This window comes from Artemia sp. Qi Xiang Cuo, chromosome 9 (genome assembly GCF_049724085.1).
Source record: "Artemia sp. Qi Xiang Cuo chromosome 9, ASM4972408v1, whole genome shotgun sequence".
Classification (NCBI taxonomy): Eukaryota; Metazoa; Arthropoda; class Branchiopoda; order Anostraca; family Artemiidae; genus Artemia; species Artemia sp. Qi Xiang Cuo.
In genome coordinates this window covers 53640173-53784351 of record NC_142802.1, presented here as the reverse complement: position 1 = coordinate 53784351, position 144179 = coordinate 53640173, and the positions used below count along the sequence as shown (strand labels likewise).

The 144179-nt window shown below is 34.9% G+C and overlaps 3 protein-coding genes across 3 annotated transcripts; 2 read left to right on the top strand and 1 right to left on the bottom strand.

Annotated features, from left to right (window-relative positions):
• The first annotated feature begins 56247 nt into the window (after positions 1-56247).
• On the top strand, positions 56248-63383 carry LOC148948809 (uncharacterized). Its single transcript, XM_089094095.1, has 3 exons — positions 56248-57031; positions 59121-59280; positions 62405-63383. The coding sequence occupies exons 1-3, from the start codon at positions 56272-56274 to the stop codon at positions 62532-62534; spliced, it is 1050 nt and encodes a 349-aa protein (XP_088950221.1). The 5' UTR covers positions 56248-56271; the 3' UTR covers positions 62535-63383.
• Positions 63384-65365: 1982 nt separating this feature from the next.
• On the bottom strand, positions 65366-105913 carry LOC148948808 (dnaJ homolog subfamily C member 25 homolog). The gene is made up of 6 exons (XM_089094094.1): positions 105808-105913; positions 99642-99783; positions 94363-94734; positions 89188-89383; positions 79350-79415; positions 65366-65599 (listed from the first exon to the last, which is right to left on the bottom strand). The coding sequence occupies exons 1-6, from the start codon at positions 105911-105913 to the stop codon at positions 65483-65485; spliced, it is 999 nt and encodes a 332-aa protein (XP_088950220.1). The 3' UTR covers positions 65366-65482.
• Positions 105914-116103: 10190 nt separating this feature from the next.
• Positions 116104-116580, top strand: LOC148948807 (protein CFDP2-like). The gene has a single exon (XM_089095023.1). The coding sequence runs from the start codon at positions 116104-116106 to the stop codon at positions 116578-116580; it is 477 nt and encodes a 158-aa protein (XP_088951149.1).
• Positions 116581-144179: the final 27599 nt, after the last annotated feature.

Below are 144179 nucleotides of genomic sequence, written 5' to 3'. Positions count from 1 at the left end.
CTGCCCCCTTCTCAACACCTTGCTCATTAAACAAAAGTATTTTTAATGCTTTGAAAAATCTTATCTTTCCAATTTCAAATTTTCTAAAAAAGATTGGAAAAAAGACAAACTTCACAGTAAAGAGTAAGGAACTAAAGAAGAGACAGCCCGCTTCATATAAAGAATCATTTTTTCAAATAGGTTTCAAATTCGTCTCTTGCTTTGAGTTCAAAAGCTCTTTTTTTATTTAATTTCTGATTGTTTTCCAAATCATACCCAGGCTTAACCTAGATATAATTTGAGGTACCTGTCCCTTAAATCCCAGATTAATTGCTTTTAAAATGTGTAAATCAATAATTGTACGTGTAATAGTACCGTCCTAAGTTTAAATTTTCAATTTTAGAAAACATTTGAGTATAGTTCAAAATTGGCGATGAATAGTGATTTTATTAAGAAGTCCTTGTTAATATTAGCCTACTACAAAATAATTTGGTTGGAAGAAAAGGAGTATTATTGTTTGTGTGGATGGAGATTCTGTGAGAATTTTGATCTTCTACATAACTGAAGCCATCACAACCTCTACAATAGGATTTTCTTATCGATAAATACATAACATAGATTTGTTTAAATACATTGAAATATTTCATATGAATAGAAAAAGAAAATAACCCCATTTAATAGTGCTGAAAACTAAGTTTCTTGCAGTATTTGCCACCCAAAGAAATTTCCTGGCGGGGCTGATGATGACCTGCCTTGCCTTTTCTACCTCTGTGCTGGTAGAAATGCGAGTGTAATATTTTTGCTGTATAGAGAAAGAATTTAATTAATTCCTACTCCCCCCTACCTCTTTCAACATATATCTGAAGCCTCGTGAAGACTAAGAAGTTTGTCCATTAAAATGTACTTTTTTAGGAATCTACCCTATCCCCTCCCCCTAAACAATGACTCAACCCCCCTCATTATAGCTGATTCGCAATTCCAGATCGCCAAACTTAGACTAATTTAATTTCAAACAAAGCGAATCAACTTGACTGAATCCAGTAGGCCTACTGTCACTGTGTGGCATTACATTTTTACAACTGGAAAGCCTAAAATACAGTTATTCATACTTTTAAATCAATTAGCTTCTCAGAATTTTAAATTGATTGCAAATTCTTCCTATTCGGGGTAAAGTCGTAGTTTTGTGCCCTAAAATAGCAAGAAAATAAGATTTTTCCCTGCTTCAATCTGTATGGTCACTTAAAAAAGAGCTTTAAATTTACGTTTGAATGAGCTCCCTCCCAATTATCTTGGACCTCAGGTTTCATACGATCACCCCTGGGAAGAAACAAAACAAATTGACATGCATCGACGATGTTTCTTCTGAAAAAAAAACGAAATTTCACATTTTCTAGATGAGAGTTTGAAACCTCTACGGTAGGGGTCTCCGATATAATGTGTCTAATAAAGAGATTGTCAGTAACATCGCTTAATTTTTCTCGGGGGGGGGGCCTTTTTTCAAAAATCTGGCCAATTCTCTCAGTTTTTTGGTTTTGGGTAGATAACAATAAACTGAAAGAAATTTAAATATTTAGAATTGTTTTTATCTAGTTGAATAGGACAATAAAAAGAAAGAGGGTTAATTTGACAGCTGGATGGGAAGTTTACTTTTTTTTTCTTTCGCTGTTCTGTTTATTTTAAATGTCTGAATATATACGGGATTTAAGTTCGAGGGAGGGAGAATTGTCGTGTTGTGAAAGAGATACATTTTACATAGCACTTATAAAATCAAAACTCGGTATCTACGCTGGCAGGATGATTTTTTAGTATCTCTAATCCTTCTGTAAACTATTCTAAGACTTATTCCTACGAAAAAAAAATGCTGAAATATATTCCCTGTCACACAACCATTACTGATATTTTTCATATCATTTGCCCCCCCTCCCCTGAAAATTTTCTGCCAGCATCCTTGGGCTAGTGCCTTTATTAATAGTTGAAAGTGATTGGAGGGCAATTAACCCCCCCTCTCACGCCCACCACTTCCCCAAACACATCCAATCAAAATTTTAAGATAAGCATTTTGTTCAACGTAGTTGAAAGTCTTGGGAATTGTATCTTTGAGGATGACAAACCCCCCACACCCCTCAGGGCAAGGATTTTAAATTATGCCCTGGGGGCATTTAAGGTTTTTATAGAAAACATTGTCGTAGAAACTTTAAAAAGGGCTCATTCAATTGGAAATTGAAAGGGCTAGTGCCTTTTTTAATATTCGAAAGCGATTGAAAGGCAACTAACCCCCCTCTCACGCCCACCATTTACCCAAACACATCAAAATTTTTAGATAGCCATTTTGTTCAACGCAGTTGAAAGTTATGGAAATTAGGTCAGTAGAAAGGGGGGTACCAGCCCCACGCGACACCCCTGCTGCCACTTACAACTTTTTTTAATGCTGACGGGACTCCTAATATGGGCACAGAGTCCCTAGGGAGAACACGTGGTTAATGGAACACCTGTGCTGTCAGTCTTTAATCAAATTGTTTCCGGGGAAGTTAATTAATGTCTGACAGATGACGTCAAGTTAATTAATGTCTTTGGAGTTCGACCAGAATTGTTTCCGGGGCAAAGTTTAGATTACCTGTGACAGATGATGTCATGGTTGATTGATTTGTCACGAAAGGGGAATTAATTTTTTGTTTCTAAGGAGAATTATTGATTCACGAAAAGGGGAATTAATTTGTTGTTTCCAAAGAGAATTGTATCCGAGCGAATGTTTTGATCTTAGCGATGAAGTGATTAGCGCTCGAAAGGGTTTCACAGTAATTTCAAATGTGAAGGCACAGAGTTGTCAAAAACAAAAGGAACTCGCTGAAATTACGTTTAGGGATTATTTGGGCGAAACTGTTTTAGACATTTTAGGGAATTATTTCGGCGAAACAGTTAGAGACATTTTAAAAGATGATTTTAGAAGATGTTTTAGAAGAGGTTTTGAGTGTGGTCGTTATAGTAAACAAGTTGTATTTGAACAGTGTTGTGAGGTCCTCTACACCGACCCCAAAGGGCTCCGATCCCCCTACCCCTACCCAAAGGGCACCGATCCACATACCCCAACCCCGAAGGAAGCCCCCGACCCCACAAAGGTCCCCCCGGCTCCCAAAGGGTCCCCCGGGTCCCCCAAAGGGCCCCCGGCGCCCCAAAGGCCCCTGAGTCCCACATTTTTAATACTTTTTTAAGGCTTTACTATATCTTTTCAGAACAATTTCCTTTCTGAATGTCCCATCTAAACCCATTTTACAAGTTGAAGTACCCATCCTTTTCACCCACAACTTTACATTACAGCTTTTTGGATACCTCAACACCAAGAAATACTTTTCAAAGGGCATTTCAGAGCAATTTTTTTTCTTAATGTCCCTTCTAAACCCATTTTCCAAGTTGAAGTACCCATCTTTTTCAACCACAACTATACTTTACAGCTTTTTGGATACCTCAACACCAATAAATACCTTTCAAAGGCATTTCAGAGCAAGTTCTTTTCTTAATGTCCCTTCTAAACTCATTTTCCAACTTGAAGCATCCATCCTTTTCATCCAGAACTTTACTTTACTGCTTTTTTGGACTACTCAACACCGAGAACTAATTTTCAAAAGGCATTTCAGAGCAAGTTCCTTTCTTAATGTCCCTCCTAAACCCTTTTTGCAACTTGAAGTACCCATCCTTTTCACCCACAACTATACTTTACAGCTTTTTGGACATCTTAACACCAAGAAATACCTTTCAAAAGCCATTTCAGAGCAAGTTCGTTTCTTAGTGTCCCTTCTAAACCCATTTTCCAACTTGAAGTACCCATCCTTTTAGCTTAGAGTTTTAGTTTGGTTTAGTTTTAGTTAAAAGTTTAGAGTTTTTAGCTTAGAGTCTTAGCTTAGAGTTTTTGTTAGAGTTCTAGTTTAGTTTAGTTTTAATTAAGAGTTTAGACTTTTTAGCTTAGAGTCTTAGCTTAGAGTTTTATTTGGAGTTCTAGTTTAGTTTAGTTTAGTTACAGTTAAGAATTTAGAGTTTTACCTTAGAGTCATAGCTTAGAGTTGTACTTAAAGCTGTAGTTTGGTTAAGATTTAGTTAAGAATTTAAAATTTTAGCTTAGAGTTTTTGTCAGAGTTCTAGTTTAGTTTAGTTTAAGTTAAGAGTTTAGAGTTTTTAGCTTAGAGTCTTAGCTTAGACTTTTAGTTAGAGTTGAAGTTTAGTTTAGTTACAGTTAAGAGTTTCGAGTTTTAGCTTGGAGTCATACCTTAGAGTTTTACTTAAAGTTTTAGTTTGGCTAAGTTTTAGTTAAGAGTTTTGAGTTTTAGCTTAGAGTCTTAACTTAGACTTTTTTTGTTAGAGTTCTAGTTTAGTTTAATTTTTGTTAAGAGTTTGATGTTTTACCTTTGAGTTTCAGTTAGAGTTCTAGTTTAGTTTAATTTTAGTTAAGAGTTTGATGTTTTACCTTTGAGTTTCAGTTAGAGTTCTAGTTTAGTTTAGTTAATAGTTTAGAGTTTTAGCTTAGAGTCTTAGCTTAGAGTTTTTGTTAGAGTTCTAGTTTAGTTTAGTTATAGTTAAGAATTTAGAGTTTTAGCTTAGAGTCATAGCTTAGAGTTTTAGTTAAAGTTCTAGTTTCGTAAAGTTATAGTTAAGAGTTTAGAGTCATAGCTTAGAGTTTTTGTTAGAGTTCTAGTTCAGTTTAGTTTTAGTTAAGAGTTTACAGTTTTTAGCTTAGAGTCTTAGCTTATAGTTTGTGTTAGAGTTCTAGTTTAGTTTAGTTTTAGTTAATAGTTTAGAGTTTTAGCTTATAGTATTAACTTAGAGTTTTTGTTAAAGTTGAATTTTAGTTTATTAATAGTTAAGAGTTTAGAGTTTTAGCTTAGAGTCTTAGCTTAGAGTTTTTGTTTGAGTTCTAGTTTAGTTTAGTTAAGAGTTAAGATTACTTAGCCGTGAGCCATATCATTGAGTTTTGGTTGATTATCAATTTGATTTTCTCTTTGTCTGTAAGTTTAGAGTTGTAGCATAGATTCATAGCATTTAAGATTCAGTAATTTTGTGGTTTTGCCTAGTAAGTGTTATTTGTTGTTCGTTTTATCTAATGTTCTTAGATTAGAGTTTTTGTTAAAGTTGAAGTTTAGTTTAGTAATATTTATTAGTTTAGATTTTTAGCTTAGAGTATTAGCTTAGATTTTTAGTTTAGTTTAATTTTAGTTAATAGTTTAGAGTTTTTTAGCTTAGAGTCTTAGCTTAGAGTTTTTGTTAGAGTTCTAGTTTAGTTTAGTTTTAGTTAAGAGTTTAGAGTTTTTTTGCTTCGAGTCTTAGCTTAGAGTTTTAGTTAGAGGCTAGATTAAGTTATGTTAGGTTAGGTTAGGTTAGCCTACGTACGCGCACGTACGTAGGCGAACCTAACCTAACCTAACATAACTTAATCTAGCCTAACCTAACCTAACCTAACTTAAACATGGAGAGATGTTTAACTCTTAACTATTACTAAACTAAACTAGAACTCCAACACAAACTATAAGCTAAGACTCTAAGCTAAAACTCTAAACTCTTAACCAGAAGTAAACTAAACTAGAACTCTAACAGAAACTCTAAGCTAAGACTCTAAGCTAAAAACTTGGGACTCTTTACTATTACTAAACTAAACTAGAACTCTAACACAAACTATAAGCTAAGACTCTGAGCTAAAACTCTAAACTCTTAACTAAAACTAAACTGAACTAGAACTCTAACTAAAACTCTAAGCTATGACTCTAAGCTAAAACTCTAAACTCTTAACTATAACTTTACTAAACTATAACTTTAACTAAAACTAAACTAATTTAACTAAACTAAACTAGAACTATACTATAATAATATCAGGATAGTCTAAAAATTATGAACTATTTAGCAACTAAAAATCAAGCATAACAAAAACTCTAAGGTTAGACTCTATTCTAAGAAAGTAATATCTTAACTAAAACATAACCGAAATTCAGCTTAAAGCAAAACTCCGATCTTAATTCTAAGATAAAACTCTAAACTATTAACTATATCTAATCTAAACTTCAACTCTAACTAGAAGTCTAAGCTAAGACTCTAAGGTAAAACTCTAAACTCTTAACTAAAACTAAAATATACTAAAACTCTAACAAAAACTCTAAGCTAAGACTAAGCATAAAACTCCAAACTCTTAACTAAAACTAAACTAAACTAGAACTCTAACAAAAACTCTAAGCTAAGACTATAAGCTAAAAAACTCTAAACTCTTAACTAAAAGTAAACTAAACTAAAACTCTAAGATAAGAATCTAAGATAAAACTCTAATGTCTTAACTATTACTAAACTAAACTTCAACTTTAACAAAAACTCTAAGCTAAGACTCTAAGCTAAAACTCTAAACTCTTAACTAATACTAAACTAAACTTCAACTATAACAAAAACTCTAAGCTAAGACTCTAAGCTAAAACTCTAAACTCTTAACTAATACTAAACTAAACTAGAACTTCAACAAAAACTCTATGCTAAAACTCTAAGCTAAAAACTCTAAACTATTAACTAAAACTAAAATAAACTAGAACTCTAACAAAAACTCTAAGCTAAGACTCTAAGATAAAATTCTAAACTCTTAACTAAAACTAAACTAAACTAGAACTCTAACACAAACTATAAGCTAAGACTCTAAGCTAAAACTCTAAACTCTTAACTAAAACTAGACTGAACTAGAACTCTAACAAAAACTCTAAGCTATGACTCTATGGTAAAACTCTAAACTCTTAACTATAACTTTACTAAACTATAACTTTAACTAAAACTCTAAGCTTTGACTCTAGGCTAAAACTCTAAATTCTTAACTATAAATAAACTAAACTAGAACTCTAACAAAAACTCTAAGCTAAGACTCTAAGCTAAAAAACTCTAAACTCTTACCTAAAACTAAACTGAACTATAACTCTAGGCTAAGACTCTAAGCTAAAACTCGAAACTCTTAACTAAAACTTAACTAAACTATAACTTTAAGTAAAACTCTAAGCTATGACTCTAAGCTAAAACTCTAAACTCTTAACTATTACTAAACTAAACTTCAAGTCTAACAAAATCTCTAAGCTAAGACTCTAAGCTAAAACTCTAAACTATTAACTAAAACTAAACTAAACTAGAACTTCAACTAAAACTCTAAACTAAGACTCTAAGCTAAAAACTCTAAACTCTTAACTAAAACTAAAATAAACTAGAACTCTAACAAAAACTCTAAGCTAACACTCTAAGCTAAAATTCTAAACTCTTAACTAAAAGTAAACTAAACTAGAACTCTTACTAAAACTCTAAGCTAAGACTCTAAGGTAAAACACCAATCTCTTAACTACAACTAAACTAAACTAGAACTCTAACTGAAACTCAAAGGTAGAACATTAAACTCTTAACTAAAATTAAACTAAGCTAGAACTCTATAAAAAAAACTCTAAGTTAAGACTAAACTAAACTAGAACTCTAACAAAAACTCTAAGCTAAGACTCTAAGCTAAAAACTCTAAACTTTTAACTAAAACTATACTAAACTAGAACTTCAACAAAAACTCTAAACTAAGACTCTAAGCTAAAAACTCCAAACTCGTAACTAAAACTAAAATAAACTAGAACTCTAAAAAAAAATCTAAGCTAAGACTCTAAGATAAAATTATAAACTCTTAATTAGAACTAACCTAAACTAGAACTCTAACTAAAACTCTAATATAAGACTCTAAGGTAAAACATCAAACTCTTAACTAAAACTAAACTAAACTATAACTCTAAGCTAAGTCTCTAAGCTAAAACTTGAAACTCTTAACTAAAACTTAACTAAACTACAACTCTAATTAAAACTCTAAGCTATGACTCTAAGCGAAAACTCTAAACTCTTAACTATTACTAAACTAAATTCAACTCTAACAAAAACTCTAAGCTAAGACTCTAAGCTAAAACTCTAAACTATTAACTAAAACTAAACTAAACTAGAACTTCAACAAAAACTCTAAGCTAAGACTCTAAGCTAAAAACTCTAAACTCATAAACAAAACTAAAATAAACTAGAACTCTAACAAAAACTGTATGCTAAGACTCTAAGCTAAAATTCTAAACTCTTAACTAAAACTAAACTAAACCAGAACTCTAACTAAAACTCTAAGCTAAGACTCTAAGCTAAAACACCAAACTATTAACTAAAACTTAACTAAACTACAACTTTAAGTAAAACTCTAAGCTATGACTCTAAGCTAAAACTCTAAATTCTTAACTATAACTAAACTAAACTTCAACTCTAACTAGAACTCTAAGCTAAGACTCAATGGTAAAACTGTAAACTCTTAACTAAAACTAAACTAAACTACAACTGTAACTAAAACTCTAAGCTAAGACTCTAAGCAAAAAACTCTAAACTCTTAACTAAAACTAAACTAAACTAGAACTCTAACAAAAACTCTAAGCTAAGACTCTAAGCTAAAAAACTCTAAACTCTTAACTTAAAGTAAAATAAACTAATAACTCTAAGCTAAGAATCTAAGCTAAAACTCTAAACTCTTAACTATTACTAAACTAAACTTCAACTTTAACAAAAACTCTAATCTAAGACCCTAAGCTAAAACTCTAAACTCTTAACTATAACTAAACTAAACTTAAACTTTAACAAAAACTCTAAGCTAAGACTCTAAGCTAAAACTCTAAACTCTTAACTATTACTAAACTAGAACTTCAACAAAAACTATAATATAATAATCTAAGATAAAAACTATAAACTATTAACTAAAATAAACTAGAACTCAAATAATAATTATAAGTTAAGACTCTAAGCTAAGACTCTAAACTCTTAATTATAGCTAAACTAAACTTCAACTTTAACTAAAACTATAAGCTAAGACTCTAAAATAAAACTTTAAAATCTTAACTAAAACTAAACTAAACTAGAACTCTAACAAAAACTCTAAGCTATGACTCTAAACTCTTAACTATAACTTTACGAAACTAGAACTTTAACTAAAACTCTAAGCTATGACTCTAAGCTAAAACTCTAAATTCTTAACTATAACTAAACTAAACTAGAACTCTAACAAAAACTCTAAGCTAAGACTCTAAGCTAAAACACCAAACTCTTAACTAAAATAAACTAGAACTCTAACTGAAACTCAAAGGTAAAACATCAAACTCTTAACTAAAATTAAACTAAACTAGAACTCTAACAAAAAAAGTCTAAGTTAAGACTCTAAGCTAAAACTCGAAACTCTTAAATAAAACTTAGCCAAACTAAAACTTTAAGTAAAACTCTAAGGTATAACTCCAAGCTAAAACTCGAAACTCTTAACTGTAGCTAAACTAAACTTCAACTCTAACTAAAACTCTAAGCTAAGACTCTAAGCTAAAAACTCTAAACTCTAATATTCAATAGTGTATAGGCATCCATGTTGACTGTCCCACTTCCAGAAAGAAACTTATCCTGGATAAATAGTTTCAGCCACCTGGGAACGTGTCTAGGCGTGATTTTGCCTAGTAACAGGGAAAATGGGAGTTCATCCATTAGGGGGAGTGTCTAGACATGATTTTGCCTAGTAACAGGGAAAAGGGGTGTGTCACCTGACCTTGCCATGGGCGGCAATTTGACAGGTGTGATGTCAGAGGGCTGCTGTGGAAATACAGTGTTATTTTCCCTAAGGATGTCGTGACGTCAGAGGGCTGTGGTAAAAATACAGTGTTATTTTCCCTATGGATACCGTGACGTCGGAGGGCTGTCATAGGGAAAGGGGATAGGGCTGTGTTTGAAGTGCCTATGGGGGTACTACTGGTACATCCCACTCAAATATAAGATCATGTCTCGAACATCATTTAATACGATTAGATTTAAGGGATACGTTTCTAATCCAGAAAATAGTGGAACTTTTACCGCAGGCAACACCTAAGTGGGTCGCAGTAGGCGACATTTTGTTCCCTATATGGAGATGGCATTTAATGAAGCCTTGATGACCAACGACAAATCGAGGTCCATTGATACTTGCTAGTCATCAATAAAGTCAGCATCCTACAAGATGCCAATTGTCCGGTTGGAACAGTTGGGCAGGCTAGTAGGGGGGATGCTGATCAGCCATACTGGCAGTGGATGTAAGGGAGTCAAAAACGTTGTTGTATTAGAGGGCTAACAAGAGCCTCGTATTGGATTGTCAGTAGAAGGGGAGGTTCTACTCCCACCCCTCACCCGTGCTGCCACCTATAACTTTTTTGAACCCCAAATATGGGCATAGAGTCCCTAGAGAGAACACTTGGTTAATGGGGTCAATGATCTCTTTCTCCAAGTGCGTTTTTGGCACGCTCGAGGCAAATGTTATGATCCAGAAATAGTATTTGTTGTTGTTTCCGAGGCAAATGTCAAGGTCGATGTTGTTGTTGTTGTAAGTGCACGCTCTCAGAGAATGTTATGAGTTTCCAGAAATAGAAAACAGCATTTGTTGTTGTTTTGGACATGTACATGCTCTCAGCGAATGTTATGAGTTTCCAGAAATAGAAAACAGCATTTGTTGTTGTTTTGGACATGTACATGCTCTCAGCGAATGTTATGAGTTTCCAGAAATAGAAAACAGCATTTGTTGTTGTTTTGGGCACGCTCTCAGCGAATGTTATGCCGTCCAGGAATTTGGAACACCTGTGCTGTCGACCTCAATTCACCTATCGTGAATCAATAATTCCCCTTAGAAACAACAAATTAATTCCCCTTTCTTGACAGATCAATCAACCAATGACATCATCTGTCAGACTTTAAAAATGTTCGCCTAGAAACGATTCTCCAGGAATAGATCCAAGTCATTAATGTCATTGCCTCGGAAACAACTCTTTTGGTCGAACTCCAAAGGATATTAATAACCAAACGCCATGGAAACAATTCTCCAAGAAACATCTTAGCGATGAATTGTTTTAGCGCGGGAATCAGGTTTCTTATTAATTTGAAACGCCTCAGCGCAGAGATGCCAAAAACAAAAGGAACACGCTGAATTTACGTTTAGGGATTATTTGGGCGAAACTGTTTTAGACAGGTTATGGAATTATTTCGGCGAAACAGTTAGAGACATTTTAAAAGAAGATTTTAGGAAAGGTTTTAGAAGAGAATTTGAGGGTCAAACTCTGTGGTCGTTATAATACACAAGTTCCATTTGAACAGTGTTGTGAGGTCCTTTACCTCAACCCCAAAGGGTTCCAATCCTCTTACCCAACCCCGAAGGAAGCCCCCGGTCCTCAAAGGTCCACTGGGCTCCCAAAGAGCCCCCCGGCCCTCAAGGTTCCCCCAGACCCCCCCCTCCCCGGGGCCCAAAGGGCCCTCCCCCCTTTGGCCCCCCAAAGGGGCCCCTCTCCCTCCATCTCCACCCTACTCCTCCCCTCCCCCTACCCTCCTCCCCTCCCTCCTCCTCCTCCTCCTCCTCCTCCTCCCTCCTCCTCCTCCTCCTCCCACCTCCTCCTCCCCTCCCCTCCTCTCCTCCCCTTCCCTCCCCCATTTTTTATACTTTTTTTGTGCATTGAGACACAGAACGACCCCCTCCCCCGCCCCCTCCCCCTCCAAAGGTCTGATTTTTCAAAGTTCATTTTGAATTTCCTTCGTTGAAATGCAAGAGTTGGAATGTTTCAGTAGTGTTTGGTTGTGATTAACCTTGTCACAGTTACATTTTCTTGATTTTTCAAAGTTCATTTTGAATTTCTTTCGTTGAAATGCAAGAGTTGGAATATTTCAGTAGTGTTTGGTTGTGGTTTACCTTGTCACAGTTACATTTTCTTGATTTTTCAAAGTTAATTTTGAATTTCTTCCATTGAAATGCAAGAGTTGGAATATTTTAGTAGTGTTTGGTTTACCTTGTCACAGTTACATTTTCTTGATTTTTCAAAGTTCATTTTGAATTTCTTTCATTGAAATGCAAGAGTTGGAATATTTCAGTAGTGTTTTGTTGTGGTTTACATTGTCACTGATACATTTTCTTGATTTTTCAAAGTTCATTTTGAATTTCTTTTTTTGAAAGGCAAGAGTTGGAATATTTCAGTAGTGTTTTGTTGTTGTTTACCTTGTCACAGTTACATTCTCTTGATTTTTCAAAGTTCAATTTGAATTTCTTTCGTTGAAATGCAAGAGTTGGAATATTTCAGTAGTGTTTGGTTGTGGTTTACCTTGTCACAGTTACATTTTCTTGATTTTTCAAAGTTCATTTTGAATTTCTTTCGTTGAAATGCAAGAGTTGGAATATTTCAGTAGTGTTTCGTTGTGGTTTACCTTGTCACAGTTACATTTTCTTGATTTTTCAAAGTTCATTTTGAATTTCCTTCGTTGAAATGCAAGAGTTGGAATATTTCAGTAGTGTTAGGTTGTGGTTTACCTTGTCACAGTTACATTTTCCTGATTTTTCAAAGTTCATTTCGAATTTCTTTCGTTGAAATGCAAGAGTTGGAATATTTCAGTAGTGTTTGGTTGTGGTTTACCTTGTCACAGTTACATTTTCATGATTTTTCAAAGTTCATTTTGAATTTTTTACATTGAAATACAAGAGTTTGAATATTTCAGTTGTGTTTCGATATGGTTTACCTTGTCACAGTTACATTTTCTTGATTTTTCAAAGTTCATTTTGAATTTCTTTCATTGAAATGCAAGAGTTGGAATATTTCAGTAGTGTTTGGTTGTGGTTTACCTTGTCACAGTTACATTTTCTTGATTTTTCAAAGTTCATTTTGAATTTCTTTCGTTGAAATGCAAGAGTTGGAATATTTCAGAAGTGTGTTATTGTAGTTTACACTGTCACAGTTACATCTTCTTGATTTTTCAAAGTTCATTTTGAATTTCCTTCGTTGAAATGCAAGAGTTTGAATATTTCAGTAGTGTCTGGTTGTGGTTTACCGTGTCACAGTTACATTTTCTTGATTTTTCAAAGTTCATTTAGAATTTCTTTCGTTGAAATGCAAGAGTTGGAATATTTCAGTAGTGTTTGGTTGTGGTTTACCTTGTCACAGTTACATCTTCCTGATTTTTCAAAGTTTATTTTGAATTTATTTCATTGAAATGCAAGAGTTGGAATATTTCAGTAGTGTTTGGTTGTGGTTTACCTTGTCACAGTTACATTTTCTTGATTTTTCAAAGTTCATTTTGAATTTCTTTTGTTGAAATCCAAGAGTTGGAATATTTCAGTAGTGTGCTGTTGTAGTTTACCCTGTCACAGTTACATTCCCTTAATTTCTCAAAGTTCATTTTGAATTTCTTTCGTTGAAAAGCAAGAATATTAATATGTAAGTATGGTGTGGCTGTGGTTAAAATTGTCACAGTTGCATTCACTTATTTTTTAAAATTTCAATTTGTATTTATTTAGTTTAAATTCCAGAGTTTTACTATATCGGTTGTGTTGTTTTTTTTTTTAAATTTTCAAACTTACAATTTCCTGATTTTTCAAAGTTCATTTTGAATTTCTTTCATTGAAATGCAAGAGTTGGAATATTTCAGTAGTGTTTGGTTATTGTTTTCCTTGTCACAGTTACATTTTCTTGATTTTTCAAAGTTTATTTTGAATTTCTTCCGTTGAAATGCAAGAGTTGGAATATTTCAGTTGTGTTTTGTTGTGGTTTACCTTGTCAGAGTTACATTTTCTTGATTTTTCAAAGTTTATTTTGAATTTCTTTCGTTGAAATGCAAGAGTTGGAATATTTCAGTAGTGTTTGGTTACGGTTTACCTTGTCACAGTTACATTTTCTTGATTTTTCAAAGTTCATTTAGAATTTCTTTCGTTGAAATGCAAGAGTTGGAATATTTCAGTAGTGTTTGGTTGTGGTTTACCGTGTCACAGTTACATTTTCCTGATTTTTCAAAGTTCATTTTGAATTTCTTACATTGAAATGCAAGAGTTGGAATATTTCAGTAGTGTTTGGTTGTGGTTTACGATGTCACAGTTACATTTTCCTGATTTTTCAAAGTTCATTTTGAATTTCTTTCATTGAAATTCAAGAGTTGGAATATTTCAGTAGTGTTTGGTTGTGGTTTACCTTGTCACAGTTACATTTTCTTGATTTTTCAAAGTTTATTCTGAATTTTTTTCGTTGAAATGCAAGAGTTGGAATATTTCAGTAGTGTTTGGTTGTGGTTTACCGTGTCACAGTTACAATTTCTCGATTTTTCAAAGTTCATTTTGAATTTCTTTCGTTGAAATGCAAGAGTTGGAATATTTCAGTAGTGTTTGGTTGTGGTTTACCTTGTCACAGTTACATTTTCTTGATTTTTCAAATTTCATTTTGAAATTCCTTCGTTGAAATGCAAGAGTTGGAATATTTCAGTAGTGTTTGGTTGTGGTTTACCTTGTCATGGTTACATTTTCTTAATTTTTCAAAGTTCATTTTGAATTTCTTTCGTTGAAATGCAAGAATTGGAATATTTCAGTTGTGTTTCGTTGTGGTTTACCTTGTCACAGTTACATTTTCTTGATTTTTCAAAGTTCATTTTGAATTTCTTTCGTTGAAATGCAAGAGTTGGAGTATTTCAGTAGTGTTTGGTAGTGGTTTACCTTGTCGCAGTTACATTTTCTTGATTTTTCAAATTTCATTTTGAATTTTTTTCATTGAAATGCAAGAGATGGAATATTTCAGTAGTGTTTGGTTGTGGTTTACCTTGTCACACTTACATTTTCTTGATTTTTCAAAGTTCATTTTGAATTTTTTTTCGTTGAAATGAAAGAGTTGGAATATATCAGTAGTGTTTGGTAGTAGTTTACCTTGTCACAGTTACATTTTATTGATTTTTCAAAGTTCATTTTGAATTTCTTTCTTTGAAATGCAAGAGTTGGAATATTTCATTAGTGTTTGGTTGTGGTTAACCTTGTCAAAGTTACATTTTCTTGATTTTTCAAAATTGATTTGAATTTCTTTCGTTGAAATGCAAGAGTTGGAATATTTCAGTAGTGTTTGGTTGTGGTTTACCGTGTCAGAGTTACATTCTCTTGATTTTTCAAAGTTCATTTTGTATTTCTTTCGTTGTAATTCAAGAGTTTGAATATTTGAGTTGTGTTTTGGTATGGTTTAACGTGTCATAGTTACATTTTCATGATTTTTCAAAGTTCATTTCGAATTTCTTTCGTTGAAATGCATGAGATGGAATATTTCACTAGTGTTTGGATGTGGTTTACCATGTCAAAGTTAAATTTTCTTGATTTTTCAAAGTTGATTTTGAATTTCTTTCGTTGAAATGCAAGAGTTGGAATATTTCAGTAGTGTTTGGTTGTGGTTTACCGTGTCACAGTTACATTTTCTTGATTTTTCAAAGTTCATTTCGAATTTCTTTCATTGAAATACAAGAGTTGGAATATTTCAGTTGTGTTTCGATATTGTTTACCTTGTCACAGTTACATTTTCTTGATTTTTCAAAGTTCATTTTGAACTTCTTTCGTTGAAATGCAAGAGTTGGAATATTTCAGTAGTGTTTGGTTGTGGTTTACCTTGTCATGGTTACATTTTCTTGATTTTTCAAAGCTCATTTTGAATTTCTCTCGTTGAAATGCAAGAGTTGGAATATTTCAGTTGTGTTTCGTTGTGGTTTACCTTGTCACAGCTACATTTTTCTTGATTTTTCAAAGTTCATTTTGAATTTCTTTCGTTGAAATGCAAGAGTTGGAATATTTCAGTAGTGTTTAGTAGTGGTTTACCTTGTCACAGTTACATTTTCTTGATTTTTCAAAGTTCATCTTGAATTTTTTTCGCTGAAAAGCAAGAGTTGGAATATTTCAGTAGTGTTTGGTTGTGGTTTACCTTGTCACAGTTACATTTTCTTGATTTTTCAAAGTACATATTGAATTTCTTTAATTGAGAAGCAAGAGTTGGAATATTTCAGTAGTGTTTTGTTGTGCTTTACCGTTTGACAGTTAAATTTTATTGATTTTTCAAAGTTAATTTATAATTTATTTCATTGAAATGCAAGAGTTGGAATATTTCAGTAGTATTTGGTTGTGGTTTACCTTGTCACAGTTACATTTTTCTTGATTTATCAAAGTTTCGTATGAATTTCTTTCATTGAATTTCAAGAGTTTGAATATTTTAATAGTGTCTGGTTGTGGTTTACATTTTCACGGTTACATCTTATTGATTTTTCAAAGCTCATTTTGAATATATTTAATTTAAATGAAAGAGTTGGAATATTTAATTAGTGTTTGGTTGTGGTTTACCTTGTCATGGTTACATTTTCTTAATTTTTCAAAGTTCATTTTGAATTTCTTTCGTTGAAATGCAAGAGTTGGAATATTTCAGAAGTGTTTGGTTGTGGTTTACCGTGTCACAGTTACATTTTCCTGATTTTTCAAAGTTCATTTCTAATTTCTTTCATTGAAATGCAAGAGTTGGAATATTTCAGTAGTATTTGGTTGTGGTTTACCTTGTCACAGTTACATTTTCTTGATTTTTCAAAGTTCATTTTGAATTTTTTTCATTGAAATGCAAGAGTTGGAATATTTCAGTAGTGTTTGGTTGTGGTTTTCCCTGTCAGAGTTACATTCTCTTGATTTTTCAAAGTTCATTTTGAATTTCTTTCATTGCAATGCAAGAGTTGGAATATTTCAGTAGTGTTTGGTAGTGGTTTATCGTGTCACAGTTACAGTATCTTGATATTTCAAAGTTCATTTTGTATTTCTTTCGTTGAAATGCAAGAGTTGGAATATTTCAGTTGTGTGTTTTTGTAGCTTACCCTGTCACAGTTACATTCACTTAATTTTTCAAAGTTCATTTTGAATTTCTTTCGTTGAAATTCAAGAATTGGAATATTTCAGTAGTGTGTTGGTTGTGGTTTACCTTGTCACAGTTACATTTTCTTAATTTTTCAAAGTTCATTTTGAATTTCTTTCGTTGCAATGCAAGAGTTGGAATATTCCAGTAGTGTTTCGTTGTGGTTTACCTTGTCGCAGTTACATTTTCTTGATTTTTCAAAGTTCATTTTGAATTTCTTTCATTGAAATGCAAGAGTTGGAATATTTCAGTAGTGTTTGGTTGTGGTTTACCTTGTCACAGTTACATTCTCTTGATTTTTCAAAGTTCATTTTGAATTTATTTCGTTGAAATGCAAGAGTTGGAATATTTCAGAAGTGTTTGGTTGTGGTTTACCTTGTCACACTTACAGTGTCTTGCTTTGTCAATAATCATTTTAATTTCTTTCATTGAAATACAATAGATTAAATATTTTATTCTTTTTTCTTTATTGGTGACATGTTCAACGCCTCGTTTTATTGAATTAAAATATTATTTTGTGTTGTTATTTCGTTGAGAAGGAAGAGTTGGAATATCTCAGAAGTTGTTGATTGTTTTTTTCATTTACGAATTACAATTTAATTTATTTTTATTTTAACATTTGAAATGATTTCGTATTTATTCCAGTGTTGGTCTATTCAATATGTTTTTCGTTATTGTGTACATTGTCAAAGTTACATTATAATGATTTTTAAAAGCTAATTTTGAATTTATTTAATTGAAATGCAAGAGTTGGAATATTTCAGAAGTGTTTGGTTGTGGTTTACCTTGTCACAGTTACATTTTCTTGATTTTTCAAAGATCATTTTGAATTTCTTTCGTTGAAATGCAAGAGTTGGAATATTTCAGTAGTGTTTGGTTGTGGTTTACCTTGTCACAGTTACATTTTCTTGATTTTTCAAAGTTCATTTTTGAATTTCTTTCGTTGAAATGCAAGAGTTGGAATATTTCAGTAGTGTTTGGTTATGGTTTACCTTGTCACAGTTACATTTTCTTGATTTTTCAAATTTCATTTTGAATTTATTTCTTTGAATAGCAAGATATGGAATATTTCAGTAGTTTTTGTCTGTGGTTTACATTGTCACAGTTAAATTCTAGTTATTTTTCTAACTTCATTTTGAATTTCTTTTGTTGGAATGCAAGATTTGTAATATTTCAGTAGTGTTTGGTTGTGGTTGACCTTGTCAAAGTTACTTTATATTGTTTTTTCAAAGTTTATCTGAATTTCCTTAATGGAAAAGCAAGAGTTGGAATATTTCAGTAGTGTTTGGTTGTGGTTTACCTTGTCACACTTACATTTTCTTGATTTTTCAAAGTTCATTTTGAATTTTTTTCGTTGAAATGCAAGAGTTGGAATATTTCAGTAGTGTTTCGTTGTTGTTTACTTTGTCAGAGTTACATTCTTTTGATTTTTCAAAGTTCATTATGGATTTCTTTAGTTGAAATATGTTTTGTCGTGCTTTACCTTGACACAGTTAAATTTCCTGATTTTTGTTAGGTTATGTTAGGCTAGATCAAGTTAGATTAAGGTTAAGTTAGGTTAGGTTAGGTTAGCCTACGTGCGCGCGCGTACCTAACCTAACAGAAATCAGGAAATTTAACTGTGTCAAGGTAAAGCACGACAAAACATATTTCAACTAAAGAAATCCATAATGAACTTTGAAAAATCAAGAGAATGTAACTCTGACAAAGTAAACAACAACGAAGCACTACTAAAATATTCCAACTCTTGCATTTCAACGAAAGAAATTCAAACTGAACTTTAAAAAATCAAAAAAATGTAACTGTGACAAGGTAAACCACAGCAAAACACTACTGAAATATTCTAATTCTTGCATTTCAAGGATAGAAATTCAGATGAACTTTGAAAAATCAAGAAAATGTAACTGTGACAAGGTAAACCACAAGCAAACACTACTGAAATATTACAACTCTTGCATTTCAACTAAAGAAATTCAAAATGAACTTTGAAAAATCAAGAAAGTGTAACTGTTACAAGGTAAACCACAACCAAACACTACTGAAATATTCCAACTCTTGCTTTTCAAGTTATGAAATTCAAAAAATGAAATTTTAAACATAAGGAAATTGTAACCTAGACAATGAATACCTTGAGCAAACACGGGTAAAACATTCAACCTTTTGTTTTTCAAAAAAAGAAATTCAAAAATGAAAATTTAACAAAAAAGAGAATTAAACTGAGACAAGGTACACCTCACCCATGCCCAAATCAACTAGACAACCTATTCATTTTCAACGAAAGAAATTAAAAATGATCTTTGAAAAATCAAGAAAATGTAACTGTGACAAGGTAAACCACAACCAAACACTTCTGAAATATTCCAACTCTTGCATTTCAATGAAAGAAAGTCAAAATGAAATTTGAAAAATCAAGAAAATGTAACTTTAAAAAGTTAAATCACAACGAAACACTACTTAAGTATTCAAACTCTTGAATTTCAACAAAATAAATTAAAATGAACTTTGAAAAATCAAGAAAAAGTAACTGTGACAAGGTAAACCACATCCCAACACTAATGAAATAGTCCAACACTTGCATCTCAACGAATGAAATTAAAAATGAACTTTGAAAAATCAAGAAAATTTAACTGTGACAAGGTAAACCACAACCAAACACTTCTGAAATATTCCAACTCTTGCATTTCAATGATAGAAATTCAAAATGATGTTTGAAAAATCAAGAAGATGTAAGCGTGACAAGGTAAACCACAACCAAACACTACTGAAATATTCCAACTCTTGCATTTCAACGAAAGAAATTCAAAATGAACTTTGAAAAATCAAGAAAATGTAACTGTGACACGATAAAAAACAACAAAACACTATTGAAATAATCGAACTCTTGCATTTCAATGAAAGAAATTCAAAATGAACTTTGAAAAATCAAGAAAATGTAACTGTGACAAGGTAAACCACAACGAAACACTACTGAAATATTCCAACTCTTGCATTGCAACGAAAGAAATTCAAAATGAACTTGGAAAAATTAAGAAAATGTAACTGTGACAAGGTAAACCACAACCAAACACTACTGAAATATTCCAACTCTTGAATTTCAACGAAAGAAATTAAAAATGAACTTTTAAAAATTAAGTGAATGTAACTGTGAAAAGGTAAACTAAAACAAAACACTACTGAAATATTCCAACTCTTGCATTTCAACGAAAGAAATTCAAAATGAACTTTGAAAAATCAAGAAAATGTAACTGTGACAAGGTAAACCACAACCAAACACTACTGAAATATTCCAACTATTGCATTTCAATGAAAGAAATTCAAAATGAACAATTAAAAAATCAAGAAAATGTAACTGTGACAAGGTAAACCACAACCAAACACTATTGAAATATTCCAACTCTTACATTTCAATGAAAGAAATTCAAAATGAACTTTGAAAAATCCAGAAAATGTAACTGTGACAAGGTAAACCACAACCAAACACTATTGAAATATTCCAACTCTTGCATTTCAATGAATGAAATTCGAAATGAACTTTGAAAAATCAAGAAAATCTAACTGTGACAAGGTAAACCAAACCCAATCAATAAATAAATATTACAAAACATGCTTGTAATCTATATAAATACTATATTAACATTTAATAATCAAGATGAACAATCTTTGACACTGGAAACAGCACCAAAAAACGTCTGAAATATTTCAACGTTCATATCAATGAAAGAAATTCGAAATGACCTTTGAAAAATCAAGAAAATGTAACTCTGACACGGTAAACCGTTCCCAAACACTACTGATATATTCCAACTCTTGCATTTCAACGAAAGAAATTCAAAATGAACTTTGAAAAATCAAGAAAATGTAGCTGTGACAAGGTAAACCACAACGAAACACAACTGAAATATTCCAACTCTTGCATTTCAACGAGAGAAATTCAAAATGAACTTTGAAAAATTAAGAAAATGTAACAATGACAAGGTAAACCACAACCAAACACTACTGAAATATTCCAACTCTTGCATTTCAACGAAAGAATTTCAAAATGAACTTTGAAAAATCAAGAAAATGTAACTGTGACAAGGTGAACCACAACCAAACACTACTGAAATATCCCAACTCTTGCATTTCAACGAAAGAAATTCAAAATGAACTTTGAAAAATCAAGAGAATGTAACTCTGACAAGGTAAACCACAACCAAACACTACTGAAATATTCCAGCTCTTGCATTTAAACGAAAGAAATTCAAAATAAACTTTGAAAAATCAAGAAGATGTAACTGTGACAAGGTAAACCACAACCAAACACTACTGAAATATTCCAACCCTTGCATTTCAATGAAAGAAATTCAAAATGAACTTTGAAAAATCAGGAAAATGTAACTGTGACAAGGTAAACCATATCGAAACACAACTGAAATATTCCAACTCTTGCATTTCAACGAAAGAAATTCGAAATGAACTTTGAAAAATCAAGAAAATGTAACTGTGACAAGGTAAACCACAACCAAACACTACTGAAATATTCCAACTCTTGCATTTCAATGAAAGAAATTCAAAATCAACTTTGAAAAATCACGAAAATGTAACTGTGACAAGGTAAACCACAACCAAACACTACTGAAATATTCAAACTCTTGCATTTCAACTAAAGAAATTCAAAATGAACTTAGAAAAATCAATAAAATTTAACTGATAAAAGTTAAACAACAAACAAACACAACTTAAAAAGTCAAACTATTTCATAACAACGAAATAAGTACGAAAATAACTTTAAAAAATCAATAAAATTTATATCTGACATTTTAAACATCAAACAACCACTACCGAAATAGTTCAACTCTCTCATTTCCACGAATGAAAATCAAATCAACATTGACAATTCAAGAAAATGTAACTTTTACACGGTAAACCACAACCAAACACTACTTAAATATTCCAACTCTTTAATTTCAATTTAAGAAATAAAAAATTAACTATTAAACATCAGGAAAATTTAACTATTAAAAGGGAAACCACGATAAAACACTACTGAAATATTACAACTATTGCATTTCAACGAAAAAAAAATTCAAATGAACTTTGAAAAATAAGGAAAATGTACCTGTGACAAGGTAAACCACCACCAAACACAACTGATATCTAACAACCCTTTTATTTCAACTAAAAAAATTCAAAACGAACTTATAAAATTCAATAAAATGTATCTGCGAGAAGTTTAACAAAAACCCAACACTACTTAAATATTGAAAATTTTGCATTACAAAGATTGAACGCCAAATTGAACTGTGATAAATAAATACAATGTAACTTTGATAAGGTAAACCACAACGAAACACATCTGAAATATTCCAACTCTTGCATTTCAACGAAAGAAATTCAAAATGAACTTTAAAAAATTATGAAAATATAACCATGACAAGGTAAACCACAACCAAACACTACTGAAATATTCCAACTCTTGCATTTCAACGAAAGAAGTTCAAAATGAACTTTGAAAAATCAAAAAAATGTAACTGTGACAAGGTGAACCACAACCAAACACTACTGAAATATTCCAACTCTTGCATTTCAACGAAAGAAATTCAAATGAACTTTGAAAAATCGAGAAATTGTAACTGTGACACGGTAAACCACAACCAAACACTACTGAAATATTCCAACTCTTGCATTTCAACGAAAAAAATTCAGAATAAACTTTGAAAAATCAAGAAAATGTAACTATGACAAGGTAAACCACAACCAAACACTACTGAAATATTCCAACTCTTGCATTTCAATGAAAGAAATTCAAAATGAACTTTGAAAAATCAGGAAAATGTAACTGTGACATGGTAAACCACAACCAAACACTACTGATATATTCCAACTCTTGCATTTCAATGTAAGAAATTCAAAATGAACTTTGAAAAATCAGGAAAATGTAACTGTGACACGGTAAACCACAACCAAACACTACTGAAATATTCCAACTCTTGCATTTCAACGAAAGAAATTCAAAATTAACTTTGAAAAATCAAGAAAATGTAACTGTGACAAGGTAAACCATAACCAAACACTACTGAAATATTCCAACTCTTGCATTTCAACAAAAGAAATTCAAAATGAACTTTCAAAAATCAAGAAAATGTAACTGTGACAAGGTAAACCACAACCAAACACAACTGAAATATTCCAACTCTTGCATTTCAACGAAAGAAATTCAAAATGAACTTTGAAAAATCAAGAGAATGTAACTGTGACAAGGTAAACCACGACAAAACACTACTGAAATATTCCAACTCTTGCATCTCAATTAAATAAATTCATAATGAACTTTGAAAAATAAATAAAAATTAACTGTTAAAATTAAAACCACAACCAAACACTACTGAAAAATTCCAACTATTGCATTTCAACGAAAGAAATTCAAAATGAACTTTGAAAAATTAAGTGAATGTAACTGTGACAAGGTAAACCACAACCAAACACTACTGAAATATTCCAACTCTTGCATTTCAACGAAAGAAATTCAAAACGAACTTTGAGAAATTAAGAAAATGTAACTGTGACAGGGTAAACTACAACAACACACTACTGAAATATTCCAACTCTTGCATTTCAACGAAAAAAATTCAAAATGAACTTTGAAAAATCAAGAAAATGTAACTGTGACAAGGTAAACCACAACCAAACACTACTGAAATATTCCAACTCTTGCATTTCAATGAAATAAATTCAAAATGAACTTTGAAAAATCAAGAAAATGTAACTGTGACAAGGTAAACCACAACAAAACACTACTGAAATATTCAAAATATTGAATATAAACTAAAGAAATTCGAAATGAACTTTGAAAAATCAAGAAAATGTAACTGTGACACGGTAAACCAAAACCAAACACTACTGAAATATTCCAACTCTTTCATTTCAACGAAGGAAATTCAAAATGAACTTTGAAAAATCAGGAATATGTAACTGTGACAATGTAAACTACAACAACACACTACTGAAATATTCCAACTCTTGCATTTCAATGAAAGAAATTCAAAATGAACTTTGAAAAATCAAGAAAATGCAACTGTGACACGGTAAACCACAACCAAACACTACTGAAATATTCCAACTCTTGCATTTCAATGAAAGAAATTCAAAATGAACTTTGAAAAATCATGAAAATGTAACTGTGACACTGTAAACAAAAACGAAACACTAATGAAATATTAAAACTCTTGCATTTCAAAGAAGTAAATTCAAAATGAACTTTGAAAAATCATGAAAATGTAAGTGTGACAAGGTAAACCACAAACAAACACTACTAAAATATTCAAACTCTTGCATTTCAACGAAAGAAATTTTGAATGAACTTTTAATAAAAAATAAAATTTAACTTTTAAAATGTAAACAACAACCAAACAATAATTAAATATAAAAACTATTTAAATTCAATGAAATAATTTCAAAGTGAACTTTGAAAAATCAGGAAAATGTAACTGTGACAAGGTAAACCACAACCAAACACTACTGAAATATTCCAACTCTTGCATTTCAACGAAAGAAATTCAAAATGAACTTTGAAAAATCAAGAAAATGTAACTGTGACAAGGTAAACCACAACCAAACACTACTGAAATATTCCAACTCTTGCATTTCAACGAAAGAAATTCAAAATGAACTTTGAAAAATCAAGAGAATGTAACTGTGACAAGGTAAACTACAACAACACACTACTGAGATATTCCAACTCTTGCCTTTCAACAAAGGAAATTCAAAATGAACTTTGAAAAATCAAGAAAATGTAACAGTGACAAGGTAAACCACAACCAAACACTACTGAAATATTCCAACTCTTGCATGTCAATGAAAGAAATTCAAAATGAACTTTGAAAAATCAAGAAAATGTAACTGTGACAAGGTAATCCAAACACTACTAAAATATTCCAACTCTTGCATTTCAATGAAAGAAATTCAAAATGAACTTTGAAAAATCAAGAAAATGTAACTGTGACATGGTAAACCACAACTAAACACTACTGAAATATTCCAACTCTTGCATTTCAACGAAACAAATTCAAAACGAACTTTGAAAAATTAAGAAAATAGAACTGTGACAAGGTAAACCACAACCAAACACTACTGAAACATTCCAACTCTTGCATTTCAACGAAGGAAATTCAAAATGAACTTTGAAAAATCAGACCTTTGGAGGGGGGAGGGGGCTGGGGGAGGGGGTCGTTCTGTGTCTCAATGCACAAAAAAAGTATAAAAAATGGGGGAGGGAAGGGGAGGGGAGGAGGGGAGGGGAGGAGGAGGTGGGAGGATGAGGAGGGGAGGAGGGGAGGGGAGAGGAGGAGGAGGGTGGAGATGGAGGGAGAGGGGCCCCTTTGGGGGGCCAAAGGGGGGAGGGGCCCTTTGGGCCCCGGGGGGGTCTAGGGGAACCTTGAGGGCCGGGGGCTCTTTGGGAGCCCAGTGGACCTTTGAGGACCGGGGGCTTCCTTCGGGGTTGGGTAGGGGGATTGGAACCCTTTGGGGTTGGGGTAGAGGACCTCACAACACTGTTCAAATGGAACTTGTGTATTATAACGACCACAGAGTTTGACCCTCAAATTCTCTTCTAAAACCTTTCCTAAAATCTTCTTTTAAAATGTCTCTAACTGTTTCGCCGAAATAATTCCATAATCTGTCTAAAACAGTTTCGCCCAAATAATCCCTAAACGTAAATTCAGCGTGTTCCTTTTGTTTTTGGCATCTCTGCGCTAAGGCATTTCAAATTAATAAGAAACCTGATTCCCGCGCTAAAACAATTCATCGCTAAGATGTTTCTTGGAGAATTGTTTTCCATGGCGTTTGGTTATTAATATCTTTTGGAGTTCGACCAAAAGAGTTGTTTCCGAGAAAAAGACATTAATGACTTGGATCTATTCCTGGAGAATCGTTTCTAGGCGAAAATTTTTAAAGTCTGACAGATGATGTCATTGGTTGATTGATCTGTCAAGAAAGGGGAATTAATTTGTTGTTTCTAAGGGGAATTATTGATTCACGATAGGTGAATTGAGGTCGACAGCACAGGTGTTCCAAATTCCTGGACGGCATAACATTCGCTGAGAGCATGTACATGTCCAAAACAACAACAAATGCTGTTTTCTATTTCTGGAAACTCATAACATTCGCTGAGAGCATGTACATGTCCAAAACAACAACAAATGCTGTTTTCTATTTCTGGAAACTCATAACATTCGCTGAGAGCATGTACATGTCCAAAACAACAACAAATACTGTTTTCTATTTCTGGAAACTCATAACATTCGCTGAGAGCGTGCACTTACAACAACAACAACATTGACCTTGACATTTGCCTGGAGCAACAACAACAACTACTATTTCAGGATCATAACAGTCGCCTTGAGCGTGCCAAAAACGCACTTGGAGAAAGAGGTCATTGTCCCCATTAACCAAGTGTTCTCTCTAGGGACTCTATGCCCATATTTGGGATGCAAAAACGTTGTAGGTGGCAGCAGGGGTGAGGGGTGGGAGTAGAACCTCCCCTTCTACTATTGTCCTGGCCTAGCCAAACTTTCTGGTTAGACTCTGACACGTTTCCATGTTGGAGGTAAAACTGCACCAATGAGTCTAGCTCTATCTTGACAAATGTTGGACATTGCTTGGTTTCCTTTGGAGGAGAGATGGCAAAGCAGAGCGTCGTTTGTGTCTTACCCCGCTTAGTGTACGAGTCCCTCAAGAGAGAGCCAGATGTGGTTTAGTGGGCAACTAAACATAGGTACCTGTAAGAAGAGTAGTCTAAGATTTTATTCGACAATGACCACTTCAGCCATGTAAAATGAAAAAAAAAAATCATTTAAAACAAACCACACGAAATTCAGCAGCCGCCATCTGTGGGTTCTTCTAAACATTCAAATAGTTCGTGATAACGAACTGTAAGTAAGGAGTGACTCGGCACAATAGTAACCTAAACTCTAAAAAACGGAACTTTAATAACAATAGATAGTAGATACATCAACTTTTATGAATGATTCCAAATATATAAATTTCATTAAGCCTGAGTAAATTTGCCTAATTTTCGAAAACGGGGGGAACACCTTCAAAATATCAGGCGATCTTAACGAAAATCACACCGTCAGTAAATCGCACCTATCTACAAAAATGTAGAATTTTGTATTTGTTTGGCAGAAGAAAGATCACGGATGCGTGTTTATTTGCTGTTTCTTGTCTCTCATGGGTGATCGTATTGAACCAGTGGTCCTAGAAGATCGGGAGATAGCTCATTCGAACGGAAATCAAAATTTCTACTGCCGTTTTTAAGTGACTAAGAAGATTGGAGGGCACTTAGCCTCCCTCTCACGCAAACTTTTCTCCAAACCCATCGATCAAAATGTTAAGATAGCCATTTAATACAGAATAGTTAAAAAGTCCAATAACTATACTTTTTGTGATGACATGACGCTCCATAGTCCTTGGAGAAAGGGCTTTAAGTTACGAAATTTTCCACATTGTATTCGTTTATCGTTTATAGTATTCGTTTTTGGGAAATACACAGAAATTTTTGGGGGTATTTTTCTGCGGAGATGGGACGTTTTCGACGAGGGGATTTTCCGTTGGGATAAATCCGGGAAAATTTTCCAAGAGAAATGTTACACGTGGGGAGGGGAGGAAGGGAATTTCCTGGCATAATTTGAAAAATGCTCGGAAATTCAATTTAAAAAAGAAACAAATTTTTTCAACTGAAAGTAAGAAGCAAGATTAAAATTTAAAATACAAAGAAATTACTCTGCATGTTAGAGGGCTGACCCTTCCTTAACCCTCGCTCTTTACGCTAAAGTTTGACTTTTTGTCTTAATTCTTTAGGAAAGACTACTCAAACACAAGGACCGTTGATTCTGAATGAAAAGTTTTTTAAAGAACTTTAAGACTTTAGTGTGAAGAGTGAGGGTCAAGGAAGCGGCAGCTCCCCTCATGTACAGAATAATTTCTATTTGTTTCAATTTTCAATGTTGATCCTTACTTTCCGCTGAAAAGAACTTTTTTTTTTATTTAATTAGATAGATTCGTGGCGCCATCTTCTGAGTGTTTTTGAAAGCGCCTAGGGGCTGTTTTTTGAAGTTTCTGCGACAACGCCTTCTATAAAAACCTTATATGCCCCCAGGGCATAAGTTAAACCCCTTGCCCTGAGGGCTGTGGGGGAGTATCCTCCTCCAAACATATTTTCTATCTGGAAATCCACTACGCTTAACAAAATGGCTATCTCAAAATTTTTATTAGATGTGTTTGGGGGAATGATGGGTGTAGGGGGGCTAGTTGCCCTCCAATCATTTTCTATTATTAAAAAGGGCACTAGCCCTTGAATATCTAAGTTTCTACGACAACGCCTTCTATTAAAACCTTATATCCCCCCAGGGCATAACTTAAAACCCTTGCCCTGAGGGTTGTGGGGGAGTGTCCTCCTCAAAAACATATTTTCTATCTGGAAATGAACTACGCTAAACAAAATGGCTATCTCATAATTTTGATTGGTTGTGTTTGGGGGAATGATGGGCACGGGGGAGGGCGGCTAGTTGCCCTCCAATCATTTTCGACTATTAAAAAGGGCACTAGCCCTTTGAATTTCCAATCGAATGAGCATATTTTGAAGTTTCTACGACAACGCCTTCTATAAAAACCTTATATGCCCCCAGGGCATAACTTAAAACCCTTGCCCTAAGAATTATGGGAGAGTGTCCTCCTTAAAAACATATTTTCTATCTGGAAATCAACTAGCCTACGCTGAACAAAATTTTGATTGGGTTTGTTTGGGGGAATGATGGGCACGGGGGAGGGCGGCTAGTTGCCCTCCAATCACTTTCGACTATTAAAAAGGGCAATAGCCCATTGAATTTATAATCGAAGGAACCTGTTTTGAAGTTTCTACGACAACGCCTTCTATTAAAACCTTATCTGCCCCCAGGGAATAACTTAAAACCCTTACCCTGAGGGTTGTGGGGGAGTGTCCTCCTCAAAAACATATGTTCTATCTGGAAATGAACTACGCTAAACAAAATGGCTATCTCATAATTTTGATTGGATGTGTTTGGGGGAATGATGGGCACGGGGGAGGGCGGCTAGTTGCCCCCCAATCACTTTCGACTATGAAAAAGGGCACTAGCCCTTTGAATTTCCAATCGAATGAGCATATTTTGAAGTTTCTACGACAACGCCTTCTATAAAAACCTTATATTCCCCCAGGGCATAACTTAAAACCCTTGCCCTAAGAATTATGGGAGAGTGTCCTCCTTAAAAACATATTTTCTATCTGGAAATCAACTAGCCTACGCTGAACAAAATTTTGATTGGGTGTGTTTGGGGGAATGATGGGCATGGGGGAGGGCGGCTAGTTGCCCTCCAATCACTTTCGACTATTAAAAAGGGCAATTGCCCATTGAATTTCTAATCGAAGGAGCCTGTTTTGAAGTTTCTACGACAACGCCTTCTATAAAAACCTTATCTGCCCCCAGGGAATATCTTAAAACCCTTACCCTGAGGGTTTTGGGGGAGTGTCCTCCTCAAAAACATATTTTCTTTCTGGAAACCAACTACGCTGAACAAAATGGCTGTCTTAAAATTTTGATTGGATGTCTTTCGGGGAATGATGGGCGGGGAGGGGGGGCTAGTTGCCCTCCAATCATTTTCGACTATTAAAAAGGGCACTAGCCCTTGAATTTTCAATCAAATGAACCCCTTTTGAAGTTTCTACGACAACGCCTTCTATGAAACCTTCTATGTACCTCGGGCATAACTCATAACCCTTGCTCTGAGGGTTGAGGGGGAGTGTCCTCTTCAAAAACATATTTTCTATATGTAAATCGATTACGCTGAACAAAATGATTATCTCAAAATTTTGATTGGATATATTTGGGGGAATGATGGGCGTGGGGGGGGGCTAGTTGCCCTCCAATCACTTTTGACTATTAAAAGGGTACTAGCCCCTTGAATTTCCAATCGAATGAGCCTGCTTTGAAGTTTCTACGACAACGCCTTCTACGAAAACCTTATATGCCCCCAGAGCCTAACTTAAAACCCTTGCCCTGAGGGTTGTGGGGGGTGTCCTCCTCAAAAACATATTTTCTATCTGGAAATCAACTACGCTGAACAAAATGGTTATCTCGAAATTTTGATTGGATGTGTTTGGGGGAATGATGGGCGTGGGAGGGGGGCTTGTTGCCCTCCAATCACTTTCAACTATTAAAAAGGGCACTAGCCACTCCCATTTCCAATCGAATGAGCCCTTTTCGAAGTTTCTACGACAAATCCTTCGATACGAATTGCCCGGGTATAAAGAACAAAAAACAACACATTGTGCACACATCGTTCTATACTTAGGCAGTGCTAGCGCGCTGCCTATGAAAAGGTTCAGGGTATCAGTTATAGCAGTATACGCCCCTGTAGAACTGACTGGCGGAGATACTTGCGACTTGTATGAGTGTTGCTCAGAGCTAACAGATCAGTAATGTTGGGTCCCAGGTAGTAATTATATGTTGTTACAGTGAGATTTTAGTACCTAAGTCGGCAGGAACAGAGACGTACGGTATCCTAGCGAATAAAGCTTGGATGTAGAGCGCGGAAGCAGTAGTAACATCTAGCTTCTGCAATGTTGTAGATATAACAAACGAGTCGTAGACGACACGGCACTCAATTGCAAAATGTCTCATAAATTAACATGATATTCACGTGATGGTAAAACAGCTAACCTTATTTATTATGTTATGGTAAACCGAAGACTGACAGGATCAATACAAGATACGAGGGTATATAGTTATTGATGCTAAAAGTAAAGATCACAATTTAGTAGTGTCTAGTTTTAATTTTAAGATGAAATTTCTGAGGGGTAAATATCTTCTGTGAAAGTGTGATGTTGGTAGGCTCCAGGATAAGAATTTGAGAGAAACTTCCCAGGAACAGTTGAATACTAAACTTGAGAGTTTAAAAGTTGATAATGTGGAAGATGGTTAGAATAATTTTAGAAAAATAATTTGTGAAGTTGCTGAAGGTATATTAGGGAAGAAAGCTAGAACTGCAGCTAAGAATATTAGTGAAAAAGCTTTATGTTTAATAGAAAGGAGAAAGGACTTGTACAAGAATTATCTGAGTGATAGATCATATCGAAACAAAAGGAATGTAAAAAAAAAAGTGGAGAAAGCATTAAAATATGAACTAAGGAGGTGTGAAGTGGAGGCCGTGGATAAAATTGCCGGTATCTGGAAGATGCAGCTAGACGGCATAATAGTAAACCATATCATGTTAATAAATTGAGAGGGAGTAGTCAAGCCGTACTTATATCAGTCAAAGATAAGAATGGGGCCCCAGATTAGCAATAGGGAAAAAACTACAGAGAGATGTCCAGAGCATTTGGATAATGTACTAAACCGAGATAGAATTACTCGAAAAGATATAGAGGAAAACAAAAAAGTTTGTGATACCTTGGATGTGAAGGAAGATTTGTTTTATGAGGAGGAATTAGCAAGAGAGATGACTGAGAGATGACTGAGAGAAGACTGAGAGATGCCGTTGACAAAGTTTTAAGAGAAGAACAGTGCGGTTTTAGAAAAGGTAGAGGATGTGTCGACCAAATTTTCACTCTTAGGCTAATAATTGAGAAGCGCCTGAGTTTTCAAACACCTTTGGTCCTCAGTTTTATACATTATGAGCAAGCGTTCGATTCTGTTGAAAGAAGACCTATATTAAAGGTTTTATCCTTGTATGGTATAACAAACAAATACATGAAAGTGATTAGTGCTATGTACGAGAATAACACTGCTGCGTTTAAGGTAGGAAATGAGGTTAGCAGCTGGTTTTGTATTAAATCAGGAGTTAAGCAGGGTTGTGTTCTATCTCTATCCCCCTTTATATGGATTATTTTGATGTGCTTTGTTTTAAGGAGGACAGGAAAGGCAATGGGAGACCACGGAATCAAATGGGGAGGAAAAACTTTCTTGAAATTACATTATGTTGATGATTTAAGCACCCTAGATGAAAGTATGAGCAAAATGAATGGAGTTTAAGAGGTTATGTAAGCTCAGGATGCTAGAAAAGATTGCAAAGTGAATGTTAGGAAGACTAAGTCGCTAAGGGTAGGAAAAAGTGAAGAAGAAACGGCGATGACTGGAAACGAAAAGATTGATCAAGTGGACAGGTTCACTTACCTTGGTAGTATTATTAGTAAAGATGGGGGAAGCAGTGAAGATGTTAAAAGTAGAATAGCCAAGGTTCATGGTGTGTTTTCAAAGTTGAAAAAACTTTGGAAGAATAGGAAGATAAGTTTGCAAACCAAGATTAGAATATTAGAAGCTACACTGATGACAGTGGTCAAATATGGCTCTGAAGCATGGACGCTCCGAAAAGTGGATGAAGATTTGCTAGATGTTTTCCAGAGAAATTGCTTAAGGATTGTTCCGGGTACCCGGCTGACTGACCGTATTTCAAACAATAGGCTTTACGAAAAATATGTTTCAATACCACTCTCCAGGGCTATGATGAAAGAAAGGTTGAGGTGGCTAAGGTACGTTGCGCAGAAGAAAGATGGCAGATTGCCGGAGACTGTTCTTTTCGGCGAACCGCCTAGGGCTAAACGGAAAGCAGGTCGTCCTCGTCTGGGGTAGGAGGACGTCATAAAGAAAGATTTAAAGGAAATGGGAACTTCTTGGATGGGTGTAAATAGGGAGGCATTGAACAGGTTAGTATGGAGGAGGAGCTTGTACGGCTGTGTTGGCCTCAGGTGGCTTGATGCTGCAGTGAGTTGTTAGTAGTAGTAGTAGTAGTAATATGTAAGAGAACAAATACAAAGAGTTTACAGTTGTCATGAAGGTAATAGTAGACATTTTGAGTTTCCCCTACTAAGAGACAAGAAAAAAATATATACACCCACAAACGCATGAATACCAAAGATCTTCTAAGCAAAAAAAGATTGTACTTTTATATAAAATTTTTGTGGGTAGCATTTCGCTCTTTAGCAAAATCTTTTTTTAACATAAACCTCTGTTCCTAGGTAATCTGGCGCTTTAGATGCCACTCTCTTACGGACTGGAAAAGGCCCAAGTTGGCAGCCTTTTTTCTAGTCTGGCTAATTTATGTCCATGTTAAGTGTTACTTTCCTATGGGACATAATTTCTGCTCATTGTAAGCATCAGCGACTCTATATGTTCCTATTTATGTTTAAACATTGGTGTTTTATCGTACAAAAGGGGTTATATGTGTTATATGTAAACATAAAATGTCATATATATATATATATATATATATATATATATATATATATATATATATATATATATATATATGTATATATATATATATATATATATATATATATATATATATATATATATATATATATATATATATATATATATATATATATATATATATATATATATATATATATATATATATATATATATATCACATATGTGAATATAATGAATATATTTATTAACATACAAGAAAAGATATTTTTCGAGACCTGCGAGGGGGAATTTTTTTCAAGTTTTTGATTAAAATACAAAAAAAATTATGCTCAAAATCTAGGGGGATGGTTGCCTACCCTCCTCTCAGTTGTCACCCCTTGAATGGTGTGGAAGAATGTGGTGTCCACTGACTAGACTAGTGGAAAAGGTGGAAAAAGGGAAGAAATCTCTAAGACAAGAAACATATATCCGCAATGTACTACATATAGCCGCATTACAATCGATATCAAGTTTAAATTTGAGAATCATATTCGCGATGCTCAATAATAATTAATCTTCAACTTAGTAACCACCATATTTCAGAAAAACTCATTTACTACCGCGCACCCAAGGCCTTACTATTTTTTATCCTTTTAGTATTATCTCTAACTTTCCCTCATAAAACAAGTCTTCCTCCAATTTTAGATTGTTGAGAAAATTTTCATTCTATACTATTTCCTAAAACTTTATCACAGTCTAACTACATTAAGCCGCATCATAATTATTATTGTTTTTTTTTTTGACGATCTGGTTTCGGAGGATATTTTTTGTGCAGTCGTGAAACGTCACAGGCTCAATAACCCAGCCCATCTGCATATTGTGTTAAGGTGCGATTGCATTAACTATATCAGTAGTTGTAGGTGCAACAAAACATTTTCGCAATGTCTCCAAAATATATTTTTTTGCTATTGAGTTCCGTAGTGTTGCTTTCTGTTGCTCTAGAAGACTTGAAGGTTGATAGTAGCAGAGCTATTGACAGGTATAGCTATTCCTATGATAACATTGGAAGTGCTAGTTCTTACGGAGGAGGAGGATGCTGTGGGGGAAAGGATGATTTGCTACCTCTACTTGCACTGGCTGCACTTTCGCTATTACTAATTTATCTAATTACGGCAGCTCTCACAACTACTGCAGCTGCAACCCTAAGAAGGAAAAAAAGGAACATTGTGCATAACCATCTTGACGAGGGGGAAGGTGAGCCACTTTTATCAAGTAATTCTTTGATTCATATTTCTGCGATGGTCAATCGCAGAAAGTCTGCTTTTATTTTAGGTAATTACAGAATCAATCCTAGTTGTGTGAAACGAAATCGAGATCGTGATAATTTAGAGTTTTTATTTTTCCTGTCCCCCTTAACTAATGTTAAAAGACTTTCAAAACTTAAATATCTTTATCGATAATTTCAAAAGGCCGAACTTCAGACATTCGCAAAGGAAACTGAAAAATCTTTATGAATCCCATTTTTGCATATGAGCAATCCTATCAATCAGAATCCTTAAGAGAAAATTAAATTAAAAAAACAAGTTTTTTCAACTGAAAGTAAGGAGCAACATTAAAACTTAAAATTAACAGCAATTATAATGTATATGAGGGGGAGAGGGTTGCCCCCTCTTCAACACTTCGCTCTTTATGCTAAAGCTTTTTAGTACTTTTAAAAAAGTTTGTTACTGTTCTAATTAAATGACACTTTTGTTTCAGGATTCGTTCTTAAAGCATTGGTACAAAATTCAAACTTTAGAGTAAAAAGCGAGGTGCTGAGGAGGGGGCAAACCTCCTCATTTACGTAATAATTTCTGATTGTTATAAATTTTAATGTTGTTCCTTACTTTCAGTTGATAAAATTTGTTTTGTTTTTTTATTCAATTTCTCATCATTTCTTAAGTAACGCCAGAAAATCTTGCTTCTCTTCCTCGGACAAATCCCCCCTCCCCATGGAAATATCCTCTGAACAATTCAATCCCGGTGAAAATTCACCCAGGACAATTACCCTTAACATCTCCACGCGTGAAACTGAGTTGGAAAAGAGAAAGTCAGACGAACAAAAATAATTTCGTAAAGTTCACCCCTTAAAACTTCCCTCCCCATAGAAACTTCTCCCCGTGAAAAATCCCCCAAGCAGAAAATTCGCCCTCTCCTCCACCCGAAAAAGGTATACATACTTCCCAATAACAATCGCTGTGCATAAACAATTGAAAAATTTTATAGCATAAAGACCTTTCCCCAGTGGTTATGGGGGTCATGTTATCTCCAAAGATATAATTATCGTGCCTTTCAACTATGCAGAACAAAATGGCTATCTCAAAATTTTGATCGGACGATTTTAGGGAAAAGAGGGCCTAGACACCCCCCCCCCAATTTTTGGTCACTTAGAGAGCACATTGTTTGGTCATATAGAAAGCACTAGAATTCTTCATTTACGTTCGAGTGAACCGTCTCATGATGTTCTAGGACTTCTGGGTCAACACGATCATCCCCGGGAAAAGAAAAAAACAAATAAACAAGCATCCGTGATCTTTCTTTGGGCAAAAAGTACAAAATTCCACATTTTCGCAGATAGGGACTTGAAATCTCTACATTAAGGTTCTGTGATATGCTGAATCTGATGGTATGATTTTCATAAAGATTCTTTGGCATTTTGTTTCCCCTCATTTTAGAAAATTAGGCAAATTGACAATAGACACGTGCGTCGGAGTAGGGGGGACTGGGGCCTTTCCTTTCACCGCCAAAATGTTTGCTTACGATCTACTACGTGGGTTGTTATGCACTATTCTTATAATATCTGTCGCCTTTGTAGTTTTGAGGAATCCTTGTCCTCAAGAATGAAACCCAAACCTGAAACAAGCACTTTTATTTGAACCTGAATTTGCATGAACCTCTTTGGCTTAGAACGCAATAAATGCAAAGGGAAAGGCAATTGGAAAAAATATAATACGGCACATCCTGAATGAGCCCATCAAGTGCAAGTAAGACGAGAGTTATTCATTAAAAAAAAAAAAAAAAAAAAAAATGACTAAAAAGATCACTCACCAAAAACTGAAACGACTCCAATCAATCCTAGACAAAACCATATTTAAAAAAAAAACCTAAAAGGATTAAACAGTTCTTTTTAATAGGCCAAACCAATAAAACCTTTGTGCAGATACAAGCATCATGTACAAATATAATATGGCAAGCTGTTAGAAGGTTAGAGGATTGAAATCTAACCTTACAGATAGAATAAAAGGAATTAGAATGGGATGTATACTACGAGGGTAACAAAATATCGAAAAAAAAACTAAGGGAACGACAACCATGGAGCTGCAAAAAAGTAAAACATACATTAGAATGAATACAAATCGATTCAAGATCGAGTCATGGTATAATCGCCAAAAGAATTCCTGAAATTATTGTTTCCTGAATGAGGTTTCTTGCTGTATTATAATGCATGGAAAGTGGTTTTAGGGAAAGAAGGAAAAAGTTGCCTCCATATTATTCGACAGTAAGAAACAAAAGACTGGATTAAGCAGTGAAAGGAAAATTTCTAAATGGACCCTATAAAAAGTATGCTGAAGCTTTCTTAAATTACTCCTGCGTATCTTTATTTAAATAAGATCAATAAAAAGTTTTAAAGAGAGGTTTTCATCACTGAGAATTCTCAAGAATCAAACTAACGATTTTTGGGTCTACTAATTTCGCAGTTTGGCAGATATGTTTCAGATAATTGATGAAAAATTTGAGAAACGCACAGAAAATTAAAAAATTTGGCTTGAATAAATTTAAGTAAGAAAATTAGCATCAAATCACAGAATAATTACGCTCTAAGAAGTAAAATGTCTCCGATATGTGACAAGGGTTCTGTCGTCCGCAAAAGAAACAAGAACATCCTAAAAATTAGAACTGGTATTACAATTGCGGAAACAGGTGGGTTTTTAAATGAATTAAAATAGCACCGTACCTAGAACCAAGGGCGTTTCCAGGGGGTGATGGGGTTTGAACCCCCCGAAATGTCTGTCCCACTCGTAAAAAGGTAACAAAAATGCATTTAAACAAATTTTTGATGTGTTTTTTTAAAGTTTTGGACCCTCTCCCCCGTGGAAAAAAATATTCCATCCTCGAACAAAAATCCTGCATGTGGTCCTGCCAAGAGTAGATCCCTTAAAAGTAATGTATTCCATTCTTATGGTGAGTAGCAAAGTTGATCAATAGTAATATTTTGAATGATAGAAATTATTCTACCATTCAAATAAGACTCCAAACTAAGAATGAATTCCCCTTTATACTAAAGCACGACAGCTTTGACGATATAATTTCATGAGCTCAGGAATCAAATACCCTATGAACATTCAGGAATATATCAGGAAGAATTAATATAGAACTTAATACAGAATACAAATGTACGCTCTGTTGTGTGTTTCATTCAAAAATCAAATTGACATCATGAAAATAAGAAATTAGAATCTAGAAGAAAATCGAGATGAGAAACCAAAGAATTTTTAAAGATTTTACAAAATATATACGAAATGGACATTGTGGGATTGTTCCTGGTCTACATTTATTATTATTATTATTCATTTCTAACCCACACTGTACAGAGGCTCAATACGTGGAGTATCACGAGGAAAAACACATAAAATGCAACACAAATCAATATAGAAATCAAAGATTACCAGTTACAGAGTAATATATTAAAATTTAAAGGCAACTAAAACAAAAAAGAAATAACATAAAATGAGAGGAGAAAGAAGAAGAGAGAAAAAAACTCACAACTTGCAGAATCTAATAAGCAGTAACATTCAGAAATATGGACACAAGCTGTCATTATTATTATCATTATTTGATTATTACTCACTCTTTACAATACTAAAATATGTAGAGTGAACAAACAGAGGAAAACAAATAAACAAATAAAAGAAAATACAAGCAGTATTTGAAAGTTTTCTGTGTAGTGCTTCCAGTTTTTCAGTAATATTAGGAACAAGAAATTTATTAATAATTACCCAGTTTTTTGGTCCAAGGTGGAAGAAACAACACAAATTTACAAAATCTAAAATAATAATTCCGGATTCTTTTTAACTCATTTTTCTTATGAAGGAGAAAAATTCCAGAAGAAAAAAGAATTGAATGGTCACAAAAAGTTGAGTAGAGCTTGGCCAACGCGAGTTTATTATATTTTCCTCTACTGGCAACAATCTTAGCATATCCTAATTTAATTTTCATATTAATATCTGAGACTGTGCGCTGGCGCAAGCTCGGAAGACTATTAGTAATAGAAATACCAAGCCATCAAAGACAATCTACGAGAGGGATAGTAAAGCCACTACAATGAAGGGAAGTACTAGAATTGTTGTTAAAAGAAAGAAATTTTACATTTATCTACATTAAGAGAAAGGCCTATGTCTGAAAAAGAAGTGGCAACACAAGAAACTATAGTAGATAAACCAGTTTTAGTACGGCTTATAAGGAGCAGATCATCAGCGTAAGCCAGGTGTAAAACATCAGAAAAACCGGAGAGATAGGTAGCCGATATCTTTGCCAGAAATCCTGAAATACATAATTTAAATAGGGTCGGAGATAAAACTCCACCTTCCCTTAAACCTCTTTTCGATTTAATAATAGAAGCTGGCCCAGATTTAAGCCGAAGAAAAGAATTAGAGTACCAGTACCGAAGAAGTAAAATAACCGATAGATTGACACCGCAACCACAAAGAGCAGAAAAAAGCTGACTATGACATACACTATCAAAAGCTTTTGATAGATCTAAAGTACAAAGATATATACTCCTTCCCTTAGAAGAATTTTCAAGGAGCAAAGAAGATAATACACGATGTGCGTGTTGACAACCTAATCCGGGCTTAAATCCAAACTGGTTATCTCTCTCAAACATATTATTAGTCACAAAAGGTAGTAAAACATGCTCAAGAACTTTACTAAAAGTGCAAGAGACAGTAATAGGTCGGTAAGATGAGCAGATTAAAGGAGAATTTCCCTTCTTTAAAATTGAAGAAACAGTACCACACAAAAAACTCTCCGGTACACTAGAAGTACAAATACACATCTGGAGGATAAGGATCTTATATGGTCAATAAGGGGGGAGCAATTTAATAAAAGGTGAAATCTAGATATACCATCATTATCAACATTATCTGAATTAAGCTTCTTAATTGCTTCAACTACGGATGAAAGGGAAATGGGAACACAAAGACGCTGAGATAGAGGGGTACTAAAAATAGCAGAAAGAGAATGAGAACGCAAAGAATGCACACGGTAATTAACATTAGAAAAAATAGACGAGTAATGGCCATGCCAAGCAGATACAGGAAGACAATCACTACTTGGCACATCACTTCTAATCGACTCAGAATTAATAACTTGTCGCCATTCTCTCTTTGACACTGGAAAATCCATACCACGATAACGCATTGAGTTAAGATATTTTTTATATTCACTGCACGTCTTGCGCTTAAGGTCAGATACAATTCCACAAGGAGGTCTATCACATTCATTCCAGACTTTTAACCAAAACTTAGCTTTATTTTTCAAAGATTTTAAATTAGGATCTAAAGACCAAATAGGTTTTTGCGTACCACATCTAACACGTTGCAGCGGCACTGCAACTGCCTCGGCACCTTTTAGACATTTAAGTATTTGATTATAATAGCAATCCAGGTCCTTTTTGCAATTCACTTGTATAGACCTCTGAAGCAGATGATAGGGAACTCGTACAGCAGACAGCAGTCTTGTTAGTGTAAACGCATAGAGAGGAGCATGAGCTTTCTTCCAATTACTTTTTTCAAACCATTTTGAAGACCAGGGTACTTTGCAGGGTTTAAGTTCACCGTTAGAGTAAGTGAGATAGGGAGATGGTCTAAGTCTTGTTCTTCAGCCTGTGCAAACACTATTGATGTAGTAATACTAGGTGAGCAAATAATGTGATCAATATTGCTCTTACTGCCTGAATGGTGAATATAAGAATACGGATGAGTTTTGGGTATAATATGATAAGATGGAGGGCAATCTAACAACAAATCACTTCTCAATGACGAGTAATTTATATCTGTTTTAAAGTCACCAATGATCATATAATCTAGAGGAATAGGAAGAATTTTTTCCACTAAAAAATTCAACGTGTTACAAGCTTTAGCATATCTAGCCATCGATCTGGAAGAACGGTCATCATAAGGCAGATAAGAATTAATAGAAACTATAGTGCCCATACGAACAGCCAAAAAAAAAACTCATCCGAGTAAAAAATCACCGGCGAAACCAAATTAGGATTGCGCTTAAAAACACAAGCTAGCCCGCCGGATGGGCGGCCTCTTGTGGTTCTGCCAGTAGTAAAAAACACATCATGATGAAGGCTCCAACGCAAAACGTTAATGCTAAAGTCTGTAAGAAGATGCTCCTGTAAACAGACCAAATCAAAATCATTGTAAAGCTCATCAATAACGAAGTCCTTATCTTTTGTACCATTAATATTAAACGATATTATTGAAAACTCCAGTCATTGCAAAAAGTGGGAGCGCGACATTAGTTTCTTAGATACAGGGCGGGACAGGCTATATGAAGCATGATTTTTACCACAGTTAGCACACTTGGGAGCAGCACTACAAGGACTATCCTTAATAGAAAGATGTGGCCCAGCACACCTGGCACATTTCAGGACATTGCTGGTGCAAGCACTTTGAAAGTGATCTGTGATCGGCATTTGAAGCTGCATTTAGGTATTTCCTTAAATTCGTGAATTCGAAAAAATTCATATCCAACTTTAATTCCTTCTTTGAAATAAGCAGACTGAGTGAAGGAGTCTTCAAATTCAAGCTTGACTGACATAGTCTTGGCCAGTCGATTTGCACTTTTTATACCTTGCAGTCTATTAATAACTGGAAGGTCGACATCAACTGAGAAACCTCTGAGAATCCCAAAAAAGCGTTTGGATCGTACTTTAACTGTTGCTCCGGTAATAAAGTTCTGAACTGATGTACAAAAATCTTCAGTTGCAGATTTATCGATATTGACATACCATCTGTCTTTAACAAGTTTCACACTACAAACTAATTCATGCTCATCTATTTGATCGAGAATAGATTTGCGTTTAATCGGATCAGACAGATCTGAAGGCACTTTAGAGACAATAACTGTCGTGTGAGTGTCAATTCCTGGGGTAGGTTTGGGAAGTTGAGGAAAATTCAACTGATAATTGTCAAGTTTCCCTGACATTTCAACAACCACTTGTTGTAACTCATTAAACTTAGACAGTAAAGAAGTATAAGCATTTGCAGGGAGACATGGCACCTCTGTAGGTCGCTTTATCACAAACATAGGTACAAAAGTTTCGCTACTGTCAAGAGATCTTAACAGAGAAATAATGTCATTAAAATGATTAGAAAGTGCATTGTTCCCCTTACGTACTGGGCAATCCGATTCAGGTGCACTTATTTGCCACAGTAAACTTTTAGCTTTTTTGACTATATTCACGTCAAAAAACTCCATACCATGTCTTTTGATAATATCCTCCTCAATTCCGCTTAGCAAACTGCTTTGAATAAAATTCAGAACCGGAGAATATACAAGTTCAGGCGTTTCATCAGAGCTTTTCATGGCTATTGCAATCACCACACAAATTAAAAAGTTAATATTAATTCAAGAAAAAATACTGAATTAATACATATCGAAATATAGGTCAAACTAAAAGCAAAGTAAATTCCATTTTATAATCCTCTTAAAGTTAACTCAGGTCAACAACTCACTTGGAAAAAATTATGACCTCACCAAAATAAATCCAGACAGGAATGATATCCAATTTTAGTGTTACCTCACTGAACTCTGAAACGAAACTTTATGTAAAACAGTTCTTGGTTTCTTTCCAGCGAAAAAGAGATACTAATCAGTGTTATTTACGAAAGGAATAAGTAGAGAGAGAGAGAGAGGAAGAGTGAAAGAGAGAAGGGAGAGAGAGAAACTTTACTTCTCTTTGTAAAGAATCTAAAGACATTGGTAGGAAAAGGTTTAACCAACATGGGGGAAGGAGAATCCGAGTACCTTCCCAAGAAATAACCCGAAAATCAGAAAGAAATTGTATTTTAGCTCCTTCGGACCAGTCTCAGGGGCTGATATGTCTAGAAACATCAGAAATTTTGATGATACCAGTTTTATGAATGTGTATATTATTAAGAGCCGTAATAATAAAAAAATAATAAACTTGGCAACTGAGTTTTTTTGGCAATTTACTTTCGTTACCAATTTTTTTATTTATCCAATAAATGATAAATAAAACTAGGAAATATATAACATAACAGAATAACGAATAATTCTCAAGAACTTGAAACATTTACTGTCTATTTCAAATTCATGGGAATTGGCGTTCGCAAAGTTACACAAGACCTTTCAGATTTAATATTGTTTTGGCTAAATTACATTGAGAAAAGGAGGCAGGGATTGCAAAAGAAGCATTATCAAGTCCACAAACCTACCCGAAAGGAGCGAAACAGGGGCTTTGGCGTAGCCCTTTCCCGAAAAATCATATTTCTTTTATAATTCTACCATAGTTTTGAACACAGTGATCACCTTTTTCTAATATTTTGATGAATATGCATCCCCCTCAACAAAAAATCCTCAGTATGTGACTAATTAGCCTGTTCTTATAGCAACTAACTACAGACACAAATTCAAAATTAAAGACTGACATAGAAGGTGGCTTAGAATTGCATCCTATAGAAAAGTAATTAGGAAAAAAATTGTACAATATCGTTTTTTTTCTTCTTGCATTAAAATGTTCATCAAAGTTTCCTACCCAAAAAGAGTAAATAAAAGTAAACTAGGCATAACCTGTGCGTCCGCATGGGGATAGTTCCTATATCCATCTCGATTAGAAGACCGAAAATATACAAAAGGAAAAATTGTTTACTTTAAAGGAATGCAACATTTTCCTTAAAAAAAGATTGGACTTCTCTATTTCCCGCCTTCTTCCCGTCATTAGAAGTCATGCACATGGTGTCCATGTAAACTGGGATTAGTTGACAGGTAAAGGAGATAGAATTCTTGGAATTTGATTGCAGTAGAAAATAATGTAGTTTTCTTCTCATAAACAGGAAAAAAGATACTTTACCCCCAGTTCCGCTGGCTAATCTAATATGAATTAAGACGACTGTGGAATAATCTTTGTTTGATATTTTAAAAGGCTACCCAATAAAAACACACAAAAAGAAGAATTTTATTGCTCAAGATTTATGTAAGAAGACTTTTAGTTCAAATTTAATCTGTATTAATTGCAGAATAACCATTGAGTCTAGAGAGGCTTGTGCTATTTTTGTGTATGTAGTATGGCGGAGGGGTTTTATCCGTATATACACTTTCAGTGGAGAAAAAAGTGTTTTTGTCCACTTGAACTGGTAGGCTACTCTTCACAATCGACAAAAATTCTAGAATTCGAATTGCGATGACTAAAGCTCTGTGTTCTGATTTATTGAAGAAGATGAAAGTGAATCACTCAACTCTTCAGTAACATATCGCTTTGTCCTACTTCAGAAAATCCAGTTCAGCCAATAAGATGCCTGAGTTATTTAGCTTCTTATCGCCTCAACATGGTGCTTGCTTTTGCGGTCGACTTCATATGAAGATATCGTTTCAAGAAATTACTTGAATAGTGACATCATCCAGCCATAGTATTTTCCAAGATAATGAATTATATTAATTCAATGATTTTTTCTGCGAGAGATATGCTTGGCTTAAAGACAGATTATGAAAGTTCAAGCTATTTAGAATCGCATGGGTCGTCATACGGTTGTTGCACTACTGTAGATGATATACTGCCGTTAGTGGCCTTGATTGGCTTGGCACTCTTTACTTTTTATTTAATCATCATTACCAGCACTACTACCGCTGCAGCTAAGAAAAGGCAATTAAGTGATACAGGATATTTTAGGACAGAAAATAATATTGATGGTAAGTCCTGATTATTAGACCGGGAATCCTTAAAATGGTAAAAGGAAAATAATAAGCTAAATGCCATTTCACACTAAGTTCGGTCCTTTCGATTTGGCACCGATGGGATTTTAAACTATTCCATGACTTTTTTATCATTCAGCTTATCATACTTGTGGTAATCTCAAATAATATAATCCTTCAAGTTCCGGAAACGAATACAATAGAAGAAGAAATGCTCTAGATTTTCTAACATGCATGTCCCAGTTATGCCTACCTGATGTCGAAAGGCTGATTTTAGTTTGACAACTAAACGTCAACAAACAACAATTTAAATCAGTAAATATTATGGATAGTATTTTCTTTTTTATATACTATGGCAATCCAAAGAGACTCTTTGATTACAAAAATACTGTTTTAGAGGTGAGGAAGGGGGAGGGGCTCTTTTTCCCTGTGATAACATCGGGTGAAATCTTGAAAGTGATTTTAGCATGTGATCCTCTAGAAGTAATAATTGTGCCAGAATAATGCTGGTAGTAATAGTAGAAATTGTAGAAACTGCCTTTTCGTCTATTCACCTCTAATAGGAAGCACAACATTTTCAGAATTATCCTTAATTTATGTTTTTGTCGTTTTTTGGAGGGGGGGGGCAAAACGATGTCTAAACTGTGCTTTCTTGAAGAATTGCGTGAAATAAAGGGATTTTTTTCTGCTTTGCAGTCTCCCACGGGTAATTTGGGAAAAACTAATTTTAAATAAATTAAGGTTGCTAAGAAAATACGGTACTTTCCCATTATATGGGCATTTCTAAAAAGTCAAGTTTGGTTAGTGCTAACGAAATAAAATAAAATAGGATGAATAAATAATAGTTTAGAGACAAATTTGGGCTATATATATATATATATATATATATATATATATATATATATATATATATATATATATATATATATATATATATATATATATATATATATATATATATATATATATATATATATATATATATATATATATATATATATATATATATATATATATATATATATATATATATATGCACATTAGGGGTGGGGTGGGGGTAAAGCATAGCATATATTAAATACGTAACGTAACGTAACCTAACCTAGGTACCATTCCCCCCTCCCTAAACCCCAAAAAACCACAGTTCAGTTTAATATCGTATACGTAATGAAAACCACGCTATCATTGCCTACTCTAAAGCGGTTAGCACGTCAAAAACGGGCTTTATCATTGCCTACTCTACAGCGGTTAACCCTAGATGCCCATATAATGGGAAAGTACGGAAAATACCAAGCAACTTGCTACCTATCTATTTAACTATAACTCGTATTATTTTTTTTAAATGAGCAAGATGAAATAAAATTGCTGAAGAACTAGCATACAAAGAAACAAACATTAACCCTTGTTTTTACAGCTATAATTGGAACTTTTCGTATAGTTCAGGATGCTCTAGACTAATAATCTTTCAAAAAGATCATAGAGTTCGGTTCTATAGTGATTCCCTCCTGAAAATTCCCCCTCCAACAGAATACCCCCCCCCTTCAAGAAACTCCCCCACAGACAATTATCCCTCGGAAAATTACGCCCACGAGTAAAATTGAGCAGAAAAGGGAAAGTATAACAAATGAAAAGAATGGAGAAAAGAAGGGATTTAGGAATATCCGAGCTTTGTTCTAAAGTAGGTGAAATATATGGTGCAAAACAGCCTATAGTGTTTATTTTGATATTTTATTTCTTTTTTTCGTGCTTTTTCGGGAGGGGGGTTGAGTTACCATAACAGGCCAAGATAAAGTTTAAAGAAAACAATTTGGAAACGTGAAATTACTGCCTACTGTAGAGGGGTTGCCTTATGATGGAAGTGCACAGAGATACAGGTTGGGACTAAGAAGTACGAGTAATTCAGAAGGTTTTCTCGTCTGCAGTACCTTTATGGGTCTTCATTTATTTTTCTTTAATTTAATTTCAATAACAAGGAGCCAGATTCCTAGTAAGAACAACGAACCTTTAAAATGGACAGAACTCCGTATTTGAAATAAGCGAGCAAATTATATTCTTTAATCTCTTACCCTGAAATGATAATTTCACCGCCATCCCCCAAAAACACGAAAAAGAAGAAATAAAAGAAATAAAATATAGAAATAGATCCCGTATGATATTCTACACAATATATTTGCTGTATTTTGGAATACAGGTAGAATATTCCTGAATCCCTTCTTTTCTCTATTCTTTTTATTTGCCTTACTTCCCCTTTAACTGCTGAATTTTACACGCGGAAGGATTTTCCTATGGTTAATTTTCCGGGGGGGGGGGGGGGTTCCGGGGGATTTTCCATGAGGTTGAAATTCCTTTGAGAATGGGGAATCCGACAGAAACCGTAGAATTCATTTTGGTCTCTTTAGAATTGTCAGCTGAAAAACACAAAATTACAGATTTAGTAAAAAGCGAAAGAAAGGGAAATCTGTTTGTAAAATTTCATGATTAGCAGCAAAAAAGAGCCTGAATTTGTTAAGAAATCAGGAATCCATCCGTATATGCTGGCATCATGGCACCATTAATAGGGGAGTAGAGAGGATAACTTAAACTCAGCCATCCTGCATCTGAGCCTATGTTCCGTTGAGTTTTGATTGCCCATGAACAGGCTACAGCAGCCCAGAATAACAGCCTTTCCCTTATCCTAAAAAAACCTACAAGGTGGCAAGGCCCTTCGCAGCCCCAAATAGCCTTCTGCATATATAATACGTTGATGCTTAAGACACTCATGAATTAAGTAGCATATGAGGGGCCCCTATCGACTCCAACTATATGAAACATAAAAATACTCAGAATAAAATAAAAAAAAAGTTGTCATTTACTGATTTGTATTGAAATGCTGATTTATTAATTTGTTTTTTAAAAATAATTTTGGGTAATCCTGTTACTGACAGACATTTAGCTGTGATTGAAGTTCTTACTACAATATGCTTTAAGCAAATTAAAATCCACATTTGCTTTTAAAAAGGCTTGAGAGAGGTATTCGCCCCCCTACCATGCATGCTAATTGATATATTTGTATAAAGAAATTAATTTCATTGATTTCAATTTTAATATCACTCATAAATTCTATAGGAAAAAAAATTAGTTTGTCCGTTACTCCATGCTTATGATAAAAATAGTCAAAGTAGGCCTAATAAGGGCTGCAATTTATTGAGAATTTTCCTAAGATGTTGGGATTTTATTCCTGAGCAAGGGATATTAGAGAAATTCTATACATTAAATTTTACTATCAAAAGTGTGGTAACTATAGGTACCGTTATTTTTTATCCTTTTGTTTCTTCAAACCTTAACATTTTTTGCAGCACAGTCTTCGGATATTCTTAAACAGCCTTGGGATTAATGAATAAAATATAAAATACATCGAATCGTTTTACCAAAATATTGCAGTTCTGGTTGTGACTGCGCTCACCGAATACTAAATTACGTAATCATCCTTAATATATTATCTAAAGATCTGAAAAGCTTCAACATTCATCGAAGTGTTTTGATGTTATTAAAAAAACTAAAATGAATCTAATAATGGTTTAGTCAAGATAACGTTTTATTCAAATTATTAAATTGTGTGAAAACTTTAAGTCTAGTTACATTCTTGTATTACAATACCGAATTGCGCTTGAAAATATTCCTAAGCCATTAGTTTTCTTTTTATTCAACACACCCTCATTTTGGAAAGTAACTAATTTACAAAAAATATGGAAGGCATCATTTTTTTTTTTCATATGGTGTATATTAATCAATTTCTATTCAGAAAAAGTAACCTAAAATACCCCTTGTCTTAAAAAAGCACGATGATTTTTCAACCTTTATATTTTTCATGCAGTCCGTAAAGTTTTGGTTAATTACATTGGATCCAAACAGAATGTAATCTCCATATAAATATAATAGAGACCTCTGCATAAAGAAGATAGGATTAGCCTAGAGGCTACGGTGTCCTTTCCAACAAAATTTGTTTATTCCAATATCCCAAATTTAACTTTTCAAATCCAATTTCTTTCTTTTATCATTTCGCAATGAAATCAACAGTATAAAGATTGGCGCAAAAATATAGATAATTTTAATCTTACTCACCAATGAAGAAATGATTGGATTTGTTTAAGGTTATTTAATTAATTAATTTCTTGCTCAATACCGTAAAGCGGTAGCCTATCTAATTAGCCATGGTTTCAATAGTTCTTTTACATGCTATGATTTACCAGAATGATGGTATTGATGATGTCATGTGCCCGTAAAGTTTCAAGCGAGTGCTTTTGACGAATCGCTGCAGGAGCAAAAAAAAAAAAATAATAAAACTACAATTCAAATCCGTCATTTTGGTTTAAGTTTCTATGAAGCCTCTACCACCCTTTGACTTACGTTGAATTTAGTGTTTCTTTGAAATGCATTTACGACATATTTTTCTGATTTGTGCCATTACACTGGGCTCTAGTGCCCGCATGGGGAAGAGTGTGACAGGCAAAGAAAGTGAAAGGGCTATTGATCGATATGGATATTTGTATGACAATGCCGCAAGTGCGAGTGGATATGGAGGAGGAGGATGTTGCGGAGGTAAAAATGATCTCCTCCCTCTCCTTGCCCTAGCAGCCCTTTCATTATTGCTAATATATCTTATTACGGCTGCTCTAACAACAACGGCAGCTGAAAGGAGGAAAAGAGACGTTGCTAATAATGATACTCAAGGGGTATTTCCAGAAGAAGGTAAGACCAGTAGGAGTGATTGAAGTTAATTATTATGCGTAATTGTTATAAATAGGACTAATAAATTGAAGTTATAGATACAAAAGAAAGGAGCCTTGTTTCTATTTTGTTTGAACTATTCAGTTTGGTATAAGCCATTGTTGGTATTGGAAAAGAAACATGTTAGGAAAACAATTTTTACTCCATAATATGTATAAAAATTGTAGTTAACAAATTTTGGAGACACTTCTTCTATAATAATCACAAGATACTGGAATCTCTCACGATCCTGAATGGAGCAGTCCTACCAGAAAAAAAAATGGGAACTTCACATCTTCACCATCTTTAAAATATCACAGGAAGAAATATTTAAATATTAGTTATATTTTGATGTTTTTCACTTGGGCAAGTGCCTGGAAAATGTAAGAAAAAAAAGGACTAAAATACAATGGACACATAAAACTAAGAGAGGAAAGAAAATAACAAAACGAAATGGCACTCAGTGAGTAGTATGATTTTGTCGAAAAATTAATGCTCTGTTATTCGGAATGTTGAAATTGTCGGATTTTTGTCCGATAATTTTTTTTTATTTTCATGCTATTTATCCGCTTTGTAATCCCCCAACCCTCCCCCAAACTAAACTCATTTGTACGTCAGGTGGCATACCGTCAAGCTATTGTTAATACCACAAATTTCGGCATGACAAAAAAGCGAAAATATCAAGAGTAAGCTAACATAGCAAACAAAGAAAAAAAGTCAACCAGAACAAAAATGCTGATTTTCAGACAAAAGCATGTCACACTATTTCCTCCTTGTCTACCCTTCTTCTCCCCCTGTGTTAACGTTCATATTATATTGATGACTTTTTAATCTTTATTTCACGCACTCCAGAGGCCTTTTTTAAGTTTTTAAGGATATTCTTAATTTTTAGTAATATGAATATTAATGAACATAAATATCTTATATCGTGTCTGAAGCGTAGGGCTACGTAGACCATGAGCCACAATCTCTTGGAGTAGCTGACAATACTTTACCTTCTAACGACTGAACCTATCATAGCTCAGTATAACCTACTGGAAGGTTATTCCTGCCCTGATTGGCTTACTTTTACAAGATTCTAGTTAAAACAGTTATCAACTTCATGAGGTTTATTATTTCATCTCGGTTTCATAGGTGAATTTACTAGCTGTGTTGACATAGTTGAAAATAATATTTACATTTATTCTGCGACGATGAATTCAGATATTTTCCCGTACTATTTTTGTAATCTCACACATACGCATGCCTTAGGGCCAAGTACGATATTAAACGGATGGTCAACTTTGGTTTAAACTTCATATGTTCTAATCAACCATAAATATATACTATAACGGCTGTTCCATTTTCACATCATGTCCGATTAAGCTCTGCTATTAACATGTGTGATCAAGTACGATGATAGCGACTGCTACTTTTCTGTGAAGCGTGACATCTAGCAAAAAAGTAACCAGTCTTTTAGTGAAATAAGTGGTCACCCTGCAAGTATGAAACTACAAATATTTGTGGGTATATACTCCTTGCTATCTATATGCAGCCAGCTAAGTGAAGGTCAGAAGAAACTATTCGATGACTATGACAATCCTTTTAATCTAAAGGCACTTTTGGATATTTATGAGATTATTAATGATGGTAGTAATATTGCTGGTGTTGCAGAGAAGAGCAAAACAAATAAGCTGGGAAATTTCGATAGAGATTCAGACTATGAGTTGGAAGCGTCTTCAAGTAAATTGAAATATCGAGATTCCGCTGGGACTAAAAAAACATATGACGATCTCATTACGTCGGCTTCAAGTTATGGAGGTTGTTGCGGAGGATCAGATATAACCCAAGTCTTGGCTATCTTAGCCCTAGGATTGGCTTTGTTGTATCTCATAACTGTCTTTACAACGACGACGGCTGGACCAAGGCGCAAAAGAAACTTGAAAGACAATGATATTGATGATGACGATGGTAAGTCTGGTGAACTATCAAGTAAATCAGTAATTTAACGTGCGTCTTTGGAAAAACGATTTGTCTTTTCTCTGGCTTGTGTGATTTTGTAATTGGTTGCATTATCTGATTTTCTTTTGGCTTAAGTTATGCTCATAAACTATATTTTTATTTTAGAAAAACTAATTATAAAGTAGTTTCGAATATTTCGCTTGAATAGATGACTTTAATTTTGTTTACGATTGCAATTAACCAGTCCATAAGCAATAACTGGGTGTTTGGATATACCACATAAAATTGATAGGTGAGGTTGAAAAGAATACTTTACTTTTTTTCATTTCTTATCTATAAACTAATTTTGGTTTACAAGTCTTAATAATTATTTTTGATTATTACTGTACTCGCTGCTACAATTCATTACAAACTGCAAAAATTTTTGAGTCCATATCAAAGGTATCAAGTTCTAATAAAATTTTGCACTGTTTTGCTTAGATTGAATTATATTTTTTTGATTTCGTTAGGAATGTCTCAGTGTGTCTTTAATTAAGCCTCTTTTTTGAAAACTATACTTCTCGGGTGTTCTTCCATTTCTTGTGGTCCAAGCTGAAAAAGAAGGTTTCAAAACTCTAGGTTTAAGGACGTTTTTATTTAATAAACGACATTCTTAATTTCGGAGCCAAAAAGAGAAAAAACTAAAAAACGTAAGACGTTCAGACAAAATTTTAGTGAATTAAATTATTGATTAACAAAATTAATGAAACTTCTAGTTTTATACCAAAGCCCTTCTTTTCATTTCTCGATATTGAAAGGTATTTAAGCCAAAATGAAAAATGTTGCTGACTTTTAATCTGCTTTATATGGAGTTTAAGTATTTCAAAATGTCTCTTTCTCTTTAAAAATAAATTGCTTTCGCTTTCATTCATTTCTTTTGATTTTAAATAAAAAAAGCTTGATTTCTGTGGGTTTAGCTCACAGTTTTCTTGTATTAGCCCCCAAATTTTGAATTTTCATTAAAAAAGAATCTTTTCTGTTTTTTTTTATTTTTGCTTGTTTTTTTTTAATTAGTAAACGAAGTTAAATTTTGTGTACAACTTTTGGATATATGTCTTTCATGAATTATCACTTAGAAACAATTTGCGTAACATAAGTTTTTTTAAGCGGCGTGATAAAACTAAATAAAAACAAACATATTTGAAACCAGGGTCAATCGAAGGATATTTTAACTATCTATAAAAAAAAATCAGAAGTAAAAAAAAAAAAAAAAAAAAATGTTGTGACATTTTTAAACGTTATGTCCCTAATCCCTGCCCTTTCCCCGACCCTAATATAACGTTCAATACCTTCCCAGGATTTGAAAGTTCAAAAGTGATAGTTGTCACTAAATGTAGTTTATTTGATTGAGGCGTTTTCTAGCTTTATTGTTCTAACTGCTAAGTTGTTTCCTTTCTCTCATTATTATAGAATGTCAATATGATTCTCATACTTAAACTTTTTCTTGAATGTGATGGAAGTATTAGTGAGGTGGGCTAGGAGTGGTCGCCTTGGTAAAGAGATTTGCCATCACCCTAGTAGCCAAGTTTTAACTCATCTATTCGGAGAGTTTCAATCCTACAAAGGCCATTAATTTTGGGATGGTAAATTTTATGGCTTTTATAGTACTGTCTGTGGCTTTTATTGGTCACAAAGGGTGGTGTAAGTTAATGAAATGGATGCTTAATCTTTTAAGAGGATGTCAGAGCCCCTAGCGGAATAATTTTGATGACGTCACATTGGACTCTCGTTACCTTCTCATATAACGGTTTATATTTCTTTTGTGGTTTGTCATTTTAGTCATTACTCTGAGATTGTAGCAACATCATATATTAATCATGCTTCTTCATTTTGTCTACATCATTGCAACAATTAAAGTGGTTGCTTGCCACGAGGAAAGTGACCTAGTATTTTCACAAAGAGAGGCTATCCACTCTATCGATCCAAGTGGCATGATCAGACAATTACTTTCTGTACTTGCCTTGGGATTGCTTATTCTGTACTTAATCACTATATATGGTTACACTAGTACGGCGGCACGGAAGAAAAGAAGCATGGATAATACTGTGGATGGTATTGATAATGGTTGGTAGATTATCTTCATTAGTAATTTTTTGACTAGTCCAATGTCTTCAACATAAACTTTGAGCAATGTGTTTTTATATTTTATTCCCAAAATTATTTTTCAAAAATTGATAAAATACAATGCAGTTCCCGGGGAGTAACGAAGTTTTGAATCTCAGCCCCACACTATGAAAATTCACACAAATCTATGTGCTTTTCGATCTTGCCATCGGTGAAAAAAAAGTACAATTTCCATTGTTTCGGAGACCTTCTCTTGTGATCAAAGGCGTCTCTACCTTGGGGGAGGTCGTAGAATATCTGTGAGGGTATTTAAATTTTAAAATACTTAAAACAATAATGTACACCAAGCTCAAGAGGTGCAATGATTTTAGCAGCAGAAGGGCGCAGGAAATTAGCTACTAGATGAGAAGCATTTTCTTGAGAAGTAAGGAAGCTTAGAGACTTTATATACTGGGTAGAAGATACTTCATAACGGGAAGGGGTCTCTCAGATGCAATCCCTTTTGTTATTTAACCTTAATTTACGATATTCATGTATCTTAATGACCTAAACGCAAACATTCTCAAGAATGGCAGCGGCAATTAACAGACATTGCAGATGTTGGAAATGACTCCTAATGACAGAATGACTGGTGTGCAGGCCCGGATCTACCAATAAGCCCACTAGGCAAAGGCCAAGGGGCGAACAATGCCAGGGGGCGAACAATGCCAGGGGGGCGCAATAATATCACTGAGTAATTTTTTCTTAACAAAATTTATAGTCAAAGTACCAGGTGCACTCCGCCGCCACGCTGCTTATTCACAGAAAAGTGATTAAAAAAAAAAAAAAGCAATTCCGTGGCCACTTCAGATAAACTGTCAGATGTCTCTTAAGAACAGCAGCTGAGAGTTCGGCATCACCTCTCTCATTCATTACTTTTGGCTCATCAGTTGCGTTCTGTTCAGTGCTTCCACTATCCTTGAATTTTTGGGGATTTCCCGAGTCGCAAAAACGCTTGGGCCTAGAAGCGTCAAAGCTTTAAATCCGGCCCTGCTGGTGTGCTAAATGTAAAAAATTTGTTGTCACTTCCGATACGGTAAGGATTTAGAAGTGTTTGCATACAAACTTTTAGCACCCTTTCAGCAAATATAAATGGCATGAGAAAAGCTAGACATAAGCGATTTACTTTGTCATACTTGAAAAACCTGTCTTATTGTCTCGCACCTTTCTGTATTTTCCTTAAGTAATTTATTAGACGTAATCCCTTCATTACGACTTCTGTCAGAAGTAAAAAATGCTCCGTCATTTAGTGTTGCATTCGCGACAGATGGTTTGAAATATTTGTTCTCATTCTGAAAGACTTTTTCCAAAAACATCTTAAGTTCTTCCTGGTTATTGTCCTCATTACCCAGGTTAAACGGCTAAAAAAGCTCCTCGACCGTCTAAAGGTGAAAGCGCGTCTCTTTTTGAGCTGAAGTCAAAGCCTGTTTCTTTTTCGTTTTTTTTCAAAGTCCTACTCGTTCCGTTGGTAGGTGAAGACCTTTTTTTATTGACTACAATAACACAGCATTAGTATACAAAACTACTGAGAACTTTTTTTCTTCCAAAAAAGTTGTTTTTTAACTATACTTTTCGATAGATTTACTACTTTAGTTGGCCAGAGCAGGATTACCTGAAAGTGTAAATTTTTTAGCAAAAGCGAAACAGTCACTATTTATTTTTCGAGGACTTTACTCTTTGTTGCAATGGTGCGAAAAGAAATTACAGGTTTACAAGGGAGCTGGACTTCTTTCATCATCTTGCTTTTTCCTTTAAACGTCTATTTACATTCTTTAGATGAGTACGTCAAAATTTTGTTATTCCACTAGTAACTCTGGTTTTTACAGCTTTTGTTTTTACAATATCACTGTATCAACGTCATTCGATTAAGGTTTTTGTAAAATTCACCAAATTTTCTCAGGCTCCTAGCTTTTGATGAACACTTTTAAACTTAATGAATTTTAGATATTTGGAATCAAAACAAAAAGCTAGTTCTTTTGATATTCATTTTGTTATCGAAAATCCGTTTATTAAGAGTTTCAGTTATTATTTGCACGAGTCGCTTTTTATTACAGTTCTTTGATGTTGATAAATTTACGAATGAAAGAGACGTGGTATATGCGAATATTTAACTCTGAACAGCTGAACCAAATATGCTAAAGACCTAACCGAAGATTTGAGTATATTCCCAAAATGAACATAATAGGTAACGTGCTGTCATGGACACATATTTTAGCATAACTAACTTGGGGAAACAATTGGAGAGTAGAACTAGAGAATTAATGACTCAACAATAAATTTAGTTGTTTCTAGATATTCCAAAATTTGTTCTACATTTACTAGCTTGTCATATAGTTATTTGGTCATAGAAAAACTTCACATACGTCATGTTTAATGCAGAATTTGCCCAATTATTTCCTGTCTTTCTGTGGCTTGAACTTTTTCACAGGCAGAAGTAGAATAACAGGCAAAGGCGTATAAACAGATTTTTTTCCCCCAAAAGGCGGGCTCATTTTACCTGAATAGTCTAGTATTATTTTGAATATTCCAAAACCCGTATTCGTATATATTTTTGATCCTACAGGAGGGAGAGAACTGTCCCACTTTTTCACAGGCAGAAGTAGAATAACAGGCAAAGGCGTATAAACAGATTTTTTTTCCCCCAAAAGGCGGGCTCATTTTACCTGAATAGTCCAGTATTATTTTGAATATTCCAAAACCCGTATTCGTATATATTTTTGATCTTACAGGAGGGAGAGAACTGTCCCACTTTTCTCTACAGTGGGGAAACTTCGTAATAAATGAAATAAATGGTAAATAAATGGTAATATTGGGTTTATTGCCCTTTGTCGGACAAATATTATTAAGGTTACATTAACAAAGAGTAATAAGAAAGAACAGTCGAGACAGACTTAACCTAAATTATTTTACAGAATAATTTTTATCGTTTCGATCCTGTTTCGAATTCTTTCTTTTTTGTATTATGTTCTCTTTTTGCAAAATTATAAAATTTTCTATTTAATGAAAATGAATTTTTCAAATAAATATCAATATTGTTGTAAATTTTTGCGTGTTTTCATATTTAAATTTATTCCTCCGTTTCTTAGGGTTCTTTTTCTAGAAAAAAAAAATATTTGAAAATTCTTTCATTTTCTCTTCAATTCTTTTATATTATTGTAGATTACAATGTCTTGTCTTCTATTATCCGAAAAGCGACAAAGAACAAAAATCCCTCTTCAAATTACAATTCGTAACCAAAATAAGGACAATTATTATTGCCCCGAAAAATGTCAAATGCTTTAAATAAATGTAAATACAGAAATAAACCATTGCTATACTGCCCTAGATTCAACCATCCGAGTTTTTAAGCAATAAATCGTTCAATTAAAATTCAATCATCTTAAATAATAAATAGCAATTCGTTTACGTTGAATAGTTTTCCCAATTTTGATGTGAATCACATTTTAATACCATATGGCTTACCACTACGTATGTCAGTTATGAACTTAATCACATTTGTTTCGCACTATAACGACTAAATTAAGATAAAAACCGTTGGTTGAACATAGGGAGGAGTCAAGGTGGTGTTGGATGTAGATCAATGCATGGTTGCAGTGTTGCTGCTGATGGTGATAAAGTTAGATCTAATTAGTGAAATGAAAAAATTACTGTTATCAATAACCGTAATAACGGGCGTATTTTTGGGAGTAATTCAAACATTTGGAACTTATGATTTAAGGAATAGGATACGCCGTTCGGACAAAAGTGAACTAGATTACAACTCAACCGTAGATGCTGCTGAGGAAGACAGGGGTATCACAGCGGAAGATCTTAAAGTTATTGAGAACGAAGAAAGCCGACAGCGGCAAGGAGGTGGACTTGGTTCGTTGTTCAGAGGTCTTGGCTTTGGGGGTAGTAAGCAGCAAATCGATCCTTACCTTATGATGCTGGTTGACCAGCTTAAAAAAGAGAAGCTTTCAGCTACTACCTATGACTCTGGGTATGATGACCTCGAAAACAGTAAGTTAGGTCTTAGTTCAAATAAAAGGACTGAAGAATATGGAGGAAGCTATGGAGCTTCGAATACCTATGGGTCTAGTTACGGCGGTGGATCTAGTGGCTCTTCTTACGGTGGTTCCAGCTATGGTAGTGGTGGTGGATCAAGCTATGGCTCCAGTTATGGGGGTGGAGGATACGGAGACTGTTGCAGTGAAAATGATAAGTTGATTAAACTGTTAGTCTTAGGAGGTCTGGCTCTCCTTGGCTTTTATCTATACCTTAGAACAACAACAACAGCAGCACCTGCGAGAAAGAAAAGGAGTGGTGTAGCGGAAAATGATTTTTCTGAAATGGATGACTATGATGGTAGGAGCTCTTATATTTATACCAAATTCCATTTGCTTCTTAGATCATAAGGTTCATTTTGCGTAAAATATATCATCAGGAGTTTAAGGATTTAAACCCTCCCCCCCCCCTTGAAATTTTTCGTCTAACCCGTAAAAAAGTAACAAAAATGCATAAAAAATAATTTTTGATGCGTTTTTTTTAACAGTTTCATGAAAACCTCATTTTCCCCAGAAAGGATACTCAGCACCCCCCCCCCCCCGAATAAAAATCCTGGATATAACCTTGTATCTCATCATGACTTATCTTACTCATTATGAGGGTTACTGAAAATGTGATCAGAATGCGGGGGACTAACTCAAGAATACCAAGCTTTCTACTTACTATCTTAAATAGGGCAATAAATACATCGTTTGAAATAATTAAGGTACGATTATGTCCAAGATATTCGGTTTAATAACCAAAAGATACGTTGAGTACAGGAAGTTGTCACCAGGTGCGCTCCAGAAATTGATTTCTAAAAGACTATACTTCAAGACAGGGAGGGGGGGGGGGGAGACAAACTTGTCTAAATAGCGAAAACACAGACTAACTAAAAGATATATTTTAGAGAAATATAGAAGTTTTTTTATAATACCCCTGAAATTTCGGCTTGTGGGGTAGGAGGAGAGGAGGGAATGGTTTTCTTTTGTAGAAACACGATTCTCACATTTTATTTATGCTTAATATGATTTATTATGACACAAAATTCTACAAGAAAGTGAAAGGAGAATTTTGACACTTCTATTATTGAAGACATAACAATAAAATTTAAATGAACGGAAAAAAAACTTGAAAAGAAACATGTTATCAAAAATTTGATTGCTTTCCTAGTAAATACCCAAGCCACCTGAACTACCCTTCTTAGACTCATATACTAAGCGGAAACGAACGACTTCATCAACAAAGACTTGCTTTCGGTACCTCATTTAAAGCTTTGGTCCTAAAATTACCCAAATACATTTCCTATAAAAGTCTAACATATCTTTCTTTTTTTTTTCGTGTCCTAACTTCTGCACCCTTTTTTCCTACACTCGTCACTGTTGCCTTAGATATTTCAAATTTTTACTATGATAGGATACTTTTTCTCTTCCATACGTTTCTACAAGTTGAACATAAACACATTGTGCTTTCGCTACTCTACTTTCAGGTCTTCCCTATTATCCTCATCTTTTGTTATAAGCCAGAGTAAAAGAATTTCTAGGTACATTCAAAATCTCTAAGTTTTAAAGGCCGAAAGAAAACAAATTCTTATTAAAAACCTGGCGCAACATAAAAATGTGTATGGTGCCTTAGCTACTAATTTTTTTTTTTTGGTGAAAAATTTGTAGGTTAAACCTTAAAACCAATCCAAGCAATAATTGCAACCACCATGATAATTTTCTTAATATTTTAAAGAAAAGTATGTGAAGACAACATTCGTGCCCTCTGAAACCCAAATATTACGGCAATCGTTTTCCACAGAACAGATCACTTAGGATGTTTATGCCGAACTGGAGAATGGTATGCTTTGTTTTCTTACGACCTATTTCTGTTCTATTATGTACCTGGTTTTCCTGCGTCTGCTCGTATTGGGAATAGTCAAAGTTTAGGGTGAATAGTTATTCCTACTGAATGGATAATGCATTTTCATTCGGTGTTGCAGGTACTCCTATTTCATTCCCCAATAAAATATACAAAATATAGAGTATATAGAATAAAATATAAAATATAGAGAGTATCCCAAGTTAAGATTCTATAAATTATCATTTTTGTTCTAGCTCTGGTTTAAGCTAAAAATAAACGACTACACAATAAATAGTAATTTATCATCTGATACGTATTCGTGCCATGAAAGAGCTTTGTTAAAAGAATAAGCTATCCCTTCTGTCCCCCTTAAGGCTATAAAAAGAAGCATAAATGTGCCGAAAAACTTTCCTGACAGAGGGAAAGAGTAGGATTCTATTCAGCCTTTCCTCGCAAATCATCGGTTCTTGTTTTAAAGGACGTAATGGCTTTACTTCTCAATGTATGAACTTTTTTCTAAGCTAATCTCGTTGTGCTTATATAAAAATCAAATAAATAATTTTAGTTACATTGGACGGACCAGCTTGGTTAAGTATGATCCATGAGTTGTGGCAACAAGATGCAATGGCAGATAATCCATACTGTGCTTATGAAACACTATGCAGAATGAACAGGATTGCAGCAGAAAGTGGAGGTCAGGGGACTTGGGCGGCACATCTTTCGAGGTAAGATAGGTTTCCTTTTGTTTTAGATTTAATCGTTTGGTTGGCTGGAATTTAGCAAATTTTCACTACCGGTGAGAAAAGGGCTCGTTTTGGTCAGCAAGAAAAACAAATCTCACCAGGTTCTGCAAGCGTCTTTTATACCTTTCCTTAATTTTCAGGTACAAAGACGGGAATTCTCCATCGAGAGCAGGGGTGGGGGTGGCGGTGAAGATAATCAAACCTGCAAAAACTAGTTGAATTAATATAAACATCTGAAATTTTGGGGAACCGACGTCAGTTGTACTAACGTTACAACTACACTTCCTGTAGTGCCGCACTGCGATTGATCTCTGGCTGGTAATACGGGACCTGGAGTTGGATCTCAGCTGCAGCAACCAGCAATAGGGTCCAGAATTTGATTTCAATTTTGAGATTAATCGAAAGGATCTCTATAATAATCCAAACAAGAAGAAGAAGAAGGACACAATCTTACAACTGCAAGAGGGAATGAATGATGAATTGTAAGGAGACCTCTTGTCTTTTTATTTTTATCTAAGCTTCAGGATACTTTCCAACAGTGGTAGTTGTTGGTTCAGTACCTTTTTTTGGCTCTAAACTTAATAAGTAGGCCACCTAACCCCACTCAATTAAGTTAGCTAACCATGTGGATTGATGTTTTAGTAGTTTTTGCCAAGAGTCCTTCACCAGCGCTGCTTTGACTCAGAGGATTAGAGGAACAGATGAACTTCCAATTTTTCTCTTTATTCAACTAATATTTTTGCTATAGAAAGCATTCTACACGCGTCATATTGAAGTGTCATGGGAAGGCTCATAACATCCGCAAAATCCATCATAACATCGACAAAAAAATCCTTCAGAACCACCAACCGTCACAACATCCAAAATTTTTGAAACTTTAGTTTTTTGGGGTTTAGTTCCTAGGTTAGGTCATGTTACGTATTTAATATATGCTAAGCTTTACCCCATCCTGATGTGCAAATCTATAGCAGAAAATTGAATCTAAACTATTATATACTTATTACTATTATATACTTATAAAAATTTTTTGAATGTTGTGACGGTTGGATGTTATGACGTTTGGTGCTTGTGACGGTTGTTCGAAATGGTAGCACCCCGGTGGCATCACTCTTTTACATCAGGTCCTTAGCTTAGTATTACAGAAAAATAAAACGAGTTTCAAATATCCATCAAAATCCTCATTGACTGCCATTCCAAGTACTATTTTCTTTAGAGAAACGCAGACACTTTTCAGGTTTAATGCATTAATTCCATTAATATCACTGGGGTGCAATATATGAGAGAGTTAGAGAGGAAAAAAACATTCTTTTGAAATCCTTTACAATCAGTTTGTATATTTAAAATAAATTATGTTTGTTTAGAAAGTTATTTAATGCAGATTTATAAACTTTAATGCTGAATTCAAAAATGCAATCCAGTTTTCTAATGCTCGCAGCATTTGGCTTATTATTTCTGAAGTTTTGTGCGTGGAATCACGTGTGCTGACAAAAAAAGGGAGTACAATTATTAAGGGGAAACTGTGGATAATAAAAACAATCTGATTATACTTAAGTCAGGAAAAAAAAAATCACTGAGAAACCTTTCTTTATTACCACCACTTTTAAAAGTTCAAGACACCTAAATGTCATGAAGAAACAAATTAAAAAAAAAATTATTTTGAAAAGTATGTGTGATGGAATTTTTCTTCCGTTCCAATTTAGTTTTAGAATCCTTTCTTTACAAAGTAAATGTTAAGAAATCGAAAGACGAAATTTTGCTTTTTTTTCATACCGTGTAACTGGGTCACGACCCTTGGCAAACACCGTTGGATTCTATTTATTCTTTTTAGTTCGGTACATGTGCCACTTAATCTATCTTTGGATGGGTGATCTGTTTATATTCACTTCTTTTCAAAGCGAGCTTAATAAAAACATTGCTTACGATGTTGTCTCATCCAAATTGCAATTCACTTCGCATAATAAATTGTTACTTACTGAAAAAACAACGAAAGCAAAAAGTGCAGTTGACTCGTCATCATTACGCTTTTTATAAGACTTTATATTATTACTGATGACAATTGCAAATAATAAGAAATTTTAAATAAGGTGAATAGTTAATTTCATAACAATTATTTGTCCGTACTTGTACAGTATATGCAAGTCAAAGATGATGATGCGTAAGTCAATGTAATTCCTTATGAAATCATCATTAAAAACCCTACTCGACAATATTTTATAACGATGAAAGGCGTTATTGTATTAACTAATCCATTGGTCCAAGTTATAAAGAATTCCAGTTCCTCACCATTTTCAATAATTGAAGAGTTTAGAAAATAATATTTAACAGTCTACTGAACATAATGGCAGGACAGATGAGTAACTAACAACTAACGAGAGTTAAATGGCCAGTGATGATGCTGAAAAATGGGTGCAGCGACAAGTCCAGGGGGTACTTTTTGGTGTACCCACCCCTTCCCAGAATGGAGAAAGTTGCATTGATTACAGTAAATCTATATACCGGGTCAGAATTGGCCAACTTTAGTTATAACCATAGTGATACATAGCGCACATAGCTGGCCAATAATCGCTTTTTCTCATTAGTGGGCTTTGGGACTTGGTTCCGTCTTTCTTGAAACAGAACGAATTTGACAATTGCTTAAAATGGCATTTATAAAATAAACTAGCATTGACTACCAAATTTCTTTCTTGTCAGAAAAGACGACAACAAGTCGCATACAAGTCACTGTCCAATTGGCCTTCTATCAATTTTCGTGACTCAACGGTTATGCCATTAATGCCAACGAATCCCTCATTTTTCAGTTTTTATGTATGAATGTTGAACAAGTATTTTCAAAGAATTAGTTGCCCATTTTTGTTCTCATATTGCAAGATGGCAGCCGTCGTATATTCATTAAAAAATTTGAAACTTTCCCAGCTAAACATAATTAATTGCTATTATTAGTAAAAACAATTGACAACTTGTAATTTTAAATGGACAAACTTCTACTTAGAATTACAGATTTTTGTTAAAAATTTTTAGTTTCAAGCTTTCTACTCAAATAAATATAATTTACACCTAAAATCAAACTTGCGCATCCTTAAAGATAATATATATTTCTGTCTTTTAGCGTCCCACTCAGCTATCTGCTACACAATCGTCACGAGTACGGCTTTCAAGGCTATATGAACGCTGCGTTGATGGGCAAAGCAGGAGCAAATTGCACAGAATTATACAGTGGATGTTCCAGATTGAATTAAAATCAATGCATCTTCTCTGTATAACGGGACTGGTGTTGGTATAATTCAGACTATGACAAAATATGATTACATGTGGAAATGTGAGAATTCAGACTGTTACTTTTGATTGGACAGACATTTTCCCGGTGATGCCAGTAATTTCTTAATAAATTTGATAAAAGTGGACCAGAATTGTAAATATACACTTTTCGGGGGAGGTATGGTGGCAAAAGTTTTTAAAAATGCCAAGAGAAGGAGATTTTTCATAGATTTTTTTAGGGTACAATCTTGTAAGAAAAGGAAGCGGGAACTCAACCTATTTACCCTTTGCCTTAAATAAAACGTACTCGAACAAAAGCCTTGAAACTTTGGATTGGATGAAAGAAGCACAGACAAATTATATAAATTGTTCAATCCCCACCTGGCCTTAAAAATATTTCTTCATATATTACTGAATTTTGTATATCTTCCTATGCTTTGAATTAAGAGTCTGTTCTCTACGATCAATGTTTTGCCACAAAATAATCTAAAAACTCAATGAAGCACTTTTATGAGTGTTCCATTGAGGACAGTTTCACCATATTCCCGCTACAAGTCTAAAAAGTGGAAATAAATCACAAGTTTACAAACATTTTAAAGCTATCTTACGTTGGCAAAACCGATTTATCTAGAAATGTATAAGCATTAGGAATAAGAGTTGTTTCTGGTTGTGAGGGATTCTATAATTGTGTTACAAATAATTACTGATTTACTATATGTATACATTGTTGAGATTTTTATGAGTTAGAATAATTTATCTGTATTTTTTTGCTTTGTTTTTAGTCTTGGTATTGAAACTAATTTTATGGAATAAAATTATCATTTTGAGTAGTTCTTAGCTTCTTTTTTTCTGACATCATGCAGATTATAGATGAAATCATCCAATTCCTGTTCTTTGAAACAAACATGATTTCATGAAAAAAAGCTTTGATTTATTAAAAAAAAAGGTGAAATAGAAGAAGTATCACGGTATGGTGTGGTTGCATATAAGTTTTTTAAGGGGTGGGTGGAGACGTTGGAACCTTTTATGGCGGGGGGGGGGGGGTCTTGGTGAGTTTGATGAACCTTTTTGTCGGAAGTTATGCCTGAAGTCTCAAAAACAATTAAGCCCAAATTTTTTAGTCGTCAATAAGTTCTTCAGATTGGTATGGGGTCAGGGTTGGGGGGGGGGGGATACTCAGTAATTTCGCTTCAACTGAAGAATACATTTGGACTAAGCTTTCGATACTGATGCTGAATGGGTAACAGATCCCCTCTTATACGTGGAGGAACTGTAGCGCAAAAAAAAAAAATCTAACCGAAGATTTCACAGCTCTTTTATAACTGAGACAATTTTGACCTGAAATTTCGTTTTTGGCATCTAGAAAAAAAGAAGATAAAGCTCATTCAAACGAATGCCGTTGAATTCTAGTGCGCTGCTACAGAACCAACAAAAATTATTCCAACTCGAATAATCTATCGTTCAAAGAATGACAAAAAAAAAATCAAAACATGGGAGGCATATCGCTCTTTACTAAGTCAACACTAATGCATTGATCATGATTATTTATAAGCTTTATCTGATTTAGTTGATTCATGCAACACTCTTGTCATTTATGCACACTATCACTATCAGTTGCACACCAGCTTTAAAGGTGGAGAAGCTTGAATTTAGCCCTGAATTCAAAGAGAGGGGCTTGAATTAGTCGCCCTTCAGTTAATGTCATATGTTTGGAATAGGCGTTCAATGTACACAAGACGAGGAGACGTAGGCAAAGAGGAAAACGAGATGATTCACTGACAGTGAAAAAAGAAGAAAAAAGCAAACATTTCGATCGAGATGTCTGTTCAGCTGTCCTCAGCAGGGCAGGATAAAGGGTGATTAGAGCGATTGGGCATAATCGGGCCCCGTATTTAAAAGGGCCCCATGTTACCATCAAAATTAACAAAAACCAGATTTTGAAAATCAGAGCAAATTGTTTTTGACGATAAGGGATAAGTTATGAACTATTCAAATAACCAAAAATACATATTTATTTTAAGTTTCCATTGCTAGATGAGATTTATTATGTGTTTATTATTATACAATATATACTTTATACCCTAGAAAACTGACACCGGTAAAATTTCATGTCAAATTTATCGAATTTTATCGGGATAGTCCTATATTAGAGAGATTTTGCACTACGTGCGTGAACTACTTTACGTACATAAACTACTATGCATGAATATCTCATTTAAATATTTAATATATAGAAATGGCCCTGCAAAAAAATCCAAACAGGCCGCGAGCCTATTCGATCCGGGGCTGGTCCTCAGTGGAAAAAGAAGGGGAAAAAGTGGAAGAAAATTCCATTGAATAAAATAAGAAAAGAACACTTAAAGACAAAAACAAAAAAGAAGAGAAAATAAAAGAGTCGTTTTCTGAAGTAACAATCAAAAGTAGACGGATTAAAAAACCCAAAAGTGAACGACAGTCCAACTTCCGACTGAGAATTTATTTTGTATACGGCTTTTTTGAATGCAGGTTGATTCATTTGTTCGATTTTGTAGTATCGGCATTATCATTCGGCTGCGAAATATGTGTGAATGACAATACAAATCTAGCATTAACAAGAGCATTATAAATGGGGCTGAAATAGGTTTTCCGTGTATCTCTATTAAGAGCGACGTTTTTGGTGGACAGACAACATTAATTTCGATCCCTTCCCTGAAAACTTGCGTGAAACCTTTAAACTGTCTTAGATACATGACGGAGGGACTTATTATTCTTCTTCTTTAAAGGAGACCAGCAAATCTAACTCCAAAAGTTATAGTTCACGTTTTAGTAAAACAAAACAAAATTTAATCTACAAGAGGAGCTTTAGCACCAGTTAGAGGGTAACAGATAAATAAATACCAGAAGTAAAAAATATCCTAAATTTTAATAGCCTAGTCGAAATTGAGTATTGTTAATCATCAAAGTACATTCTGCCTGGCCCCTTCCTCATGTATCGTCTGTAAGCTTTATATTTCGGGTCCTCCGCCTGTTTTCGTCTTGCCTCTTCTTCCTTTTCTTCTTTCCATACCTAAAATAAGAATAAAAAGAGGAAAAACAGACACAGTATGTGAAAAACAGATATTAACTGTAATATCTTTTGGTAAATAAATTTAATCGAACAAATGTTGCATATTTAGAAACAGCATAAATAGTAGATTCTGATGGTGCATATGCTGCAGTCAAAGTTTTTAGAGTTTCATTTTCTACTAAGAAAATCTATTCTTTAAAAACTGTTTGTTACTAAAAACTGTTTGATCCAGGGCTAGCTTAAATGTTAGGAAGGCCATTACTTTCCTCTTCAAACTTTATTTTTTCCATTCAAGCTTAATATTCATGTAACAATGTTTCGAGAGAGATCATCCCTGATTTCAATGTCGATAACACGTCCTTCCTTCAGCCTTTAGCCAATCCCTCCGTGTTAATAGTGCCATTAAGTCATATGATACTAGGAATGCTGATGATTTCGCATATGAGTATCGAGACACTACGCGTGCCGGCTTCACTATCCGTTACTTAGCTCCGGATATTTGGAAGAATATTCGGACTGGCATTAAGGGGGCTGAGCACGTCAATTTATTTCAAAATAGATTAAAGAAGTATTTTTGAATCAAGAAATATGGTTTATTATTGATATTTTTTTAATGAAAAAAGGACGGTGAGAGAGAGTATATTCATTTTAATTTAATTGAGTAAAAGTAGGAGGGGTTTCAATAAACAACTTGTTTTTTGACAAATCAGTTGATTTCGAGGTTTTAGAGAAAGACATTCCCGTTTGATAGCTGTGAAGTGCGCCTCGGATTTTTAATTGCTTCGCATTAAATGCTATGCGTTACGGCAGAAAAACAAGAATAATAATTTTTATACCAGGAGATCGAGCTAAGCTCGGTGATTATTGTTATTTTTCCGGTGTAAAAAAAAAAAAAAAAAAAAAAATCTAGATAGGCTGTAGACATTGGGGAAACTCGTTTAGAACCTTAATTAATTTCGAAAAAAAAAACATTTTTCATGTGAATGACATCACAAATATCCAGCCGTCGAATATTTTATAGGTTATACTTTCTACAGCGAATAAAATCAAACACAAGTTGTTTTGTGGAAGAGATTCAGAACTGTCTTTCTTTCCACCCTGAAAAGTGTCGCATTTTAATGTCATCAGCAAACTTATATATATGAAGAAAGGAGATAAGACGCATAAACAATTATTTTTATAATAATGATGAAAGTTTCTTAAGGTTTCCTTAAATTTTGCCTCTAACGTTTTTTTTGTGGCGCAGTCTGATGTTTATCACAACACTGTATTCTCCTTACTTTGAGCTGAAACTACAGTTAGGTCTTCGCTTTTTAGTTAGTTGAAATGTTGGGTACAATTTAACATTGTCTACTGGTGAATCCTGGTTTTGCCGTGTCTCTGTCAACCATCAGTTGTTTTACGTTCAGCGCTAAGGAGGAACCGTGAATACCGGTCAGAATTATCCGTCACTTGTTTTCTCCCGATTTTATGGTCCGTAACCGACATAGTTTGCATAGAAAATCTTAGGTTTTCCTGTCTTTAAACTTTTCTCGCATATGTACGTTTCCTTATAGCTTTACGCTTGCTGTACTTCTTGAAAAGTTATCATCACAATTCGCAATTTATTCAAAAATGTGTGACGTTATTTTTTGTTTATTGACTTTACAAGTCAGATTTGCCAAATACAAAATAAATTAAAATACAGTAGTTTCGGTCTGTTAAGCTAAAATAATACAAGCCAATAGCTATGTTGGTGTTAGAAACTTTGATAATGTCAATTAGTTGAGGCTTATGAAGATTCACCTAAAAATCCCCGTATTCTTTGAGACAGCAAATCATTTTGTTAAGATCCGACAATTGAACACTGTCTTAGAGACATGTTTTAAAAACTTAAAAAGTAGCCCAACGGGCATCTTGGAATCGATATCAGACGAAGCTGTTACTAATGATTATGAGAGTCAACACCTTAAAATCAACGGTTTTAGCTATTAATTTCCTTAAAATTCTCCCTTCTTTCTCCTGCCCGATCCCACCAGAAATGTCTGTCACCGCTATGAAATCACTGGGTGTTACCATCTCAAGCGACATTTTTACCTTATAATTTTAATATTCATTTTGTACATTTCAGAGATTTCTATTTTTTGATCACATAACTAAATTGCTTTTGTTCTAATTATTTTATTCCCTTTTTAATTTTACGAGTTTTCCTTCGTTTTGACTTTTTGCTCATTCGGCATTGACCTTTTAATTTCTGAGTTTTAATTTTTTTTGAAATTTTTAATTATTTGGCATTGACCATTTTATAATTTTTTCGTTGTTGTTTGTTTTCGGTGCTTCTTTGTTTTATTGACGCTAAAGTGCGAATTCGGTCTATTTGGGCTTGTCATAGCCGTTTTTCAGCAATAAATCTGATCTTATCTTAGATGGGTTGAAAATACTGCAAAAGGATTTTTAACACTTATAATACTAAATATAAATATATACGGTCCGCGGGAGGGGGATTTTAGATTCTAGAAGGAGAAGAGGGATCAAGGATTTTTAAGGTCAAGGAGTTTTTTTTTTTTTGTTGTTTGCACCTTTCGATAGACTGATTTAGGCACATGAGAGGTCAGTCAACCCAGAATATGGCGTGTAAAAGCCTATTCAAGTTATGAAATAAGGAAGCTAAGTCTTGTTTAGGTTGGGAAGGTGTTAATGGTATATGCCCTGGTAGAACAGACTAATTGAGATAGTAGTGAGTCGGATGAATTTACTTACAGTTACAGAAACAAATAGGTAGGGTTCCAGGTAGATATAAGGTATTTTTATTAGGAGATTTTAATGCCCAGGTCGGTAGAAATGGGGATAGATGATATCCTAGCCTATGTAAATTTGGTGTAGGAAAAGAAAACAGTACTGGTTTCAGACTGTAGCAATTTTGTAGGTATAACTATCTAGTTACAACCAACAGGTGTTTGATCATAAAATGGCTCATAAGTTAATATGGCATTAACACGATGGTAAGACAGCTATTCCCCATTAATATGAAACATTTTGATAGACTTTGTCCCATGGAGCTCGACAAATGCAATGGGAGAACGCGAAATCAGATAGTGAAGTAAAACTTTCCTAGACTTAGATTATGCTGATGATCTAAGCATCCTAAATGAAAATATTAGCAAAATGAATTAATTTTTAGAGCGGAAAAAGTTTGGAAGAATAGAAAGATAAGTCTGCGCACCATGATTAGAATATTGGAAGCTACAGTGCTCAGCTATGATTCTGAAGCGTGGACGCTCGGCCAAACTGAGAAGAATTTGCTAAGTCGCCTGCAAATGGGGTCGGGAGATGTTGTAAGGAAAGATTTAAGGGAAATGGAAACTTCTGAGGAGAATTTGCTAGGTCGCCTGCAAATGGGGTGGGGAGATGTTGTAAGGAAAGGTTTAAGGGAATGGAAACTTCCTGAGAAAGAGCCAGGCTTTGAATAAATTGGGATGGAGGAGGATCGTGCGTAGCTGTGTTGGCCCTAAGCGGCTTGGTACTGCAGTGAGTTATTAGTAATTCTTTAGCCAAGAAAATAATTATTTTTACCGAGAGCTATAAACTGAGGTAATGTACCTTTATAGAATTTAGAGAAATTTTTATAGAAAATGTATAAAATTTTATAGAAAGATAGATTCATCAAAAGAAATTCCTTTTTATGCTGATTTCAAATATATAAAGTTCATTAAGGTTAATGTTACCCATCAAAAGCTACAAACCTGAGACAATTTGCCGGATTTTCGAAAAAGGGAGGAAGCACCCTCAAAAAGTCAAGTGATGTAAAACCACGTCATGAGATTAAGCAGATCAAAGTACCCTAGAGGTTTCATCTGTAGAGGTTTCGTGCTCCTACATACAAAAATGTGGTATTTTGCAATCGCGGATGAGTGTATATTTTTTTTTTTGCTTTTCCCAAGGATAGTGATCCTAGAATGTCAGGAGAGGGCTCATTTAATCAGAAATCAAAAGTTCTAGAGCCCTTTTAAAGTGATCAAAAAGATAGGAAGTACACTTACCCTCCTCCCACTTCCCCAAAGATATTCGATCAAAATCTTGTAATAACCGTTTGATTCAGCATTGTTGAAATGTCCAATAGCTATGCCATAGTCCCTGGGGAAAGGGCTGAAAGTTATGCAATTTGCGAACTGTTAACATATAGTATTTGTCATTGGGAAATATACGGACACTATTTTGCGGAGTATTATCTGCAGGGGGGATCTTCCATGTGTTGAATTTTCTAAGGGGAAGAAAGTTTCCAGGGGGAGGGAGGGAATTTCCTGTCGTGATTTATGGGTGTTCAATATCACTAAGTGGAAGTTGAAACTTTCAGGGCATGTAATACTAAATCAAGAGACATTATATGCACCCGATTTGTCAAAAGGGCATATCTTCAATATTCCAGAAACGGCTGAGGGTATTAAGTTGAAACTTTCAGGCAATACTGAGGGGGAAGTTGTTATCCATCAAAAGACACTATATGCATCCAGGTTGTCAAGAGGGTAATTCTGCAATTTCTCAGGAACGGCTAAGGGTGCTAAATTGATACTATCAGGGAATGTTGGTGTATAGGCGTACCTGCAATAGCTCAGGAACAACTAAGGGTATTAATTTGGGTGTTATTCTGAAACTTTCAGGGCCTACTGAACTAAATAAAAAGACGTAACATACAAACAGTCTCTCAAAGGGCGTATCTACAATGTCTCAAGAACGCCGAAGCACATTAGGTTGAAATTTTCAGGGCATGCTGAGGGGATTGAACTAAATCAAAAGACACATTGTGCATCCATGTGTTCAAAAGGGTGTATCTGCAATAGCAAAGAGTATTACTTGAAACTTTCAGAGCATGTTAACCTAATAAAACAACAATAGTTGCATCCAGGTTATCAAAAGGGCGTATTTGCAATATAACGGGAACGGCTAAAATGTAGGAATTTAAAACTTTCATGGAATGCTGACAGCGATGTTGAACCTGATCAAAAGACTCTATATGGATCCAGGTTGCAAATACGGCGCATCTGCAAAATCTTAAAAACGGCTACGAGTATCAAGTTGAAACTTTCAGGGAGTGTTTAGGGGGATGTTGAACTGAACAAAAAGACATTTCCAGGTTAGCAAAAGGCACATCTGCAATATCCCAGGCACGGCCAAAGATATTAAGTTGAGACTTTCAGTGCATGCTGAGGGGATGTTGTAATAAAAAACACTATGTGTGTCCATGTTGTCGTAACCGCGCATCCACAAAATATTTCAGGAATGGATAAGAGCATTAAGTGGAAACTTTCTTGGTATGTCAGACTAAATAAGAAGACACTGTGTGCATCCAGGTTCTCAAAAAGGCGTATCTACAACATCCAAAGGAGCGGCTATGGGTATTAAGTTGACAGTTTTAGAGAATCTTGAGGAGGTCTTGAACTAAGTCAAAAGACACTACGTGCATCCAGGTTGTCAGAAGGACGTATCTGCAATATCTCAAGAAAGGTTAAGAGAATTGTATTGGACCTTTTTGGGAATTTTGAAGGGGAAGTTCAACTAAATCGAAAGACAACATGTGTATCTAGGTTGCCAAGCAGGTGTATCTGCAATATCTTCTAGGAAGACCGTTTTAAGTTGAAATTTTCAGAGAATGTTGAGCGGGAGATTGAAACAACTAAAAAAAACTTTAAGTCCATCCAGATTGTCAAAGTGACATATCTGCAGTGTTGCAGAAACAGTTTAGGGTATTAAGTTGAAACTTTCAGGGGATATTGAACTAAATCATAAGACACTGTTTGGGCATATATGTAAAATTTCAGGCACGACTAAAAGTAGAAATCAACCGCTTAAGGAACCCAGCTGAAACTTTGAGGGAATATTAAACCAAGGAATCACCTAGAATTTAAATTTTGACTTGGTATTATTTTCATTTATCAAATAAAAATCACAAGCTTTTTTAAAACACTAAAAATGCATTCATTTAAACAAACAAGCAATTAAACCACAATACAACGAGATTCTTATAATAAAATGGTCGATCAATATTAGCCTATATTCTGTACCAGGATGTGGGTCAGAATGGCTTCAGAATAATATTCCTCCTCCACACCGACCCAAAAGTCTGTAACAAAACTATTGTTAAACTTTGTTGCAAAATTGCGTCCAAAATATAAATAGCAAGCCAAAAGCTTAATTAAAAAAAAAACGACAAAACTTTCCAAACATTCTTTTTATTAACCAATTAAATAAAAAAAACAAGTTTTTTAAACTGAAAGTAAGGAGCGACATTAAAACTTAAAACGAACAGAAATTATGCCGTATATGAAAGGGACTGTCCCTTCCTCAACGCCTTGCTCTTTACGCTAAAGTTTTTTATTGTTTTAAAAAATAAAGCTGTGAGACAGAGTCAAACTTTAGCGTAAAGAGCAAGGCGTTGAGGATGGGACAGCCCCTTTCATATACGGAATGATTTCTGTTCGTTTTAAGCTTTAATGTCGCTCCTTACTTTCAGTTTAAAAAACTTGTTTTTTTTAAATTAATTTCTGATCGTTTTTTAGTTAATTCAGCTTTTATTTTGGTTCATTGAATAAGTAAACAAAATTTTGTTCCAATTCTTTAAAAATGACCCCTTAATCAGAAAGGCCGTTAATTAGAACAAATAGCTCTTTTGAAAGTACTAAAAAATCTTTGGCTCAAAGAGCGAGGCATTGACTAGAAGGTGAACCCAATTATATAGCTAATATTTTTTTGTTCGTTTTAAGTTTTGATATTGCTCCTTACTTTCATTTGAAAAACTTGTTTTTTTATATTTAATTTCTGATTTTTTTAAAATAATGATGGGAAATCCGGCGCCCCATTCATAGCAATGTCCCTTCCCCCATGAAAACTTCCTTCATGAAAGGATCCTCCCATATAAACCCCAACCTACTCCCACCCCCCACTACCAGAAAAAATTCCCCCTGAAAACGTCTGTATACTTCCCAATAACCAATACTATATGTTAACATTGGGTAAAGTTCATAATTTTCAGCCCTCCCCCTGGGGGCTTCGAGGGATAAAGTCATCCTAAAAGACATAGTTATAATATTTTCGACCATGGTGAACAAAATGGCTATCTCAAAATTTTTATCGGGTGACTTTGGGAGAAAAATGAGCGTGGGAGGGGGCCTAGTTGCCCTCCATTTTTTTTGGTCACATAAAAAGGGCACTACAACTCTCGATTTCCGTTCCAATGAGCCCTCTCACGCTATTCTAGGACCACTGGGTCGACATGATCACCCCTAGAAAAAAAAAACAACAAAAAAAAACACGCATCCGTGATCTTTCTTCTGATAAAAAATGGAAAACTCCACATTTTTGTAGATATGAGCTTGAAACCTCTAAAGTAGGGTTCTCTGATAAGCTGAATCTGACGGTGTAATTTTCATTAAGGTTCTATAACTTTTAAAGGGGTCTTTCCCCCTTTTTTCGAAAATCAGCCAAATTTTCTCAGGCGCGTAACTTTTGATAGGTAAAATTAAACTTGATGAAACTTATATTTTTGAAATCTGAATTAAATATGATTCTTTTGAAGTATCTATTGATATCAAAATTCCGTTTTTTAGAGTTTCGGTTACCATTGAGCCGGGTCGCTCCTTACTTACAGTTCGTTACCACGAACTGTTTGATAAAAAAATATCTATTGAAAACGGACAAAAACCAATGAAAAAAAATCGTCCAAAACAGAAGTTCTCAAAAGAAAATTAAGAAGCTACGTTAAACCAAAGACGATCAGAAATAAAGTCAAATAATAATTCAAACTTAAATTAAACATTTCAATTCAATTCAATTTTATTCGAATAAAAACATAACACAAACATCAATAACAATAAAGATCCTAGAAGATAACTTGTTAAGGACCGAAAAAAAAAAAATTAAAGTAACACTGAAAAAAAATAAAACAATAGAAGAATAAACATGGCTAATTAGAGCAAATTTGTTAAAAATGGAAAGATTAAATTATACTGTCAAGTTTTGTTACATTTTTATACAACTTGCAGAAACTTGTGGCTAGTTCAACACTGGAGGGAATTTTGTTCCATTGAATAATAGATTTGTGATTAGGAGATTGCTCGGTAGCACTTGAAACGCATTAAGGAATTTTAAAAGCTCTATTGGATGAACGGAGACAGTGGGCTTCCGAATTATTAATATTATAATAGGTTAGGAGTTGAGGTGGAAGATGATTGTGGAAAGCAGAGTAAGCAAGCGATAAATTTAGTTTTTGTATGATTTGATCAAGTGGAGCTATGCCAAAATCTGAATACAAATCACGAGTTGGATATAGACGGGGAAGCCAAAAAACTGCTTTAATGGCGCGGTTTTGGGCAAATTTGAGTTTTTTAGTGAAGGACCGTTTTGTATTTCCCCAAACTGATCCGCAATAAGAAAGGTAAGGAAAAATAAAGGAATAACAGAGGGTAACTAGGATGTCAGGAGGAAAAAAATAATTCACACGGTTAATCATAGCTACTTGTCTCAAAATTATTGCTGTTATATAAGGAATATGATTAGAGAATGACAAGCATGAGTCAATAAATACACCAAGAAACTTGGCAACCTCCACTTGTGGGAGGATGTCGGAGGAGTACCTGAGACCAAGAGCAGGTTGAATAACGTCTTTGTTGTAGGGGGTTCTGAATAATACTATTTGACTTTTTTTGCTATTAATGGTCATGTTTCGGTCATGGTCGTGGTCATCATTCGTAAGGCACCACGCCTGGACTCTGTTCAGAAGGACTTGGGCAGAGGTTATTGCCAATGATAGATTGGTGCCAGTGATGAAGAAGTTGCTGTCATCAGCAAATAATACAGGATACATTGAAGGGCCCATGTCTATAACAAGATCATTGATATATAGGAGAAATAAAATAGGGCCTAGAACGGAGCCTTGCGGGACACCCCTCCGAACAGGTAAGGGCTGAGAGGATACTCCACCCAGGCTCACACTCTGAACCCTTCCAGATAGATAAGAATCAAACCAAGAGAGGGGAACACCACGAATACCGTAACTATTTAATTTACTTATTAAAATACTTTGATCGACCATGTCAAAGGCCTTAGAAAAATCCAAAAATAAGCCCAATACAGTTTTTTAAGGTCGAGTTGTGAGCGTATGAACTATGTGGCGTCAATTAGAGCATGAGAAGTTGAAAATTTCGGCCTAAAGCCATATTGGTGAGGAGAAATCAAGGATACGGAGTGCTGACTGTCAAACAGAAAGGGAGACAGACGTCTGAAGATAATTCTCTTGAGCACTTTGGATATAACAGGAAGAATTGAGATTGGACGATAATTACCTATATCAGTTGGATCGCCCTTTTTAAGAACTGGAATAACAATGGCTGACTTTAGTAAATCAGGGAAAGCTCCATGGGTTAAAGATAGGTTGGCAATATGGTTGATGGGCTCGTAGACAAAAGGAGATATGGTCTTCAGGAGCTTATTACTTAATCCAAGACAGTCAGGAGTAAAACTATTAGGGAGAGAACCGATGATTTGAAGTACCTCATTGCTATCAGTTGGGCAAAAAAACATGGATCTAAAATTGAAGCAAGGGAATACAGCCTGTGAGGAGGAGCGTGAGTCAGTATGAGGAACATTCAAAAAATAATTATTAAATGCATCAGGTGCATGTAAAGGGTCAATTAATCTACCATTTGTGTCTTTAAGGCAAATGGGTATAGACTTTGATTTTCTATTTTTTGAAAGTATATCATTAATGGTGGACCATATCTCTTTCAGATTTCCTTTGCAATTGAGAATTTTTGTATAATAATAATTTTTCTTGGCTTCACGGATGAGTTTAGTGCATAAGTTTTTATAATTTGATAGGTCAATATCACTACTGGTCATACAGGCTAATTTATATAATTTGTTTTTACAGTATGAGGAGACAATAAGGCTATTTGACGCCTAGGGGCATATAGGGATAGTTTTCTAGTTAGGCTTAAGAATTGGAAAAGTTGAATGGGTAATCTCACTTAGCCTTTGCGCAAAACGATTTGTGGCAGAATTTACCTCTTGACAATTTAAGACATCGGACCAGTCAGTGGTTCTTAGGCAATTGATAAAATGGTTTACATTTGCAGAACTGTAATTTCGAGTAGGTGTTGGGATATTAATTCTAGACCGTAGAGGTAGTGGTTGCGAAGGTAGTGACAAGTAAATAGGAAAATGGTCTGACAGATCCAAAAATACTATATTTGAGGACAGGTCATTTCCCAGGGAAGTGGATACAAAAATGTTATCAAATAATGTTGAAGTTGATCTCACAGGATCGACTCTACTGGGATAAAAATTGTGGGTAGAAGACCACTTGCTGTTACTGATTCAAAAAAAGTGTCAGATTCAATATTTTTACCAACATTAAGTAGGTTGCAATTAAAGTCCCCAAGAACTATTGCCTTTTTATGGGGTAGATTAATAGAATTAGAAAAATCATCAAATAGATTACAAAAACATGAGGTCGGAAATGGAGGAGGTTTATAAAATAAGGAGAGTATATAGGAATTTTGGCCAATAACTATGTTTACAATTATTGAATAAATACATCTGAGATTTAGTTGTGTAGAGAAAATAGTTTCGCACTCTGATAGCCTGGTAAAGTTTACATTCGAACGGATGTAAAGTGAGATACCCCCAGAACACTTTGTCAATCTCCTGGGCATATGGATTATTTGGTAACCAGGGAGTAAAAAATCACTAGTGTCATCATTATCGGAAAGCCATGTCTCTGTTAATCCTAGTACATCAAAAGGGCAGACACCATTAAATGAAATTAAATCTTTAAACTTGAGCCACTTATCCCGGATGCTTCTGATGTTGAAACAAAGAACATTAAGAGAATTGTTATTTACTAGTTTTGGCTTCACATTAGTAGCAAGATCGAAAATATCAAGGTATTTACAGCTAGCATTTGTTAAGGTACCAGGGGGGCTGCTTATAGGGTTGGCATGCTGATTATCATCTATATCGGGATAATTAAAAGCAATGTTATTAGAAAGGGATAAATTAGTTAAAAACGAAAAGTCACACATTAAATAGTCGTCAGGCGTTCTGATTGTGACTCAATCAGCCTATGTTGGCTTAAAACACTCTCAATTGGAATTTCTGCATTGAAAACTATGGTCTCGCCGAAGTGGGTTTTGGCCAAATTCTTCAGAATAATGCATTTCAACTGATTGGGTAACTCTAATTGGGAGATGAGCATAGAGGTAACTGTAAAGCTGGCTAATTTAAAGTACACGTTTGATTCGTCTTCCAAAGCATTTGGAGAAACTGTGTGAAATCTGTGGAGAGTAATTCCAGGTAGATTTGTCGGTCTTGATGTCTTTCCTTGCGCGGGATTTTCCGAAAGGGGATTCTTCAGAGTTTTTTGTGGGGCACTTGATATTAAGGGGAACCATGGATTAGTTTTATCTCGTATGAGATTATTCTGAAAATTTTCAACACTAGGAGGAAGCATTGGGAACTCTTGGTGTCCTGGGGGCTGCTGGTTGCCTGGGACCTGTTGGTGGTTCAGGGGCTGTTGGTTGCCTGGGGCCTGTTGGGGGACTCTTGGTGTCCTTGGAACTTGCATGGCTACAAAAGGGATTGGAAGTTGTTGCTCTTTTGCTATTCTTAGTATCTCTACCCTTTGTTTATATTTGGGACAGTTTCCTTTATCTAGGGACTGGTGTTTGCCCTTACAATTAGTACATATTGGGTCAAATTGACAGTTTGACTCATTAGTCCTTGCCAAGGCAAATCTTACAAATGTTGGAATCCTCTTTACAGTATTTATCTGAGTGCCAAAGCTTTAGACATTTAGTACACTGTAATGGCTTTTCTTTGCAAGGCTTGAAAGATTTTTGTTGGCCAAAGAGGAAAACTTTGTCAATATTAAATTGTCCTTGAAGCTCAAACAACACAGTTTTAAAGTTTGAGGTTTCCGGGGTTTCGCGACCAAGGGTATGGACACTAGAGACCGGAATGCATTCACCTTTTTCATTCATCAATGCTTCCATCAGGTTCGAGTTTAGAAACGATTTAGGGACATTGTAGAGCACTATCTTTGTTTGTATCGGGCTTGGGGACCACAGGTGGGCTGTGACAACATTTTCAACACTTTTTAGCTCCATTACCTTTTTCACTGATGTGGGATCGTTCAAAAGGACATCTAGGGATCCTGATCTGTTTATATTCATTTTAAAGTTGCAACGAATGGTCTTGAAGAGGGAAACTCACAACTTAGGTAGATCACGGTTGTTAAACATGCAATTATCAGATTGGGGAACTAGTTGAATAATTACCGGGAAATTGGCTGGATTTCTTGAAGAGTTGTTCGTGGTATCGGTTTGATGTATTATTGCTGAATATGGTGGACTTTTTGTTCTCTGTCTTCTACGCTTAGCCGAGTTTACTATCTTAAAGCCTTCTTCATCTTTTTCATTATCAGTTGTTGAGGGTGATGGACATTGGGTGGTATCCATGTTTAGGGTAAGAATACTCTTCAGAGAGGTCGCTGGTACATACGCAGTTGCAGGGGGGGGGGGGGGGTTATAGCAAGGACTTTTGAAGATGGTTGAAATTGTGACTTACTCATATCCCTATCAGGTGGTTGTTTTGGAGGCTCCTTTTTTCCAAACATTTGAGCTATTCAAACTCACAAATTCGAACACTAATTTGAAATTGTTTCTCAATAAATTCAAAATAATCAACAGTAACGAGAAAAGTACCAGTAATCTGGTTTAGTGTTTACTATTCAGTTGCCAAAAAATTAAATATTCACTATTTTAACAAAGTTAAATTGATTAGTGGGTCACCTTAAGTCGAAGTATTCACAAGCCTTATCAAAGAGAGGAATTATTCACGTTTTATTCACAGGTTAGGTTGCAAAATTGCAGGTATTCATATTATAAATAATTCACAAGAGAAGTCTTATCAAAAACTTGAATTAATCACGTTTTTGTACACAGGTTCGGTTGCGAAATGATAGGTATCCAGATTATGAATAAATCACAGGAGAAGTGTCTCCTCTGAACTCTCAACCAAGACTCCGATTAAGACTTTTCTAACATAATTGACTATTCTTGAATAAATAAGACCCCCCCCCCAAAAAAAAACAGAACAGAAATAAGCACTGAATAATCAAGTCAGCCTTCTAGACCTCAAGCTCTAATAAAAGAAATTATATTTCAAAGATTTTTTCTTTTACAATAATAGTAAATCAAAAATTGATGAAACTTCCAAGATTGAACATCAGTATACATTAAACAACCAATTTACTGTCGTTATGTTTCTTTTCCGTAATCTTAGTTTTTTTGGTTTCTCTTTTTTTTTGCTGTTTTTGATGTTTTGACAATAAAAAACGACACTCATCGAAATAATGTATTTTAACTGAAGCACAGACGAGGCTCTGTCCTTTAGAAGGCTTAAGAGGCCTTAGCCTTACTCCTCTTGTGGTAATTTATGTTCGTTTTAGGTTTGACTTTATTGTTAATTGTAATTTCTGCTCGTTTTTTGGTCTCATTTATTCATTCATGATCAATTATGTTCATTTTAAGTTTGAACCCTTATTTAAGTTTATTTCTGATCGTCTTTGGATTAATGTAGCTCTTTACTTGTCTTTGAAAAGTTCCCTTTTGGCAAAAGTTTTCTTTTAAATTAGATTATATGAAAAGGTAGTACAGTTTTATATATAGAAGAACAGCTGTTGACCCCTCTTATATAAAGGATAAATAAAACAGCTAACCTTATAGTTTTCCTTCTTCCATAGCTCCAAGTCCATAAAATCCTCTATATCTTCTTCTTCCATTGACTAAAAGACGTACAAAAGTAAGTAAAAAATAAGCATTTATAATTAATTTTAGCTAGTTAAGGAGTGAAAAAAGGAAGGGGGAGCATTAAATGTCGAAGTGCAACGGATATAGGCATATTGCCTCAACATAAAAAAGCCCTAGCCACAACAAATGTTTAATATGTGCAACTGAAAAAGCCTCATTTATATAAATGGCAATACTCTGGAAATAACTCAACCTTGGTTAAGACAACGTAGGAGAGGCAAGATGAGGAATGTATTCCGGGCATGGATAATGGGGGGGGGGGTGCAAACCAACCGAAATTTGGCAAATAATACAGAAAATGTATTGAGAGTACGGGACAACAACACCTCGAAATTTCAGGAGGGTTCAAAGGGTCTCTCTCTGATTACTTGCCTAATGTGGAACAGCTGTGGAGAACACGATCTGTACAACGAGAGCTGTTTAGAACAATGAAGTTAATAGTTGAGGAGCAGTAATTTTATTGATTGGTAATAGCAAAAAAGTTTTAAATTTGGAGGCCGCCCCCCTCAAACTCTTTGCACATTCTTACTGGTTAATCCTGACCTGAATCCAGCATATACAAACAAACCACTTGGATTTTAGCATCAGAACACATTTTTTTTCCGAAATGAATGAACTCGTGTTTTCTGTGCCTTGATTTTTTCTCGTCCTCATGACTGTTTGTGGACGAGCTAGAGTGACAAACTTTTTTATTCAAAACTAGTGAACTTTTCTGTACAGGTGAAGATACGTTACGTTTACTCCGAGTTTTTTTCAGGTAAAGTTACTTACGTATTTACTCTCGTTTATTGGACTATTAACCAAGTGACATCGTAACCATGTCCGTCGTCTGGCATTGTGTTCGATTTTGTATCAGCCCTATTAGTAATAACACTGCAGCCTCCTACTGTTAACATTACGTAATGACAGCTGACGACACTCTCTATGGCACCCAGCTGGCACAATGATTAAGGCAGAAAGTATTAATGCTTGTCTGAGGTGACTAAGCAATTTGAATAAAGTGTTTACGGGCAATTTTTATGTTTGGGTTACATTATAGTCACACTTGTCGATAAAATCTAGATTATACCCGACTATAACACCAATTATATACCTCACACAGAAAGATAAAAGTTGTACGATAATTAAAGAATTAGCAAAGAGCGTTGTCAAGATTTAGCGGCTGAAAGGATCCTTACTTTTATGAATGTTTAGTGTTGTTGAAGACATAATTTTACGATGAAGGAAACCACGTGACAAGAGGCCTATGCAAAATTTCCTCGAAACTACTATATTTCTATAGATAAATAGATGGTAGTAGTTAGACACCTTCAATACTTTGCTAAACAAACATGTGAATTTTACCTTGTAGCCTCGTTATGAAACTTCTGAATGACCTTCCTTGAAAACCAAATAATACATCACACATTATTTTATTTTTAAGGCTATTGTCAGGGTCAAATCCTGACGCTTCCTAGCAGGGCCGTATCCAGGATTTTTGTTCAGGGGGGTTTTACTAATTTTTGACTTTTTTTTTGGGGGGGGGGGGTTTACTAATTTTTGACTCAGTTTTCGACTAATTTTACTGATTTTTACCTAGGTTTTACTAATTTTCGACTTATTTTCGAGTTGGTCAAAAATTTCGGGGGGGGGGGGTTCAAACCGGGTAACCCCCCCTGGATACGGCCTTGCTTCCTAGGGTTTAGTTTTACAAGGGTATAAAAACCAGAAAAATCAAATGATAGCCTATTTTTTCATAGCTAAAAGACTGAAGAAATACACAGATTTCCTTTCGTCCACTTTCGTATCCATTCTTCTTTGCCTAACTTTTATTGTTATTATCTTTGTCAAGCTGAAAACTTCGGCTTGTATAATGACTGGTTACGAAGATCATACCAAAATACATGGAAAGTATGGTTTCAATAAATTATGTCACTTCTTCTTTTCAATTAGCTGCATCTGATAATGGAAGTGTTACTTAACGGTGGGATAGCTATATCAATTAATATTATTCAAGATGAAAGTGGATTAAACATGACAAGTGCGACCGTTACTTGTAATAGTTACGAAAGGGGAAATCTAGATTGTCTTGTCATTATATTGTGGTCAGTTGACAGAGTATATATATTATTATTGTTATTTACTTGAAAACTCGTCGTACAAAGGAAAAAGAAAACAGAGCAGAAAAAGAACGGACACAGCGCACAATAATAACCACAAATGACGACAAAGACAGTAGTGAAGATTAAACACTCACTTCAAAGTAGAAAAGAAATAGATAAATAAAAAAGACCTACCAGGTCAGTATTGGAGCCCAAGGACTTTGCTTATTTTTTTTTCTATCGCAAATAAATTAAAATGATATTAAAATCGTTTTGCGGAAGAGGTCAAAAATATTTTAGAAAATTTAAAAAAACAATAATTGCAATAATATATATATATGCATATATATATATATATATATATATATATATATATATATATATATATATATATATATATATATATATGTATATATATATGTATTTATTTATGCATACATATTTTTTTTTCTCGAAAACGGAACTATCTTTTTTTCCTGAAAATCGGCATATTACCATTTTACGGTGTGAAAAAAGGGTTTAGATAGTACACGACTATGGAAAAATTCATTTAGGGCCTTAATATGAGAAAAATAATTTGCATATGATTGATGTCACAAATCCCCAGACGTCCAATATCCTAATGGTTTTACTTTCTACAGCGAATAAAATAAAACGAATTTAAAGTTGTGTTGCAAAACAGATTGAAATAACTCCCTTTCTCTTCACCGAACAAATCTTGGTCCCATGGTATTTCTTTTTAAACTGAATACTACTATTACTAGTAACAACAACTCACCACAGCACCAAGCCACCTGAGGACAATACAGCTACGCGCGCTCCTATTCCATCCCAATCAATTCAAAGCCTTCCTCTTTACACCCTCCCAGGAAGTTCCCATTTCCCTTAATTCTTACCTTACGACATATTCCCACCCCAACCGAGGACGACCTGCTTTCCGTTTTGCCCTAGACGGTTGGCCGAAAACGGCGATCTTTAGCAATCTGTCATCCTTCATCCGCTCCTCAGAACGAGCCCTAGCTACCTCATTATAGCCCTTTCTCTCATTATAGCCCTAGAAAGTGGGATTGAACCAAACATTTCGTAGAGACTACTGTTTGAAATACGGTTAGTTATTCGGGAACCCAAAACAACCCGTAGGCAATTTCTCTAGAAAACATCTAGCAAATCTTTCTCCATTTTTGGAGCGCCTACGCTTCAGAACCATATTTAACCCCTGTCATCACTGTAGCTTCTAATATTCTAATGCTGGTTCGCAGACTTATCTTCCAATTCTTCCATACTTTTTTCAACTGTGAAGAAACACCCTGGGCCTTGGCTATTCCACTTTTAACACCTTCACTGCACCCACCGTCTTTACTTAAAATACTACCAAGGTAAGTGAAGCTGTCCACTTGATCAATCTTTTCGTCGCTCAGCTTCTTTTCATCTTCAGAATTTTAGAAGACAATGGAAAAAAAAAGGCAAATAAGTTATTTTTTTTTTTACCAAGGTCAAAATTAGCCCCACAATAAGATTAAAACCCTTTTGAACATTCTTTGTCTCTAGGTTATAATATAGCAAAAGGGACACAGTATAACATAGTTATAATATAGAGTTATATAATATAGTTATAATATAGATAAGTTATATAACATAGTTATAATACAGCTAGGTTATAAATAATAGCAAAAGGGACAAATAAGGTTTCTGCAAATGAAAACTGATAAAATGGAATACATAAATCAATTCAGCATGTCAGTTGACACAGAAACCTTTTATAACTCAAACTCCTATTTTTGCCCATTTCCTCCTTATGCACAGCGATATGTACCACAAATATATACCACATGGAGGCTATTCTCTTCTACATGATCAGCCATGCAATGTTAAAAGGAGTTCAAGAAACACCAATTATCCCCTTAAATAATTATATAGCTTAAAAGATGTTTTTTGGGATAGCTCTGGTTCGATGCATAGATTCCAGCATACTGAAAAAAGGCATGAGTACTAGCGCTACTTCCCACCGCCATGCATAAGCGTGTTCCACGCCCTTTTTTATATTTGGAAGGAGGAAAATCACACACTTCAGACCCCTCAATTCTCCCTGACCATCAACTCTCTTGACCGTATGAATTCATTAAGCAAGATGATAAACTTTAGCTCTTGGAACTTCTATTTTCAGCTTATCTTCCTTGAAGTAGACAGATCCGATCTTTCTGTCGTCCTGCTCTAACAGGCTTGAATTATTTCTTCGATCCAAAACCCTTCTTCAGTCAAGCTCGATCATAACTCTACATAAATCCCTGATGAGACCTGACTCAAATACGACTACCCGCTTTAACCTGGGCTCCCAAAACTCATTTGACACGACTCTGGAGGATCTAAATTAGGACCAGTAGGGGCGGCCGAAGCAACTTCAGACACCAATTACTGCCTTTAAAAGTAAGGCTTTATGTGGAACCAGTAAGAGTATTCTAACGAATATCTATTCAGCTCGTGCTACAAAGCTTTTAATCCTTTTGCTGCCGTTCATCAAGGCGACTAGACAAACATTTTGGCACCCAATTGGCACTGATTGCCTGACGAAGCCAATTCAAAGGAAAGAGAATAGGAAAATAAAAGTGCTCGGTGGTGCATATCATTCTGAAAGTTTGCCCTGGGTAAAAGACTAGTAGTCAAAGCTCCTGCTGGCACGGGTTGCCGGATGAAGCGGATTCAAAGGAAAGAAAATATGAAATAGCATTACATGGTACTGCATATCATTCTGGAACTTTACCCTGGGTGAAAGACTAGTAGTCGATTGGACACACTCATCCTATGTCTGGCTCCACGAAGCACGTAGAAAAAACAATATACTAAAGAAGTAATTCTAGACAAAGTCTACCTACTCTCGCAGCAGTAGGATTGTACTCCGTTTTGGCATAGAATTTTTTTTTGAAGCAAGCAACACCACCAAGTCTTTAAGGTAAAAGATAGCTTGTTTTCTTCTGAGTCTTCTTAATATCGTTACTAAACTTATTTTGAAGCTGAGGAAACTTATAGCGACTATTCCTAATTTGTATAATGAGGCTGAAAGGAGTAATTTACATGGACTGAACACGTTTATGCTTACTTAGACTGATTTCAGCATGTACATTCCTAATTTATTACCTCGGCATCTGCCCCACTAGTGATGGCATTTCTGAATATACAACTGATCTATGAAGAAAAAAAAAAATCGTAGAAAGCACTCCTAAACCATTTCCCTCTGAAACTAGATGGAACAAGTTTGTATATAAAGCTAAAAAATCTTTCCTGCTTTCACTTGGCCAGTGGAGTAGGTAAACACAAGATGCCGACAGACGTTCCGTGCAATTACGATTCCGACCCGACTCCTTTAATTTTAGTTTATATACCACTGACTCGTTTGAGTTTATGAGCTTAAGGCATCTGAATTAGAGTTCTGTATTTTAGAAATGTTGGTTCCCTGACTTTGAATATTAATAGTTATAATCACACTACTGTAGCTTTTTCATTAAAAAAATAAAAACTAATCTAGTAAAAAAAAAAGAAATGAAAAAAAGAAAGTATGTAACAATCAAGGGTAAAACTTCAAATGTGCAGACTAAAACAAGATACTATATGATCTTAAATTAGGTCATAGCTAAATAGAAACTACCCCAATAAAATAAAAAACAAGACAGACGCAATTTTTTCCTTGCAAAATCCAGTGAGTAAAAGTATCTATTTTGAGTCGACAATGTTAAGGCATTTACTTACGAGTCATATTGAGGGGAAAATGTGGAGGTGACTCCCACAAGCCTGATTTTGAGGACCCGTTTTCTTTTCTTTTCCGCTCATTTTTGTTTTCGATATATTTAGCGTAAAATGAATGAAGATGATGATGACGATATGATGACTTGAAAGGATCATGTATGGGTAATAAATCACGCCAAGTTTATCGCCACGGCTTCACGATACGGCGAACCGTGATACGCCACGGCGCCACGGCTTCACGGCTTGAGAAGAATGATAGTGGTTTGCATTTTACTAAGCTTTATCCTAAACAAAAGTAAAGAATTTTGAACACTGAAAAAACATTCGACTAAAGATTTCAGTTTTTTTTTTTTTAATTTAGATTCTATTGAAATATGACACTTTTGGTGAGATCAAAGCCATCTGTATGAAGAAAACACAGACTAGAAAAGTTTTTCATGGAAATTCCTGGCAAAGAGTAGGCTACATCTAATCTTGATAAAAAAAAAGTTACATATTAGTTATCAAAAAGAAATGACAAATGCTTAATACTCACTGAAACAATTTTAATTTTGGGGCTCTTAGAAAAACAACATCATAAGCTCTGTGGACAGCTACCATTGCAGTGAAGCTACACATATATTTAAACGAAATTTAGATGATTTATCACTAGTGGACTAAGTAAATTTTTGAGATGGAAAATAAATTCGATTAGCAGTTTAATTTTAGCGCATGACTATTGTAAACATGCACCAAAACAAGAATCTAAAAATAAAGTTAATAAAAAAAAAATCAATAGATATATCAACAACTAAGTTTTTGCTCAGAACATAAAGCCTCAAGTAACGAATTAAATATATTAATATCCCCCCTACCCGAAGAAAGGCTTAAATCTAGATAACTAATAAACTACCCCAAAACAAGATGACACATTCAAGGGTGAAATCACTTTGCGCTGAAGTCCTCTATCAACTTTCGAGAATGGATTTATTTTGAATGGGACAATATAATTATAATTTTATGGTATTTACTGTCTAAAAAAGAAAGGGAAAAAACTATATGGGATGAAAATCTGTCGACTGGGGCATATTTTAAAATATCATTTAATGCTGTTCAATCCTGCTTCTAGAGGAGCATATCATTCTGCTTTTCAACATTCCTAATTATAGAAGTTGGTTTGTTTAGATTTGTTTATGATGGGAAAAAATTCCCCCATTGTGCCATCTTTGATACTGTTGATTGATAGCTTGTAATCTTACATCTAAAGGACTATTTTATCCAGGTAGGTAATATTTGTGTCGTAACTTGCACTGTTTCTATTTAAAAACGTTATATTTATCCGTCCTAAGGCTCTTTTAAATTGGGGAAATTCAGAGTTAGTGCTAATCATACTGTGAATTGCAGGGTGTTATAGACAAGGCTCCAGATAATTTCTTTGTGATATAAATAAGATCTTCGTTCCTCAATGGTAATTGACCAATATCATTTTCTAGCAATTGTTGTGTATTTTTTTATATAGCCCGGTCACCTTTTCCACCCACAAAACAGCTATTACCATTAACATTGAGGAAATGCGATTTTATATTCATTTTAAATAAACAAAAGTCTCATTATGAAAATCTTCGTTCATCACTTTCAATATCATATATATTAACGCCTTAGCTCATATATCCCGCAATCGAGAATATTCAGAGATCTACAGACTACAGCAATCAAGACTATCATGTATCCAGCAAACCCAAGTTTACAGTCGAGTCTAGTGTCAAGCAGGGATGCCCCCTATCGCCCACATTATTCAACTGTGCGATAAACAGGATAATGAATAATGCCCTAAGAAATCCCAGGGGAGTTGTCTTTGGTCAACTGGATGGCTTTCTTCAATCCCTGACAGACTTGGATTTTGCAAACGATATTGCCTTGTTACAAACCACAGCCGACAGCTTACAAGACATGATTGATCATGTCTCTAAGACTTCGATGCGTACTGGGCTTACCAAAAACAGTTCCAAAACAAAAGTGATGGCCATTGCGCTCCATATCAAATCATCGTGGACGACAAACTAATTGAAAACGTCGACAAATTTAAGTACCTTGGGTCTATTTTAACACCGGATGGTGGAGCTGGTAAAGACATTACTGCCCGGATATCAAGGGTTTAGGGAGTCTTTACCAGTCTGAAAAGGGCGCTATGAGCCAGACGCGAAATCTCAACAAAGACCAAAGTCAGAATCTACATAGCATCTGTGTGAACTGTGCTACTGTACGCCTGTCAGACACTGCCACTAAAGCCAGTAAAAGCTAGAACTCTAGACGCATTCGATCCCTCCTGCCTTTGCTATATACTCAGAACCAGCAATAGGTTTAGATTTTTCAACGGCGAAGTCAGAAGCCACTGAAGAGCTATCCTCTATCATCAAAAGACGTCGCCTCAAACTTCTCGGCCACACCTTGCGCGGACCCAAAGGTAAGATATGTCGAAACGTCCTAATCTGCGAGCCAATACCATCCTGGAGACGACATCGGGGAGGACATATGAAAAATATTTGGCAAAAATTAAAGAGGACCTTGAAACATGGGGATGGTTCCGTAGGCATGATAAGAGATGGAACAGAGCGCTGGGGAAGTTGCAGCCGACAGATCAAAGTGGTCGTCGGATGTAATTCCAAAGTCCGTTGGTGTCGGGCGGGACAGTCCTCCGCCTGGTTCCCGCCGAAAGTAAGTAAGTAATTAAGACTTCAATATACCGAATTTAGAAATCCAGCAGAAACAAAATGTGAAGCTTAGAATTACATTAATAATGGCACTGGTGGATATCCGTATCTCCCAGCCAATCAAGTGAGGTTATACAGCAGGTACCTGACGCCAGTATTTCTCCGGGGTAATTTTACAATCAGCCAGTTGGTTCTCAATCATCCTCAAGAGAGTACATATTTTCTTATGCCTCAAGTCAAGTGAGCGTTTCCAATTACAGTGCATACAGTCAGTAGGTTTCATTAATAAAAGGTGACAAACATTATATGTAACGCAATAAGTATACCATAATTAAAGATAACTGATTGAAAAAATCATTGCTGGCATGCGTGTTGAACCCAAGATTCTCCGGTGAATAGGCAAAGCTACCCACCATGGACCAACTGACACACTTAGCCATCTTTTTACAGCTTTTTATTGTGAACTTTACAGTTCCATACAGATAAAATAAATTGGAATATTAATTAAAAACAGGATACGCTTTTTGCGGTACAGAAGTAAATATATAGAATTGTTTGTAGCAAATATATTAGCTACGATTAAGCCTGTGACTTCAATTTCACAATTGAAGATAATTGCTTAAGAATCACTGTTGGTACGGGAGTTCAGCCAAAGATTTACCGCTGGCTAGCCGAGGCTACCAACTAGGTTCTGTATTCAACTATTATGCCAAGTTATTAAATTTGTATGGACCAGCGACGTCTACAGTAAAAAACTATTAAAAGATTGCTAAGCGTCCCCGTTGGTCCATTGTCCGTGGTTTTGGCTACTCATCACGGAATCTTGGGTTCAAATTCCAAAGGTGCAGCGATTTTTCCACGCAATTATCTTTAACTGCTAAATTAAAGCCACAGGCTTTGTTGTTCTTAATATACTCTGCTCTTTTATGCTTACCGAATGTGCAGCACTAGTCCACAGTTTGTATATTCGTGTCTTCATTATATGGAACACATCCTGTATTTAAACTATTCCAAGTTATTTCATAAGTATACCCACTTTTGTCTCACGTTTGAGGCATCAAATAAAACTTTATTAGAAACAGAGCTTTTTTTTAGAGGGATTGGAAGGTGGGGTAAAAGGACTTAAATTTTTGTCTGTGGGAAGGGGGTAAAATATATTTTTTTTCCGGAGTAAGTTCTTTTTTTATACCTGTCTTCCCACAGGCTCCTTGGCTAGTAATGAATATTAGAAGACTTACATCAAATTGACTTTCCTTCAATCCCATATTCTTTCTTATTATGTAAAGTTTCTCATCACGCCCATATTCTTCCTTTTTGATGGTAAATCTCCAAGTCCAGGTGAGGTACCATTTTATATATTTGTACACAGTGTAGGGTAGAACTATTAGCTGCCATAGAAGGATGTCTCGCCAATCTGGTTTAGCATATCCACCCCTAAAAAAAAAAAAACATAATATGAGAAATAAGGATGACATTTTCACCTTTTCTAAATCCTTAAATTAAAATTTTAAACATGTCCTTTAGGAGTAGCTATTAATTCAGACTGTTTGATTTTTGAACCCCAAAATTCCATAAAAAGACTAGAAATTAGCAAAGAATTAAATTAATCGATAATGAAGTATGAAAATCCCTATAGTGAAAAAAAAATCACCAGGATAAAAAAATGATAAACATTGAAGTAGGGTCCTTGACCCATTTTAGTTCAAATTAACCCTTTGAAATCGAGAAATATTTAAGGGATATTTTCAACATTATAGCCAGACATTCAGACACTTTTTCTTACAATCCAAAATTTAGTGGTCTCCGGTAAAACCACTGATTTCACACTTAACTGCTCTAACTGTGTCCGAACAGCCCTATGTAGCAGTCACGAGGAAAGAGTATTGATAACTTGCTTGATTGACGATACAAACAGGTTGACAAGTTTACTTACAAAATTAAAATAAAAAAGACAAAACCATTGATTTACATTTTTTTTATAACAAATGATCCACACAATGGAACTAAAAAATCTAACTTTTAAACTCAAACCCTTTTTATATACATAAAAAACAAAAAACTACTGGCAACACACCAAAACTTGTATAAAGCTATACAAAACCAAGAAAAATAATGAGCACATTGGTTTTGTTCTAGCTTCAACGAGAACTGGCTTGTTCTGCTTTCCCGTTTCTGACGGAGGCGCTTGATCCTGCAAAATATCATGGTGCTGGGTTTTAGGCAACAACAGACTTCTGGGAACTCATTATCAGGGTTTCGTACTGGTGGTTCACTTGCATAATAAAATACGCTGCCTGTTCCCAACATTCGGACAAGCAGGGTCGCCACCATTAGTAGGATTTTACTAGATAAAGTAAAAAAAAAAAATCTAGTAAATTTAGAGGATAGAGTAAATTTCTCGAAATCTAGTAAAAAGTCATGATTTATAGTAGACGTAACTTTTGTTATTTTCACCTAATTCAGGGAAAAAAGTAGGGTTCATTCAGTACAAAATCTGATTTCGATTACGTTAGATATTATGGCTACTATTGCTCTCATTTTTGCGATTTCGCGTCAACCCTAGCGCTTAAAAATATCTACTTTTCTTTCGACTTCTTCCTGGTATTCGTTTTGAAAGGCAAACTATTTAAAATCTGGACTGGTATGCCGGCTTTATTTGTTTTCAGAAAATTTTCCCAGACTATCGTAACAGCCGCTGAGTTTGCTAGTCAGCCTTGTCCCTGTTTAAAGACGCTGCTAGAAACGAACTTTTTTCATACTTGCCCGAGTTCTTTCTGAATCACTGCAGCTAGCCCCATTCAAGTGCTGGAGCAGAGAGACTGTTCTCGATTTTGTAGGTCATCAAAACTAGAAACCGGAATAGGCTAAATGTCTCAAGTGTTTCGTCCCTGATGAAAACGAAACAACTTGTTCTCAGGTCATCAAGTGGAGTACATGACTGGGTGATCCCCAGCGATTTGACTCGGGCTATCAAGAATCGAAAACAAGAAGATCCCTTCAGTCAGAATTCGACACTAGTGGATACTTTAAATTCGGATGAGGCCGAGGACTATTAAAGCCTTTAAAGTGCAACTTTTTTAAATTGTGACTAAACACTTTTCTTCTTACTTTTCAATTTGTATGATTTGCCTGACCTGAAGAATATTGACACAATGTTATTTTTTCAAAACTAATTATTGTGTGTTAGCCTATATAGGTTTCTTTGTCTTGGCAGCCCTAGTCCAATTTGAGGCGCACTTTTTAATTTACATATTTTTACAACTAAACTGGTAGCCGATTACGTCATTTCCGTTCTAAAGTGACATAGATTGTATTGGTTTTTGATTCCCTTGAATACGAATCCAGAAAAAATCAGTAAAAAAAAAATCGTAAATTAATTCCTTTAAAATTTGCCAGAAATCTTTGTAGCAAACCTTATTTAAAGACCAGCCCAATTAGTGTTTTAAAAGTGGAAATTTCCTCTTAAAAATACAAAATTGAAGGATTTAGATTTCAAACCTAAAAACGGAAACTGGTGAACAAATTTCGAAAGCCGTCACTTTCAAACACACCTCAGATTATAAGCACTCCATCGCCTGAATTGCTTCGTGAATATGAGCTGTAGCTGTTTTTCTTCGTTGATTGTTTTTTAATTTTTCAATATATCTGAATTTTTGGACCTGAAGACCATTGATAAATTTAAAGCCGGGCTTCACCATCAGGATTTCCAGAATCTAAGATTCCAGACTATTGTTTGACGTCTTGGATACACCGCATCTGGAATATGAAGCCTATCCAGTAGAATATCCAAATAATAAAAAAAAGGATTTTAGGTTTCCGGAATTTTCGATCATACTATGAAAACGAAAGCAAAGAAGAAAAGAGAAAGAAAAAGAAGAAAAAAGGAAAAAAGATTGTGGAAATCCTATTGATTATCCTCCTATAGTAAAAATCGATGCATGATGGTGCGCGTAAAAAAAAATGATGGTGCGGCGGTGGCCGCAGGCATAAAAAAAGATTTTGAGCATTTAGTAAAAACAGATACAATTTAGCAAATTTTTCCTCTCAGAGTTAGTAAATTCTTCCAGGCCAGAGTTGCAATCCTGCGGACAAGCTTCATCTGTATTCTTTAGTTATGTTTGGGATTTTGGATAATATAATAACGGAGGTACAAACATTACAAACTAACAAACAAAATAAAAGCTGATAGAGGTTTTCAGCTTAGAAATACACCGAAATTTCCGCTTTTGTCAAGTAATATTGATACAAAATTCAAAAACTAGGATATTGGCTAACGTTTAAATTTATCAAAAACAAAAGAGCTCTTAATATCGAAGGCGTGGAATGTGAAGTATCACCCTGTTTTCCTTTTCAAAGGAGAGGCAATAACAAGAATAGAAACATTACGCCTTCTATGAGTTCATTTCAAGATCTTACGTGGGCTGAACACCATGGGCGTAGGCAGCATATTGTCTAGGGGGGGGGGGAGCAGTCGATAGTGTGATGGAGGGCCTTTTATCAACTGCTTTTCCAACCATCTGTTTTTTCAGCCATATATAATATAAATTTGAAGGTCTAGGGGGCAGCTACCCCCCCCCCCCCGCCCCCCTCCCTACGGCCATGCTGAACACCTCAGCAAAGTGAGATCCTCCTGCTACCGGAAGCCAGGAGTAAGATGCGAAAGCCTCCTCCTAACGAATCCATTTTGACACTATTTACGCCATGCATCAGACCCTTCATGGAATATGCATGTCCTCTCTTTACTGGAGCTCCAATCAACCACATCATTCCTCTTTAACATGTCCGAAACCGAGCAGTTCTAGGAACTGATGCCAAACCTCTGCAGTCGATCCAGAATCGTTTTGACGTTGCGTCAATGACAGTGTTCTACAAATACATGCATTGCCCTCCATCTGAGAAGGTATCGAAATTTGTTCCAGAAAGAATAAAGCCTTTGCGATCAACTCATGAAAATACAGTTCGGCAAAACTACCTTGAGCAGGATAAACCTCGCCAGAAACATTTGAGGACAAATTTCTCCCGACGATCCGTCACCACATGGAATGGCTTCCCAGTAGGTGTAATCCCGGAAAATGCTTCTCTTGGGGCGTTCTAGAGAAGGTATAATAAACAACTTAAAAGTAAAAAGCGAGGTAACTACCAGTACTAGCGGCATATCATCACTTGTGATCGAGCCGTGAGGCCTGTAATAAAAAAAGACGTAAATAATTATTTTTATTGTCATTGCAAAATGTTGTTACTGTATCACAGTTGAACGCACTGCTACTAACATTTAGAAAACCCTCATCAATTTAGTTATCAACTACTACTTCGAAATCAGATTTTCCGTGGAACACTTCTAGCTCTTCATGACTAAATACTTTACTCCTGATTAATCGTCCCCAACGCCTATAAGAAATCAATTCAAAATTTGCTTGTTTTCTAATCAGCAAAAAGCACCGCTTGTGAATATAACCTCCAAGTGACAGAGAGAAATCATGACAAGAAATATCAATATTAATTGAGAAATAAAGGATTCATTGGGAACGTCTCGCAAGACCTTCGATAAACTTTTTTTGCTCCCCAAACTCGTATAATGTAATTAAGAACTGACCAAGTCAAGGAAATGAGTTGGCTTGGAGTCTCACTTGTCTCAAATCTTAGCAACACAGAAATCATAGCTGCATTCTAATAGAAAGCCAAAATGTTTAAAGAACTGAGTATCTATTTTATATACGATCGTATTTTTTAAATTAAGTATGTTATACAGATTTTTTTGATTTTTTTGCTAGAGGAGTCAATATTGACCCTTCTAGCAAAATTTTCAGAAACACGAGAAAACTTCAAAAGTAAAGGAAAAAAGCGGAAAGCTACACTTTCTAAAAAGTACTTAAACCATTTTTTTTTCATGCGAAGTGTCATAACTACTTTAAAAGTTTGACCACATACAGGTGCAACGTAAAAGAGAAGATTACCCTTAAGGTGCTAACATATGGACAATACTTAGGGTCTTTGTAGGCAAAGTTTCGATATGATTCGTTTTTATTTGAATTTGTTCCTCCCCTCAAAATGTTGAGAGAACAAATAACATACAAATTACCCTACAGACAAATTACTGCTTATGTGCCTGGACTGTAGTCAAAAAATTAATAGCCCCCCGTGATGTGGAGCCCTAGAAACAAATGACTGCTTACGTGACTGGATTGCAGTCAAAACGTTCATTAGCATTATATTATGACATCCAACCGAAAAAAATAACTGCAGGAGAGCAAGAAGACGCAGTTCTTTGCTTCCCATACGCGGACATACTATGGCCTGCTACTTCCATGTGCATTGGTATTGCTGTAACATAAAATGAACAGTAAGTAGTGTAGGGGACCCAGTCTCGGCTATTGACAACCCTGAGCACATGTACCCACAGTAATGGATATTACCTGATATCCATTTTATCTTCAATTATTCGCCTAATTGTAGCTTCTTCTTCAGCCCGAACTTGCTCTTTTGTCTTCTTCAGCTTTTTGTTATACTCTGGCCATGCCTTGTCCAGTTTTGCTTGTTCAATAGCTCTGTTCCTATACTTTGGAATAGTAGTCAGGTATTTAACAGCCATCTCATAGTTCCTCCAAGCGCTATAATACTGTACACCAGATATTAATGAGATTAGAACAGCTATGACGATTCGAATGTCTATTTGAGGGGCTGCTCGTCGTCTGTAGTAACGATAGTAGTGGGAATAAAACTCGTCTGGATTGTCAAGCATGTAATCATAGTCGACTCTTGCCTCATCGTCTTTCAGTACTTCATACCTGGAATCAAAAGTAAACAAATATTACTACTAGGTTAGGTAACATTCAGTGAATTTGAAAAATTAAAAGAACAAAACTTCCTCAATTTTGCTATAAGTAAACATAAATTCCAAAATAGGTGGCTATTCTTTATATGAAATTGTGAATGATATTTCATCAGTTATCAATACCTATAATCTAAAATATTTTTAACTACCTTAATTAATCCGTCTATTTTCATATTAAGCCTTAAAACTCCTCAGCTACATTTATTTTTATTTACTCGTATTTAAAGCTGAATCCTTATGTACATTCCCTGCAGAGAGGAATCTAACCCTACTTGTGTCATGTTATCACCAAACACCCAAGCTTTTTTGGTGAATTTAGTTTGATACTTATTCAAACAGCCAAAGAGCTTGTCTGACAACGAGCAGAAAAAAAAAACAAAAAAAAAAACGAAGCTCTCTTATGAGGACAAGAAAAAAGTATTTTTACTTCTCCACCAAACGCAATCAGTAAATGATAAGCTTATGATTTTCAGTAGTTAGTATGCAGGCTTTTTAGATTGCCCTTGCTTTAGTGGCAACTCGGGCCTTTGGCCTGAATGTATATATTTAATATACACAAAATAAAGTTTACTAGGCATTGTTGCTCAGTAATTATTTAAAGTAAGCTGTGAATGTCTGAAATCTGGTTAATGTCAACATTCACTGGTGAATGTCCGAAATTCCTTTTCCTCAGCCTGGATTCAATTAGCTTTGCGAATCAGGTTTTTCAGTCTTATGCAAGCTTCGATGGTAAAAGTTAAGTTAGGTTAGATTATGTTAATTTAGGCTATGTTAGGTTATATTAGGTTAGGTGAAATTTGATTCTAAATATCAGAAATGGGTTAAAAACCTAATTTAAGCTAACAGCAGCTAGCCAAATCTATTCTAATCTAACCTGTCGTCGTCAAACCTTGCATTAAATTGAAGAAGTTGACTGGCAACGCTGACTAAATCCAAGGAGAAAAAAGGTATTATGGAAATTCAATGGTCAATTTCAACATTCACCAATTTTCGGACATTCACGGTAACATATATTTTTTTATTTTATTTATTTATTTGTAACCCATCATACAGACAACAAAAAAGACGGAGTACAGCAAAGACAAAAGAAAGAAAAATACACTTGAATAAAGGTAAATGCAGCAACTATATAACAGCAATAACTTCTACTAATGACAGTCGTAGCATGAACTATTGCTGGAGAATCGCATGCCACTGGTGACTAATCATTTTCCTGTTAAACTGTTGTATTTGTTTTTCTATCGTTAGCGTGGGATCAGCTATTTTGCATTTTCTGATCAGGTAAGTGTTGCGTGTCCAGGGTAGAAACCTTAGTAGGTATTTTGCGTATTTAAAGAATATCGACCGTAATTTGTGCTTCGTAGTTTGCGGGAAAGTTTGCCCGAAGGGGCTGAGGTACAAAAAGTGAGGGAGGACCAGTGCGTTGTAGAGTCGTGCTAGGATCATTCGGTTAAAGCTGAATTTCTTTGCTACCATTCGCTATATGCAAAGCTCGTTTGTTTCTCGAGATGCTTAATGAGTAATGCTCTTGTGTGCTTTAGTGTCTGGCCAATGGGTAACCCTAAATATGTAATATGGTCAGCTGGTGCTATGTTAAGTGTTTCCGAGCGTGACAGATTCGGGCTTCAGCGTTTCAGGTCAGTTCAATAATAGCACTTTCGGATTCGAAGTGTCGAATTCAGGACAAATAACTGCATACTCTCATTCAAAAATCTCACATTTTCCTTCAATTCTTTTAAGTTTAAGGGCAATGTTTCATAAGTCATAATCAAAGCAAACTAGGGAAAGAGCCGTATTTTTAGAAATGCAATATGTTGGAAGATTTTATTGTACAGGAATCATGCTATTATTGAAAACTGGAGCAGAAGTGGGTGCGCCTTGACAAGCACCCTTCTTTACTGGGCTTCTAACAGAATCTGTTTGCTTCTCATACTTGATTTTGATTTCGGCCTCGAGATTTTCATGCATATCTCTCAGGGGTAGGAGTGTGTCATATTGGACGCCGCGCTTTGCCATTTCAAGTACAATCTGTTCGTGTATTAATGAGTCAAAAGCTCGTCGTATATCATGTATGCCAAGAGCGACCTAGTCATCAGCAAAGCAAACTAGGGAAAGATCTATACTTTTAGAAATGCAAGATTTTAGATAATTTTCTTGTGCAGGAATAACGCTATTATTGAAAGCTGGAGCAGAAGTAGGTGCGCCTTGACGAGCACCCTTCTTTGCTGAGATTCTAACAGAATCTGTTTCCTTCTCATACTTAATATCGATTTCGGCTTCGAGGTTTTCATACATATCACTTAGGGGTAGTAGTATATCATATTGGACGTCGCACTTTGCCTCTTCAAGTATAATCTGTTCGTGTATTAATGAGTCAAAAGCTCGTCGTATATAATGTATGTCAAGAGCGACAGATCCGCCAGAATTTTTGGCACCCAATAGAACTGAAACTACCGCAATTAAAGCATGTCCTCATCCAAGGCCAGGCTGGAAACCGAACTGCAAAGGTGGTGTGAAGCATCTCATATTAATTCCTTCAATAATCAAAAGTTCGAATATCTTGCAAAAAGTGGTAGATACTGTTATAGGTCAAAATGATGTGCATTCCCCAGGAGGCTTTCCCACTATATATATATATATATATATATATATATATATATATATATATATATATATATATATATATATATATATATATATATATATATATATATATATATATATATATATATATATATATATATATATATATATATATATATATATATATATATATATATATATATATATATATATATATATATATATATATATATATATATATATATATATATATATATATATATATATATATATATATATATATATATATATATATATATATATATATATATATATATATATATATATATATATATATATATATATATATATATATATATATATATATATATATATATATATATATATATATATATATATATATATATATATATATATATATATATATATATATATATATATATATATATATATATATATATATATATATATATATATATATATATATATATATATATATATATATATATATATATATATATATATATATATATATATATATATATATATATATATATATATATGTGTGTGTATGTGTGTGTGTGTGTGTGTTTATGTGTGCAAGTGATATACTAGAATTTGCCATATTATTTTTGCTATACATGAAGATAAATCCAGCAAAAGCCAAACTCCGCTAAAATAATGTTCACATGACAAACTGCATAGCCATTTCCTATAATACTATAAGAACCTCTGGTTAACTTTTCTTGAGTTTGAAATCTACAAGAGAACTTAATGATGGTAGATTAAGCCACCAACCAATTCCAGAATAAACTCTCAAGATAGTAAATATGTTTTTTTCCAGAGTAGGGGACAAATATCACTTCTTTGGTTTTTGAAAAAGTTTTACAAACTGACATATTATATTATGCAATGCAATCAAAATAGATTCAAACCTAGTTTCATCACTAAAATATTTTGGATTACGTAAAGATTTAAAATATATATTTAGCTGAAACAGTCGATACAAAAATTTATATTTAAATTAAAATTTCAAAATAATATCTTTTAGATACTGGCCTCCCAACTTGGGGTCTTTGCAGCCAATTTAATATGTTTACAGTTGATGACACCAGTATTGCCATTTTGGGCTTGAATATTTCATTTTTGGTATTTTGCCTCATTTTGTGCCTTATTGGTGTAACATATTTTCTTATTTCAAATGGCTCCAAAGGTCCAAATCAGGAGCCACCATTCCAGAGAAAATGAAGGTGAGTCCAACTTCAACATTTTTAAATTATAAAACTTCCACACTTTGAAAACAGGGACATCCCTATTGCCCAACTGTGACTGTATCTTTCTTGAGTTGAACCTCTTTGTCAGTATATCCAAGATTCGGATAAAAAAAATTAACATTTATTTGCAAAATCAATTTTTTTTTATGTCCCTAAAATACCATTATCCTGGTACCTACTCTGTTTTACATAGTGCTTGGTTTGTGGGGTGGATATGGGTCTGCCTATTCTTCTGCTGTCTCTTAACAATTCAGTGTATTTAAGTTCAAAACTATTGATGGCTGATATAGATGACAGATTTATTATTCTTAGAAAACAATTTTCATTGTTTTCTAATTTTCGTTGAAATGCAATTTCATTGCATTTCAGAAACACAGCCTCTGACCACCTCTCCTTAACAGGAGAGAGTATTTTTGTGTGTGGGTATAGACATTTTTAGCAATCCAAATGCACCAAAAGGGTATCTATCAATAGTCAAAAGAGAACAATTTTTTTTTTTTTGTGATATTTCATTGGGATTAGTCAGAGAAATAGGTTCTACTTACATGAAGAACTTAACATAGGCGCTATAACAGATAAGCAACAAAACAACCTTAAACCACTTCCGAAAAAAAAATTGAAACATTTTTGACTATTTGAACCACTGGTTACAAAAAATGTTGGATATATATCATAATCTCTTATCTTCTATTAAGGCAATTTGTCCACTGGTTTTCCTTCACATTTTTTGTTGTTGCATGTATGATGCTGCCTAATCTTAATTAACAGGCTCTTTAATTTTTTGTTTAGGTCCAATGCTTATATACACTTACATTTTATTCTGACAAGCAATAGGTTTAATATTTTTATTATGACAAATAATTAGTGCATACCTTTATGCTCTCAATCTTGTCCCCCCCCCCAAAAAAAGAGCAAGTTGACAAGAGTAGATTTCATTTTTGTTCCCTTTGCAATTCAGATTTAGAAAAAAAAAAAAAAAAAAAAAAAAAAACTGAATGCTTACGCAGTTGCAATAGCTTTGAACTTTTCTTCTCCTTCTTTTTTTGCCTCAGGATCCCTATGGACATCTGGATGGTATTGTTTAGCTAATTTCCTATATGCTCTTGCAATATCTGATTTTGTTGCATCTCTTGCCACACCAAGAACTATAAAAAATACTGTTAGTAGGACATCAAACTAAATAAAATGAAAGGTAGCCAATAACCTATCATTCCAACTGTACATCAGGGACAGCATTTGGGTGAGAGCCAGGAGATCTTAGCCACAAAAAGGTTAAAATAACCTTTATTTTGAATGAACTTACCCTTATAAACTAAAATTAAATTATTAAACATGAATTCAACAAGGAGGATATAGGGTTACTATCCTGAAATTGGAGGAAAACAGTGTTTCTGCCCTCCCACCCTCCCCTGCCCCCGGAACTTGTTTCTCATTCCAACCTAAAGAAAGAGATGAAATGGTATCTCTATTATAGAGCTAAGCTATTGGCAACACGTTTTGAAACACATGAAATGAATAAAACTTTATTGGTGTAACAATGTTTACTAAACAATACCATATTAATGAAAGCTAATTGCCAAGATTATATGATGTAAGGCATTATGAGATTCAAAGGCCATTAAAAATTGAGGAAAGAAACAAGTCTATAAACCAGTTTAAAAAATGCATAACACATTTGTTTGATGAAAATAAATGACACACAGTTTATATGAAGTTCTATTACAAACACAAAATACAAATGGTATTTGAAAATTCAAGTAGGCCACAATTTTTTTTCATGCCAAGTTCTGTTCAAGCTTTTTAATCTGATTATAGCCTTAAAACCCATTATTTAGGAAATTTTTATAGAAGGCTAGATGTAATTTACAAAAAACCCTAAGGAATTCCAATGATGGTGACAGAAACACTTTCAGAAACATTTGAGTTCAAAAGATCAGGAGACGTTAGATTAAAAGAGTGGAGAGGTCAGGTCAATTCCCCCTATCAAAGACCTATATACAAACTACCAAATTAAAAATCCAGAGATTAAGAAATGTAGAAGAAAATTGGAATACATATTGGAATAGCTGGTAATAGGTATCACCTGTAAGTAAAGTTGACTTCTTTACATTTTTACAAAGTTGACTTCTATACCAATAGTATGATTCAGTTTCCGAATTAATATACTAAATTTGTAAAAGCGGTTTCTTCTCTGCTATGTCATAGCAAAAAGTCTGACTATTCCTTTTTAATTTCTATTTAGCAAAAGTGGCGAATTTCCTGGACATCTAGCTAGCAAAAAGCGATTTGTTCTTGTTTTTTTGCAGCCTCCCTCCACTTGAAAGGGCCAGACCAACATAGCAGTACTAAAAAAAACATGACAAGACAAAAAGTTCTGGTTGGGATAACATGCAAATATGAATTAACCTACATGAAGAATATTCTATTTACCCATTCATGAACATTATCTAGCTTGAACATTATTCAGCTTGAATTTCATCTTGAAAAAGGCAATCATGTGTATCTTAATTAAAATTAAAGAATTATAACAGATTCACATTTACATTGAAAAATAAAGAATATCTGTAACATAAACAGTAGAAGTTTCAGGAATATATGAAGTCCAAAAGTGTGTGTTGAAGAAGTGCACAGAAGTTTTAAAGGGAACTATAAATAAACGCTAAACAGAAAAATTTAGAGAAAAAAAAATACAGAGGAAAAATGGAAAACGTAATGGAAGAGCTGGTGATAGATATCTCTTGTAAAGAGACCTTGATTCCCTATGTCAGAACTGTGCTTTGAATTCCTCATCAACATAGTAAACTTGTAAAAGAGAGCTGTTTTCTATTGCAGTCAAAGCTACAGGTCTGATTAATTCTATTTTATTTCTAATGAGATACATCTATGCAGGGGCGTCCCAAGACTCATTTCATTGGGGGGGGGCGATCTTTGTAAATTTTACCGAATCGCTACCTGATTTATGCCGATTTTTTTGCAGAAATCAAGAATTTTGCTAAATTTCAGGCAATTTTTCAAAATTTTTGCCTAAATTTTCGCCCTCACCTAAAATTTTAACAAATACCAAAAACTTTGGCGGGGTGGCACGCCCCTCGGCCCCCCCCCCCCTTTGGGATGCCCCTGCATCTATGGAGTAAGTATGTGCACAACCTTGACGTTTGCTTGATGTACATCTGAAAATTGATAGACATGTGCCAAAAATTGTATGAAGAGCGATGTATTACCTTTTAACTATTAAAAGGAGTTTCTAAAGGTTAAATCTTTATTATTATTATTTATTGAAAACCCATCTTTGTACAAAACGAAAATGACAGAGCACTGCAAAGAAAAAAAAACAAAGCAAAAGCAAAATATCACTATATAACCAAGACAAGGTAACTACAGTTCAAGAAGTTGGCTCCAAGCATGTCTTGAAATCTTGTGGTTGTGTTTCCCCATAAGTTTAGCAACAGCAATAGTAGGATTGGCTATGTGAAGACTGATGATGAGTTTTGAATTGTGTGTCCAAATTGGATATCTCAATAGGTTTTTTTGGAAAACAGAAAAAAAAGTGGAGGGGATTTTCAACTTATCAACATTTGTAAGAATCTTCCAGAAGGGTGCAACATAGAGGATGTGGGGGAGAGCAACAGCGTTGTGAGATAACAGCGATCAAAACGGAGCTTAGCAGAGACTATGGAAGCATAGGCAGCATTTTATGACTTTTGTTAAGAGATGAATAGTATGAAAAATGGTATTTCCAATGGGAAATGCCATTTCATTTTACTTAAGAGGGATTTTAAGACAGACTCACAGCTTAGCATACATATCCCTTTGAGATCTAATTATAGATGGATTTCCTCCTCTTTTAACAGCCCTTAAAAGCATAAGGGGGTGGATCAGGGAGTTAAAGGTGTGGCAAACATCATGAATCACCAAGGCGAGTAAACTATCTGTACAAGAAGCATCAAGAAGAGCATTAGTAACAACTGCAAGGGCATCTGCAATGCCATGATGAAGCCAAATTTATGTGGATGCATGTAAAATTTTTCTTCAAGCTCTTTTATAAACAGTAGTTCATAAAGCTTGCATAAACTGGTTGAAACAGTTATGGGCCTGAAAGATGAGCACTGATTGGATATTTTTTGCTTTTTTGGAAAAGGAGGAAGATCTCCCATGAAGAATGTTGATAGAGCCATGCCTTGTGTTAAAATCATCTGCAGCAGTAATGTGGGATGTTCTAAAAGCAAAGGACCACCATTTTTGATATGTAGAGTGTGAATTCCATCTATGCCTTGTGACGTCTTTCTTTGCCTTGGCTTAAGGTGCACAATAGCATCAGCTACCAGATACTGTAAAATCAGTCAGGGACTGCATACAAAAATTTATCAAGCTCTTCAGCATATTTGTGTTCAAGTTGGGGGTCTGGTGGAGAGAATTTGGCCTCATAGAAAGAATACCACTCAGATAGATGAACATCAGCAGCAAAAAGGGAGGTTTTGGGGATCCTTGAATGGAGTGTCAACCAAACCAAATGAGGGTTATCTTTGATTTTTTATGCTGACAGTTCTGTGATTTTCTTGCAGTGGTTTTGAAGCTCCTTGGCAAACTTTTTCTTTGTTCTGATGCAGATGGAATTAACAGGACCAGATCATGGTCAGCCATATTCAATCCATAGATGTATCCAAAACTGTGCTGAATCACAAGTTTGGAAGAAACTATGATTTTCATGCCACTTGGGAACTGTTCTGTATGGTGATGCTTCAATGGAACAGCACAAGATTCTGCATATTGTAAAGCATGGCATCTCTGCATCTCTGCACAATAAATATCAAGGAGAGTGTGTTTTTCCTCAGCAGGCAGCTGTGAGGGCTTGATTAGCAGGACAAATTGTACCTTAATCTTAGAAAAGATTTTAGAAACACTATCTCAATACAGTTCTGGGTTGATTAATGCCCAATTACATATATACAATGGACTTGCTGTTTTCAGGTGACTAGTGGGTATTTGAGAAGTTTGATTTGGTGAGAAAGAAAAAAATACAGGCAGGTGACCAGATATTAAATAATCATAAAGAACCTTTGGTTGAGAGACATCTAAGAAGGGAGAAGCGACAACATGGTCTATGTTGGACGTGAATGAGGAATTGTGAATGTATGTGAAATCTTGGTCTTTATCAACAACACACAGATGATTATTGAATATTTCACTTATCAGAGAAGAGTGGGCAGATGGAGCACTTAGGTTATAATTAAAATCCCCAACAATTAGACATGCAGAATTACTAGAAGTAATGCTTGAAATGCTTCTACATAACTTTTTATAGGCAAGAGCAAAAAGGCGGTCAAATGTATCATTATGGTAATCAGTTGGTAAATAAACATTATAGATAAATATATTATCAACTTTAACAGCAAGAAAGTAATCACAGGAATATATAAGCAGTGAACTTAAAGTGGAATTCAAGTAAGTCAAAAGACCACCTGGCAGTCTACCACCAGCTCTATTTTGCTTTGCAGGAGATCCATAGCAAAAGACTAAGGCTTAATTGACTTGAAAGATGCTCTTGTAAGCAAATCACATAATGTTTTGACACCAGCACATCAGGATATGAAGACTTTTGGACAAGCCCACCATTAATGTTTAGAGTTAACCACCTCATATTGACATTATGACTGACTGTTGGCACTGGACTTTTCTCACACAGTAACAGGTGTGCCATAACAGAGTCAAAACTACATGTTTAATAGAGACAATCTTTGCTAAATACTAGATAAGTTTTTTTTTTCCCAATACAAGGTCTGAGAAAGTCAATTTTTTCCCCACTAGCACCTTTTGCAATTAGTAGGATTACTAACAATAAAAGAAAAAAAAAAAGAAAATCAAGAACAAAAAGACACCATCAACTGACTAATTGTGTAATTTGTATTACTGAGTCTCTAACTTTACTTAGAATCACCCAGATATACCAGTTTTTTTTTAATAATCTGCATTTAAGTTACACATTGGAAATAGTAGGAGTACTCAATAATAATAATAAAAAAAGAAGAATATCAAGAATGATAGACACCATTAACTAACAAATTGTGTAATTTGTCTTACTGAGTCTCCAACTTTACTTAGAATTGTTCAGATCAACCAATTTTTTTTTTTTTTTACATAAAATAGTGTTCATTTAAGCACATAGGCTATAAAGAACTTTCTACTTTCTTATGACAATTTACACCTTCATTTTACTAATTTTCTAGTTCTTTTCCCTAAGGTTCTTTTCAGCATCCAACTTTTATTTCTTTTCTTTATGCTCTAAAGTTTTGAATTTTTTATTTCCCTTTTTACTCCCTTGAGTATATTGTCTTACCAAATTTACTGTCAGTTATCAGAATATCCTGAGCAAAGGGAAAAATATAGAACAGTGCAAGGGATGGCTTTTGCAAAGCAGGGTAAAGCAGGATAAAAACTACCTTTTTCTTGATTTGGAACCCTGAAGTCAGATTATTAGATAAATCTTCCAAAATTATTCTAGTAGTATAAAATTGTTTCATAAAACAGCTTTTCAGTTCATCAAGCTGCAGAACTTGTGGAGTTTCCTGTATTTTACAAAAATAGTCAAAAAGTGTGGCATTCAAAAATGAGCTATAACAAGCTATCTTTTTAACAATTTTCAGTGCTGGAACAGCATTGGATAGTAAATCTTTGAATATGGCCTGAGTGACAATTGCCAGACTAGCATCTACAGGATTCATCTTATCTCTGGCAGGTGTGATTTAGCCTAAGGTAAGAATACAAAATAGCCTCAAGGAATCTAGCAGTAGGCTACTACTTGTGCTTGTTAACATGTTTTCTTTACAGGAGTCATAACTCTATAGTTCTACCCAAAAGACAATTGCAAAGCCACAAAATTACCAAACTTTTGCATGTAGCCTAGAGCCATGTAGGCTTTAGCCCAGGATTTTGACAAAATTATGCCACTGTTTTGATTGTAGCCTAGTGCTTATCAACTATATTTGGACAGCATTGAAGGAAGAAAACATTGATATTTTTCCTATCTAATTTCTGCCCTATATTATGCCTAAACTGATCATTTACTGTGAAAATAATCCTAAGCCACCCACACAATTTTCTTTGTAGCATAACAGAAGTATAATGCAACAAAATTGTTTAGCGGCACAAAATGAGACTGCTCTAAAACGTACCATCATAGCAACTTTCTTTTCCACAATAAAGGCCTTCTATCATTCCCCATACCTGAGCAGGACAAGTGAATAAAAGCAAAAAATATTCACAAATATAGAATTTCATTTTACCGCTCCTTCGCGTACAGTGTCGCTAACTAGCCAAAGTTCCAGAGAATGAAAGATCCTAAAAAGGCTAGATTTTGGCTAAAAAACAGTGGAATCAGAAATTAAACTGGCGACATTCTAAAAACTTAATCAGTCGAGATTCAGTAGGGAGAAAATATAATCCAAAATCTTCAAAAATATAATATTTCAAGTTCATTATTTTTTCTTTCGGTGTTATAGCTCAGTCACTTTTGAAACTAAATCAGAACTAGCAAACTGTAAGAGATTTTTTAGTAGATGGATTTTAACGAAAATATAAAAGTAGCACCTCTGGGTGCTTTACTTAATCTTTTGAAGTTTCCACCTGGGGAGATAAATATGAAGTCAGTTTATGGTCAACAGCATACCAAGTTGAATGTGCAACTTTTTTAATGTAGAACGTACAAGTTCCTATTCAACTTTCCAAAAAGCCCTTTTTAAGACAAAACTAGCTTCTTTTCTCTTTCCACTCTAAATGTTTTTATTAGGGCTGCCATCTTTAATATTTTAGATAATCCCTAATGTGCATCCTCCTCTTCCTTACCTTATACTGTTTGAATTATCTACTTGAGAGCCAGCCAGTCCACAACAAGAAAAAAAAGCCGAAGCATTAAGAAAGGAGAGAAAAACTATTCTCAATGTGATTATAGGCCCACAGGATTTGCAAAATGTGTTTGTTTCTGTATTTTTCAAAAACAGTTACAAAGTAAAGGCATAAGATATCAAAAATTAATTTGGCCTTTGCTTGCACAAAATAAGAAAAAAACAAAACTGAAATGTTGGAAAATGAATGCTTTTTTGAACTCTATCGACAAGTCTGGTTAGTCCTATTCTACTTCTTTTTTGTTTATATGCATGATATGATTGTAAGTATTTTCTAATGGAATAGGTCTAATAAACATCCTGACCGATTAAAAATCCTTTGACTACGGTTAAACAAACCACCTGTTTGATATTAAAACAAGAATTATGATTTTTATTTTTTTTTTTTTTATTTTTTTTTTTTACAGTTACAAAACATGAAAATACGACCTAATCGTAATGAAAGTTTCTCAATCTTATTTTGTCTTTTGCGGCGTTTGCAACACTACCCTCTTTCCAATTTTGGACATTGTTTGGTATTTTTCATAAAATAGGAATAGGTTTTCTTATACATTTAAAGAAATTGGGCGATTAGTTGTCTTATGGATATATACTATGGATACACAAATTCCTGTATAGTTTCGTTAAACAGCTAGTCAGGAACTTTGTTTTCTCTGAGAGCTTCCTCTCAGTGTTAACGCTTGAACGACATATACTATACAGATCGAAAATGGAATCACTCATCCCTTCAACCACTATTTCTTTCCCACTACGAAGTATCTCTTAGGAAGAATGCTCAGCTGATCTTCAGCTATTTTTTGCGTACTTTCTTGTTCTGTTTCAGGTTTCCAAAGTGGATCTGTAAATCAGAATAATCATGGTTTCTGATTTTCCGACTTCCGATTTTCAACTTCCGACTCCCGACATGGTTTCCGACTTCCGATTTTTAAGTTTGCTGCAATTGTGATCAAACTAATAACTCATCTACTTACGGAGTTTAAAAACAAATCTTAAGCAATTGAGCTGCATACGCTCCTGCTGTTGAATAGTCAACAAACATCATTCTTTAAAAAAAATTGCAAAATAGACGCAATAAAGACATGCACGTCTTTATTGCGCATTTGTCTTTATTGCGCATGTACGTATTTAGATGAACATTTATAAACTTTTTCTTTTGCTGTTCACTTGAAGGCAGTATTCCCTTCACCATGATTTTTCAAACCGAGAAGGAGTGGATTTCCCTGTTTTAGGATTCCAAAAATCAATGCCTTTAACAACATTCCCTTTGCATGTGCTACTATTAGTACTTTTTGTCTTTCAAAGATACAGGCATTTTATAGCTTCCAACTTTGCCTCGTTATTCTGAATTATTACTAATATATAAAATTACTTCTTCTATTCCTGGAGCCCTCCAAACGCAGAAACAAAACCAGAACCACAAAGTCTGCATCGAATATAAAGGCTTTCCATGGTCGTGCGTGCCTTGGATCTTTAGTTTACGCTCATATTCGGATGTTTGGGTATTGTAAAAGTGTCTTTAGACAAAAAATTAGAAATATCATTCATTTGTGTGGTATATCTCCGCTGAATTAAGCAAATTGGTAAAAAATTGAGAGATTTTCGTTTCGTATGACCAAAGAATGAAAACTAACAAAAAGTGACCAAAAAAATCCATATGAGTGATAGAAGGCAACATTACTTTAGCACCGTATCTAAATAGTATTTAAATGAACAGAGACATTGCCAAAACTTAAGAAAAAACAGAGAATATGCTTGTGTTCTCTGAAAATCTAGTTTTAAATAGAACATTTTACAGAAAAATCCTGCTTGCTTGAAAATCGATAAAAGAGTAGTTTAAAAACACTTCCATTAAACTGTTCAAGAATTGGTTCTGTTCTAGTCAAATTTTGGCTCTTTTTGCATGGCTAAAAGCAACTTTGTACTATAATTTTAAAAACACTGCACAATTGTACACAATTTCATTGTTTTAACCTTTAGACAAATAGCTTTTTTAAAATATCTAACAGCTGAAATCATTCTAAAATATCTTAACCACCTTGGTACAGCCATGTTAACCTATGAATAAAGGTTGTTTTTTCAAAATAATTTCGTCAATTTTTTTCTAAGTCTTCACAGCTGTAAAACATTGCTACAGCAGGTGCTACTAACAGTATTTACCAGAACAGAGCCACCTGTGGCCAGCACAGCAGCGTAAAGCAGGTTTAAAAAAACAGGCCCCAAAGATGTTAAAAAGATTTTTATTGTTTAAATATTGTGCAAAAATTTTTGCGCTAAAGTTCTACCATAACTCAAATTTAAGTAAACCAATTTGGAATGTTATTAATTCTTTTCAGACTGATCGGAAAAAGAACTCCCAGAAATCTGCTTTCTTTTGTGGTAGATTTTACTCTTTCTTAGTGTTACTAATAATAAAATAATTTTTTTAAACTATTGAGCATCACAAAAACTTAAACGAAAACTATCTTATGTGTGATTGGACTAGAGGTTCGTTAAACCCAGCTCTTTACATTAAAGTTTGAATAGCGCTTCAAAGAAACGTTTTAGAGTTCCAAAAAGAGAGTAAGCGTGTAAATTTAATTTTTCTATGTGCTGGTTGCATTTAAAAACATTAGAATTGGCGTTTTTTTGTTTGTTTGAAGCAAATACAAAAAAATATACCCATTCATTCTTGACGTATTGGGATAAACAACTAAATTCTTTATCATACACCTGTTGTCTTAGAGTTTTCACTCTTGAAGCATTGGAAAAATATTTTCTTTCAAATTTACACTCTTCATTTTCACTCTAATTTTCATATTTTATTTTATTTTCCAACAATTTCACAGTTCATTTTCAAACAGTTTCTGATGCGCTGAATCTGATTTTGTGACTTTCATTCCTTGTCTTCTCGGGGTTGTTACCCCTTTTTTTCAAAAATCAGTCTAATTTTCTCAAGCTCGTTAGTGAGTCCGCCTGCGGTCTAACTATAATAATAACCTCAGAATTTTTACTCGGTAACATTTTGGCCCTTTTCGGGCTGAAATTGTTATGTTGTGGCTCAAAATAACCATTTCACTACTGTAAGAAATCTTTTCAGAGGCTTGATAAAGAGCCACGTATCCTTCATGCATTATCTTTAATTTATTTTTTGCCCGGACCACACCTTAGGGGTGGCGTGGCTGTTAAGCCTTGGGAGGGAGCTTGTTCAATAAAAATTGAAAGTTCAAAAGTGAGTCAAAGTTATTGAAAGGTGACCATCCCCCCTATCGTGTTACTTTTTGCCCCCATGCACTCCCTTAGCCCGCAACGGTATAAGACCAAAATTTTAAGTTACCCATCTCGTAAAGCATAGCTGGTGTGCCTCCGGGTTTGATGTGACCCCGGTAGCTCCAGTGGGCAAATATCCAATAGTTCATATATAGGTTGAAATTGGATCTCGACAGGAGAGGTGTCTGATACACACTCAAAAGTTTTGCTCTTTACCCTTTAGGCCTATATCAAAATAGTGAATCTGTATTATATAGAGAATGAATTAGGGGATCAAGTCCAAAATTTCAGTGGGTTTTGTAAGACGATTATTTTTCTTTGAGTCGAAACTTTCAAGAAAAGCTGAAGGGGGGTAAAAGGAATAAACACAGTCTGCTTGAAGAAGAAATAGGAGGCACCTCTGGGACTTTTTTCACGGTAAAGTAGCAAGGTAAGTGGAAAGAGAATATATGTACCTAGGTCATTAAGATATTACCCTAGCTAATTTCTGACTTGGTGTTGAAACGAGCAAAGCCCCGAGTTGATGCTAAAAAAAGGCAAGTTCTGCCTCGGAGCAAAAACGATCCTAGTTGTACAGCGGACTAAATCGATGCAAATATGATAAATTCTGGCTGCACTTAAGAGCAGCCAGATTTAATTTGGTAGTGCAAAGGCTTAGCCTTGGACCAACGCAAGATGACCTAAATACTGATTCGGTCTGAAAATGATCCAAGTCTTGATTCGGTGCAAAAACGAATTTATTTCTCACTTAGTTCTAAACGGGCTAAGTTCTGACTTGGTCAAATAGTGAACCTAGTTGTGGCTCGTTACTAAAATGAACGAAGTTATGATTGAATGCAAAACCAGACAAGTACATAATTAGAGCAAAAAAATAGCTAAGTTGTTACTCAGTGTAAAAGTGATCTAAGTCCAAGTTTCAGAATTTCAGTGACACTAATCTTAAAGGAGTTTCTGGGCGTGGTACTCTGACTCCTATCTTTGTTGTTTTCTGTTCGTTTTAAGTTTGGCTTGAGTAATATTTTGATTTCTGTTCCTTTTAGGTTTTATTTCTGTCTTTTTTTGGTTTTAACTATAATATGATTATCTCTGTTTGTGTTATGTTGTAGTAAAACAAAGAGAGAGAGAGAGAGAGAAATTTCAAGATGAAGAAAACAAACTAGACTACGGCAAGTAGAATGAAAAGAGAAACTAAAACGACGTGGATATTTCACTTGTATAAAACAAGGCGACTTTAACGCTAAAAAACAATGATAAAATCTAAAATAACCTAAAATTAAATTAAATCTAAAACAAAGAAATAAAAAAATAATTATACAATTGATTAAACACCACAGAAGCTAAATAGAGTTGCTTCATTAACATCATATTTATTCCTAAGTTTATTTATCTAAACTAACTTAAATAACCTAAAATAACCTAAAATTAAATTAAATCTAAAACAAAGAAATAAAAAAATAATTATACAATTGATTAAACACCACAGAAGCTAAATAGAGTTGCTTCATTAACATCATATTTATTCCTAAGTTTATTTGCAATCTTTGGGAGTGGCATGTGCTGTGGTTGAAACCCGATTGAAATGGTCGATAACGCTACATTTTCCATCTTGTATGTCGCCCTTTCCAAATTGATGCGTACCTCTTTTAAACTCTTTTAAAATTATTGCCTTTTTAAATACAGTTATTCGGTGCAACAAAAATAAGCAAACCAGAAATGTCACAATATGGATTTATCCGCTTGTTACATATGATTTAAGTGGTTAAAGCACGCTCTAAATTTTGCGGTCATTTAAATATAACAATAATAAGCTAAAAGATGTGTCACTACGTGAATTTATCTGCCTGATAGCTATTTTTTAAGTCAGTACAACACGCCTGCTAACAATAGTATATTAAAAAAAAAAACTACATATGTCTTACGGCTGTAGTGAAATATTGCTTCTACCTGTCGCTAACTGTTACAAGTTTGCAATTCACTTTGACATCCTACATATCTAAAACTAACAAAATACCCTATTCATCCGTTTTCAAAGTCTACCCAGCCATGATCAAGGCTTTTAACCATCAGGGATCTATAATCTGTAATTTCAATTGATGGCAACAGCTTATAGTGAAAACAAACTTATTTTCTGTTTTTTTTAAGATGGGGGCTAAAAACCTGCTGCTAAAAACATGGCAGAATTGATTGGCTTTTTTAAAATTTGAGGTTTTATGACACAAAATGACATAATACTATACATTGCTGTAGTATGACAGGAAGGCGGAAGGCTGTGGCTACTATAGGATGACAGAGAGATGTTTGATGGCTACTTTAAAAGCTACTGCCTCTTATAAATTTGTCTTTATAACTCCTTCCGAAAGTGCCATACTGCCATATGGCACCTTTCGGTGAAAGTTCTAGAGTGGACAGGCTGAAAAGCATAACGAGGGTACCATTGTGGTCTTCATGGTCGAACATCTTAACATCTCTTGTGTATATCATCTCCCACCCACGCATAATAAATGAAAGCTAAAAAAAAAACACTTGCAAAAAAGGACATAGTGAATATAATACCATTTTTCGTTCCCATTTTCATAAAAATAATGACGTTTCTTACACACAATTTCTTAAAAATTGCGCTAATGACATATACCTCAGACTTTTATTTATCTCACCAAGATGCACCTATTTTGTGCAGAAATTTAAGATATGTCAGAAGTAAAACTATATTTAATGCCCTTAAAAATCATATTGAGTTTGATTTTATCGCCCAAGTAAAATAAAGATCTGCTTGCAATTTTTATTTTGCATAATTTTGAAAAAAACAACAAAATCAATTTAGAAAGCAAAGCTTGTCTTCCTGAAGTAAAGAGTGAAACGAACAAAACGAACAAAATTATTAATTTGTCGATTATATAAAATTTATCTACAAAACTAGCTCAAATAAAGTGACTCGGGAATTTTCCAATGTCTGTAGAATTAAAAAAAACTAGTGTTTTCCTGAAAACTGAGCTTCCTTGAATTTTTTTTTAGAGAATTGTAATCGTATACTAAAAGTTATCGACATCATGGTGGCTGAAAGACAATTGACAGACATATAAATTAGGTTTAATTTTGTACTGGCTATGCATAAAATTTTCTGCTCCTAAAACAACAATCTTTTTTTGTGTTTTCATTAAAGCGCTACTTTTGGAATTCTAGCAAGGGTGCCGGCAGAAAATTTTCCAGGGGGGGGGGAGACGCCAAAATAACAGTGGTCGTTAGGTGACAGAGAATATATTTCAGGATGTTTTTTGTAGGAATAAGCTTATTTTTAAATACTTTTAGTAAAAAACTTTCAAATAAAAAGAGCAATTAAACTGCATGCAAAATGAAACAAAATACAGTAAATTTTAAACGACAAGGATTCCTGGTAAAGGAATCAACTTATTTAATCAATAATATATTTAATTATTATGCAGTTAATCAAAAAAAAATTAAACTCAAACCAAAATTACAGGAAGAGTTATTGCTTCCGTACATTATAACAGATGGAGAATTGTCTTTATGGAATTTCCTATGCATTAGAATAGTTTACAAAAGGATTAGGAATACTCAAAAACCATCCTGCCTGCATAGATGCCACGTTTTGAATTTATAATAGCCATGTAAAATGTACTGTTTAATAACAGGACAATCCTCCCCTTCGAACTTAAATCCCTTACACATTCAGAAATTAAAAAAAAAGAAAAAAAAAAAAGAATAGCGAAAGAAAAACAAAATTCAAACTTACTATCCAGGTGTTAAATCGACCCTCTTTCTTTTTATTGTTCTATTTGACTAAATAAAATGGACATGTTCAAAAAATATTTCTGTTCGTTTTAAGTTTTAATGTAATGGAGCTGTTTAAAGGCGCATTTAAAAGCTTATATTTATGACTAATCACTTTTTATAAATTTGACTTGATAGAAAATTCATATAAAGTGCACGTTCCGTCCCCCCCCCATTTTTGGAAATGAAAAAGTGCCTTTTTCAATGAAATAACCAAAAAAAGGTGTTTTTCAATTGAAAAAAGTGCCTTTTTCAATGAAATAACCAAAAACAGGTGTTTTTCAAAATCTAGGCAGGAGCAAAAAATAAGGGGGCAAGGACGTCTCTTCGCCTCGATTACAGTAGATTAGTACATTATTCTTCTATGACTTTATGTTCCTTACCGTGCTATTTGCGTACATTATGTTCCTTGGTACCTTTCCAGAGCATGGCCTTATGGATTTGCTTGGTTTATGTTCCTTACTGTGCTATTTGCAGAGACCTCTACACCTTTTCAAAGGGACTGAGTAGCCCCTCACACCTATGTTATACTTCTATAGCTTTATGTTCCTTCCCATGCTATTTGGGGACATTATGTTCCTTCCCTTGCTATTTGAGTAGATTATGTTCCTTGGTACCTTTCCAAGCAAAGTGATCAAACACGTTTTGGAACTATGAGCGAGATAGTGCAATGCAACCAGACTGGTTTATGAGGCAACACCCATTTTTGGGGGTCGATCAGAGAGAGCGGCGGCTTCTTCACATACGATAACTAGATTATTAATTAGATTTAAATACGGGAAGTGATTTTCATTGCAGTTCATATTAATTAAAGAATAGAATTCAGAGAGAATAGTTTATTTAAGAGATTATTAGCACAGGAAAAGTGTAGTACAGTCACACTAATGGAGGTTGATGGTGGAAAAGGTAGCAGCAGCAATGATAGAAGAGTACCAAACGTGGCTGTGGAAATAACACCAGGATGTAGACTAAGCCTTGAATGGGATGATATGTATGCTAGATATGTGATATCATTGAGCAAATTTAAATTTGAGGAGCAGTCATGCTTTGCTGCGAAACTGAACATTATGCATATAAATAGACTTCAGGCAGCATTAGATGCACTACTGAAATATATTGATGAAAACAAATTGAATCAGTGATTATTATTATTGTAGTTATGCTCAATAAAACTGTTTCTAAATCGAAGATATTTTTCTTTCTATAGTAGGTTAGCGTATTAGAGTAGAAAAAAAATCATGGTTATTCTGAAGTTGGTTGTGAGAGTGTAAGGACTCTAAATAATGGATAGATTTGAGAAAGAGCGAATCATGGGGAATCTTGTGTTTATGGAAAAACGTTTGATTCTAGATGATGATTTTATAGAGCTGTCTATTCAAAGTAAGATATTTTCTCAAGGAATGCTTCTCGATATAATGAAAACTAATTCTCCATCATTAGACTATTGCATGAAGCTTTTACGTTGTGGTTCAAAGGCATTTACACAATTTATTGACATATTAATCACGACACAGCAAAATGATTTTGTGAATATGCTTTTAAACACTAGCTTAGAAATATAGGACTTTTTAACATGAGATAGATGGAGTTCAAGGATGATTTACTCCTCTCTCTCTATCCCACTCAATTTGTTGATTGTAGCTCAGTTTCATTTTGGCGGTGAGAGTGTCAACACATGAAAAATGTTCCATACATGTCCGCTATGCATGTATACACTGGGCAGCTGGTCATCATGTGAGAATTGAACAATGATTGATGGGTATGATGAAAAGTGCAGATTATACAACCCATTTAGATTACATAGAGGATATGCTGTACAAATTAAAGGTTGTAATTCCTGTCTTGAAATGGTGTGGGATTCTCATCCTAGAGGGCACCTATTCTCGAATTGCCACTATGATAAATGTAATCAGTGGGAGAATACTTATCCAGGTATGATTGGAAAGAATCCTAAGCGTGATTTTAGTTTATTGCTAAGAGATTGGTATCGTCGTGGCTCTAGATTGTTTTGGGAGGAGGAGCCAGGTCAGCGAGTCAACTGTTGGAACAACAAAAGAATTTGGTCTCTACGCCATCGTTGTGAAGACAATGACTACTATGATTATTAGCCCACTGATTTTTACTTGGCTGTGACGGAATGTGATTCGCCACTTGAGGACACTGTTTGTGACATTGCTTCAAATAAGCAAATTTAAACATGCGAATTCGAAAAAATAATTGACAATAGTATAATTGAGTAAACAAAGAGATATCATAAGAGTGAAGTTACACTCAAGTGTAGAAAATGCGACCCTGACATTGCAGCACATCAGGATCAGTATACTGTGAATTGGTCAGCGACCTGCTCGCAGTACCCCTGCTTATACTAATCTAAGCTGACCATTTTGTTCCAATTCATTGGTTGGTCGGTGGGCAAGTAACCCGCCACCGTAAAAACTGATTTCTCAAGAAAGAGCAACAGATAGCCTCGGATTGACTTCTTCTTCTTCTGTAATGACGACTAATGCACGCCCCCGGACAGGATTCTTGAAAATGGCCGAGTGTTTTCGTATTGGATACTGGAATGTTAGAACATTTAATCAAGAAACACAGCCAGGGAAACTCAACAGTGTTATGAGAACCCTTGATAAGTTCCGTATTGACGGAGCTGGACTTCCTGAGACCAGGCTGACTGGTTTTGGGACTTTGAAAACTGAGATTTGCCACATCTTGTATTCCAGACTTAAGACAAGAAAAGAAGCAGGTGTCGCAATGGCACTGAGTAATCGGGCCAAAAAATGCCTAGTGGACTGGGAACCAATTGGTGAGCGGATTCTTCGTGCCCGTTTCGCCACTTCACAGGCCAAATTGACAGTTATTGTAGTGTACGCCCCAACGAATGACGCCTGTGATCAAACCAAAGACGACTTTTATCGTGTGTTATCGAATGTTGTTGCAAAAACGCATCGTCATGATATTGTGACTGTGTGTGGGGACTTTAATGCTAAAGTTGGAGGTGATGCTTCTTAAGCCCCAACTATCCTCGGTAAACATGGACTGGGGGAAATTAATGACAATGGTGTGCGACTAATCGATTTTCGCGCTACTCATGAACTTATCGTCGGCGCAACATGGTTTCCACATAAACAGATTCACAAGTATACTTGGAACTCGCCTGATGGTGTAACACGAAATGAAATAGACCATATCCTAATTGCGAGGCGCAGGCGACGACGTCTAGAGGATGTTAGAACCTTCCGAGGTGCCGACTGTTATTCCGATCACCAACTTGTTGTTGCCAAGTTCAAGCTGAAACTAAAAACTGTGACAAAGCCCTAGCGGCCAGTGAAAACCTTCAATTTGAGGAAATTGCAGGACCCGAACGTATTGCAAAAGTATACTACAGCTTTGTCAAACAAGTTTTCCCTTCTAAGGGACGAAGTGTCGCTTGATAGTCTGCAGGAAAAAATTGCAGAAACCGTGAAAGAGGTCGCACAGGAAGCTGTGGACTACAACAGGAAGAAGAAAGAGGAGTGGATAGCTGAAAGTAATTGGGATACCATTAATTAAAGGACACAACTAAAAAGACTCTTAGATAAGTATGACCATAGCACGACTTGTTCTAGAGAATATGTAGATAACCTGAAAGCACAGTACAAGCGTCTCCATAAGCAAGTAAAAGCAGCAACCAGGGATGATAAGAGGATGTACTTCGAGTCTATGGCCAAACAGGCTGAGGCAGTCACTAGACGCGGAGGTAGCCGTACTGTGTAAGCCATAACGAAGCAGTTGGCGGGTATTTCAAAGGCGTCGTCGACCCAAGTTGAAAGCAAAGATGGCATTTTATTAACCCAGACTGATGACATAGTCCGACGCTGGAAAGAGCATTTTAGCGAGGTATTAAATCAGAGGCCTCCCACAACTACTTTAAATACCCCTGAAGAACCCCTGTTCGATCTCGGAATATGTTCCGGACCTCTCATGCTTAGTGAAGTCAAGGATGCCCTAAAGACTTTGAAAAACGGAAAGGCTGCAGGCAATGATGGCATATCACCAGAATTACTGAAGTACGGTAGAAGCGCCCTAGCAGAACCCATATTTGAACTTCTTTCCCGTGTTTGGGATGAAGAAAAAGTCCCTAGTGAATGGTCGAAGGCAATAATTGTAAAACTCTTCAAAAAGGGACAAAAGACTAAGTGTGATAATTGGAGAGGTATTGCTTTACAGTCTGTTGGCAGCAAAGTCCTGTGCCAAATAATTCTTAACAGGATTCGAAGTAAAGTGGAGAAAGTTCTGAGAGATGAGCAGCACGGATTCCGCCAGAATAGATCATGTTGTGACCTGATATTTAGCCTGAGAGTCCTGCTGGACAAATCCAATGAATGGCAAGTGCAGCTACTTATAGTATTTATAGATTTTCTCAAAGCCTTCGACTCGATACATCGCGGAACCATGTGGAAGATTTTAGTGCATTATGGAATTCCGACCAAAATTGTAAATATAATTAAAGCGCTATATCATGATATCATGTGCGCAGTACAGACAGAGGGTGGCCTAACGGAGTGGTTTTTTGTTCAGTCAGGTGTAAGGAAAGGCTGCATTCTATCACCATTACTCTTTGCCATAGTGATTGATTGTGTCTTCAGTGAATGCAGTTTTAGTGGTGGTCTACAATTAAATCCACTGAGAGAACCCGATGATGCTGATTTTGCAGACGATGTTGTCCTTATTAACCACGACCCAGAAGATATGCAACGCAACATTAATGAACTCGGTCGTATGGAAAATGCTGTCGGACTCTCCATAAATACTAACAAGACCAAATCAATGTCGAATGCAGTCATACCTGACTTAGCCGAAGGACTTTTGGTTAACAACGAGGAAATTCAGGAAGTGAGAGAGTTCAAGTATCTCGGCAGCATTCTTACGCAAGATGCCAATTCCGAAAGAGAAATACTGTGCCGAATAACATTGGCTGGGTCTGCTTTCAGCTACCTTAGAAATAATTGGAGAAATAATAAATATTCCCAGAAGTTAAAGCTTAAAATTTATAATAGCAATGCGGTCTCTGTCCTTATGTACGGCTGCAAAACTTGGAGCATCACTCCTCAGCTAGAACGACGACTCCAGTTATTCAACAATAATTGCCTAAGGTCTATCCTAAATATACATTGGACGGAAAGAATACGAAATGATGAAATCTATCCTATGAAAAATCATACCCCTATCCTTGATCTCATTAGAAAGCGGCGATGTATGTATTGGGGCATATGGTGTGAATGGGAGATGGAAGGCTGCCGCACGACGCATGGTGTTGGACACCCCGTGGTCTCCGCAAATCAGGGAGACCGAAAATGACCCTTGGAAGGTCGCTAATGAAGGAGGCGAAGCTGGCGAGGTCCTCGTTGGAGGAGCTATGGTTGAAGGCTCAGGACAGGTCGTCGTGGTGAACCAGTGTTGCTGCCTTATGCGCTCCCAGGCGTAGGAGGACCTAAGTCTAAGTAAGTAATAAACAATTTCACATACATTTTTAGAACATTTTATTCGTAGGGCACTAAAATCAATATTAAACACGCTTGTAAGTATATTGTCCACTAGAAAGTCGTTGAATCGAGGAAAGTCAACGTAGATGTTGACAAACTGCTTGTAGGTATAGCCACGACATCTGAACATGAAAAAGAGTAGTGCATGAAAGCCATATGTCTTAGTCGTTAAATCTTGTTCTCTCTTTTCATTTTGAATAATAGTTGTCCCGCTGCTCTCAATAAAGTTGTTGATGTGAGGAGTGTGGAATTTATATGATAGGTAAAGAGGATCAAAAAATGCAATATTCTTCACTCTTTGAATGATGCAAAGTCAATGACCTATCTTCAATGTCGATGGACTGCTATTAACAATGATTAGGGTATTGTTAACGCTTGGAATTTTTTCAATGAAGTCCGATGGTATGCTATAGGACTTGTACTGAGACATGTACGGATCCATATTAAATATGCTGATTATTTGGTTTGTGTTCATGGTGCTAGGTCGAGTAGAACACTGCCGTCGGGTGTGATTTCCCAATAGGTTTCAAATTGACTCAATGATTTTAGCGTAATACTTTCAGTCAAAGCATCGGCAAATGTGCACTCTAAACGTACATTCCCTGTTCATACTCTGCTCATATCCTGGGTCCCCGACAGGTCAAAAACAATTACACCATGATTTCTTGAAAACATTGAATCGGTTATTCCATTTTCAAATAGTTGGGAGTCATGATCTAGGGATTGCATGGTCAACTCATACAGAGTTCTATAGGATTTTTTGTCGAATGATAGAGTGTACAGTGGGATACCATTCACTTTGCACACAAGACTAGATAGACCAAAAAAATTAAAATCATGGGGGGATCCAGTCCAGGACCCAACAGTACTCCCACTTTTGACAATGGCCAAAGCGAGTTTTGATGGTATTTTTCCATTGATAAACGATGAATCGGTATAACTGCGAGACCCAGTGGCAGTGTGACGTTAATTAGTGATCGTATGGGGGACAAGAAGTTTAATGTTGTTACCATTGGCTCTTAGCTTTTCCACTGCCAATGCACCAGAGCTCATAATCTGTTGTTTTCGGACATGAACAATTGCCGATGTGATAATGACATTTGCATTGGGTGCTGCAGGAAGTGTTTTTCTCAAAATAAAATTCGATGGTGCTAGTTGCAACTTTATGTCAATCTTGATATTGGGGCGGGGTAACCATTGAGATATATTGAATATCTCATGATTTAATTTTCCAACTAAATGATACTCCTGGGTCACTGCAGTAGTCAGTATCAACACCTGATCGATATTCATAGCCCAATGACTGTCCTCTCGACTCCTTATATGCCTTTGGTGTCATCATCATAAATTGTATGTAGCTTGCATAGTTGGATAAATTATTGCTAGTGCTTACCAATGTTCCATTAATATATACATTAATTTGTTTGAATAGGTTGTGTAGAATACAGTTTTCATAGGAGAGACCATCGCCGGCATTTGGAGTTGTATTATCTGACTTTTTCTTCACCACAACATTTAAATCAATAAATGTTGACGACAAATCAATGAAATATTCTTCATTGGAAAATATCTGAAACTTTATGTTTTCAGAGAGGGGTCGTTGGGTGTGAAATTGTATATATCAGCTATATTTGACATTGACATTAACATTCTCAGCATAGAACTGATTCAATGAGGAGATAATTGATGGATAATTTTTCTTGTTAGGAAGACAGGTCATGTTAATCGAACAAATCCTTCTTTGAACTAACAATCTTTTTCTTTTTCTTCTTAATGGTCTTCGTCGTTTCATTCCTCAAAGTCCTTGTCGATTTCCTTCGCTTCCCGCCTGGATAGAGACTGATGAGCGAATGACGCGTACGCATCCTTTGCAATCCCTTCCCATTTTGTTGAGATTTTAATTGCTCACCAACGGCTCTTGCTGAAGATCTAATATTTTCCTTAACACTCTCGTTGAAATTTTTACCCGACCCCCAGTCCTGTAGTGTTGAGGCAGCAAAATTTGATGCAGCCGGTACAAGATATTTTCTGGCAAGGGGTAGTGCAGAACGAAATAGCCTAGCAAACCAGCTACCAAGACCATAGCTAGACATTGTAGTACGCCCCTTGTAGTAGTCCAATCCATGACCTATTTGACGTGGACTCAGAGCTCCAACATAAAAATCGATATCACGACAGACAAATGGAATTCTTCTATTATTCATTTTAAGTGGTGGTGCTGTCGCCGATGATGGGTCAATAATGACATGTAATCACTGCTAAGCCTTTTGTTATTGCTAGAGGATCACCTAATTCACTTTTTAGTGTTAACTGACAGAGTTCCAAATACGAAGTGTTTACAGGAACATACTGAAGATGCTTTATATTATAGTGATGAACAAGTTTATGGTTTTTTTTCGTTCAAGAACACGTAGGAGGGGGACATTTGAATTACAAACTCTCGATGTTTCCACAGAGGATGCATAAAGAAATATGCAAGAATCCGAGGCGAAACCAGGTGGATAATCAGCAAAAATAACTTGATCTATCCCGTTAACAGTGCCTGCGTTTTTCCCATTTATCATATTCTGTCTAAAGCCAAGAAAATCTCTCAGATTATTATTGAGATGAATTATTTCAGTGTCAACAGGTGAGGTAATGTAAATCCTATCGTGTTCCTTTGAATATTAAAAATGGAATGTACCGTTCTTACGATATAAGATTTTTTTATTGATTGTGCGACAGAAATCCGTCTTACTATGATTTTCTATGTATTTCAATTTGACAAGTGGATATTCACTAGATTTAAGTGCTTCAACCAATTCATACTCGACAATTCATACTCGACATACTCGACAAAAATTTGATAGACCAATCGAATGGTATAACTTTTATATCATACACACGATCTTTTCTCAGGATATCACAGGTATTTTTGAGAATACAGTCGACAAGAGCCACTTCATAAGCACCGTCGAATTTAATAGCGGGGGAGAGTTTCGTCCAAAAATCAGTTGTTTTATTCAAGTCATTGTAGAGAGGATCGGAAACGTTGGACATAAATCTTACATAGAAATCATTGGGCATTGTCAATATCTTCAACACCAATCCAAGAATCAAAATCAGAGTTGTATCCTAGCCACCGAACAAGTAACTGTTTCTTACCCCTGCGAGTACGAGTCTTTAATATCTTTTCAATTTGATAGATTTCACTATTATTTTTAACTTTTTATAGTTCATAGTCATAAAAACCGCCGAAAATCTCTTCATTGTTGGTATCTCGCAGATGATAAGTTATGGGTTTAGTGTCTAGGATTTTTGCCACTTTAAAAAGTTCTGTGGACCACAAGTAATTACCCTTTTCAAAAACATTAGTTGTTCTATTAATTTGAACAGTATCACCAATATTAATTTTTTTCTTCACAATCGTTTCATTGGAATATTGTTTAAGAAAAGTGTCAAATGTGTCATGATCATAATGACGAACTTCCGTTGGGGTTGAGTTGGACAATGATCGATGATGTTGTTGATTATAAATCAACATGATTTTATCTAAATCATGAATAAAGGCAGATGTATTTTTGAATGTACAATATCTTGAAATTAAAAGTCGAATAGTTCTTATCAATCGTTCGGCCAATGCAGCCTTTATAGGACTATGACTATGATAGAGCAGTGTATTATATTCATTAGCACTTTTGCAACATGGGGATTAAAAAATTCGCTACCGTGAGCCGTTTGAATTTTTTTATATGAATCCTGTTCGAGAATACTTTCTATAGCCTAAGCAACTTCAACACCTCTCTCTGACCGCAATGGAATGGCATAAGCATAACGACTAAAACACTGATTGCAAGTAGAATGTACTTGTATGGCGTATCGTGGCATATTCGAACCACACGCAGATTTGAGAGATCTTCTTGCAGAATATACAGAGGGAAAAAGGCTTCGATTTTTCAATAATAATGAGCACGAAACCTGTGATTTCTATGCAGAATGTAGTTTGTTTCATTTTGTTGACATTTTTGAACATTTTTAGTTTGAACACCAGTGACTTTGGAAAGAGCGGTGGTGGAACTTAAACTTCCTACTTCACCAATATTTTCATAAACACGTTTCAGAACTTCAACCATTTTGAACGTAAACACGTAGTGTAGCGTCCGCTACCCTTTTGTATACTAGTGGTTGGTGGTGGTAGTGACGTTGACTTGATACGTCTTCGCTTTTGTCTAGCCATCAGTGGTTTGCTCCTCCTCATTGTCAAATAAATGTTTCAACTAGGTGTGCTAGTATTTTCCAAGATTGATTTAAAATCTTCTTCTTCTTCATATTTTAATGGTTTTGAGGGAGCATGTTCATTTAATTTTTTTATAATTTGCCTTTTGCTAATAAGGCTTTTGGGAAAGTTTAATGTATTTAGAAAGTTTTATAGATGAGCGTCAAATGATAATAGTCCTTTACGATTTGTAACCATATTATAGATTAAATCAAGTAGATTATAGCTCTTGCCCTGAATTATAATCCCTTTCCCATTGCTATCAACTTGAATATGATCTTGACCACTTTCCATGAGATATGTTATGAGTCGTTTACTTTGGACACGATATGAGTGGGGAATTGGATTTCCAATGCTTGACTCAATTGAATTCAATTTCTTCTTCTTTAATTGTCTTCCAACAGCAGTAGCTATAGCAGAAGAAGAAGAATCATGATGAGACGGTTCTATTCTGTGATCAATACTACTAGCCTTCGCACGATAGGACTTATGTTTGTCCACTCGGGGAATTTCATCTTGAAGTAAAAGTATTTTCTTTTCATCGTCAATATTCTCGTTGTCAATACATTTACTCAGATTATCCCCAAAGTATTTTATGGGCGAAGGAGCAAGTTCTATCGGAGTCAATTTATATGGTTTTGCTATCTAATGAAAACTGTTTACAAGTCCTGTGATTATTGGCAATTAAATCGTGAAAAAGCATCCAACCGCCCGTAGAATAAGTTTCCTTTTAAAATTCTTTCCTTTCTTTTTAGAGGCCAATGTACGTACAATGGAACGATGTTGCTTTGTCTGTTGCTTAACTACTTCTGGCAGTTGAACATTGCCCTCGGTAAAATTCAAACAAAGTTCAGTTATTAGATTAATGAAATCATTGTCAATACCATGTTTGAGTATGGCTTTCCTAAGTGGGGGTTTTGAAGTGCTTAGAACTGAAACTAAATGTCTATTTTCATGTAGTTTCTTCAGTGTCATGATAGCGACTAATAGGTCTTTTTAGTGTTCACGGGGAGATATACAGTAATTTCATTGTCGAAAATATCTGTGACTGCACACAGATCCTCGGGTGTATTTTCATTAAGATCTAATAGGATGACGCCGTAGGGTTTATTAGTGGCCTCATTGTACGCTGAGAGCAGAAATTTGGGGGCGCCTGGATAGATTTGTTTATTGAGAGTTATTGGCGAGCTAGAATCCCGAACAACTCTGTAGATGACATAGTAGGTGCAGTTCAATCCAAGTGTTCGCTTACATTTGCTCTGATGAAAGAGATTGTGTAGAACCAGAGTAACGGAAATATGTTTACGATGTCAGTGAACGGTGAACAATTGTAGCATTTCTTGAGATCATTGTTCAATAGATTCAGCTAAATCGTCAATAATCAACCAAGTATTTGGTTCAATAATGTCGGAAACATCAAGTCCCTCTATAAATTGTATTTGCACCAACCCCGATATAGCAATTGCTTTTATTTTATCGTATGACTCCTGCCAAATACTGTAACAGTAGTAGATTTTTTTTACTTTTCCACAAATATTTTATCGCAATTTTTAATTATTTTAGTTAAGAGTGTCGTTTTGCCTGATTTTGATGGACCGCACAGAATCGATCTGAATGGTGTTTTAAATTGATACATGTTCCCTTCAACAGTTTACCTACAACTAACTGTAGACTATAGTTGTTTAATGACTAAATAATTTCCCTAGTAGTACTACTTCGTTCAGGAATAATGAGAACAAAATCAATAAAGAATCATATTTCTTGTATTATTAACATAAAAAAACACAGCACTTTACAAATAATACATTACAGAAAAAAAACACATTAAACAAGAAAAATACACTTAAGATTTATTTTTAAATTTATTTATAATAAAAAATACAACCTTTATCTTAAAAATGCACTTAAAAAAAAGCACTTTAATAAATATACTTTTTTTATTTATAAAAAATACAACATTTAATGCAAAATACACTAAAAATAATATCGCTTTTTTTTACACCATTTTTAATTTGAATGCAACAACAACATGTATATTTACAAAAATACAAAAAAAATCTGCTCTAAGTAAAAAGATACCGTTGGTGGTGGCGCACCCCACTGGCGGCAGGCCGGGCGGCCGAAGGTCCCTCCCCCGGGCTGCGAGGCCCCCCCCAAGGTTTTGGGAAATTGATTTTATTGGACTTTACTAAACCTGATATTTACACTATGGCTAATATATTCGGCTCGGTCGAAGGTTAAGTAGTACACAAGGGGAGGGTACTCATACCGTCTTGAAAGAAATAGACCTTGTCGGAAATGGTACTCATGGCAATTTTTCTATATTTACAGTGAAGTTCCTGTAGTTTAACGAACGAATTGCCAACAATTTCGCTCGTGGAATTGTATTTTCAACAATACAATTCCTAAAAATGTCCTTATCAAAATTCTTATCCACATAGCGCGTGGGTACTCCTTTGCAACGTTTTTTGATTTCCTCGTCATGTGTCAGCATAAAGTACACCTTTGGACTTACAAATATACCACGGCAAATCATGTCACTTCTCGTTTCTGATTTTAAATATAAAAGTTGATTTGGCGCCCGACGTTTCACAAGGTCTGGGTAGACCTCCCCACTCCAGTTGGTGTAGTCCATCCAAAACTGATGATTTCACCGTACGCCAAATCATCAAGTAGGTTTTGAGTTTTTACTTTTAACAGTAGAGAATCTGTGTCCCCATAACAGACTTCAACTTGTCCCTTCTCCGGCCACTGTACCCTAGCCACATTGTATTAGAGTTTCAACATGAGCTTTTCAGAGATTTCCAAGATCGCACTGCCTGAAGCAATATTTTTATTCAGGACAATGCTTCTTTTTTTTCTATTCAATAGTACCATGTCCGGGCCAATGATTGTAAAGTAAGTGTAGTTTAGATCGGCAATAATTCGAGCACATTGTTTGGGATCGGTTACGACGTCACAACGATTCCTATTGCGAACAATTTCGCACATTTTAATAAAAGCCGAATTTAAAATGAGCTTATAGATTTCTTTTTCGACTTTTGTCTTCGCTTCAGAGCGTTTGTTGACAAAAGTCTCAACAAACGTTTTCAGATAGGGTTTTTGACTAAACTGGAGGGCTCTATTAACCTTTGTGACATTGAAACCATTGTTGCACGTCCATTTTAAAGCCAAATGATGTACAACAATATTTTTCTTCGGCAGGAGGTCGGCAATAAGTTTTTGTTTTGAAGGTGATCAATGCAATCCCTCCACCTCGAGCAAACGTCTGTTGCGGGGACTCATAGAGTCCCTAGACACAGGTCTATTGATGCATGGAAAAACAAAATCCTTTACCGAATCGTGAAGCTCAACTGGTATCTCCCCATGAATTTCAAAAAACCATCCAACCGGCCCCTTCTCCTCAACACTCTCAATGTTGGGGAAATTAGAGGCTTGAGAGTCATTGCGCCATTCATAGTCATCGCAGGGTAGTGCATAATGAGACATGGCCGAGGGGTAGAGGGAATTCATATCAAGGTATACTGCATCCGCTTTTGTTCCTGTCCTCTCTCCAGGTTAATCAGTTTCCAGGACACGATCCCCATGAAAAATGTATCCACCCCGTCATTGGTGCCAGACTCGCCATCGCGCTTTGGTCGCTTTTGAATTGATGTTTGAATATCACAGTCCTGGAATTAAAAATCAATTTCAGTCTTTTCTAGCCACATGTTTTACCGGGTACTAAATAAGTACCATTTTTACATCCCCCTCAAAACTTAATTCCCCCTTCTAGCATTATTTTAACTAAATACTTGCCCCCCCCCCCCCCTCACCCATATAAAGTAGCCAAAATAGACCTTAGTCAATTCTAAATTTCACCATTTTTATGTTATTAATTACAGTGAAGTATAATGTACTACTCCACTGATTACCGCCATTAGAACTAGCACACAGGCTTCATGGCAGAGTAAAGTTTGACGGTTGAATTCAAAACTGTTGATAATTCAAGCTTAATTTTTGGTATATTTTTAGTTGAAAAGTTTTTAGCTTTAGTTAATTTGTTTTCAAAATAATCTTTTACTTTTAAGATGAGTAGAAAATTTATTAAACTTACTAAGAGGGTTTGGAGGGGGATTATATGTGAGGGGCTCTTATAAACCTCCAGTTAAGGCTAGTTAAAGCTTAGAACCATAATTTTTGCAATGGTATCGTTTTCTGCTTCCAAACTCTTCCGCTTAAGAAGTGGCACCAAAACTGCCGTTTTTAGTGCTATATGGCACCTATGGATGGTAAAATTGATAAAAAACACATAGATATGAGTAATAGCTTTGAAATGAGTCTTCCTGGGATATGCTTTGAAAAATGAGTGCATCACATTTGCAAAAATAGTGGATTATCTAAAAATTTATATAAGAAGGGACAAACCATGATTGAAAAAAAATCCAAGGAGGAATCGAACGCATGATAATCTAATTTGAAGTCCAGCGCTGTATTAAGAGAACCACGCCTCCAATAGTCTAATTTAATATATTGGTATTTGTAGGACTTTAATTGCGTAGCTTATTAAGGGGGCCTGGAGGAGGAACCTGCGAGAGGTAATCTTGCAAACCTTCAGTTAAGGGTTCTGGATCATAATTGTTACAATTATACTGTTTTATATATTCAAGATTTTCCACTTAAGAAGTGGCGCCAAAAGTGTTGTTTTCAGCGCTATATCTCACCTACGAATTGTAGAATTGATAAAAGCACGTAGATATAATCAACAGTTTTCAAATGAGCTATTGAATATCACTCTAAGAAATTCTGGCAGCCCACTAGCCCCAGCTTTTCCACTTGAGACATGACATAAAAAGTGCCGTTTTTATTACCATTTGAAACTTGCAGATGGTGGAATTTAAAGGAAGAACGTAAATATGAGCAATAAATTTTTATATGAGCTATCAAAAATCTATCAACGATGCTCTGGTTGCCCACCAGCCCCACCCCTTGAGAAATGGTATAAAAATGTCCTTTTTCGTAGTAGGGAGGCTTCTCTAATTTCAGAGCGAGATTTAATGTCACTGGTAAAAGACTTATTTCTAAGCCAATCACAGAGCTAGAAATACTGGACGAGATGACGTCACAGCCACATGCTCACTGAATGCTTCCGGTTGTTACATCAGAGCATATTTCTGGGAATTTCAGCATTGGATTTGCGCAATAGCCACAAGAGGTATAGTCGATATTAGTGTGAGAATAGAATTCAAGGAGTGAAAACAGTTGGACAATACTCATTTATTTATTTGCAAGATATATATTTGCAATAATGAGTGGAATGTTTACGCTATTAGAAGTTGATAGTGGAGTTGGCAGCAGGAGCAATGATACAAGAGCACCAAACATTACGGTAGAAATCACAAGAGGATCTCGTCTTTGTCTCGAGTGGGAAGAGGCATATGCAAGACACGTGTTATCTTTGAGTAAATTAAAATTGGAGGACCAAATATGCTTCGCTGCGAAAGTCGATATAGTACATATACATAGACTTCAAAGTGCTTTAAATGCAATAGTGAATTATATTGAGGACAATAAGTTATATCGGTAATTGTATATGTGTAATGTATTATTGTTGTAATTATGCTCACCCACAAAAAAATTTTTTCAAAATCAAAAATGTCCCCTTTATTTTGTTAGATTTTTTTAAAGTAAATTATCGAATATTCTTGAAGTAGAACGAATCACGGTTAGTCTAGATTCAGCAGTGAGAGTGTTAAGATTGAAAAATGAATGAATTTCAGAGCAAGAGAGAATTAAGTCGAATCTTATGATTATGGAAAAATGATTGATTCTAGATGACGATTATCTCTAGTTATCTCTTCAACGGAAGATATTTTCTCAAAGAACACTTGACAATATAATGGGGAATGATTCTCTACCATTGGACTATTGTATGAAGCTTTTACTACGTGACTCAAATGCTTTTACTCAACTTATTGACATATTAATTGAAACAAAGCAAAATAATATCTTGGACATACTTATGAAAACATTGCCGTAGATTCTATGTAGATAACTCTCCTTCAAAACAGGTTATGTAACGTCAGAAAGTTACTCCTCTCTCTCTTATCCTCCCTCTGAATTTATCGAACATGGATCAGTGTCTTTTTAGCTTTGAGAGAGTTGATACCATAACCAAAAATGTTTTATACATGTCCAGTATGTATGTATACTCTTGGCAGTTGGTCATCATGTGAGAATTGTACAATTATTTGTGAGTATAATGAAAAGTGCAAATTATGCAATCCGGGTAAATTACATAGAGGATATGCAGTACAAATTAAAAGCTGTATTTCATGTCTTGAAGAGATTTGGGACTTTCACCCTAGAGGGCAACTATGCTCCGATTTTCACTATGACAAATGTGATCAGTGGGAGAATATTTATCCTGGTATGATTGGAAAGAACCCTAAACGAAATTTTATTTATTTCTACGAGATTTGTATCGTCGTGGTTTTAAATTATTTTGGGAGGAAGAATCAGGTCTAAATTTCAACTGTTGGGATAACAAGACAATTTGGTTTCTACGTCATCGTTGTGACGACGCTGCCTATTATGACAGTAAACCTAGTGATTTTTATCTGGCTGTTACAGAATGTGATTCACCACTTGAAAGCACTGTATGTGATATTGCTTCAAAGAGACAAATTAAAGCACGTGAATTTCACAATATGAATGCAAATAGCATCATTCACTATACAAAGAGATATGATAAGAGTGAAGTTACATTGTCCTGTAGAAAATGTGACCCTGACTTTGCAGCCAATCAAGATCAATGGGTATCCAAATGAATTCAAATGAAAACAAGTGAATTCAAATGATCTATCAGCATTAGTGGTTCTCGGCAGTTGCCTGTACACAGAAGAAGAAATCTAAAGTGAAGAATAAAGACATTGTTGTTGTGTATATACATTTTTTATTAATAAGCAAATTTACATACATTTTTAAGACACTTTACTCGTAGGGCACTAAAATCAATATTATACAGGTCTGAGAGGATATTTTCCACCATAAAGTCGTTCAGACGTGGATTGTCTACGTAAATGTTTAGAAATTTTTTGTAAGCATACAAGAAACTGTAATCTTTGAACATGAAATATAGTAGCGCCCAAAAACTGCAGCTTTTAGTCGTTAAATCCTGTACTCTCTTCCGGTTTTAAACAAAAATTTCTCCAACTCTTTTAATAGAGTTGTTAGCGCGTAGAGTGTAAAACGCATAAGGTAGGCCGAGAAAATCAAAAAATCAATCAGTCTTCATTGTTTGAAAGATGCACAGCCAATGGCCGGTATTCACAGTCAACGGACTGCTATTAACAATGATTACGGTATTGTTTGTACTTTGAATTTTTCTAAGGAAGTCCCATGGTAGACAATAGGATCTGTATTTGGACATGTAGGGGTCCATATTAAATACACTGATTATTTGACAAGTGTACATGGTGCAAGGTCTAGTAGAACACTGCCTTCGAGAGAAATTTCCCAATAGGTTTCAAATGGATTTAACGAGTTAGTGCGATACTCTGTGGTAATGGCTTGGCAAACGTAAACTCTAAACGCACACTCCCCCTTCGCACTATACTCATATCTTGAGTGCCAGACAAGTCTAGTACAATGATACCATGTGTTTTAGCGAACATTTTTTCTGTTATACCATTTTCAAATAGTTGTGAGTCATGATCTAGGGCTTGAATTATCAACTCATACAATGTCCCATATGATTTATAAAAAGATAGATTGTACAGTGGGATTCCATTTACTTTGCATACAAGACAATGAAAGTCCAAACATCTCAAATTTATGTGGGCAGCCAGTCCACGAACCTATTGCGCTAGCACTTTTTACAAATGCCAATGCTAATTTTGATGGAATTTTGCCATTGATAGAGGATGAGTCGGTGAAGGTGTGCGAGCCTGTGGCAATATGACGTTGATTGGTGATTGGATGAGGAACAAGTAGTTTAATATTATTTACACTGGCTCTCAGTTTTTCCACTGCCAAAGCAACAGAACTCATAACCTGCCGCTTTCATACATGTTGTATTGCCGAGGTGAGGGAGAAAGTTACATCAGGATTGAAGGAAGTTCCTTTCGTAAAATGAAATTGGATGGAGCAAGCGTCAATTTTATATCCACTTTAATATTTGTGGTAGCCATTGGGGTATATTAAATATCTCATGATACATTTTTCCAACTAGATGTAATTCACTATTTGTAGCATTTTTAAGAGCATTTGTACTATCTATATCTGTAATATATTCATATCCATTGGAGGTGCCTCCCAGGTTCCTTGTATGACTTGGGTGTCATCAACATGAACTGCATATAACTTGTAAAATTTGAGAGATTGCTACTTGTGCTCACCAATGTGCCATTTATGTAGACACTGATTTGACGAAATAAATTATGTAATATACAATTTTCATAGGATATTCCATCGGCACGAATTGACATTCCATCGTCGGATTTCTTGGCTATCACATCTAAATCTATAAATGTCGAAGACATGTCCATAAAGTAGTCCTCATTGGAATAGATTTGAAAGTGGATATTATCGGAGAGCGGTTGTTGTGGATAAAATTGTTCATAGTATCCAGGTTTTACACTCATATCATCATTTTCTGCATTGAATAGATTTAAAGATGAAGTTATTTAATGATGAGAATCCTTATGCGGTAGATATGCCATTGTTCAGTCCACGAAAAGAAATTCAGTTTCGATCTAACAATTCTCTTCCTGGGGCTTCTGCTTCTACTAGTGCTTATGGTACTTGTCGTTTTTTTCTTCTTTTCTTTGACAGGGTTGATGTTTTTCGTTTCTGACCTGAGCAGAGACTGATGAGTGATGCAGTGTTTCTCAACCTTTTTAAACCTTTTCCATTTTGTCGAGATTTCAATTGCTCGCCAATGGTTCGTGCACTGGACCTAAGATTGTCCGAAGCACTTTTTTTTTAAATCCTTGCCAGACCTCCAATCGTATAGTGTAGAGGATGCAAAATCTGTCGCATCTGGTACAATATATTTTTTAGCCAGAGGTAGTGCAGAGCAAAACAGCTTAGCAAACCAACTGCCAAGACCATAGTCAGACATTGATGAACGACCTTTTGCAATAGTTCATTCCATTGCCCAGTTGTCATGGGCCAAGAGTATTAACTTAGTAGTCAATATCAGGACAAATGAATACCACTTTTCTATTAGACATCCTGTTTTTTGAACACCTTTTGATATTACTAGAGGATCACCTAATTCTATTCTTAGTGTTAACTTGCAGAGACCCAAATAGGAAGATTTTACGGGAATATACTGAAGATCCTTTATATTGTAATGATGAATATAATCTTGATTGGTTTTTCGTTCAAGAAATCTTAGGAGGGGAACATTGCTAGGTAGTCAGCAAAAATAACATTAGTGTTTCTGGCAATTTTAAAATTTATTATAGTAAGTTTAAAGCCAAGAACATCTTTTAGATTATCATTGAGAATAAAATTTTCACTGGCAATGGGTGAACTAATGTAGATCTTGCCCTCTTCCTTTGAATAGTTGAAATGAAAGGCTCCTTTTTTACGAGCGGAAACTCTTTTACTGATAGAACGACATAAATCATTCATACAAGTGAGTTCCTCGTATGGTAATTCAACATATGAATAATTGATCAACCAATTGATCTTTTGAATTTTATGTTGTTCACTAACGGCTGGTGGCCAATCATAAGGTCTAATTTTTATATCATATTTGCGATCTTTTCTCAGGATATGATAGGTATTTTTGAGAATACAGTCGACAAGAGCCACTTCATACGCGCCATCGAATTTGATGATGGGGGGAGTTTCGTCCAAAAATCACTTGTTTTTTTCAAATCATTGTAGAGAGGGTCGGAGACAATGGACAAGAATGTCATATAGAAATCATTGGGCATTGTCAATGTCTTCAACTGCAACCCAAGAATCAAAATCACAGTTGTAACCTAACCAACGAACAAGCAAATGTCTCTTGCCCCTGCGAGTACGGCTCGTTAATATCTTTCAATTTGATAAATATCACTACTGTTTTAACTTTTTGTAGGTCATAATCATAAAAACCACCCAAAATATCATCATCTTTGGTGTCTCACATGCGGTATGTCGTGGGTTCGGTAACTAGGAATTTTGACACTTTAAAAAGTTCAGTGGACCATAAATGATTCCCCCTTTCAAAAAATTGCTGGTTCTATTAATTCGAACAGCATCGCCAACATTGAATTTTTTCTTCACAATTTTTCTTTTACTGGAATGTTGTTTAAGAAAAGTATCAAATGTATTTCACTTCAATGAACTTCCCAAGGGCTAACACTGGACAGAGATCGATGGGGTCGTTGGTTATATATCTCCGTGATTTTATCTAAATCATGAATAAAAGCAGCAGTATTTTTCAGTGTACAATATCTCGAAATTAATAGACGAATCGTTCTTATCAATCGTTCAGCCAATGCAGCCTTAATTGGACTGTGACTATGATAGAGCTTTTTATAATGTTCAATAGAACCTTTTGCACATGTGGATTAACGAATTCGCTACCTCGATGACATTGAATTTTTCTATAGCAATTATGTTCAAGAATACCTTCTAAAGCCTGAGCAATTTCAACCCCTCTCTTTGATTGCAATGAAATGGCATATGCATAGCGACTAAAGACACTGATTGCCACTAGAATATATTCATAGGGTGTATTGTGGCGTCTTTGAATCTAATCTAGAGTTAAAAAATCTGTTTGCATTAAATGTAGTGGGAAAAGAGCTTTAGTTCGTCGATATCGTTTGCCACGACGGCTATAATTCGGATGCAGAGCGTAACTCGGTTCATTTTCTAGATACTCTTTTGCATTTTTTAAAGTACTGCTAATACTCTTTTACAGAGTAAAAGAGTATTAACATATCTTATGTTGGAAAGTGTGATGATTATCATCAAGTTCAAGTCGATAGTACCGGGAAACGAAGTATAATTGGTTTAATATAATCTATTTGATTTAATTTTTTATATGGTTAAAAATCGTAAAGGACTTTTATCATTTGATAATAATCTATACAGCTTTCTAAATACATCAAACTTCCCCAAAAGTCTTATTGGAAATAAGCATATTCTAAAGAAATTAAAGGAATATAGTAGAGGAGTCAGCCCTCTGACAACGCCATCATTTAAAAAACAAGAAGAAGAAGAAGATTTAAATCAATCTTGGAATGTACTAGCACTCCTAGTAGCAGCAGCAATGATTTGATAACACCTACGACGATGGTGATGGCTAGACAAAAGCAAAGACGTATTGATATCAACTCACCGTCACAGGCACTACCCTCCAGTGTGCAAAAGTGTAGTGGGCATTGCAGTACATGTTTGCATTCAAAATGGATGAAGTTTTAAAACATGTTTATGAACATATTGGTGAATTCCGAATGTCTAGCTCGAATTCCGAATAAATTTGGTCTGTGTTCTTGCAGACAACATCTAAAAGAGGTAACACATCGCTTGCAAAGTACATTCTACAATAATCCCAACCATTTTTACAGCCCCCCCTTAGCCTATACCCTCATGGCGAATTCGTAGTCTTCGACAGTGCATTCACTATCGGTAAGTGAAGTATACAATTCTTCAATGGGGGGAAGTTTCTTCCCCCCATTGAAGCGTTTATGCTGATCAAAACAATTGAGGCGTTTATGCTGTCTCGCCCTCCCAACAGTTAAAATCGGCGTTCAAGAAGTGCTCAAATCTTCTCCACATATGTATGAATGATACTTATAGGGTCGCTTATAATATTTCCAGCCATTACTGTATTAAAGGGATTTCCAAGACTTGCAGTGAAAATGTCTATTGTATTCAGAATTGAATTTTTTTGCTTAAATTCCGGTAGCAGTGAGAATTGTATATCATCACTACCTACTCCCCCTCCCCCTCCTCCACTTTGTTCAACAATAGGGATGGTGTGTGGAGTGAAATCCCAGTTTGCTTAACATAGTCTCTAACGCGTTAGGACTAGGCGAATCAATGCAAGCGAATTTATCTTGTTCAATTAATTTCGGTTGAAATGGGGTTATATTCATTAAAGATGTGGCGGTAGAGATCTCTTTTAACTCACGACTAAAATTATCTAAAATTTGAATAGTGTTAGGACACAACTAAGGTAAATCACTCTCTAGCACATCTTGTTCTAAGCTAACTTCATTGCATTGTTCAACTATGCTAGCGTCTACATCTAAGGAATTATTACCAACACTGACACATTCTCCTAATAAATTATCCGCACAATCCGTGTCGTCAATAATGTCAGCAGGCATACCATCTAAATTATCAATACCATCACACCCCCGTAAAAATTTACTGTACCGCTCGTCGATAGGTGATGTTCCAACGGCGATCTGAATATCACGAAATTGCATTGGCGCTTCAATTGGAACCGTTTCGTCAACGCGATCACATAGTTAATGACTTGTTTCTTCAGGTGGGGGAGAACGTAGTGCGTATGATATGACATCCGTACTAACCTATAAAGAAAATAGACACTTATTTTCAAAGGGTATAAATCACCCTATTTTTTTAAAAGTCGAAAATTATATTATTAGTGACTATATTTTCAAATCATTTAAAACATATAGCACCGCATAATGTGCTGCTGCCCATACTAGAACAATGAAAATCACACAGCATAGTTTCATCTTAGTCACGCAACATACTTAAAAGCAGCACTTTTTAGCAATATAATAGTCATAAATTTGCAATACTTAGTATGGTGTCTTAGTTTTCTTAGCAAATAATCTAGTGGAAAGAAAAATAATAAATATAGCAGCGCATAACGTGCTGCTGTCCATATTAAAATAAACAAAATCACACAACTTAGTTTCATCTTAATGTACTCAAATGAAAAGTAATCACCATATGAAAATATTTATCATAAGAAACATCTACCCTCCCCCCACCCCCACCGTAATAAAATACATTCTTAAAACCCCGGCAAAATGTTTAACTTACGAGCTATGTATACGAATATTCATTTTAATCTGTACAAAATCAGTTAATAGCTTTTTGTTGAAGTGATTGGTTGTAAACCGGAAATACTTTTAGAAATGGTTTTGATTTATTATAGGTTGATGTGATAATTGAAGGGTAGTGTTATCCCATTCCAATCATGTGACAAGCACATATCGCTTTTCTATTTGATGTTATTCAGTTGTCAATAGTGCCAAAAAGCGATAATTTGCCGTTGTTGACTGCTAGTCTATTTACAAGAAATATCGTTAAATTTCGTTGAATTATTTGCGTTTTGCGAGATCCTCATGTCCTTAGTCAATTCGCCTTTTTGCATGTTGGTCCTTGTATTCTTGCCTTGTATATATGACGTCGAGGGTCCAGTGTATTTAATTACTGAGGGGTGTGAGTGATTCTCAACCTCAATCCGGGCCTTTTTGTCAGCGGAAGGGGCATATTCTTCAAAATTATCCTTAAAAAGAAATTAAATTATAGTTTAAAAAAACATTTTACAACTTTTTTTTGGGGGGGGGGGGGGGTTATTCATGAAACTAGCTAAAAGTTGACAATTATTATACACCGTTAGGTACGTTTATTTATTATAATAATGTATGGCAAATTAAATACATAAAAAAGATATTTTTCATTAAGATATTTTCATTCTGCATTATTGCAATGTGAACAAATTATTCCATAAGCATATGTCACAGAGGGAACCCGCTAACATTTTACAACTTTTGGGGGAAGTTTTATTCATGAAACTAACTAAAAGCTGTTAATATTTTTCAAAATTTTTTTTTTCGGGGGGGGGGGGTATTATTGAAACTAGCTAAAAGTTAATAATTCTTATACACTGTTAGGCACGTTTATTTATTATAATAATGTATGGCAAATTAAATACATAAAAAGTGATAGATATTTTTATTAAGATACTGTCATTCTGCATTATTGTAATGTGAACATATTAATCCTTAAGCATATGTCGCAGAGGGAAAAAATCATAGTTCAAATGAAAAAAAATTACCAGAGTTGAAAATCATGCAGCTACACGTCACTTTTTGAAGAAAGGATCGTTACTTATCAGTTCGCTGGAACACACGCGAGAAGTGAAGTCTGATTAATACTAATGAAGTAAAACACTAACTAAAAGCTGTTAATATTTTTCAACTTTTTTTTGGGGGGGGGGGTATCATTGAAACTAAATAAAAGTTGATAATTCTTATACACTGTTAGGCAGGTTTATTTATTATAATATTGTATGGCAAATTAAATACATAAAAAATATTTTTCATTAAGATACTGTCATTCTGCATTATTGTAATGTGAACATATTAATTCTTAAGCATATGTCGCAGAGGGAAAAAATCATAGTTCAAATGAAAAAAAATTACCAGAGTTGAAAATCATGCAGCTACACGTCACTTTTTGAAGAAAGGATCGTTACTTATGAGTTAGCTGGAACACACGCGAGAAGTTAAGTCTGATTAATACTAATGAAGTAAAACACTAACTAAAAGCTGTTAATAGTAATTTCTTTTTAAGGATAATTTTGAAGAATATGCCCCTCCCACCGACAAAAAGGCCCGGATTAAGGATGAGAATCACTCACACCCCTCAGTAATTAAATACACCGGACCCTCGACGTCATATATACAAGGCAAGAATACAAGGACCAACATGCAAAAAGGCGAATTGACTAAGGACATGAGGATCTCGCAAAGCGCAAATAATTCAACGAAATTTAACGATATCTCTTGTAAATAGACTAGCAGACAACAACGGAAAATTCTCCCTTTTTTTGGCACTATTGACAACTGAATAACATCAAATAGGAAAGTGATATGCGCTTGTCACATGATTGGCATGGGATAACACTACCCTTTAATTATTACATCAACCTGTAATTCTAAATCAAAACCATTTCTAAAAGTATTTCCGGTTTACAACCAATCACTTCAACAAAAAGCAATTAACTGATTTTGTACAGATTAAAATGAATATTCGTATACATAGCTCGTAAGTTAAACAATTTGCCGGAGTTTTAAGAATGTATTTTATTACGGTGGGGGAGGTAGGAGGGTAGATGTTGCTTATGATAAATATTTTCATATGGTAATCGCTTTTCATTTTGAGAACATTAAGATGAAACTATGGTGTGTGATTTTGTTTATTTTAATATGGACAGCAGCACATTATGTGCTTCTATAATTATTATTTTTCTTTCCACTAGATTATTTGCTAAGAAAACTAAGACACCATACTAATAAAAAGTGATAGATATTTTTATTAAGATACTGTTATTCTGCATTATTGTAATGTGAACATATTAATCTTTAAGCATATGTCACAGAGGGAAAAAATCATAGTTAATATGAAAAAAAAATATCGGAGTTGAAAATCATGCAGCTACACATCACTTTTTGAAGAAAGGATCGATGCTTATCGGTTAGCTGGAACACACGCGAGAAGTGGAGTCTGATTAATACTAATGAAGTAAAACACGAATTAAAAGCTGTTAATGTTTTTCAACGTTTTTTTTTTTGGGGGGGGGGATGGTTTATCATTGAAACTAGCTAAAAGTTGATACTTCTTATACACTGTTAGGCACGTTTATTTATTATGATATTGTATGGCAAATTAAATACATAAAAAAGAAATTTTTCATTAAGATATTGTCATTCTGCATTATTGCAATGCGAACACATTATTCCTTAAGCATATGTCGCAGAGGGAAAAACCATAGTTCAAATGAAAAAAAAAATCAGAGTTGAAAGTCATGCAGCTACACATCACTTTTTGAAGAAAGGATCGATACTTATCGGTTAGCTGGAACACACGTGAGAAGTGAAGTCTGATTAATGCTAATGAAGTAAAACAGTATATGATGAAAATCTTATTGTTTAGAAAAAAATTGGGCTATATATTTACAAATTAGGGGTGGGGTAAAGCATAGCATAAAATAAATACGCAATACCTTACTAGACATAGCAAACCTAAAGCTAATTTAGTAGATTTCAATAAGCGCTTTTGAATACAATATCTTTTAGGAGTTCCAATTTGTTTCTAAAGTTTTTTTCATCCTTTCTTTATTTTTATTAGTTATATTTGTATTTTTTTTTCATGTGTCTCCAATATAATACAATAGTACCCAAATATCTCCATTAATTATTTATAAATAAAACTTGCGATATAAATTTGCGTAACAATATCATCAAAATTCTCCATTTTATGTGGCGTTTGTTCCTCAAAGGTTTCAAAGGAACTACTATCTTAGGTTGAAGCATAAAAAATATAAACAATGTCCCAAGGTGGAATTGTGACATAACAGATAATACGTAGGTTGATTTTGACAAAGAAATTACGTAAAATTTAAGCTAATAATTCCCAGAAATCTAGTCTGATATAACACCCAGAAGTATTCAATCAAGTTGTGGCTGTAACTTCATCTCGTCCAGTATTTCTAGCTCTTTGATTGGCTTAGAAATAAGGCTTTTACCAAGGACATTAAATCTCGATTTGAAATTAGAGAAGCCTTCCTACTTTTCGTGCAATGTGGCACTTGCGGATGGGTGAATTTATATAAACCACAAACATATGAGAAATAGCTTTTGAATGAGCTCTTAAGCTTCTCTCTATGATATTCTAGTAACCGGCTAGGTGGTCTTACTAGACCGTTTAAAACGATCTAGTAAGACCGTTTAAAGTTTCTTAACTTTTAGTCACTATAAGCTGTGGTTTGCTCTTTACTAGGTTGCAGCTAATGCTTCAACCATGAAAAAGAGTTCATTGTGAATTCTCCCAAAAAACTAGTTCATAATGAAATATTTGAAATCTAATAGAGGGTAGAATTTGTAAAAACCTAAGTAAATATAAGCAATAGCTTATAATTGAGCCATTAAAGATCTATCTACGATGGTATGGCAGCCTGCTAATGTTTCAGTAGCTTACTGGTGAACAGACGATTTTTGAAACTTACTACGGGGGCTGGGAGGGGGAGAGTGTGGGAAGGGCTTTTGTAAACCTCCAGTTGAGCGTTCTGGAACACAACTATCACAATAGTACCTGTTTTGTACTTCACAGCTTTCCCACTAACAAAGTGGCACCAAAAGTGTTGTTTTCAGTGCTATATCGCACTTACTAATGGTAGAATTGATAAAAAAAAAAACACTTTGATATAAGCAATAGATTTCAAATGAGCCATTAAACAAAACTCTTATAAGTTCTGCCAACCCAAAAACCTCAGTTTTTCCACTTGAAACATGGCACAAAAAGTGCCGTTTTTAGTACCATTTGGAAATTGTAAATGGTGGAATTTATAGAAAGAACTTACATATGAGCAATACCTTTTATATGAGCTATAAAAAACCTGTCTACGATGTCCTGGTAGCCTGCTAGCGCCACCACTTAATAAATGGCAGAAAGTGCTATTTTAGTGCCATGTGGCACTTGCAGATGGCGGAGTTGATAAAATGCACATAGATATAAGAAATAGATTTTGAACGAGCTATGAAGCATCTCTCTATGATGGTCTGGTGACTCGCTTGGCCTGGAAAAATAACAAACAGAAAAAAAGGGAGACAGATCAGTGCTACCGATGCAAAAAAGTGATTTTCCTTGTTGTTCAAGGAGGGGGACTGTAATTTCCTTATCTTAGGTTTTCAACCATGCTGATTTTAGCGGTACACTTTTCATTTTGATCCGACGCCATTTTGGAGGGGTTTCGGTTTTTTTTTTCAAATCACCATAAATTTCTTTTTGCAGTAAAAGTTTAGTTTTAAGACGAACTGAAATAATAGTTACCATTCATTAATCAGTGTCAGATGGCAATTTTTTTCAAAACGTGTTTTTTAACTTATAGAAACTATGGGCTGTGGTTCACTCTTTACTAGGTTGCAGCTACCACTGCAACCATGATACCAAACAGTCGAGAAGTTTGCTGAATGTTCGATATGAGAAAACCGGTTTCATAGCCACAAGGATAAATGACGGGTGACAGAATGCATTGGACTTGTATAATTTATACTATATATTTCTAAATTAGGAGGGTGGGGGTAAGGTTAGGTTGAGTTAGGTTTTAACCCCTTTCTAAGATTTATTCCCCCCTCCCCTTAATACGCAATTTATTAGCCCAAATTATATTATTATATAAACTAAAGTATTATATTTTCATCATGTTTTGGCATTTTTCATTATGATTAAACTAACTGCACTTCTTGAGTGGGTTTGGTATAATACATAACGACCAGCAATTTTTCTTTCAAGAGGGCATAAACTAATGCTACCAATTTTTTGTGTTTTTTTTATAGTTAATAGCTGATAGTGGAATTTATAGGAAGGTCGTAGAAAGGGGCGTAATTTGATATGCAGCAGGGGGAGGCAACTACCCCCTCCAGACCCAAGTCCCCCGACCTCATTTTGCCCCCAGCTGAAATTTAGTTTCTGTCAATTTGAAATTGAATTAAAAAAACAAGATTTTTAACTGAAAGTAAGGAGCGACATTAAAACTTAAAACGAACAGAAATTATTCCGTATACGAAAGGGGCTGTCCCCTCCTCAAAGTCTCGCTCTTTACGCTAAAGTTTCTTATTGTTTAAAAAAATAAAGTTGTGAGACAGAGTCAAACTTTAGCGTAAAGAGCGAGGCGTTGAGGAGGGGACAGCCCCTTTCATATACGGAATAATTTCTGTTCTTTTTAAGTTTTAATGTCGCTCCTTACTTTCAGTTAAAGAACTTTTTTTTTTTAGTTAATTTCTGAACGTTTTTGAATTAATGAAGCTTTGATTTTGGTTCACCATATATGAACAATTAAAACGAAATTCGTACGTTAATTTTCCTGTTTTTGGCTGAATGGGTTTTTTCGAAATTTTGTTCTAACGTAACTTACGAATTAACTTACGTAACGGACTTCCATATTCGTTTATTTTTATTACGTATATTAGGCGGTTTGCCCCCTAGTCTATACTTTGCTCTTCACGGTAAAGTTCGAATTTTGTTCGAAACACAAACCCCTGAATTACACAAGCCAGTTAATTAGAATAGATAGTTAATTTGAAAGTACTAAAAAAAATTTATCGTAAGGAGCAAGGTATTGACTAGGGAGCGAACCCTATCATATACGTAATAATTTCTGTACGTTTTAAGTTTTAATGTTGCTCCTTATTTTCAGTTGAAAAAAAATTGTTTTTTTATTTAATTTCTGATCGTTTTTTAAATAATACTTTTAAATAATACAAGGAAATGTTCCTTTCCCCAAGGAAATATTCTCCGTGGAAAGATCCTCCCCCGTAACCCCTACACCGACCCCGACCCCCCACTAGAAAGAAAATCGTCCTGAAAACTCCTGTATAAATCCCAATAACCAATACTATACATAAACAATGGGCTAAGTTTATAACTTGTAGCCCTTCCCCTGGGAACTGTGGGGGATTAAGTCATCCTCGAAGACATATGAATTAGATTGTCGACTATGCTGAAAAAAATGGCTATCTCAAAATTTTGATTGGGTGACTTCAGGAAAAAAATGAGCGTGGGAGGGGGCCAATTTGCTCTCCAATTTTTTTGGTCACTTAAAAAGGGCACTAGAACTTATAATTTTCGTTCGAATGAGCCCTCTTACGATATTCTAAGACTACTGGATCGATTGGATCACCCCTGGGGAAAAAAACAAAAAAAAAACAAATAAACACGCATCCGTGATCTTTCTTCTGGTAAAAAATATAAAATTCCACATTTTTGCAGATAGGAGCTTGAAACCTCTACAGTATGGTTCTCTAAGATGCTAAATCTGATCGTGTGATTTTCATTAGAGCTCTAAGATTTTTTGGGGTTTTCTCCTCTTTTTTTGAAAACAAGTAAAATTTTCTTAGGCGCGTAAGTTTTGATAGATAAGACTAAACTTGATGAATCTTACATATTTGAAATCAGTATAAAAATCTGATTCTTTTGAAGTATCTATTGGTATCAAAATTTGGTTCTTTAAAGTTTCGGTTACTATTTAGCTGGGTCGCTCCTTACTTACAGTTCGTTACCACGAACTGTTTGATATGGCTCATTTTTCAGTTTTCACTATTGTTTTCACTTTATTTGGGAAAATTGGCTCCAACTTTGCCCCCCCAGGATTTTGACGAAATTACGCTACTGGACGCAGATGTGAGCAATATCTTTTATATGAGCCATTAAAAATCTGTCTAGATACCTGCGATACCAATACGCCCAATAACAATACGCTCATACCAATACGCGTGATATAAATACTTCCGATACCAATACAGTGTGCGGCCCTTTCCCTATGGAATATGGAGGGTCATATCATCACCAAAACCATAAATATTTGACCTTTGAACTATGTTGAACAAAATGGCTATCTCAAAATTGTGATTAGATGAATTTGGGGGGAGGGAGCCTTCGGGGAGGGGGGAATATTTGCCCTCCAATGTTATTGGTCACTTAAAAAGGATACTAGAAAATTTAATTTCCTTTCAAATGAGCTATTATACATATCTCTATTAATGTTCTGGTTTCAACCTAGCCCTGCTAGAAAAAGGAAAAAAAAAAAAAAAAAACGGGAAACAGATCACTGCTACAACAAGGAAAAGCCATTTTCTTTGTTGTTCAAGGAGGTGGACTGTATTTCTCTGTATACGGTTTTCCGCCATGGTGATTCCAATGGTATTTTTAATTTGGATCTGACGCCATTTTCGAGGGGTTTCAGGCTTTTTTCGAAATCACTATAAATTTCGAAATCTCGACCCACCGGGCCTAGAACGTCACGAGAAGGCTCCTTCTAACGGAAATGAAAAGTTCCCGTGCTCTTTTTAAGTGACCAA

Bases quoted from the DNA above. Each gene is read 5' to 3' on its own strand.
- LOC148948809 (XM_089094095.1), top strand. From the start codon at position 56,272: ATGGTTGCAGTGTTGCTGCTGATGGTGATAAAGTTAGATCTAATTAGT. The intron at 57,032-59,120 runs GTAGGAGCTCTT...AAATAATTTTAG, and splicing joins TGAAATGGATGACTATGATG to TTACATTGGACGGACCAGCT. The intron at 59,281-62,404 runs GTAAGATAGGTT...TCTGTCTTTTAG, and splicing joins TGGGCGGCACATCTTTCGAG to CGTCCCACTCAGCTATCTGC.
- LOC148948808 (XM_089094094.1), bottom strand. From the start codon at position 105,913: ATGAAATTCTATATTTGTGAATATTTTTTGCTTTTATTCACTTGTCCT. The intron at 99,784-105,807 runs GTACGTTTTAGA...TATTTTTTATAG, and splicing joins AAAAGAAAGTTGCTATGATG to TTCTTGGTGTGGCAAGAGAT. The intron at 89,384-94,362 runs GTAATATCCATT...TTTTTTTTTTAG, and splicing joins GAAGATAAAATGGATATCAG to GGGTGGATATGCTAAACCAG.
- LOC148948807 (XM_089095023.1), top strand. From the start codon at position 116,104: ATGGCCGAGTGTTTTCGTATTGGATACTGGAATGTTAGAACATTTAAT.